Source organism: Cryptomeria japonica, chromosome 5 (genome assembly GCF_030272615.1).
Source record: "Cryptomeria japonica chromosome 5, Sugi_1.0, whole genome shotgun sequence".
NCBI lineage: Eukaryota > Viridiplantae > Streptophyta > Pinopsida > Cupressales > Cupressaceae > Cryptomeria > Cryptomeria japonica.
The window spans coordinates 262,538,782-262,682,960 of record NC_081409.1 but is presented as its reverse complement, the minus strand read 5'-3'; positions in this window follow the sequence as shown (position 1 = coordinate 262,682,960).

Sequence of the window (144,179 nt, the reverse complement as noted above, 5' to 3'; positions counted from 1 at the left end):
TGTTAAATTGATTTTATTATTTGTGAAATCCTACAAGAGGCAAATTCCATGTGTGATTTTAATATTGTATTTTATTGTGTCACTTGACACATGTGCTGATTAGTGTCATTGATTTTGACTTCTCTCTTGGAGGGAGTTTTGTTTCTACCAAAGTCATTCAAACATATGAGTGTGGTCCCAAATTTGCCTTGGGTAGGGAGTCTTGGGAGTGGTCAACTCAGCTTTGACCCGTAGGTTAACTTCAATTGGGTTTCTCAGGGGTCAAATGAACTCCTAGGGTCAATTTTAGGGCTTTTCCAAAGGTCCAAACGGTATACCTATGGGTTAGGGGTATTTTTAAGCATGTGACTACTCCCATGTGACTGTTTAGCCACCTCAAAAAATGGTTTTCCCAAGGTGAGCGAAAATTCAACTTAGAAGGTTCCTCCTAGGATAGACAACCTTCCCTTTTGGTGTCAGACTCTCTTCCCCATCCTCTCTTACCTTTTCTCTTTCTAGTTTTAGCAACATGTAAGAGGTTGGGAAGAACAACCAATGGGAACTCTCACTTTACCCAAGGGGTTGGGAAGAGTGAGAGACACCTTCTTAGGGAAGGATTAGGGACTTAGTGAGTAATCACCCACTCTCCATTGTTGGAGATTATGCAATTTTTGAAAGGAATAGTTGTAGGATAGAATTGCTGGTGAAGTGTTGGTGAAGAGTTTGTCTGGATTTGGGCTGCTCATCCCCAACTAAGTCTATCATAGCTTTTGGCAGATTAAGGTTGGTTCTTACTTCTTTTTAGTTATGTTGCATATGTTTGTTTGGAAAAATGCTTGTATAAAAAAATGTGTATATGTATTTTGCTTTGTAGAAGAAAGATGTAATTTTCCTTCCTTTGTTTCTTTTTATGTTTTCTTGTATTGGGAGTGTCCAAGGCCTCCTATTCTTGGGAAAGTAGGATGGTCTTGGGTTGGAAGAAGTATGACAGCCTTGGGTGAGAGGCTCTCCTTATGGAGAGCGATCTCAAGGGTGTTCTTTGTGACCCTTGTTGCATAGCCTTGTGCATGCATTTGGGGGTCATAAGGGGAGAAGATATGGCTTATATGCCTTTGAGGGGGCATAAGGGTGTGGAGATGTATTTTGTTGTATTTTGATGGCCATGAGGTGGCTTGAGTTGTTCCATGCTTGCAGTCTCCCCAATGGTATTTGGTCCACTTCCAACCGTGGAAAAATTATTGCAAGTTGTGGTGAAAGTGTAGATTGGGTTGGGAAAATGTATGTTGAGTGTTTGCCCTTTGTTTGTTGTGGTTGTTTGTTTGTGACCCATCTAGTACTTGGTTCTCCAAGCTTGGGGTTGGCTTCTAGTAAGCCTAGGCTGGGAGGTGAGCTCTCCATGGTCAAGTCCGTATTCTATTTGCAGGTTGCTTGGGATGGGAAAGAAAAGAAGAAGAGATTAGTTGTTGTTTTTATGTTGCAGAAAAGATTCAAAAAAAAATTGTATTTATTATTGTAGCTTGTAAAGAAAAAGCCAATGATGTATTTATTTTTCCAAAAGTAAAGAAATGTTGTATTTTTATTCATAGTTCTCACTCAATGGAAAGGAGAATTCTAGTAGGGTTTTCAAACCGATTTGTAATAATATTTACATTGTATTTTAATATGCTTAAATAAATGCATTTTTTCTATTTGGTCATTTTTGCAAAAAAAGGATGAAATATATGAGCTTGTATTAAAACCTTCATTTACAAAAAGAAAATATAAATTTCTTTGTATTCATGTTGTTTTTAGTGTAGGGTTCATTTATGTCCTTATGTAAGTAAACTTATGAAAAAAAAAGAATAGCATGCACATAGACTAAGATGTTAAATACAACTATAAATTTAGTGGAATAGTTTTTAATATATTTTACTTTAAGTTGTTCTTTTAAATGTTTCCTAGCCCAATATAGTTGCAGCTATAGTTTATTACTTCTGTCATTTAAATAAATTGCAGGAAAATGAAACTAATTAGTTATACATTTCTAAAGTTAGCATCTTAGTCTTGCAAATAAAAATAAATGAAGTAAAGCTTGTTGTTTGTGTGCATTTTAAATATTAGTTACAGAATGCTTAAAACATTAAAAAAAAGGAGCAGAACATAAAACACATATTTCTCAGCCTATTAGAAATGAATACTTGACCCATTATCTTGTTGTAACTAATATTAATAATTTTTGCATGTTTTTAAATATTTAATTAAAAAAAAGAATAAAGAGAAAAAGGAATTTTCTTAAAGTGTGTTTATGTAAAAAAAAAACAAATAAATACCTGGATATATATATATATATATAAGTATTTAATCCATAAAATATTTAGCCTGGAAACCTGCATGAGAAAAGACAGAATATAAATGTATAAATGCATGGTTTTATAAATAAATATATATATATATATATATATGTATGTATATATATATATATACATATATATATATATAAATATATACATATATATATAAATATATACATATATATATAAATATATATATATATACATATGCTACTTTTTTTAATTATTAAAAAAAAAATAATATACAATAAAAAATTAAACAAACAAAAAAAAGATTTGCATGTTCTTACCCCACTCGGCCCTGCGGAATTGCATGCAGGCGAGGGGAGGGAGGCGCCCCCCACGTTGTGGGCGGCGACCCCCAGCGGTGGTCGCAGCTGCCTCTATGGGCCGCAACCCACAATCGGGGAAGCTTCGGCTCCCTCCTGTGCGCGGCGCTCCGCAACGGTGGCACAACCCATCTGCAGGCTGCGTACCGCACCGGCGGCCTTGGCCGCCTCTGTGGGCTGCGACCCGCAGGCACGGCTGCGACCGTCCCTATAGGGAGCCCCTGTGGGAAGTCGCTGCCCCCCTTCTCCATTCCCCTCTCCCTCTATGAAAACGCGGTCCGCTCGGCCTCGGCCCTGCGCAAAACAAACCCCCCGCCCTGTGATGAAACCTGACGCCTCCCCCATGGTTATGGACCCTCACACCTACACACACACACACAAATAAAAAGAAAACACACACATACACAAAACCCTAACCCAATATTTTTGGGTTAGGGAAAAACACATATAAAATTTATAAAACAAAAATGCGGGTGGGGTTGTATAAAAAAAAGGGGTTAGGGATTCATATATTATTTTTTTTTAAAAAGGGAGTATTGGGGTAATAAAAAAGGGGGGGAACCCTATTTGAATTTTAAATAGGGTATCCCCATAAGACCTTGCAAACAAGGTTATATATTATTTCTAACATACTTTTCTTACATATATTATATGTAGTTAAATATATATATATATATATATATATATATATATATATATATATATATATATATTTTATGGTGTATTAGCTACATATATATATTAGATTTATAAAATTTAGATTTTAATTGGTTTAAACTTTTAATAGTGAAATTTCATTTGTTATTGAGTAGAGTTCTTTTTTTTAAAAGGTTTTATTTAAGAGCTAGATTTAGAATCCTTTTGAATTGAATTTATTAGGCATTTAATTAATGGTAAGTTGGTCTTATAGGTTTATTTAACCTAAGAGCTAGGGCAAATTAATTTAGACCCTAGGCAACTAAAGGACTATTTGAGATTTATAATATCTCTTATCAATTAATTAGAGATTTTTGTTAAGTGAGTTTAGTTATTTATTAATTGGGGAATATTAATAATTCTTTTGGGAGAATTATTATCCCATTTTTAACATAGACTATTTTTCACCTAATTGATTTAGCTGTTAGATTTACCCAAATGTAGTAAAGACTAAACTTGTTTCGCATTATTTTAGTAAGTTAGTTGTACTAGGTTAAGTATTTAAAAAAAAAAAATTATTCCATTTGTGCCCAAAAGTTTGGGCATTGCATCTTTCATCATTTGGTTCATCCAAACTACCTGAGTCCAGTTACTAGCAGAAATAATGTATTCGGTTTCAGCAGTAGCTAGAGATATAACATCTTGTTTCTTATTTGCCCATGAAACCAACTTCTTCCCCAAAAAGAAAGCTCCATCGATAGTTCTCTTTTGGTCATCTACATAACCTACCCAATAAGCATCAATATAGGAACATGGCATGAAATCATCATTCTTTAGATACCACAGTCCACAATCAATAGTTCCCTTCAAATAACTAAAAATCCTTCTAACAATAGTAACACGAGTCTCTTTAGGATCAGCTTGAAATCTGGTACAAAGACAAACAACGCGCATAATATTTGGTCTAGTCTGAGTCAAGTACAATAGTCCACCAACCATAGATCTATACAATGTTTGATTCACTTTTGGAGATTCATCATTCTTAGACAACTTGCATCTAGTCACCGTAGGAGTTCCAATAGGTTTGAAATCAACTAACCCAAATTTTTTCAACAAATCCTTCACATACTAAGATTAAGAAATGAAAATACCTTTAACTATCTGATTAATATGCAATCCTAAGAAGAAATTCATTTCACCTATTATAGGCATATCAAATCCCTTTTGCATATCATTAGGATACATCATACTCTAATCATCATCTCCTCCAAAAATAATGTCATCCACAAATACTTCAACAATCAAAAGGTTATCATTCTCAACTTAAAAGTATAAGTTATTGTCAACAACACCTTTACAAAATCCCAACTTCATCAAATACTAATCTAATCTTGCATATCAGGCTCTAAGGGCTTGCTTTAGTCCATATAGTGTTTTCTTCAATCTTCATACAATGTCTCCTTCATTTGATAAAGAAAATCCTTTTGGTTTCTTAATGTAGACTTCCTCCTCAAGATCACCATTCAAAAAGGTTGACTTGATATCCATCTTATAAACCTTGAAATTCTTGTAATTAGCATATGCAAGAAGCAATCTAACAACTTCAATTCTAGCTACAGGACCAATCTTTATTTTTTTCTTACCACTTCACCGATTTCATTCAGTTTATTCTAGGACACCCATTTAGTACCAATCACATTCTTGTCTTTAGGTCTCAAAACAAGCTCCCAAGTGTTATTCTTCTGAATCTGATTCAACTCTTCCTCCATAGTTTTTATCCAATTCTAATCCTTACATGCTTTAGCAACATCTTTAGGTTCAATCTTAGAAATCAGGCATACTCCTTAGCATCAAGTCTTCTCCTAGTCATCACACCCTTTTTCTTCTCACTAATAATCTGATTCTCAGAATGATTCAATTTCACATACCTCAGAGTCCTCAGATTATTCTGATTCTCAGGCTCTTGAACTTCTTCATCGACAACAATAATGTCAAGATTAACTATCTCTACCAAATTATTTTGCTTCAGGATCTCAATCTGTGCAGGCTTAGAAACAATATCCTAATATTCAATCTCATATCCACATGCTCTAATCTACTTTCCAAAACATTCATCAACCTTCACGTTTGCACTTTCCACTATCTTCTTCAACTTCTTATTGTAACACTAGTAGGCCTCTCTCTTAGTATAATATCCCAAGAAGATTCCTGTAGACACCTAAAAATTTCTCATTCATCATGTACTAATTATTCCTCAAATTGATTAAATAATTCTTTAATTATTTAATTAAGTTAATTAATCTTATTCTTCTAAATTATTGTTTCCTCATTATCTTACTAATTAATTCATTTCCAATTCTGTCATCATTTAATCATTTAACCATTGTGTAATGTTAATTAAATATTTATTATTTAATTAATTCTGATTAATCCCTCAATTTAAATAATCTTCATTATTTAAATAAATTAATTTTCAATTTCTATCTTTATTCATCTAATCATTAACCCTTTTCTAAATATTAATTAAATATTTATTATTTAATTAATTATGATTTTATTCTTTTAATTTGAATAATCTTTATTATTTAATTAAAGTTTATTTCTAAATAATTAAATAGTTTCTTTAATTATTTAATTAACTAATTAATTCTTCTAATTTTATTTAATTTTCATATTCTTCTAATTTTATTTAATTTAATATTCTTCTAATTTAATTTAATTTCTAATTTCTTTTGGTTCCAAATACATGCGCATGATTTCAAAAATCAAATTGAAAATCAAAGTCAAGTTCTAAATATATTCAAATAACAAATTGAATTTAAAATAAATTTAATTATTTGAATTAAATCTCATGCAAAGATCAAATTGAAAATCCAAGTTAAAGTTCAAGCACATGCTAAATTAATTAATTAGTTCAATTATCTCTACAATTCCTATTTCTATCTTTTAGTTAGCTTTTTCTAAATAAAATTCTCAATCAACTTCCAGTTAGTCAACTATCTCCTCTTTATTTCCTCCAATCATTCTTTTTCATCTTTCAATCAACTTTTTTCTCAACCTGTTAACTCATTTAATCTATTCAATCTATTATGTTTCACCTCCAAATCAGTAGCTCAACTATCAATCAACATCTGAGCTCACGTGAGTTCCACCTCTTGATCAATTTATTCTATCTTTCAATCAATTCTCATCTAATAATCTATAAATTGAGCATTCAATATCTATTTTCCTCTAAATCATGAACTTTGAATCTTTGTGTCATTTGCAGGTTGCCAACACAATATCTTAGAGCCACCATACCACAAAGAGGAGAAGAGCAATGAAAGCTATACATAGTCTTGGAATAGGGGGGATTGATTGATTTTAATTATATTACTATTTCTTGCTTCTGTGTTATTTCATTGTTTGTTTGTTTGAATTCTGATTAGGATAGGAATTTGTGATTTCCCTTTCATTCCTAGTTTACTTTACATTTGATAAATTTATACATGCAACATTTTGGTGAACCCGATGTGAACTAACAACAATTTAACCTCATTTTTCTTCTGTGTAATTTTGTAGATATACGAAATTTCAAATTTTTTGCAGGTTTGTATGGATTTGTAGAACAAATTTTGAATCACATAATCACGCTTACATCATCACGCAATCACATAGATAGGCTCATGCAATTGAGCAGACTGGGTCATGCATTCATGCATAACCCATCATGCAAAAGCCCTTACAGGATCACCCAATCGCTTTGTTAGGATCATGCATTCATCAAGAATATTGTTGTTCTATTTATTATTTGTTTTTTTTTTTCTCTGCTCTCTATTCTGTCAAATTTTGTATGAAATTTGGTAAATCTAAATACAATTTACTTTTATTGCATGCTTAATTATGACATTTTATGGCATGTAGGGTACAATTCACAATTTCAGGTGTCGGGAGGATGAAGGAACAAAGAAGACAAGCCAGACACTATCAACAAATCCTCAATGCAGAAAAGAAGATACAAGATCTATAGGATCAACCAGCCATCGATAGATACAATAGCCTAGTTCTCTTTTATAGAGTGAAATATGATTTTCTTAACATAGAATGAATGATGAGAGATCTTGCTAGGGCATCACAACCTGTTTTGCAAGTTCCAAATCAGAATTAGCTCTCTTCTTTATTTTTTTGTTTGTTTTGTCTATGTGTCACGCAATCGCTCTGTTAGGATCATGCAATCCTTTTGTTACGATCACACAATCTCTCTGACAGGATCACGCTATTGCTCTGACAGAATTATGCAATCTGCCTTAGAGGATCATGCTATCGCTTAGGTATAATCATGCATTCATCTTTGTCATACTTTATTTCTTTGTTTTCTATAGGTTTTATTGGGTTATTGATTATTTGTTTGCAGCATGTGGTGAATTTATAGAGGATCATATCTTTACTGAATCATAAACACTCATGCTCTCACACTTTAGTTTTGGGCTTAAAATTAACGATGGTTAAAATGGACATGCATGTTATAACACTTCAGTTTTGGGATTAAAATAAACAATGGCTAAAATTGACCTGCATGCATTCACATTTCAGTTTGGTGTTTTAAAATTGACATGCACATGCATATCTCACACCTAAATTTGGGTTTTAAAATGAACGTGAATCAACCTGCTCAATAGATTAACTCACATTCCATTTTCTTAAGGGAAAGAACTTTTATTGTGTTTGGGGTGGACCTATTGTTGCATCAACTACATTTCCACCCACCTTCGAAGTCTTGGGAGAAAGGGAGAAGGTGATAACAATGCCCAAATTTTTCATTTTCATAGTGAGGGGTATCTTTGACTAGGGATTTCATCACCCCATAGAGGTACTTCAAATTGGGATACATTGGGGATATCATCTCTCCTAGCATACTCTCAAGCAGGTTTTTCGAGCCACTATATAAATATACTAGTCAGGCGGCTAGAGTGTTGAGTTAATTCAATGTATGTGGGGTCCTTCCCTGCACCAATATGTTCAACTAAAGTCTTAAGTGGCTTTCTCTGAGAATCTATTGTTGGATCGAGACCCCTCAAAATTTTACAATAAGAACCAACTTAGTAGCCCAAATCCTACGTTCAATTATTTTGGGAGCGTGGATCGTACCCCATAGATACCCATCATGTACCTTGCATTATGAAACTAAAACCCCTCAGTGATAATATCTTAGGATCTTTGGGGTAAGAGAGACTACCATGCTTGAGAAGTGTGTGCCATGGAGTGGAGCCAGTGCTTCCATACTCTCTATCTATCCATCTTGTTTTGGTATTTTATTGTGGGGGGCTCATTGAATGGTGTCCACTTTCCAGCCTAAGATTGTATTCTATGCTTTTTTATGTATCATTGTGCCAGACCAGTATTGAGTCAATTTTTTGGGCTATTTCAAGCCCTATCTTATGTATCTTTGAATTTTTAGAATTGGTCAGAACACAGTTCAGTCAGCTATACTTGTCTTCAAACAATTGTTCTTAGATTTGGAAAAAAAAAATTGTCTTACACACAGAATTACTGGAAACAAAGTCCATTTTAAAACGTTAGACAGTCCTACAAACTCAAAATTTTATATACTTGTGACCATAGGTAGTGCTTGCATAGTCCTTGCATAGTCTTCATTTACGTCCTTATTAAGGTCCATTGTCCTTGCATAGTCCTTGCATAGTCTTCATTTATGTCCTTATTATTGTCTAGTTTCCTTGCATAGTGTTTATTTACGTCCTTATTATCATCCTTTGTCCTTGCATAGTCTTCATTTACATCCTTATTATCATTCTTTGTCCTTGCATAGTCCTTGCATATTCTTCATTTGCATCCTTATTATTGTCCTTTGTCCTTGTATAGTCCTTGTATAGTCTTCATTTACGTCCTTGTGATCATCCTTATTATCATCCTCATATACGTCCTTAGATTTAAGTCCTTGTCTAGACCTCATATACATCTATCTTAGTTCATTAGCATTTGCATAATCATCCTAGAAAGTCATAGCATGTGTCTTAATGGGTCTCTTAGGTGATGCTTTTATCCCCTTTGAGCAACCTAATCTAGTGTCAAATGACGGTCAATGAGAAATCCTTGATGGTTTAGGTAACTTGTCCTAACAATTAAAGAGAAACGCACCCCATTGCATAGTCCTTGTTTACGTCCTCATTATCGTCCTCATATATGTCCTTAGATTTAAGTCCTTGTCTAAACCTCATATACATTTGTCTTAGTTTGCCAGCATTTGCATAATCATCCTAGAAAGTCATAGCATGTGCCTTAATGGGTCTCCCAGGTGATTCTTTTCTCCCCTTCGAGCAACCTAATCTAGTGCCAAATGACGGTCAATGAGAAATCCTTGATGGTTTAGGTAACTTGGCCTGGCAATTAAAGAGAAATGCACCCCATTATATAGGATTCGAGTACGAGCTAAATTTAGAGTATAAAATTTCTTGTCTAATTGATAGAGAAATTATTGTAGAACATCTGAGAGAAGAACTTGAAAAACTTGCATTGCAAAAATCTTGATATACTCAACAAGTATTACGTCAAAATCCTCAATACAGAGTCTAGTCCAGTTTTGCATATTCCATATTTAGGTCTAGAGTCTTGCATTAGTGTCGTTTTGCATTAGGTTCTAAACCATCCTCATATAGAAGTCTTAAATGCCCATCACAAGGTCACAAAAGGCAAAAAGTAAAATGGACCCAACAAGGACTTGTCAGTAAATCCAACTTGGAACATGGACATATCAACAAGTGAATAGTCAAATTCTCAGGCAATGGCCACAATACATGAACTACAACAAAGTTTAACATGCAAAGAGATTGAATCAGCTCAATAGGACCCACATATCCTTATGATCTTAGACACTCTTATACATAATGATAGGGACAAGTATCTCTCATTGTTATTAAAAAATGGGGCCAAATTACCTGAAGATTTTGATATCACAACAATATTACCACTAGGAAATACTTTAGGTCAAAATAGTAGTCAAACACCACGTATGACACAAATGCAAGTGACAACCTCAAGTTTTCCTCAGAATACATGACCATCATATATACAAACAAATGACATTTCAAACGTGAATTCTCAAACAAGTGCATCATCCTCAACAATAAATGTCAGCGCACCAACATAGGCTATACCGATGATGTCAAGTGTCTCAACACCTATTCAAACACAAGTTCCTCATACAACAAGTGCAACCCAACCTCCAGTTTCCTATTTTATAGGATCTACATATAGTAATTAGAATAAAAACCTAGGTTCTGCTAATACAATGAGTACAACTTAGTCAAACATGGGTTCACATATCGCTTAATTCACAATACCTAGTGGAACTCATAACATGCAGAATTATAATTATGGTACCTTTCAACAACCTCCTATTTATACTACCACGAATCCTTTTGTGTGAAATATACATGCACAAAGTATACCTCTGACTCAAACGGATATTTTGTCGCAACAAGTATAGAATCTGCAACAACAAATGACAACTATGCAAACCGGTAACGATAAAAAGAGCTACACAATGTAGGACTTACACCCTTATCCTTTTAATCACACATTATACATGTCGCATTTCCCACCACATTTTGAAACACTAAAATTTGACAAATATCGAGGGAAAGGTGATCCTAGAGATCACATCAAAGAGTTTTTTATAGCATGTATAGAGGTTGCAACAAAAGACAGTTATCTAATGAGACTATTTCCTAAAAGTCTGGGAGGTTCAGCCTTGGAGTGGTTTTCACATCTACCACCAACTATCACATCATGGGGTGAATCAGCTAAACACTTCATTGCATACTTCTCGCATAACATTGAAACCCCAGTTAGTTTGATAGACTTATGTGCTACAAAACAATATAAAAATGAAATATTCCCATCCTTCATACAATGATCGATATCTCTCTATAGGAGGTGCAAAACTATTATTCCAGATACAGAGAAAGTTGACATGTTCACAGAAAACTTAATTCCTAAAATCAAGTACCTGATACAAATGCAATGTTTGACCACATTTAAACAAATCACTGAAAAATCTCTAAAGTGTGAGAAAGGACTAGTAGAACAAGGTCTCATAAAATATGACAATAACAACAACAATGATAAATCCAAATTTTGGTCGAAAAAAAAATGTTACCAAGGATGGTGTTGTAGACGCCCATACAGTGAACATAACTCAACCAATTTTATCTTTACAAGGTCCGAGTAAATCATTTGGTCCGCACACAAAGAATAACACTATCTTGACAAATGTAAATGCTACACAAGCTATGAACACAAAATTTCCAAGGGTAAATTCTCAAAGAAGGAATTACACACCTCTAGGGGAACCTATTGAATCAGTGTTAAAAAAGTTGATATAGACAAATATGATGACCTTTCCAGAAGGAAGAGTATACGAACCTAGTCCTTTCAAACCTACATGGTGGAATGATAGTGATTTATGTGACTATCATCATACTAAAGGTCACAAAATTGCAAGTTGTTATAAATTAAAAAAATTAGTCCAAGACATGATCGATCAAGGTGACATCACAATTGACACCAACAAAACATCAACAAACATGAATCATACCATCTTTAAAGATCAATTTGTCAAACATGACAAAGGGAAGGCATCTACATCAAGAACACAATATAATAGAACTAACTACACATAAGTCTCATATGACTACACTATTCATGCCATTAACTTAGGAGATGTAGTAAATGATGATTCACAAGAAGCACTTGATAATGATGAGCATGTTAACAATTGACACTCATTGGATTCATTTTATGGTCATTGATGGCAACAAGATTAGATAGAAATCATAAACCAGCACTTGGAAGCATATACCGATAGATATCAACTTTGGAGCATTCAGGGCTACACCGCCACTAGCATCAACATCAATACTTCATTGGAAGCCAAAATCAAGGAGGAATTACATAATAAATCATTTTGTAAATAATGTCAAGGCCGACATTGAATATATTTGTAAATGTATTGTAATCTGACATAAGGCATATCATTTGTAATAGGTATATAGGTTAGTCTTCTAGGTTATTTTTGTGATGAGGCAAGAGATGATATGTGTGGATATAGGAGAATATAGTAGAACTGTATGATGCAAAATATATGTATAAAGATCATTTTGTATGCAAGTGTTATATCATGCAATGATCTGTGGATAGCTTGGAAATCATTCTTGGAGGAGAAGAGATATTAGTGTCAGTTTAGAGTTTATGAACTAGTACTGAGCAGAGACAGAACCAAAACTCTATTTGTCATAGAAGATGCATTCTTGAGTTCATTTTTAGTAATTTACTCTAGCAGAAATCTTGTAATCAGTGAGGCTCTTTAGTGATGAGCAGTATGCTCTAGGAAGTGTGCCTTAATGCATGTGGAGGCCCCTATTATATGTAATATCTTTTCATATGGCTAGTGAACTAATATTGTGGGTCACAAATTTGACCATGGTTTTTCCTCATTGAGGTTTTCCACCTATAAATTCTATGTGTTATGGTGTTCATTTATGTGGATGGTTTATTTTATTCTTGTTATATGTTTATTTGTTTACCGATTTATATATGCATGATATAAAAGGATAAAAAATGTTCATACTTGCAGAACACTTATTCACCCCCCCCTCTCAGTGTTATTGGATCACAACAATTGGTATCCAATCCTAGTACCTCAGAAAAAGTTTAACATCTTGAGGAAGATCTTGAAACCAAAATCTTTGAACATGGCTATGGAGAAGCAACTTGAGATGGCTCTTGAGGATTATGATGCTGAAAGGATGAAGAACCTAAAATTACAAGAAGAATTGAATTCTGCAAATGAATTCATTCTTATCCTACAAGAAAGGTTATCATCTACTCAAGCCAAGAGAAAAGAACTTTTACAAAAACTGGATGATGAGGAGAAGAATTCTCTTAAGGAACAATGTCAAAAACTAAGTCAAGCAAACATGCTCATGAAGAATGAAATGCAAGATCTGACTATGAGGTTATCAAAACATATTGACAATAGAAAGAAGAAGGAAGATAATCTTGTTATATCTTTGAAGAACAAATTTGATGAATGTGGTAGATTGACTCATGAGAATAATTTGTTGAGAAGGGATTTGGCACACTCCCAAAACAATGAACAAGAACTTGAAAGACAAATAACTACTCTGAGAGATGATCTGACTACTGCAAGTGAGTATAAAGAAAAGTTTAGGATCAATATTGCATAGCTAGATGATTTATTGAGAAAACAAAGACAGATTGATGATTCTTGAGGACATGGATTTGTACAAGGTGAAATCTCTCATACTGCAAGTGAAGATCTAGCAATTGGTATGCAGAACTCATCAGAATAGAGGAAAATGATAAGGCAATCTAACGCCTATAAATTCAATGGTAGATGTTTTGTTTGCAATAAATTTGGGCATATGGCTAAACAATGTAGAAATAAAGCAAATCAAAACTACAATTTTGTTCCCAGTCAATGCACAAACTGCAAGAAATATGATCATAGATCAGAAGATTGCAAAATGAATGTTAAATTTCATGCATGTGGAAAGTTTGGACATTTTGCTAATCAATGTAGGTCAAGAAATGATACTGGATATGTCAAAGCAATTTAGAAGAACAATGTTACATGTTATACATGCAACAAAATAGGTCATATTCCTAAGTATTGCAGAAGCAAGACTCAACCAGTTAATAATGATAAAGACAATGAGAAAGGAAAGAAAAAAAGTAGATGAAATACAACAAGATCACACCAAGAGATTGGTTAGAAAATCTAAAGAACCAAGTGGAGATGGATCTACATTGGTAACTCCACCAGTAAAAAAGGGTATTCCTCCAGCGGAAGGAAATTTCACTAGTAACTGAGGCATAAGCCTTAGGGGATGGCAAAGTCATTGCTAAATTTTGCATATTACCTTAGAAGAGACATAAGGAGATCTAAAAGAGATTTGGAAAGTTGTGTTCATCATAGATGAAGGTTCACCTGACACATGACTATGAAACTGACATCCATAGGGTTGTTGGAAAATCATTTATTACATTAAAATAGGGTTTTATTCACTGATAAAAGGGGGTAAGTAAATTCATTTTCACTCACCGAGCATTCAAGCATTCAGAGAAAAGTAAAGGCGAGTTAAGAGCAAGCAAAAGTATTGTGAAAGGATTTCAAGCACTTATCTGAAGCACTCAATCTTCCATCGGCATTCAATTTCAGGTATTTTTCAAAATGGCATCTAGATCTTTAGCTCCTACTTTCATTGAAAATCCCACCATTGTCAAAGTGAAGGATAGGTTAAGGTGAGTATTTAATGAGGTTTCCAAAATTGCTAAAAAGGAAGACTTGCTGGGAGCATTTTCTAGGATTCCTTACAGCATAATGTATGTTGAAGATGTGAGGGCATACATTCACTGCACCCTTGAGGACTTGGGCATAGAGGACATCAAAAGCATGTATCAATCTGTGATACTGGGAGACTCTGGAACCTTCAAACCGGAATACAAAGAAATTGAGGATCTAGGGTTAACCAATATTTTGTACATACTAGAATTTAAAGATGAGGTTATCAGATATGTTCTGAGAAGGGTTCACAAAGAATTTATCTAGCTAGATATGCCTTACATGATCACAAAGGAGGCTATTCAAGCTATCACTGGCTTACCCAAGGTTGGACAAGAACCTGGCAAGAAAATTTCCAACACAAGGGTCAAGAAACTCACCAGTGCAGCACCTAATAATAGATCAATGAGGGTCAACACAATCACTGACATGGATATAAATTTTGGAAGAATGATCATAGGTTACAAGGTAACTCAATCCAACCAATTGAATTATATTGCTAGTTCATGCATTCATGTTCCATGTCAGATGTTGAGGAATAATGTGAAGTATGATTTATGTGAATGGATGAGGAGTGAGTTGATGTTAAACCTTGGTAAGATCAAAGGAATCAAGAAAGGCACTTTTAGATATGGAAACTTGATTGTTTGTTTAATGCTTTACTTCCTAAATGAGCTACCCAGTCTAGGGAAGAATCATTGGGCTGATGACATATCGGTAGGTATGCAGATCAAGGAAGAAATCACCGATCTTGGTACCAATAGAAATGAGAAACTTTGGGAGCATTTTAAGATATTTCAAGAAAATATGAGGCAAATGGAGAGAATTTCAAAGAACATTGTGGAGAAGTATTCCACTGATATTTGTTTCATGGTACAAACTGATGAAACTCTTATGGAAGCAGTTGAACCTAGGCAAATCTGGATTACTAAGCTTGGATGAGATAGATGATAGCATTTTTGAACTCTATGAAAAGATGCTTATAGATGCCCCATTAGATGATTAAACAAAGCATTTTGGTACAGCAGGAGAGAAGGCTCTTGAAATGAAAACTAGTTTTAACAGGAAGAGAAGAGAGAAGAAAATAGGAAAGATGTCTGCATATGTACAAGATGTGATTTATAAGATAGACACTCAACTAGGTTCTAAATCCAAATAGGCAGTTAAATCGATAGAGATTGGTACTGCAGAAGTGAAGAAGCCACAAGTTCACATTTCCCCTATCACTTCTGATTCTGATTTTGAGGATAATGAACCTTTGGCTTTTAGAGGGGTACAAAGGAAGAATGTGGTAAAACCACTGGTAGAGAAGAAGAAGGAAAAGACTAGGAGGAGACTTGTTAGAAAGGCAACTAATCCTACTGCACTTCCACCACCGACAAGGAAGCCTATGCAAAAGAGGAAACTAGTGACACTGACACCCACAAGAAAAAAGAAGGGTGATGATTCTAAAACTGGTAAGAGCACAATGACCTGTGCTGAGCTTATTGAAGAAATTACAAAAGATAGAATATTGAAAAATGTATCAAAGTAATATGAAGATCTAGAAGTGAATGAGCAAAATGAATTAGAAGAGGCTATTTTGCTGTATATAGACATTTATAAGAAAGCCTTAGTTGAAATATTGAAGGAGATACATTTATCCTTGTATAATAAGCTTGAGGCTATGAGACTTGATGCTGTCGAGAGGGATAGGGAGATCAAAGAAGTTGAACTTCTAGAATTGTGTGGTGTTGTAAATAATGAAGAAATGAAAAGATGTATAGACACTGCAAATAGGATAGTTTTCAGTAGTAAATCCCGACAAATAAGCCTTATGATGGGGACAGAAAATGAGGTGATAAATGAGACAAGTAAGGGATGGACCAAATTCTTTTCAGAAAAATCCAAACTTTCTCACATCTCAAGAAGAATTTGCAAAGGTAACAACTTCCATTATTCTTGACTAGTCAAAAGAGAAAGGTGTTTGGGGCAGTTCAACTCCAATTTTGACACAATCGATAGTAACTATAGATATTCAGACACAATCGGAAACTAAGGACAATGTACAGTCTATACTAACACATACCATTTTTGAGCAAGGTAATGTATAGGACACTAGAAATATTATGGATAATACTCCACCGCCAGTAACCGACACTTCACCAAGTGGCGAAGCGACCAGTGCAAAAGAGGTTGAGATGAACAAGGTAAAAGCAATTGAGTCCATACTGACAGGTAAAATTAATTCCCCAGCAAAGGTTTTGGGAATTGACACTTCTCAGGTTTAGAAGAAATGAGTCTTTGAGTTGAGGCCAACTGAATTGATGATGATGGCTACTCAAAAATTACTTAAGGAAGGTACTGTAGATAAAGGATTAATAGATCAATCAATCTCAATATTGCACATACTAATACCTAACTATCAGATTAAAGATGGGGCAAGCCCTTCCGGTAAGCTCAAGACTCTAACAGAGCATATCTCTAAAAGTTTTCAATCTTTGAGGTAGATTGCAGACTAACAAGCTTTGGATAATTTCACAGCAGCAAAAAGAACAACTTTTGATTAGATTATAGAAACAAAGAAGAAGAAAATTAAGGACAAACTTATTCCTATTGAGGTTTGTTTAAAATAATGTACAAATATCTACAAAGTGTGTTGTAACATAGAAAGTCTTACGACTAATGTAGATAGCAGATTGAAGGAGTTATATGATAAGATGGCTAAAATTGCTAGTTCTTTTGATGGATTGACTGCACTGACCACATTTGTTGATGGAAAAATTTTGTCCTTGGAAAACCAATTTTTTTTCTTTTGAGAAGGAGAGAGATAAAATCATGCAAAGAGAAAGAAATCTAAGAGGATTGGTAAGTCCTAGACTAGATTCATTGGGTGTTCATAAGAAAGAGTGCATGGACATGATAAATAAACCCACACTGGCAGATATCCAAGAGAAGGAAACACTTGCCCACTTACTAAGTGGACTTGTATCTATTTTTGATACTTTCAAATCTGGCTGGGATACATATCTTCAGTTATTGCAAAAGGCATACCCGAAAATCTTGAAGATAACTAATCTCTAGTGAAAATAATAATACTCTTTTGTTCTTTTATTATTTAAATTCTTTCACCAGTATTTGGCATTAATGTCAAAGGGGGAGTATGCATATATGTGAAAAATATCAGAGAAACACATGGGAAGGATATCAGATGGAGTGTATTGCTTAGGGGGAGCATACTAGCAGGGAATCCATTTTTCACATGAGTGTTGCCATCAATGCCAAAGGGGGAGATTGTTGGCAATTGACACTCATTGGATTCATTTTGTTGTCATTTATGGAAACAAGATCAGATGGAAGTCATAAACTGGCACTTGGAAGCATATACCGACAGATACCAGCTTTGAAGCATTCAGGGCTACACCGACATCGGCACCAGAATCAATACTTCTTTGGAAACCGACATCAAGGAGGATTCATGTAATAAATCATTTTGTAAATATTGTCAAGGCTGACATTGAATATCTTTGTAAATGTATTGTAAGCCGACATAAGGCGTATCATTTGTAATAGGTATATAGGCCGGTCTGCTAGGTTATTTTTGTGATGAGGTGAGAGATGATATGTGTGGATTTAGGAGAATATAGCTTAACTGTATGATGTGAAATATATGTATGAAGATCATTTTATATGCATGTGTTATATCATGCAATGATCTGTAGATATCTTGGATAGCATTCTTAGAGGAGAAGAGATACTGGTATCAGTTCAGAGTTTATGAACCGATACAAAGCAGAGACAGAACCGGAACTCTATTTGGCATAGCAGATGCATTCTTGAGTTCATTTTTAGTAATTTACTTTAGCAGAAAGCTTGTAGTTAGTGAGGCTCTTTAGTGATGAGAAGTATGCTCTAGGCCGTGTGCCTTTCTGCATGTGTAGGGCCCTATTATATGTAATATCCTTTTATATGGCCAGTGAACTAATATTGTGGGTCACAAATCCCACCATGGTTTTTCCTCATTGAGGTTTTCCACGTATAAATTTTGTGTGTTATGGTGTTCATTTATGTGGATGGTTTATTTGCTTCTTGTTATATGTTTATTTGTTTACAGGTTTATATATGCATGGTATAAAAGGATAAAGAATGTTCATAGTGACAGAACACTAATTCACCCCCCCCCCCCTCTCAGTGTTTTCGGATCCCAACAGAGAAATATCAAGAGACTCACATTGATGATAACCAAATTTGCATGCCATCAAAAGCACCAAAATGTGATGAAGACAGGAATCATTATCTTATGGACTGGGGGCATGAAGAACCATTTCAATCAAGATGGTTTGAAGATGAACTTATAGCACATATCATGGATGTCAGACTTGCACATGATGACTATAGGAAGGGATATGACATAAACCTTGATAACACAACATATGTTACAGATAGTTCCTTCACAAGAGATGATATAGTGGCTACAATCATGATAACTCCTAGAGATAGATACTGTGTAGTAGTTACTCACAGATCTAAAATAAATTTACAAGGAGTACCATCAAACCCACCACCAGTAGTAGGGACTTATAATGTGGTTGAGAAACTCAAGAAAACCCTGGCATAGATATCACTCTTTGAATTATTACGTATATCACCAACTCATAAAGTTATGCTGGACAAAGAACTTTAAGTTTCAGTAGTGGAAAAAAATATAGATGAAAATACCTGCCAATCCATGGTGGGGAATTTGGCATAGGGTACTCCCAATGCATTCACAAAATAGGATATTCCTAGTGATAGACTTCTCCATAATGGCCCGCTACATCTAGAAGCTTACATACATAAGAGAAGAATTAGAAGACTACTTATAGATGGAGGAGCTGGTCTCAACGTTTGTACATTAAAGTTGGTTAAGGCATTGGGATATTCTAAGCTTCATATTGATTCTTTAAAGAGAATAAGCATCAAAGCATACGATGATGAAAAGCGTCCCTCAAAAGGTATAGTTACACTATCAGTGAAAATAGGACCTATAGCAATAGAGGTTACTTTCCAAGTGTTGGACATAGAACTAGGGTACATGTTATTGTGCCACCCAAGGATTTACACCATGCAAGCTATACCATCAACATTTCATAAATGTGTCAAATTCCTATACAATGCCATGGAAATCACCATAAAGGGTGATCCAAATCCTTTCCACCACCGTAATCACTTGAAGGCAAGTGCAGATAACCAGGTTCCAATTAATCAAGAAGCACCACTCACTACACAAATGGAGTCATTAACAATCACAAAAACACATAAGAATGTGCCTACAACACCTTCTTTGCAGATAAAAGAAATTGGTTGTGGAGAATACTCTATTTCAAGTACATCAAATGGAAAATAGTTATCTCTGTCTCCTAGGTCTTTTGGGAAACCTCAAAATGCAATACTGAAACAAGATAAAGGAAAAGAAGTAGTCAAATACTTAGATTCATGCTCTTTCATTAGGTGGGGAGATTTACAAGAAGGATCTCTGAATGATTATGTCAATCACTAGATATACAGAGAAGAAGATGACATGACAATACCCAAGTTACCATTAGATCAATATGGAAATGGATTAAAGATGCTATAAAAACATGGGTATGATGTTACTAGAGGTTTATGATTACAAAAGAAAGGAAAATTAGAAGTCATTGTACCAAATGACAATCCAAGGAATCAAGGGTTATGATATAAACATGTACCAAATATAAAGGAAGAAAGACAACGTACATTAGATATACTAAATGGGCAAGTGCAAGGTGATGAGTCACAAATATTTGGAATTCTATGCATTGGAAAATGCGCTCTTATAAATGGGGGCCCGTTTTCAAAAAACGGGGGGCCGTTTATGCTTTGGGCTCTCGAGCTGAAAGGTAACGGGGGCTCAAAGCAAAAATAAACAGGCCCTATTTTGTTCTAAAATGGGGCCCCTCTTTTAAACAAAATAGGGGCCCATTTTTTAGAAACAGGGGCCCGTTTTTAGAAATGGGGGCTCATTTTTTAAAAACGGGCCCTCGTTTCTAAATCGTATTTTTCCTTTTTTTTCCACAAGCTGCCCTTGTTTGAAAATGGGGGCCCATTCTGTGGAAGTTGATTCCACAGCCCGCCACATGGCTCAGGATTAGGCCCGAGATAGGCCTAGGATGGCCACACCTGAGACATGGACCTGCAAATTCAAATCTCCATGAATGAAAGCACAAATATGAGCTTTTGAAATAGTTTACGTGCCTCTAATCAGAGAAATTTTATACAAAATTAAAACCCATTTCAGATTATACTGTCTAGATTCTAAATATTTAAATTTATTTAAAAATTGATTATTTAAACTATTTTTCATTTAATTTATACTAAATCGGGTCCATAAATTTGAAATATTAACTAATTTTGTTAATTTAATAACTTTTTAATTTTAATGAATTTTGGAAAACAAATTATATGTCATCAATCAACACAAAAGTCTTTTGTATTTAAAAAAAAATTTCAAAAAGTTTTAAGTTTATGTCAAATTATGTGGGTCCTACAAGTCAAATTTTTAAAAAGATAATTACGGCCACTAAAAAATTAATTAAAAAAAAATAATTAGAAAAAAAAATATAGAAAAAATATGCTCATCAATCTTCAGTATGTTACAAACCATTTCCCAAAACGGTTTGAGAAAATAATTTTAATTGTGTCAAAAAGTGTGGGTCATACACATGCATGGTATGGTCCTAAAACAGGCATTTTTAAAACATAGTTTTCAGAACTCCATTCAAAAGGTTATTTTTGATTATGTGGGTATTAAAATAAATTATATATTTGGAAAGTAAACTCAGAGGGATATCTTTTATATTACTTACTTTTTCCAAGATTCAAACTCTAAGTGTTTCAAAATTTAAGCTCAAATGAGACAAAATCTGAAAATCAGGGAAAACACTTCCACTTTTTGGCCAAAACATGGACTCATCTTCTTGCACTGACCCAAATAGACTAAGGCTACCATCATAATACATATCTCAAAGTCAGTCGTCAACACGATTATTTTCCTCTTCATCTCAAACAAGAAAGAAAGTACCAACATCGCCTAGTACGAAATCAGATGGTGAAGATATGGGACAACTTTTACAAGAACCTAGCACTAAATCACCTAGCAATATAGTATCTGACACATCTGCACAAGAAAATATGGTAATAGACACAAGCTTAGCACCAATAAATGATCCTAATCATTGGTTGTTATCAATACTTCTACCAAGGGAAACAACTCAAGCTCTACCCAATGAATCAGATGAAGAAAGACTACAATGACTTATACCACGTTTAAGAAGGGTGACCCCCATACAAGGGAGGCCCACCAATCTACAACAAAATAAGATACAAGAACAAGAGGAGATAAGTGATACAACCTCAAAAGCTGAAACATACATAGTGAGACATATTCTCATGACTATGAATTTTTATCTAATCATCATTCCAACCCATGAACAATTGACATGATAAGGTATCACAAATCACGTATAGATGATGAAAATATACCAGTTCCCTCAAATAACTAGGTATGCATGCTATCAGAATCTATTACAATAGAAGGGAGTAATGAATTACCCCTTGTACATTCACATTTGACTGATTGGGGACAAGAACGAAAACCAACTCTACATTGGTTTGAGAACGATGAAGCTATTGCAAAATTCCTTGGTGTCATAGAAGGATTTCCACAAGGGGATCACAAGGCATGATTTTTTGTAGACCTGGATAGAACATCATACTTTGGAGAGGCAAGTGTCTCTGTAATAGATGATATTGATCAAAGTAATCACAATGGAAAGAGTGAGTTAGACAATCTCCCTATTGAAAAAGAGAATTCAACATTACTCATGGAAGAAAATGGAATAAGTAAATATAGAAGAAGGAGAAGTTGTACATAATATCCACTCATCAAAATCATTGAACCAAGAAGAAATGGATAAATTCATACTATTTTTGAAACAACATCCTATCAATTTCACTTGGTCCTATACGGATATGCCAGGCTTAGATCTAGAATTGGTGTTACATCATTTACCCTTTCTACCAGGAATTTAACCATACAAACAAAAGCTCAGAAAGATGCATCCACAGATTGCATTACTGGTCAAAACAGAACTCCAAAAGTTGTTGGATGTGGGCTTCATTCGACCTATTTACTATGTAGAATGGATATCCAATCTGGTACCTATGACTAAGCCCACTAGGAGCATAAGAATCTTCACCAACTTCCAAGATCTAAATAAAGCATGTTATAAGGATGATTTCCCATTACCCAACATAGATATGATAATTGACTTAGCTATTGGGAATGAAATGTTTTCATTAATGAATGGTTTCTCGGGATACAAGTAGATCAAGATTGCACCAGAAGATCAACACAAGATGACATTTACCTATCCATGGGGAACATACTACTAGAATGTCATGCTGTTTGGTATTAAGGATGCAGGATCAACATATCAAAGGGATATGATGATATGATTTCATGACATGATCCATAATATCATGGAAGATTATGTGGATGATCTACTAGCTAAATCACAGACAAGAGAAGGTCATCTTGAAGTCCTTGCAAATATATTTGATCGATTAGAGCAGTAAAATGTTAGGCTAAACCCCAAAAAGTGTGTGTTTGGTGTAACAGCAGGCAAACTCTTAGGTTTTATTGTGTCTAACAGAGGGATTGAAGTAGATCCCGCGAAGGTCAAAGAAATCATGGATATGCAACCTCCATCAACACTTAAGTACTTAAGAGGGTTACAAGAAAGACTACACTCCTTAAGTAGATTCATAGCACAACTAGTAGATAAATGTCATCGATTCCAATATTTACTCAGAAAAGGAGTTACCTTCAAATGGACAAAACAGTGCCAAGAAGATTTCCAAGCTTTAAAAGACTATCTTCTGAATACTTCAGTGTTAGTTCCACCTACTCTAGGAAAACCCCTACTACTGTATATATCAACAACAAACTCATCTTTAGGAGCCTTGTTGGAACAACATGATGATGACAAAAAGGAAAGAGCAATCTACTATATAAATATAACCTTAATTAGATATGAACTTAAATAAAACTCCTATAGAATGGGCATGTCTAGCAGTGATTTTCACATCTCAGAAACTTAGACATTATATGCTGAGTCACAAGTTACAATTCATTGCATGCTTTGATCCACTCAAATATTTGTTAAGAAGAGCAACATTGACAGGAATATTGGCTAAGTGGGTCATGATTTTAAGTGAGTTTGATATAGAGTATGTGGATAGGAAGGCATCAAAGGGAAGATTATAGAAGATCAGTTGGTAGAGGCTCCCTTGCAAGACAATCACCTGCTACTAATAGACTTTTCTAATGAAGCATTGTTTACATTGACATCATCTAACATGTGGAAATTATACTTTTATGGGTCTTATACAAATCATGGAGCTAGAGCTAGAATTATTTTCATCACCCCTCAAGGTGATTCTATCCCTAAGTCATTCAGAATAAATTTTCCCAGTATGAACAATATAGCTAAATATGAAGCTCTCATCATAGGACTTCGTATCGCTATGCAGTGGAGGATAAAATAATTACAGGTCTACAGTGACTCACAACTTATTGTAAATCAAGTCAATGATGACTATAACACAAAAGATGATAAACTCCTGCCTTAGAAACAAATGGTAGAAGATTACAAAGAACATTTCAGTAACATCACTTTTGAATAAATTCTAAGGACACAGAACAAGACAACCAATGCCATGGCTACAAGAGGGTCTCTACTAAATATGCCTAATAATGAAACTCGGTTTGAGTTTATTATAGAAAAATTGATGATACCAGCATATGAGATTCCCTCATCAAAATATGTATGTACAATTGTGGGTCCATAATCCCGGTGGTATAATGAGATATACACATACTTACATACTCAGTATATGTCTCCTGATTTGTCTAGAAATCAAAAGAAAACTCTTATTCGTTAGGCATCCAAACACACTATTATTGCTGACACATTGTATAGAAAGGACTTTGATGGAACCCTTCTCCACTATCTTGATGAAAGAGAAGTTCAACTTTCCCTAATGGAGGTCCAAGATAGAATTTTTGGGGTGCATCAAAGTGGCCCACCACTATCAAAGAAATTGTTAAGAACAAGATACTATTAGCCAACTATAGAAAAGGATGCCAATAAATATGTACAAAAATGTAAACAATGTCAAATGCATGGAGACCTCATTCATGCACCGACATAGGATCTTCAACCTATTACATCACCATGGCCATTTTCACAATGGGGGTTAGATCTAGTTGGTAAAGTCAATCCTATTTCTTCCAATGGGCACAAATTCATCTTAACAACTACTGAGTATTTTACTAAATGGGTTGAGGCAATTCCCCTTACATACACCACTGGTAAGAAAATAGAAAAATTCATGCCTAATTACATTATCTGCCAGTATGGGATTCCAATGTGCATAGTGACAGACAATCAATGTCCATTCAAAAATCAATAAATAAGAGAATTGTGTGAAAAATTTCAAATACAACAGAGATTTGCAACACCATATTATTGTCAAAGCAATGGACAATTAGAGGCAAAAAATAAGACAATATTGAAGATCCTAAAGAAAGTTGTCACTGATGTAGGATGGGACTGGCATCTCCAGTTAAATCTCACTCTTCAGGCTTATAGAATAGGATTATGCACCCCTATAGGAGCAACACCATATTCCTTGGTCTATGGTACAAAAGCGATACTACCTATTGAAATAGAACTACCATCATTAAGAGTCTCCTTAAAAAACATCATATGAGAGGAAGACTATCGGGTTGCAAGATTACAAGAGATGGAAATGCTCGATGAAAAGAGACAAACTACTTTAAATCATTTGCAAGGTTACCAGAAGAGATTGAGAAGGAGTTACAATAAATGAGTACGCCCGAGGAATTTTGAAGTGGGAGATCTAGTTCTCAAGGAGAACCAAAGGAACCTAGCAGAATGAGAAAAGCCAGGGAAGTTTGAACCTAACTGGCTAGGTCCTTTTATCATAACAAGGGTTATAGGAAATGGACCATACAATTTGGCTACCATGGAGGGAGATCCACTCCCTGACCCTATGAACATCATGCACCTTAAACAATATTATATCTAAGGGTTGGGTTAGTTTAGGTTTTACTTTCTGCATTGCATATCATTTTTATTTTCAAAACACTTCATCGCATATAGTTTCTTTTTCAAATGCACCACATTAGCAAAGTTTTTGCTTTTGCATATATCAAAATCAATAAAACAAAGCAACTGTTGAGGTTTATCATCTGCTTGCACTCAAGAGAAACAAGGGTCATCTCCTTTCTTAGATATTCAGACATGAAGTCTTTGAGGTCCTAAGGTCATTCATTTTCAACATTACCCTATGACGATGCTTTACTTATGGTTGGGTAGTGATTTCACCATTTGAGAATCATTAAGCCAAAATCTATCAATTTCTATATCTCACACATTAATAAAATCTCTAATTCATTCTAGACATGTAGTTGATCACATGACTAGTGAAAAATCTAAAATTCTACTTCAGCGCCGCTATAATTGGCAGACCCAAGTAGGTTTCATTACTTAGAGGTCAAGGCAAGAAAATAAAAAGAAAAAATGATATGCCAAATATTCATCTCAAGGAAAAAGAGTAATGATATATAACTGAAATATCACACATACAAAGTGCGAAAAAAAGCTTGACTATGGGAACATGCAAGTAACTCCATCAGGGCAATGAACGTCTGTTGGCAATGGAGCAATATTTGAGAAAATACAGTCTATAACCCTGTCAGAGCTCTAAAAGCTTGCTGGCAACGAGGCTCTATTTGGGATGCTTTTGAAGTTAGGATAATCCACATAGCTAGTCATATAGGATGCTAAGGATCTTTAGTGAACAGAAGAGCAAGAATTAACTCATTTGCACACACATGGGCAAAAAATGATCAAAGTTTCAAGAACCAATGGGCAATTTTTCCGCATCCCCATTTGTAAATCCTAGTCACTAAGTGTGTTAATTTGGATGTTCCAAGGGACCTTAAGGATCGATTGACCACTTACCTATTAAATGTTTTGTAACTCCAATTCAATGGGTGTATTACAAAATGCTAAACAAACACAGTCATCCTTGTTCGAATAAGAAATGCATATTCATCATGCATATTGCATTAACATAGGTCATGTCAAAAATTCATTGTCTCCACATGCATTATGTAGATCATCATGTCATATAGGTCTGCATACTAGGGGCATAGCTAAAAAAATCCTAAAAATCATATAAAGTCTTGAAAAAATCCTAAAAATCATAAAAAGTCCTGAAAAAATCCCAAAACATTGGAAAATATTTCAATAATCCAAAAACATTGGAAAATCTTTAAAAAATACAAAAACATTGGAAAATCTTTCGAAAATCCAAAAAATAATTAAAACCATAAAAATACCAAAAGCATTCGGAGAAAGTCCTAAAAAAATCAACACAAAAAAATCAAATACGATCCTAAAAAAATCAATAAAAAACATTCATATAATCCTCAAAATCCAAAAACATTGGAAAATCTTTCAAAAATCAAAAAATAATGAAAAACATTGGAAATACTTCATAAAATAACAAAAATATTGAAGAAAACATAAAAACCAAAAACATTCAAAAAAATACAAAAAAAAATCAGATAAAGTCTGGAAAAAATCAACCAAAAACATTCATGTATAATGTCCTGAAAATAACAAACCAAAAACATTCGGAAAAATTCAAAAATAGTAAAAAATACCAAAATAATTCACATATAATGTCCTAAAAAGATCAACTAAAAACATTCACATATCAATCTATAAAATCCAAAAACAATTGAAAAATCAATCAAAAATACTTGCAATAAAATGTCTCGCACGAAACAAACACCCTAGCAGATATCCAACAAACACTTTGCATGAAGTTAACAAAGGATACAACTATCCAGTCAAACATTTGCAATCAACTAATCAAGTTGTCTTATCAATCATATCATATCCATATCAAGTGATCATTATCTTGACTTAAATAGAAGAGGATACACTAGAAATCAGACCGACAGTCTTAAACGAGGTCCACAACTTTATGAGATCAGACATTATCAACCATAACATCAAGCAACTGAGAATGAAGGTACAAGGTTAGTATAGCTGCTAAATTTTGTCCGGGTCAGTCTTTATCTTTTATCATTTGGTGATAGATTATGTTCCTATGCTACTCAAGGATGTCCACAAGTGACTAGAGGAGCCATGATGGCCATTATCTTTTTCTTTGTTTGAGTTGTTTGTGGTGTGAATCGATGAAGTTCTAGGGAAATTTCTCTAGTGGATGTCTGTGATAGGAGAATTCAGCTATTGAATGCCACACATACCTCGACCCCTACTGTATTTCCCAAAATGGAGGGGTTCATTCCTTGTCTACTATGTGTTTGTTTCTTCAATGAGATATATTTACATCTTGGTTCCTTATACCCTGATGTGTTAAGCTTCACTGTTCAATAATAAGGCTCAATAATGAATATATATTGCACAATAAATAATGACATAGGTTCGTGAATCATTTATTCTCATTCTCATCATTTGTTTATTGATAGTTTGTTGATTTCTCATCTTCTTTCTAAATCATTCTTTTTTAACATTATTCTTTCATCAATATTTTCCTTATTTCATTTGACTAATATTTCTTCCAAGATACATCTGAGTTAGAAGAATATTCTAGCATTATCATACAAAAATAAAAGTTGCATCCATATAGTTAAAGTTTAATCCATAAAGTTATATCCATAAAAAATTGCATCCATATAGTTAAAGTTGCATCCATAAAGTTAAAGTTACATTAATCTAGTTTAAATTGCATTTAATAACCATTGCATTCATAACATTATTCATAAATCACATAGAAATCATGTAGAAACCATTGCATTCATAAACATCATTCATAAATTACATAGACATGCATCACATACTCATAGCATCGTGCAACATACATAGAAAACAAGGCATAATAGATCGTCTCTAAAAAACTGCATATCATATATATATATATATATAACTCAAAAATGGTAATGTGTCTGAATACAATAATCATAAATAAGCTCGAAGGCTTAGATAACATGATCTAAATGTCTCAACCAACACTGCCTTTGTCAACAGGTGGACCATGCCCACTAGATCCCACACCAAGATGTTGAGGTGGAACCATAACACCACCACTATTGGTCCTCCATGTAGAAGTCCTACTGGAACCAAAATAGCCTCTAACCTCACTAAAGTTGGGATCTCTCTATCCCTCAGGTACAATGTCATAGTAGAGCTGTTGGTAATAAAAAGCCTCCTATGCAACATAGTAGAGTCTGTCAGACTGTCTGCGTGCATCAATACGTAGTGCAAAATGTTGGTCATATGCAACCTGAATCATCTATGATCGTCTAACTACCTCATCTCTCTCCCTCTGAAGATGATCCCTCTATGTCTCTAATGCACCATAGTCTCCGCGGAATGCCTCCCGCTCAATATCTCATCGTTGCCTAAGTCTAGAAACCTCATCCTCTAGACTCTGGATCCATGCTCTGCGAATCATCATCATCTCCATCACCACCCTATCCTCCTACCCCCTCTGCAATGGGCACATACTTTAGCTCTGCCATATCATCATCATCATCATCATCCCCATCCTCACTACTCGATGACTCTGAAGAATCATCATCATCTCTGCTTCTCATAGAATCAGTGTCTCCACCAATGTCTGCATCCTCATCTCCTCCTCATCTCTTCTACCCTCCTCTCCTACTCCTCCCTCCTCTCCCTTATCATCTCCCCTGCTCTCCCCCATGTCAATGCTCAGTCGTTGTCTAGGATGTCATATCTACTATGCTATGATCAAAATAGTTGGATCAGTCAATGGAATAGGCCCATGTCTTGCCCACCATGCATCATACTCAAAAGTAGTCCTTGGATCTACTAAACCTGCACTCCAATCCCATTGTAATGCCTCAAGAGCATCAAACTCGATAGTTTCCACATGTGGTTGTATGCATACACCCCAATCAGAAACCTCATGAGAAACATGAGCAAATTATGCTGTAGCAATAGGTATCACCTGTATCTCTCCAACCTGTTTGAGTACCCATCCTGGAAGAGACATCTCAATAATCCTCTAATTCTCAATGGTCCTCCCAATAAGATATCTCTATTGTCTACAGAAAGACAAGTGTTGTGCATCATCTACCTAACTGGAGAAATCTAAATATGGTCTCCAAATCAAATGCTACAAGATATCAAGCTAATGTCACCAATACAAGGTGTTACCCAAACCCCTGTGTCTAATACCAGGTGTGTATCTATACGTATAGGGCTCATCAGGCTGCAAGTCAACATGAATAACTGGCCTCAAGATAGAAATGTGCTCCCATGCCCAAGTCTGGAGCAATGTCACACCATAACTGATAGATTGGTATCCCAAGTATACAATGTCGTGCATCTGATAATAAACCATGGCTAAAAGACAAGGACCCCAAGCATATACTCAGCGATGAATAATCATATCATGGAGCACTCTGCTCTATCCAACTAGAAAGCCATAACCTTGTTTGTCAGGAATCAATAAACCACCTATGATACTACACAATATGATAGTAAGATCATCATGGTCTAATTGAGCCCAAGGGATATCATAATGACCACTAATCTATAAATCCTTCTCCTCACACTCAAAAAAGGGCACATAGTCTAGCAACACCATCACCATGATCATAGATAACTCTCGCACCATCAATGGGAATATGCACTATACGCCAAACATCTTCTAAGGTAATGGATGCCTCACCAGTAGGAAGATGGAAGGAACATACCTTAGAATGCCACCACTCTACTAATGCTATAATCAAGGCCCTATTGGCTCTAACACCTAGCAAATGTAAAACATGATACAATCCTAGATGTCAGATATGTGCAATCTCCAAATCAAGTAAATTAGCTCAAAGATCAAGTCCACTGGGTTTGCTCTATCAGTAGTATAACACTCCAATATTCTCGGGCATAGAGAAAATATTGAAAATGTCAAATATCTTATTACGAGATTACAAAAAAAATATAAAGCGCATGACAAAAAATTCAATTAACAATGAATGTATAAAGTTAAACACTTATGTGTGACATTTAGCACCATTGCGATACAATTAATGCATATGTGTAACAACTACAATGAATGTGTAGCATTTACAACTAATGCATGGGCATATAAGTAGATGTGTCATACTAAGCACCTATGCATGACACTTAAGCTTTTGTGGTACATTTAGAGTATTTGCATAACACTTAGCACTAATGCGTTTCAACCCACAAGGGTATGCGTAATGATTAAAAATAAGGTCTCTGGAAATTTTTTGAAAAAATTGCAAAAAAAGGGCAAATAATCAGGCAAAAATTTAGAAAAGTACCATACTGCCAGTCCCCAGAGGTCTCTGATAAGAATGTACTCGGTCAGACAAGTGCACTCGTGCCCAATAGCCAACCATGATGATCAAATACTCACAGGAAAGAAAAAAACTCACAATGATCTCTAAGAACTCACCACAATGCAAATGAGCAAACACAAAGCTAAAATCTCTATTTATAGCTCAAAATTAGGGTTTTTTCCCACTCCAACACCTGTGGTCCCTGCCAACTTCAAACAACTTGTAGGCTACTCAGACAATCTCTAAAATGTATGAAACTTCACATGATTTCTCATTATACCAATATCAAAAATATGGTCTCAATTTCCAAATATTTCAACCACGTTTTCCGAGGGGGCATACTGGAGCAGATTTTTTTTCATTTTCTTTGAAACAATGCCGTTCGGACTTTGTCTCAAAGAGAGACAAATGTAGACACCTAAAAGAGTCTCATTGATCATGTACTAATAATTCCTCTAATTTATTAAATAATTCTTTAATTATTTAATTAACTTAATTAATCTTATTCGTCTAAATTCATATTTCCTCATTATCTTACTAATTAATTCATTTCCAATTCTGTCATCATTTAATCATTCAACCATTGTCTTGGAATAGGGGGGATTGATTGATTTTAATTATATTCCTGTTTCTTGCTTCTGTGTTATTTCATTGTTTGTTTGTTTGAATTTTGATAGGATAGGGATTCGTGATTTCCCTTTCATTCCTAGTTTACTTTACATTTGATGAATTTATACATGCGATGATTCCTTCATCATATCTTGCATCAAACTTTCCTACATCCTCCTCTCTTTTGATATAACATTTGCTTCCAAAAACTCTAAAATATTTAACTGTAGGAACATGACCAAACCATAGCTCATAAGGAGTCTTACCAGAATCACCTTCTATATGCACCAGTTAAATGTGTAAACAACATTGCTAACAACTTCCTTCCAAAGGTTTGCACAACATTTACTTCAATCAACATCATTCTAGCAACATCCAAGATTGTTATGTTCTTCCTTTCAACAACTCCCTTCTATTGAGGGGTTCTAGGAGCAAATAATTGTCTTCTAATTCCATTTCACTTACAGAATGTATGAAACTCATCGGACGTGAATTCTCATCCTTTGTCAAAACTCAAACACTTCAATCAACCTTGTCTCAGTTTCCACCTTTTCTTTGAATATCTTGAATTTTTCTAATGCTTCTTATTTCTCCCTTAGAAAAGTCACCCACATCATTCTAGAGTAGTCATAAATCAGCAACATGAAATACATGTCACACTGCATGCTTCTTGTAGGACCACACAAGTCAGTGTGCACAAGATCTAATAGTCCATTAGATGTATACAACTTTCTTTTCAATGATTTTGTCATTTTCTTTCACAACTGGCATTCTTTACATACTGGATTATAGGGCTTCACAATCTTAGGCAAATATTGAACAACTTGAGTAGAACTTATCCATGTCATACAATCAAAATTAACATGACATATCCTCCTATGCCACAACCAACTTTTGTCACCAATATTAAAGTGAAAGATATTACCTTTAGTTTTAGTCCCTATTGCAATATCTATATGGGAGGCATTCAAAATATTGCATTTACCATTCTTGAATTGCAAATCATATCTCTTGTCAACCATCTACCCAACACTCAAAATATTAGACTTTAAACCTTCAACATATAAGAGATCATCAATATTATTCTTACCATCAAAATATATAGAACCTCTACCATAAATCACACAAGCTTTATCATCACCATATCATAATATACCACCATCATACCTTTCCATATTCACAAATTTACTGTTATCACCTATCATATGATGTGAACAACCACTGTCAATTACCCATTCATCTTTCTCTTCAATCTTAGAAGCCAAATATTTCTCCTCAAGAATGCAGTTTGTAAGATTCATTGGTACCAGATCATCTTATTTGATAGAAAAGAACATAAAGTCATCTTCTGAATTCCCATTCTCTGATTCCTCATTTGTCACACCTTCATCAGTAGCATAATAGCATCTCTTATGATTTTTTAAATTTCGGTAGGTCCTTTAGGGCTTATCATGCTTCTCATATCTATCATATCTTTCATGCTTATCATACCTTGACATTCTTTCAGGACACCTAGAAGCAAAATGTCCTATCTTATTATAAGAGAAACATTTCAAAGGCAACTTTCCATCATACTTACTATCTCCCTTAGGCAATCTTCAAGAAACAAGTTCTTCAACATCATCCAACTCTTTGTCTTGGTCTTCCATCTCTCTCATCTCTCTCTCATATCTTAAAACCATAGATGAACTCTCTCAAGGATGATACGGTTGCTTCCCAGATACAGAGGCTTTAAATGCAGTCTCATATTTACCATGTGATTCTCCAAATTTGCTGAACTCAAATGCAGCCAGCTTACCAACCAACATATCTCTTGCCATAGTAGTCGCACTCTTGCTTTCATTAATAGAAGCAACTTTATCTTTATATGCAAAAGGAAAGGATCTCAACACCTCAGCAACAATCTCATCTTCCTCGAGAGTTCCACTGGCACATCTAATATTCATAACAAGCTCATTCACTTTATCCATAAAGGAAGTTATGATCTCATCTTCTCCCATCTTCAATGTCTCATATTTTCCCTTCAAACTCTGCAACTTAACAACTTTATCTTGTGCATCTCCTTCATACAAGACCTCTAGTTTTTTCTACATCTCATATGCAGTCCGAAGTCCTATCACATTAGTCATCTCTTAATCGGTCAAAGCACTCAGCAACGCTTCCTTAGCCCTTATGTTACTAGTCCATTCAGAGGAACATTGTAGACATTCTTTATAATCTTCACCAAGATACTTCAAATGAACTTCCATCTGATCCTTCTATATAGTATAATTATTTCCATCAAATCTAGGTCTCTCCTTCATAAACACATAGGTTGCCATCCTAGATCTCCTTAAGTGGTTAATCTTATTTTGAAGGATCTAGCTCTAATACCACTTGTTGGAAACAACAAGGAAGGAAAACTAAGAGGGAGGGTGAATCGGTTTTCATCAGATTAAACCAATTAAGCATAATTTGATATCTGATTAGCTGCTGCAAAAATAATGATAATATCAACACACATAACACCAATTTTTTTGATGTGGAAATATAGTTTAAGGGAAAAACCATGGTGGGAACCTACCCACAATGAGATAATACTCTATAATAGTATGTGTAAATATTACAATAGGGAATGCACATGCATTCAGGCACACTACCTAGAGCTCACTACTCAAATTACAAAGACCCAGAAGGCTCCAACCCTCAAGGAAGGTTCACTACCATACAAAAATATTCGTACTACAATATGCAAATAATGAATTGCAAAATATAGGATCTACTAATGCCTGATGAGAGATCCAGTTAAGCTCAAATGTTTGCCCTTCACCAATTTCTACTCAACACACCATACTGAAAGATGAATTCACTTGATTGAACATACACCACTCTCTGATAATGTAGACTCAACAACAACCACACTAAACCACCAATTACATGAATACTACACCCTTTTATACAAATAATCAACCTTGACTACAAGGCTGACCAAATCCATAACACCTAATTACAAAATTATATCACACAATACATAAAGCAACCACCGAACCAATACAATATTATAGACAACATAACATGGACCTAAATAAACTCCTCAAACATGCACTAGCACTGAAAATCCCACCAAGATCAACAGCAACACGTTACACCACCAAAATACTACATAACACGAAGAATATCACCGGACGAAGAGGATCATTAAGAACTCACACAATAATTAATGTCGACCACCAAAAAAAAAGACATGATTAGGAAACACCAACAAGCACGTTAGAACCATCCACAATAGATGCACCAACACCACTTATTCAAATCTTCATCGATCAACACACTAACACTCAAGAACACTTAATGACAACAACTTAGATAAGAAAGATAGCTTTTGGAGCACCAAATCATGAACCATTTGAAATGAAGATACACACTAGCATCCCAACCATTGTCCCTTATCCACAATGCAATATATGATCATACCAGAGCACAACGAATCAAATACCAGAATACTACAACACTAAACACAGAAAACTAGTCTCTATACCGAAATCCTTAAGTCAACCAAATCATCACATAGCATCATGGAATTAGTAAAGAATGAGGTATCTCTAGCTGATTCAAAATCCTAAATAGATAAACCAACCAGATAAACTCACTGCAATCACAAAATCACTAAAACATTTCTCTGCAACACCAAAACACTAGAATATGTTGACACCCATGACAACAACATATCCTAGTAGCAACAATATCCAACAAAAAAAAGTGCAGAAACATAAACCAATTAACCACAACGCCATAACACCAAGATTTTTTACGTGGAAACCTAGAAAGGAAAAAACCATGGTGGAATTTGAACCCATAATATTATTATACTATGGCCAGGAGTATGATAATATTACGTAAGGGGAATGCACTTGCATTCAGGAACACTTCCTAGAGCTCACTGCTAAAATACAAAAGAGGGCTACATCCTAGTGGAAGGTTCATTGCCTTACAAGTGATCAGAAATGATTACAATAATGAATGAACTATAGAATGGCATTTACATATGCCAAATAGTAATTCTGGTTAGGCTTAATTTGACTTCTACAACTATTTTATCTCTTTGCTCTGCTTTCCTGCTTTGTAATATACTAGAGCTCCAAGATCTTTAATCACATTCACTCATATAGACTTCTCATACTCATGACATCATCCAGAATGCTCAATCAAATTGATCTTATGTATCCACACCAACAAGATAGATCAATTCTCATGTCGGCTTCCAAAAACCACATCACGCAACATGAAACATGTAACCAATGAGTCAGCTCAATCCATCCACAAATCCATATGTAGACCTAAACAAAATGATAAAAAGCCTCATACAAGTCAGCCCAATCCCCTCGAACATGAAATCCATCATTGAAACCATCCCAAATATTCTATAACACACGTTACACCAAAATATCTTTGTTCTAGCTGAATTTTTGTATACCGGATCTTCAATCTCTCTCATGAATCAACACTGTATACTAAGATCACAAAATAAGCTTCCTCAAACCTCTAATCATATGCCTTTATCACTGCAACCAAAATTAAACAACCAAAATCAAGATATGCACTCTATACACATGTTCTGTCGGTTACTATATTCCACCTTCCAAAGTTATGTCTCATGAACAATATGACTTCTAGTAAATCAAATCTATGTACATCGGATATGATTTCCAAACCGAGTTTCCATCAATGACAACTCCTAAGCATTCCTCACACATCAATCTTCATCGGAATAGTGTCTCTTGTCAATAGTAAAGTGAACAAGGTTATGTTTTAGTAGTGAAATCTGCCTTAGTTTTCTAACTTCCTCTTGTCACAACACTTAATAAGGAGAATGTAGTTTGAGATCAAACAATGCAGTCCAATTGAGTATTTTGTAGTTGAAGAGAAGATTTTTTGGGAAAGGTTTTCAATTATGAAAAACTCAATCCAAGTTTGATAGAGGTTTTACAAGTAACAACGAGGACCGATGGAAGTTTGAGAAGTACTAACAGTGTCCAAGGAAAGTGTAAGAAGTATTAGTAGAGTCGGATGGAAGTTTGAGAAGTATTGACAATGTCCAATGAAAGTCTAAAAAGTATTGGTAGAGTTTGATGGAATTTTCAGATTGGTAGAGTTCGATGGAGGTTTGAGATGTACCCATCGAGTTACATGGGAGTTTTTGAAGTATTGGAAGGATCTAATAGAGATTTGAGAAGTATCGATGAGGCCTAATACTAATTTTAAAAGGTAAATATGAAGTCTATGATAGATTTTAAAAGTTACATTAGGGTCTGACACAGGTTTCAGAACTAATGATAAATCTTGATGAAGAGTCACAAGTGGTTATTATTTGAAGCTCAAGTCTAACAACTTTGTCAATGAGGAAAAAAATAAAGGCAAACAGGAAGAAGATAATGTGGTGCATGCAACCACCACATAGGTTAAAGTTGATGAAGTTGGTCAGTCACATCAAACCTGATATCAAATGTTGACACATGTCTTGTCTCAAATATATTTTGACAACTCAAATGAAAAGTAATAAAATGGTTAGGAATTTTAATTTTTTGTTTGTGTAAATAAGATGTATTATAGAAAACTACCAAGCTAACATTTATGAACATTTTCCATATATTATGATTGGTAAAACTATGTTGTGTTATGGAGAAATAGAAAAGGATGAAATTTGATCAACAAATTAGATTTTTGACTAACATAATTGACAATCTATAATTGTGAGTGCATGATTTTAATGTAACTAAATTGTTTGATCTGTGTTGATATATGGAAGAGTAAGACTGACCTTTTCTAAATTGAATTATAATTTTATTATAGTCAATCTTTTGGAGGTGGATATAGAGGATATATAAGTGACAATGCATTGTGTTAGTGAGTATGATTAAGAGCAAAATAATTTGAAGGGGAAAGTGAACAATAATAGAGTAGAGGATAACAGGACTATGAAATTTCAATTAGAGTAGTAGTGAAGGAGGATTAGTTGTATAGATGAAAAAGTGTGAAATGTGGGTTTGTAAATAACAAAGAAAAATTACAAAGGTTTACTTTGAAACCTTCTTATTTTATTCCAATAGAGATATGTCATTTGTAACCCAAAGGGTAGCTTCACAATTCTCTTAGGGTTGGTACCCTATCTAATTTTAATAAGGGATTGGTGTCCTAAATCTAAATATTTGTATAAGGGGATTGGTGTCACATGTGGGTTGGTACCTTAAAACTAATTGTAATCATTTGATTTACCTATGAGGTTGGATTTTGATACTATCTCCAAGAAAGTGTTCTTATCATGGTATTATTTGTTTCTGTATTTCCATGTATATCATTGTATTGTGTAGTTCCTTATATATCATGGTATTATGTGTAATTGATATGGTTTGTAAATTAGGTACTACAATAATTAATATCAAATGTACGTATATTCTAGATTATACATGTTATGGATCTCCAGAAGGTATCTTACATGATCTTGCAGTTCAGTCTATCGATTGCTCTTTTCCTCAAGAACAAAATAGTTTGTCTAGACATCCACATTCCTTAAGTTGGTTATTTTTTATATCTTGAAGTTTTGGGACATGATTAAGCATTGTGGATAACATGTGTATTCCATTTGGTATTAACTTTTGTTATATCTTTGGTTTAGCTATGTAAATGAAATGTATGAAGTTTATTGTGGTAGCATGTAAGATATTTTTCTCTGTAAGACATGTGTAGCCAAATTGAGATATGGATCACTATATATATGTGATGTACTCCTTTGATATGATATACATATAAGAGACAAGGGAAATAGAGAAATGGAGATATATAGAGACATAAGTGAAATATAGTGATCAAATATCATATGTTATTGAAGTATATAGTTGAAGTGTGAATGAAGTGTGTGAAATCCACTAGTAGAATTTGACGACTAAATGACTACGTGACTAAAAATGACTAAATTCTAATATTTTTTTCCAACATATCTATAAATGATGAATTTGATTGTCAAGTAAAAAACACAACTAAATAATGTTGGGAGTGGTTCCCATTTCACCAAAATATCGACTTGGCAATGCCTAATACAACCATTAGACTTATAGAATCCACCAGAGGCATTTAAGCCATGTCGCAAACACACCACTTTTGCTACATAGAGACCAAAGGCACACACCTTGCAACAATCACCCCTTAGCACAAGTGGGGTTTGACCTTGTGACCCAACTCTGATAGCAATTATTGGAAGTAGTTGTCGTTGCACCAAAAGATCAACTTGTCAATGCGTGATACAACCACTAGACTTATAGAATCCACATTAGGCAGTTAAGACATGTCGCAAACATATTGCTTTTGCTGCATAGAGACCAAGGGCACACACCTTGCAACAATTAATTAGTCACACAAATAAAAATGCCTAAATAAATGACTATTACTCCTTTATACTATTAGTCACAAAAATAAAAATGACTAAATAAATAAGTATTTTCCCTATCGTCATTTTCTAGTTTCTTATGAATATTTAATCATTTGGTTCCATTTCATCCATCTAAGCTCATAAGATAGAATTATAAAATTTAATTGTTTCTTAAGGGCATAAAAAGATTTCTTTGATACTTTAAGTTCAAAGGTAAGAAGGTGAAAAAATATTTCTTTTTGTTAAAACTCGTCTTAAAATTATATTTGAAGTATCTAAAATAAAAAGAGTTTAAAATCTAATTATATTTCCCCCCACCATGTTGTTTTAAATTCTACATAAGAGGGCAATTTAAGATGATTTTTTAAGATAAAAATAAAAAATTTCTTAAACATTTAAATTATTATTTTAATTATCTTAAATTAAAATTTAAAATTATTTCAATTATTTTAAATTAAAAATTAAGACAAAAAAGAAGTTTGCATTTTTCAGAAGGTGGGAAGGAGTAGATGAATGGCAGGAAGTAAAATTTTAGCACATTTTGATTTTTTTTTTGTTAAACTATCATGTAGGGTTTCATAAATTTGTTCCACAAACCCTACCCATTCTTTGGTGGTGGAGATCCAAAGAAAATCAAAGATCCATACCTTGGTGAGCTAGATCTAGTCTTTGATATGGATAGGGATCTTTTATTTTGTAAGTTTGACAATATGGAACAACTTTAAGATCAATAAGAAATTTTCTCATTCAAGGATGGCCATTGGGCTAGCTAAAATGTCCTTCATTGTTTCCTGACAATGCTAAGAAAACTATGTAAATGATGTTTTATTTGAATCAATATTTTCAACAAAATCATCTTCTGCATGAGTAATTCAAATTTGGAGTCTAGTTATGTAATGAGGAGGGATTTAAAAGTTTAAAATGTAATCTTATTGTGACATATTAGGGTTTTTCTAGAGCTTTTCATGGAGTTTTATTTGCATCACATCATTTCGTTGTGTGAATAGATTCTTTTATTTCAATTTTCATGCAAAATAATCCATATCTAGTTTCACCATCAGGTACTCAATTGTAAGAGGTAGTGATCTAGACTATGCAAAGGTTCATCCTCAGTTACAATATTCACAAAGGCAGAAATATGAGATTCACATGTAAGATAGAGTAGTTTAAAGGTCTTGAACAATGGTATCAAAGGAGTTGGCACAAATAGGTGTTCTTAAAGAAGGTAAGCAACTTCATTCTTTTGTTATTAGATATGGACTTGAGTTGAATCTTTCTTTAGGAAATTCCCTTGTAGCCATGTTTGCTAAGTGAGGGAGTGTAGATGTTGAGCATCAATTGTTCAATATCATGCTTTAAAGAAATGAGATCTCATGAAATACTATGATTGTTGGATATGCTCATAATGGACATGCAAAGGAAGCGTTGAGAATATTTAGTCAAATACTAAAAGCTTTGAATATAAAACCTAACTTAGTTACCATGGTGACCATGCTTTCGACTTGTTCTTAGTTAGGAGCTTTGCAACAAGGAAAATGGATTCATGATTATGTATTTAGAAGTAGGTTTGGGTTAAATGTCTTTGTGGCAACTGCTTTGATTGATATGTATGCCAAAGTGGAAGTATAGGGCTTGCAAGGAGAGTATTTGATAAAATTCCCAAAAGAGATGTTGTATTATGGAGTGCAACGATTTCAAGTTATAAAATGCATAGAAAGGGTAAGGATGCTCTTTCACTTTCTTCTCAAATGCAACAAATGGGTATGAACCCAAATGATGTCATCTTCATTTTGATTATGTCTTCTTGTATTCATGCAGGTATTTTGGATGAGGGGTGGTTGTAGTTTAGTTCTATGAGTCAATATTATTGTATCAAGCATAGAGGAGAGCATTATTCCTGCATTGTTGACCTTCTTGACCATGCAAGGTTTCTCGATGAAGCACTTGAATTTATCAATAATATTTCATTAGAACCTCATGTTGGTATATGGGGAGCTCTACTTAGTTCCTATAGGATATATCACAATATAGAGTTGGGAGAATTTGTAGCCTAATTATTATAGAGATCGATCATGGATATTCTGCATATTATGTATTTCTATCTAAAATCTATTTTGTAGAAGGCAAGTGACATGATGTAACAAAAGTAAAATCAATGATGAGAGATAAGGGTCTTAAAAAGACACCAGGATGCATCTCCACTGAGGTAAATATAAAGGTACATGAATTTTTTGTAGGAGATAGATCACATCTCCAATCTAAGGAAAATTATTCAATGTTGGAGGCCTTGTATAGGTAGATGGCAAAAAACTAATCATTAACACAATCACTATGAAAGTAGAAAAAAAAATATGTAGTCATACAAGAAAAGAGTAATCAAAACGTGATAGTGCCAAGCACCCTCACATCATACATATTGGATTACAAACATGTAAATAATAGAAGACAATAATAATATCTTATAGCGAAGGGTTGTGACTTTCTTTTTTTGGTGCATATATGGGTTGAACATGAACATCTTGGTTCACTTTTGAAAGGGTTCATTCCTGGTACTGAGGATAGAAGAGAATGCAAGACAAAAAAAAGTGAGTAATCTGCTAACACAATGATGAATAGTGTGTTAGGATTCCCACAGATATTGAGAGGGGGGGGTGAATCAGTATCTAACTGGTGAAAAGAATTTCTTAACTTAAAACATGTAGAGCATATTATAACAGTGTACCAGTATGCAAGAAATAGTGTAATAAACAAAAATGAAATTAACCACATAAGAAACACACCATAACACAATGATTTAACGAGGAAACCCAGTGTGGGAAAAACCTCGGTGGGATTTGTGACCCACAATATTCACTTACTGGCCAATAAGAGAATATTACTACTACAAGAGGGGCCTGTACATGCAAGAAGGCCAACTGCCTAGAGCTCACTGCTCAAACACAAAATGGGAAATCTCACTGACTTACAATGGGATTATACAAATCCAATATCTTGTACTACTTTACAATAGCATCTATAATGCCAGATCTAGTACCGGTTTCTGCTCTGTTCTTTACAGAAAACCTTAACCTATATTTCACATAATAGGTCTACCTAATATCTTTTCTTATCTATTTGCTTCTACTTACAAAATGTCTACAATGATCTCTCTTATATATAAGAATCATTTTACAACTTGCCAAGTCAGCTTACAAAAGATTTTACAATAATAAACAAAATATAATATATCAAAATCTTGTCGGCCTCTGTGCCGATATACTTCCTTTCTCTGTCGGTGCCGATGGTCTGAGTGCCAGTGTAGAGTCTAATCTTGCTAGTGCCAGTGTAGTGTAATGCCTCACCAATGTAATGCCTTGCTGGTACCATAGGATTTTAAGGTTGCCATCAATGAAAAAACCTTCAATCACCTACAATGTCTCAATGGAGTGTGCATATGCCAACAATCTCCCCCTTTGGCATTGATGGCAACACTCATGAGAAAATTCAAAAGTGTATCCAAAATTGTAATCCAAAAATGTTTCCAAAAATATGTTACCAAAAATATAAGAACTCCCCTTGAGTAGACAAGTCTTTTGCAGGTTATTTTCTCATACTACTACTCCCCCTTTGGCATCAATTACAAAGGGGGAGATTGTTGTCATATGCACACTCCAATGCAACATTGTAGGTGATTGAAGGTTTTGTCATTGATGGCAACCTTACAATCACCTACAATGTCTCATTGGAGTGTGCATATGCCAACATAGTGAGTACCAAACCAATATTGAGAGGGAGGGGTGAATCAGTACAGGTACAAAAACTTTTCCTGAACTGGTTTGACTGCAAATAGTGAACTTGACTAGCAATCACTAACACTGGTTATAAACCAAATTACTACTGGTTAAGCACAATGAGACTATGAAAGATATAAACTAGAAACACTTATCTTACCACACAACCTACACCCTCATTTCCATATTATCCTTGTGCATAAACAAGTAATCTATCATCAGAAATATAATAACTTGCTAGATCAACATGATTCACCGCTTGACAGAAAACAACAAAGCATCACATGAAAAAGATATCACATATGACACACATATTTTTCACGTGGAAACCCAACTAGGAAAAACCACAGTGGGAATGAATACCCCCAAGCTATTTTTGAACTCTTTAGAAGTCCGCTCTATTAGGAGCCTAGTCCAGTTAAAGACTATTACAATAGATTCTATTAGGAACCGATCTTGTTAGGGATCACCCGGTTAAGGGATGGCTTGAATACCTGGTTAAGGGTTAAACCCTGTTAAGGGTTACCTTGTTAGAGGATTTTATGAACTCAATGGCTTTGAGTCACCCTGTTAAAGGATTTACAACAAGCTAGTTAAAGCTACCCTGTTAAGGGGTTTTCCAACTGTTGAAGTGATTAGAGATCAATAGGTATTACAATGATTTGGTAATAGCACTCAATGCCAATGCAGGCCCGCTTTAGTTCCTTTCTTCTACATACACACTCTATAGGTATCAACCCTCTTAACTAGTCTGGAAAGAATCATGTATCTTTTCACTTAGATACACACACAACATTTGCCAACAACTTCAACATGAAACACAACATTGAACTTATAGGAAATAGATAGGTCGATAACATAAAATCTAAACCCTAAACATTTAGGTTGAGAAATTCAGTTGGTTCAATCCTGACCAATCAATCACTTTACATTTGAATACAATGGTCTTGAACAGATCTCAAGACATTCTCCATCATTCATTCTTCACCGCTTCTTGGAGGCGATAACCCATCACACATTCTCCACCATTTGCAGAGACTTCCCACATTCCTGAGGTGGATAGGATCAATCTCCTTCATGCAAGATCCTTCACGTGCATGAGACTGACGTGGCAACATGATCTAATCTCCATACAATGCTAACTTAACACACAATGCCATCGGTTGAATCACACAGGCTCGAAACACTTCAACCAGAAACCTTGAAGCTGAGACTACCAACCGGTGCTCATATCATATTAAACCGCTTCACCTTTAGCACATATACTTGTTCTCAACATTATATTGGTTCACTTTGCCATTTTCTTAACTTCAATAAACCTGTTCACTCTTCATCATATTACCGGTTCACTCTTCAACATATTACCGGTTCACTCTTTCAGCATATTACCGGTCCATTCTTTCAGCATATTGACATCAATGACAACATAGTATCAGATGTCACCATATTCTGCACATATGCCAACAATCTCCCCCTTTGGCATTGATGGAAATATACAAAGATATCTCTATTTTTGAATCACATCTTCTCCTTAACATTGCAGATATTTTTCCACTTCACATCTTCTCCCCCTTTGACAACAATGCCAAAGTAGAGGCACGAGCTTCCCTGTTCCACTATGTTGCTCCCCTTGAGTAGCATCCTTCAACACATCAATCCTGAAAAGATATAGAAAAGTAAGATCTGACTAATGTGGAGCACAAACCTTTTAGATTACCTCTTGAAGGGGCAGCATCCCTATTTCACCACTCAGATAGGTAAAGGTAGCCTTCGATAGAGGCTTGGTGAATATGTCTGCTAACTGCTCCTTACTGGAAACATGTTCCATTACCACCTCTTTGTTCTGAACCTTTTCCCTCAAGAAATGATACTTGAGTTCAGAGTTCTTGGTTCTAGCATGTAAGACTGGATTCTTGTAAATGTTAATTGGACTTGTATTGTGGGTGGCTGCAAGAAGTTGAGTCCCACTTTTCGGCAAAAAGTGGAAGTGTTTTCTCTGTTTTACAAATTTTAGGTTGATTGATGTCAAAATTTGATGCACTTAGAGATTGAATCTCAAAAAACTTCAGTAATAGAAAATGTGGTGCTCAAAGTCTACTTTTCAAATATGTAATTTATTTTAATACCCACATGGTAGAAATCCCTTTTTAGTAGGCATGTTTAAAAACCATTTTTTCAAAATGTCTATTTTAGGACCATACCACGCATGTGTACGACCACCCTTCTTTGATGCAAATAAATGAATTTTTGCAAATCCTTCTAGGAAATGATACCTAAGACACCAAATATTGATGAGAATATTTTTACTTATTTTTTTATTGAATATATATTTTTTTTATTAATTTTTAACTGACAAAAAAGTATATTTTCAAAACATCGGGTGTATGACCACCATAATTTGATGAAAATTTCATATTTTTCCCTTTTTTTAATTTTTAATATTCAAAAGAATTGTATGTAGATTGATGCCATATAATTTATTTTTCTAAAATCCTAAAAACCAAAAAGTTATTAAACTTTTAGTGAACCTTGGTATTTTAGGTTTAGGTTCCACTTTTGATTAATAAATAATACAAAAATAGTAAAAGTAATCTTATCACTATAAAATTTACATTTATGAATTCAGGACGCTGAAAAATCTAATGGGTTTTTGTTTCATCAAAAAATTCAATTAGAAAGGCCCTTAAAAAATTAGGCCAAGGTAGAAATCTGATGTCGATTTACCTTAGTCATTTTTTTGGAGGTCCAAGAATAGGCTTGGTGAGACCAAGCCTATCCCGAAGCAAAAAACAAATCTAAGGAATGTTTCCCGCCCCTAATTTTAAAAAACGGGTGCCCATTTTTGAAATTCAAAAAACGGGCACCTGTTTCACTCTGTACCGTTGAAAGCGAAATGGGCGCCCGTTTTCAAAAATGGGCGCCTGTTTCTAAAAAGATCCATTGTGCCAAAATCTGGCTCACAAGAACAAATCCCAATGATTGAATGATTTTCCAATCATTGGCTGACAGGTACGATCTGCAAAGAGAATGTTTTGATTAATCATTCTCTTCGTTTGTCTTATTGTCGATTTGGTAAGGAGATTGATTAGAATTCAAATTTTGGTGTAGCCATGGGATCAAATCAATGCAGGAAGAGGAAAAGGAAGGTTCTGACAACTGAGGAGATTGCAGCAAATAGGGAGAAGGAGGCAATGCGTCAACGAGAGAGAAGATCAAGAATGAGGCAAGGAGCTTCAAGTTCCACAATCATTTTAGAAGAGGATAACATCAATGAGACCATAAATGCTGACAAAGGAAACACAATAGAACCATTTAATTCAGGTGCATCTTCTAATCCATTATTGGATACAGGTATGTCTCCATAGCCCTATGTTTTTTCTCATGAAGAAATTGGTGATTTTGTAGAAGCAGGTTACTTATTAAATGAAATTCTAATTGAAAATCAAACCTCAAATGATATTAGAAGTCAAGTTGAAAGTGAAATTGAAATCCAAATTGAAACCCCAACTCAAACTAGATCTCAACTTGAAACTGAAATTGAAACCAAATTTGAAACTCCAAATGAAATTGAAAATCCACCTGCAACTAAAACCAATAATGTGTATGTAGACATGGAAACACCAATTGAAAATGAAACATGTTTGAATGATAATCAAATGAATGAAAATTTTGAAATTAAAAGTGATGTACTAGACAACCTTCCTGGCTTGGTTTCATGGAGACAGATTAGGAAACATGCAAATAGATTGTTTAGACATTTTTTTTATAATAAGAAATTTGGGTTTCAATGTCAATTAATGGTACAACTAATTAAAATGACTAAAATGCGAAAAGTGATGAAGAAGTTAGGCTTTTATGTCAAATCCAAGAAGAAGGAGGAGTCTTTAAAACAAGTTGTATTGACTATTGCTAGCGCCTTTGATACAATTGGAAAGAAAAGTCATTCTAAAGATAAAAATGCAGCACAACGGGCAATAACAACAACTTTAGTAAGCCAAACAACTTCTAATAAAAGAATGATGAGTAACATAAGTGGATATCTTAATATTCATTGCAAAAATTTGTCAAGAGCTATAAAAAGAAGAGTTAATTTTGAAAGTGATCCGGCAAACAAATTGTGGACTTTTAGTGGTAGACTACCAAGGTCTGATATGAAACTTACTGGTGAAGTCAAAAATTTGATCAAAAAATTCTGGCACAATAATACGAGAGTATCACCTCATGCTAGAGATGTTCTTAAATTAAGAGTTGGGTCAAAAATTCGTGATCCACATCCAAAACACCTATTGGACATGACTCAAACTGAATTGTATAAAAAATATTTGGATGATAAAGTGTTGATTATTAGCATTTGTCAAAGGTCTTTTGAAAAGTGTAAACCTTGGTATGTTCGAATTAACAAGGAAAGAGTCACATGTTGTTGCAAAACTCATGTTCAATTTGGCTACCATTATGATGTATTTCGATATATACATGTTACCATGCATAGTAATGGAATGTTCCAAGAATGTCGTATAAATATACCACCTGAAACTATAAAGCAGTTTATTTCAAGTTTGTTTTTCAACCCACTAAATGAACAAAATTTCCTTTTCAATGCATGTGTTTCTGGTGTATGTGATATATGTGGCAATCTTGCATTGTTGGATGAATGTTTGCATGAAAATCTTTCAAATGATTTTGGACAACAATTAGTTAATGTTAAAAGATTTAAAACTATTAAGTATCCACTAAAGGATGGAAAGGTTGGAAAATGATGCGATCTAATCACTGAAAAAGTTAGTGTTCATGCATTTATGAATGAATTCAAGAGTAACATCATATCTAAATATGTTAGACACACTCAAAATGCTAGATTACTCGATGGTCAGTTTCGAATATGTATGGATGCATTTCCTGTTGGTAGTATAGTTTCGGTTGTTGACTTTGTAGAGAACTACATGCTTGCACCACAAGATGAGGTACAATCACAATACTACAATTTAGTGCAGGTATCAATTTTTGTCCATATTGTCTATAGGCATGCACCAGATAGTACACAAGAGGATCGCAAAATTTTGAGAGAGTACCATTTCTATATGAGTGATAATAAATTACACTCATTTGAGTTTGTCTAGTTTTACTTCAAGACCTTTTTTCAAAATTTGAGGGAGAGAGAAATTTAGATGACACAACATCTAATATGGTCTGATAATTGCACAGGGCAATTCAAGAATGCTATAATGTTTAATTGGTTGAGTAGGATTCATAAAAAAACTAATATCGAACACATTTGGAGTTTTTTTGAGGCTGGACACAGGAAAGGAGAACATGATGGTGCTAGTGCATGTGTTAAGAGAGCCCTTTGTAGAAAGCAACTCAAATTCGAGGAAAAGGCTAAATTTAAAAATGCAAGTGCAATTGTGGATTGGTATAGTGCAAATTTATCCATAGGATCAAGTCAAAACTCTACAATTAGACGTTTCTTCTGGCTAGTTAAAGAGGAGAATATCCTTCCAAGATATGATTGTGATACAATAAATGGGTCAGCTAGATGGCATTCGTTTAGGAGTTCTAATTCTAACACTTGGACTATATGGACTAGAGAGCTTGCATGTTTTTGTCAATTTTGTGTTGCAGGTGAATGGGAAGAATGCAAGAATGTGGAATGGGTCAAAGAATGGCAACACAGATCCTTAACACCTATTGAGATACAATATGAAGATGTTAGAAGAAATGAAGACCCTGATCCTGCATTTGCATCAGAAGATTATGATCATGTTTCAAACCTCATACAACCTAGTAATTTAATTCAATTTATTGTTTATAACTTTAAATTATATATTTTTATGTATTGTCATATAATTTATGATTACATATTTGAATTATAAATTCTAACAAGTTTTATTTTACACATTGTACTTAAATTTGTTTTATAGGACATGTGTATGTTGTTCTTGCACCTGAGGATAATGATGAGCAGGTTGAGTATTGGCTAGCTAGATGTGTAGAACCTAAGAAAAAGTTGATATGTGATCAAGTAGATGATGATGGTTTTCAGTATCCAGTTGGGTCTATTGTGGTGGCTAGTACATGGCTACGCAAATACTTAACAAGAAGGAATGGCTTACTAGCTTATGAAGACTACCAATCAGAATAGAAGATTATACACTATTCTCATTTGGTGGTGGCAACAAACATCAAACTAGAAAGATACAAAGGTAGACCTGCTAATAAGGTATTGTGGACACTTTCAGTAGAAGAGCATGAGGCAATCATAGATGCATTGTAGAAGAGAGAGGATGCAGATGGTACATTGGGTTGAATCAAATTTATATGCATGTAAGTTTGTGTTACTTGTGTGAACTCTTTTATATTTAATCATGATAATTGTTTTTCTTTGTCCCTTTAACATTGTATTTGTCTACATTTGATACAATTTTGGTTTCATAAACAACATTGTATTAGTTATCTTCTTCTTAATGTTATTTTGTGCGTGCATTGTAATTGTGTTACAATTGAATTCTAATTTTTTATGATATATTTATTTTATTGTAATCTCTTCATAGATTAATTGTAAGTTCAAAGATAGAATTATGTCTTAAATATGACCTGACTCTATATTTATCATTGTATGACAAATCTATATTTATAGTGTACTTTTTTATTTTAGTACCATGAAGTCCATGCTTTTCATACCACTACTATCCGCACTAATAAACCATCAATACACTAGTAAAGTAGTGTGGTCAACTTAAGAGGAAAATCGATACTATGTTTGTAGCTTCCTAATAATTTGGTTAGCCTTAATTCCATCAATCTATTGGATTCCTCTATGAGATTCATTTATAATTAATAATCCTTTTATATAATCATGAAAATCATGATTCCTCTATGAGATTCATTTATAATTAATAAGTCGATACTTGTGTGAACTATTTTAAATATTTAATCATGATAATTGTTTTTCTTTGTCCCTTTAACATTGTATTTGTCTACATTTGATACAATTTTGGTTTCATAAACAATATTGTATTAGTTATCTTATTCTTAATGTTATTTTGTGCACATTTAATTGTAAACTATTGCACTATAATAACAAGTCTTGAAATAATAATTTAATAAGGAAATGACATTAAAACAAGTCCAAATAACATAATAACAAAACAATGTATCACATATATAATCACTAGACTGCGCCAAATCACATAACATGACTTGATATCATAATAGCAAGGAAATGACATAATAAAAAGTCCTATATATAATCACATAACACATAACAACAAGTCCTATATATAATCACATAATAACAAGTCTCGGGATAACATAACAAGTGTCATCATAAAAAGTCCAGAATACAATAACATGACATGATCTAAAATATACAATCTAAGAACTCACGTGCATCTCATCTGCAGTCCTCTTCACTCCATGTGAAGGTGGCTGAGATGAATCATCCTGCTACACGTGGTCCTGAGATGCACCATCCTGTGTCTATGCAATATCTGTGTCTACACCCTCCTGTGCATTATTAAAAGATTTTACATGAGAAGAAGTTACTTGCATAATTCACTTATAAAGTAATTAAATACTAAAAAATTTTAAATAAATTACCATATGACCGTACTTGACAATGCCCTCACTGATACGTGGAGGTCCACTATCATGAACAAGAAAAGTGGTCGTAGCCAAGTCTTGCAAAAAAAACCATTGTATATCAATTTTGATAATCCATATAAAAGCCAGGTACACAGTATAAACAAATTAGAAATTATTTTTGTAATCATCGTGCCTCAAATGATAATGTCAATGGTTGCATCTGGCTCAACCCCATAGCCATACCAATATTGGTAGTGGTGTGGACCTGAATAACATATATAAAGCATGAATCAAACTTGTATATATACATAAATTATAGAGTATATATATATATATAGACTACAAGATTATCATAGAAAAGCATACATGTGATGCAGGGAAAGTAACTGATGGTCGAAGGCATACATGTGATGTGCCATCAAACAATCCAGAAGCCTACAATTGCAAAAAATAATGAACATGAATCAAAGTTGTACTTAAATTAGTAAGCATGTAAACACTTCAAATTAATGGACAAAAAACATACTAGTGGTATATGAGGCTGAGCCTCAGTGGTCCATGGGTCACATGAAGAAGTACCCACCTCAGTGCTACATGAAGCACCCTACAAAATTGAAAAAAAATATCATATGTAAATCATTACATTAAAAAATTTATTGTTTATTTTAAATGTACATATCAATACAATCTATCTAGATGAAAGTGCATACCGTAAATGGGGCACCAACATCTCTAGGTATTGAGGTAACATGCTGTCGGTTCCTCAATTATGTGGTGTGATCCATCCTTTGTTTAGAAAAAATTGACTCATGTTATGGTTCATATGTGTATATATAAGGAATTTAATATTGCACTGTAAATTATACAAATAAATTTGTACCTCTCTAGGATGATCATCATCTACCCATAGGAGATCAACATATGAAGAGATGACATCAGCATGTGCAGCCTTCTCCACATCATCGTAACCACCATGGGCGACATCAGCATCATCAAAATCATCATCTCCTCCAGGGGCAGCCTCACTCTATGGACTCCTACATACATCCCCACAACTTGTGCAAACATGTGCTAAGCAGGGGGTAGCCCTCACCTCCCACAACTGCTGTACAAAATTGCCCGACAGGACACTCAATGAACCTAGAGTAGAATCCACTACTCAATGATGGGAAGGTGCTAGAACAACTGGTGATGGATGAGGAACCAATGGATCATCGTGCACACAATTTCTAACCCTATCACTCAATTTTGCTCCTGGCCTATCCTGGGGCATGCTTCTCCCAACCCCCTGAAAAGACCTAATATCAAAGTAATTGGGCTTTTTTCCCAATTCAAATTCCGCCCATAATTTCTTCAAAAAATACATTGGGACCTCATGATTGGAGTGTGGTAGAGGGTAAAACCTCTCCCAAAAGTGGCTAGCAATGCTCGGGTGCCTACACCATCGAATAGAGATCCATGGCTTCTTTGGATCTATCTCTTCACCCCATCTTAGGGTTCACAAAATATTTTTTCAAATCTATTTTTGTTATTTTTAATCATTAACTTGTTTGTATGTGAGGCCATTTGCATAAAATGCACGCAATCCCTCATGCCAGCTATGATAGCTATCTAACTCGCTATCTAATGCCTGCACAGACTGTACAATGCCTTGTATACTATCTGCAAGGTGTAACAACTGAGGGGGTGGATGAGACTCATGCCTAATAGTGTGAATATCTCTAATCAAAGCATCAATATTTGTCCTAATTGTTTGTCGCAACTGCTTTGGTGGAGGTGGAGGTGGAGGAGGTGGAGGTGGAGGTGGTACTATACCTAATAGCTCATCTATCTCAAACTCATCCATCATATGAAAATAATCTACATATATATACAAACATGAAAATTTACAATTACAATTACAAACATGAAAATTTACAATTACAAACTAAAAATTTTCAGTTACAATTACAAACATTAAATTTTCGATTACTTTTATAGGATTTTATATAGATTGTTACAAACAGAGATTAATCAAAAATTTATAAAAGACATTTAAGGGAAGAATTATTTGGGATTAATGTAATAAATATACAATTGAGTTGTTTCAGTAACCTTTTGAATCTTTAGGCTTCACTACAAGCCACCACAATGGTATACCAACAAGGAAACATGAAACTCATTAGGCCTTTGGGCTTTGTTTAATTTCACTTAAAATGAATCCAAATTCATCTCGTCCTTAATGAAAGGCGTCATTAATATTTGACTATCTTCACTTGTGTTAATAAAGAGAACAAAATATAAGAATTCTATTTTGTCTTACAATTTTAAATTCCCCTCACTAGCAATAATTTCACTAAAAAGGAAAATTGATTCAAGTCTAATGGGTGAAGGCTCATTGCGAGATTCTACTCAAAAAAATTATAAAAGTGATTTTTGTAGCTCCTTTTTTACCTACTTAAGTTGTAGAAAATTTTTATGTTCTTTTCATGTTAAGCTAGCTAAATGTCTCAAGATTTTTACCCCTAAATTTTATTTTCCTTTCTTTTGACATCTATTAATTTTAAGATAAGAGTTATTTCTTCATGAATTTATCCTAGTCAATTCCTCTAACTATGATTAATCCATTGAGAGTGTTTAGCTGCATTTCTATCCATTCCTTTCCAATAGAATGTTCTTAAAAATTGGAATTACTATTCCAATCCTTACGGATTTTTAAGGATTATGATCTTTTTAGTAGAGCATATGTATTGGTTATTCTTATTTTTAGAATCTCACTTCATCAAAGTCCGACAAGATATATGAAGGGTTGATCATAAAACTACATAGTTTTTTAAAGTTGAAGGTGCATTTGGGCTTTAGAAGATCTTCCATGACTTGTAAAGTCAAAGGAGGTGATCTAAAACCAAGCATATAATTATTTTAAAATTTATAAAATTATTATGCTCAATCAATTTGGGAAATATAAAAATAATATCCAATCTCTTTACTATTATAATTAAACTAGTCCCTTTTGTTTGTCGATGTGAGTGTTCCCTTTCTAATTTTAAATTACAAACTTGAAAATTTACAATTACAATTACAAACATGAGGAGGCATCATAGGTTTCAATATTCATCCTTTTGTGGTAAAATTAGAAAGTGATAACTATGATTCTTTTGTAAAATGGTATCTTCATAAGTTTTAGGTGGTTTAATCATTTTCCTTTTATGTATGGAGTCATACCTAAACTAGAAACACTAGAAAATATATCATCTTGGTGTAACATCATTGACCATGTAGGAGTGATTTGATCTAGTATCAAGATCATGATTCTATGTGTATTGCATTGGATATTGATTTCCCCCTCACACATTGGAATAGACTTTAGGAGATTCATGGAGACCCTCATATCTCTCCATTCCTAGAGGATCCTATTGTAGATTGTTTCATTCCCTTTGTAGATGAAGATCACATACCCTTCGATGGTGATACTTAAGAGGAAATTCATTATATCATATTAAATAATTTATTTACTTAAGATCAACTTTTATTTACATATTAAATAATTTTCAAAATATATTTTAATTATGTACATCAATTATATCAATTAGAATAAACATTCGGTAATGAAATACAAGCAATTATCATAAAAAATTTAGAATCAATTCATTCTAAATGTAAAATGATACATACACATATAAATATATAATCAGTTTTTTAATTTAATATATACTTGGCAAAATAAATTTATATAGACGTGTAAATTTTTAAGTAATTTAGTGGGGTTTATAATGAAGCCTATCCAAGAAAATTTGTCATATATTAGAATACATAACTCATCTACCCTATATAGACACCACCCTCAACTCTCCCTTCTTGTTGGTTCTTATTTTACTATTTCAATTAATGCTTTCACATAATATAATACATTCACTTCCAACACACACACTACTATTTTCATGTGCATTTTAAAAACCAACCAACACTTTACTAATATTTCTACAATAAGATTGCAATACCTCAAATTCTTGATGTACACCTTCTATTTATACTTTCTTGCTTTCCATTTGAGGCAAGTAGGTCACTAAGTCCAATCCTTTCGAGAAATCAACAAATATTTCTTAGACAACCCTACCTTGATTCTCCCTTAGCAATTTTCATGTCCATAATTAAAAGGAGTCTTAAGATCCATTTTCATAAGCCTACATTAATAATGAACATAATTAGGTTGAAGAAAAACCCCTCTTAGATAAAAATTTTGTGATGTTACCTACCTCCATACTTGTCTCAAGCATCATAGGTAGTTGGGAGCTTATTCATAATTCTTAGTAACATATGATGGATTATAAACATGATACTTCGCAATTGATAATAGTTCTATTTCATCTAAAATAATTACATATTCCCACAATAGTGCAAACTATGCACTAAAGAATTACAAGGTGATTATTGCCTAGTGATAGATATTGGTATAACAAATTACATTTTATTACAAATTGGTATAAGATAAACCAAATAATTATAACATACACTTTCATGGCCTACCCTTATATTGACGTGTATGAAAACATAATGATGTAGTGATTGTATTAGTTGATATCCACTTGTAGCCTAGACAATTCCTACACTATCTACAATGACCCATTTCTAATCATAGCCAATCCTCTTGATCATGCAAAAAAATGGGCTACCATTTCCTATACATGAGGTCTTAATTATTATTTGTTATCATTAAGACCAACACTAACACTACCCTCAACGGTCTTCCACCATACTTGTATAGGCCTTAGTTCAATACTCTAACCAATATATTTTTGACACATTATGACACAATGATGGTGCATAATCTTGAGAGGTCACCTAAACACAATGACATGGATAAAATTCAGGGGCTCCTCAACATTTCCCTCACTATATTCTATGCCCCTCTAATGGCAATCCCTTTTACTCATTTGCATTCTTCATTCTTGATGTGGATTTGGCCATGTGCATATGATTGTGCCATTTACATTTTGAATGTAAATCTTTCAATTTTACTTTGATCTTATTCTAGATGCTTCATTTGTTGCATTGTATGCCCCTAAGTGTTTATTGTTTGCTTAGTTTGATATATGTTTTGTGATTGCTTTAGACCCATGATGTGTTGGATCACCTTATGGTGATTTGTAATTTTGTAGTTACATTGAGATGAATGATGATCTATTATACCTTTGCTGATTATGATAGACTGAAAACCAAAAAAAACTAAATTTAACTCTAAAAGCTCCAATCAAAAACTAAATATATGTTCCATTTGATACAACACTGCTAGGAAAAATATTGATCACTAAGCACCATTTAATTTAGGGTTTAGGGTTTAGGGTTTAGGGTTAATTTAGGGTTTAGGGTTAATCAACCAAGATAGTCAAATTTAGGGTTAATCAACCAAGACAGTCAAATTTAGGGTTAATCAACCAAGATAGTCAAATTTCTCCTGGGACTTGTTCATTTTTTTCTATTTAGGGTTTAGTGTTCGTTTTTCTATTTAGGGTTTATTGTTTGTTTTTTGTGTCTAATGTTTATTGTTCGTTTTTCTATTCAGGGTTTATTGTCTATTTTTTGCATCTAATGTTTATTCATTTTTCTGTTTAGGGTTTATTGTCTATTTTTTGCATCTAATGTTTACTGTTTGTTTACGTTTTTTTTTTGTTTTTTTTGTTTTTTTTCTGTAGTTTAAATACTATTCATGTTTTTTTTTTTTGCCCTATGGTTTTTACTATTCATGTTTTTTGCAATATTTGAAAACTGAAAACTATTTTAAACATGAAATAAAAGATGATTTTCAAACTTTAAAACATAAAAATTAAAAAATAACAATACATTAACATTTTTTTATGAAAAACAATAAAATAGAATATAAAAAATAAAGCTAAATACCTGGAAGGAGGTAAAAATGATCTAGGCAGTCAGCTGAGGTGAAAAAAATGGGTACCCGTGCTCCTCAAAAATGCCTACCCATTTTCCAAACAGTAAAAATAATGGGAAAATGGTTAAAAAAAAAAATAAATACATTTCAAAAATGGACGCCCATTTTTTTCAAATCAGCTGCCTGATTTGAAATAAATGGGTCTCCGTTTAGCTTCGGGCACCCGTTGCTAAACGGACGCCCATTTTTTGTTGGCTCAGGCACTCGAAGCTAAACGGGTGCCCGATTTGTAAAAATTGGGCACCTGTTTCTAGCAAGCTCATTTCCCAACCCGCGGACTTCTGCAGGATTGGGACCCAACTCTGTACATTTACCCTTGTCACAAAATATACTTATCGGTTCAGATATAGGAACTTTGAAGCCATTCAATACATGCTTCATCCAAATAGTCTAGGTGCAGTTCATAAAAGCTGCAACATACTCTGCTTCTACTATAGATTGAGAGATACAACTCTGCTTTTTACTCATCCATGAGACCAGTCTACCACTAAGAAAGATTGCACCACCGACTGTTCTCTTCCAGTCATCCACATTACCAGCCCAATCAGCATTTGTGAACACTTTCAGATTGAAATCATCATTGTATGGATACCATAATCCATAGTCAATAGTTCCTTTCAGATATCTCAGAATCCACTTGACTGCTACCAAGTGAGATTCTCTTGGGCTTTGCTGAAACCGAGTGGTAATACCCACTGCATGTGCAATGTATGGTTTTCTATGCACTACATAATGCAACTTACCTATCATTGATCAGTATTCCATCTCATTTACCAATGTTGAGTCATCCTCTTTTGATAGTTTACAACCGGTCACCATGGGTGTACCAACTGGTTTGCTGTCTTCCATGCCAAAGGTCTTCAACACCTCTTTGACATACTTGGACTGAGTAATAAAGATTCCATCTTTCATTTGCTAAATCTGTAGTCCAATGAAGAACTTAATCTCCCCTATGAGTGACATCTCAAACTCCTTTTTCATCTCATCTGTAAAGTCATGACTCATCTTGTCATCTCCACCAAATATTATGTCATCACCAAATACTTCACAGATCATAATCTGATCTCCTTCTAATTTCAAGTAGATATTGCTATCTTCACTTGTTCTTTCAAATCCAATATTCACAAGATGGGAGTGCAAGCATTCATACCATGCTCTCGGTGCCTGCTTCAGACCATACAAGGCTTTATGTAGCCTACAGACCATGTCACTATCTTTTGATAGGGAAAACCCATCTGGTTGCTCTATATACACCTCCTTTTCAAGTATTCAATTTAGAAATGTAGATTTTACATCCATTTGGTATACCTTGAATCCTTTAAAAGTTGCATATGCAAGAAGCATACGAACTCCTTCCTATCTTGCTACTGGAGCAAAGGTTTCTCCATAGTCTTCTCCTTCTTCTTGGGCATATCCTTTACATACTAGTCTGGCTTTGATCCTTACCACTATGCCATCCTCATTCAGTTTATTTCTGAAGACCCATTTGGTTCCAATGACTTTTTTATGCACTGGTCTGGGTACTAAAGACCATGTACCATTCTTCTCTATCTGATCAAGTTCCTCTTCCATTTCCTTGATCTAGTCTTCATCTTTATGTGCCTCTTTGAATGATTTTGGCTCAAATTCAAAGATCATACATGAGTTTTCTCTGACCTTTCTTCTTGTAAGGATTCCTGCATCTTTGTCTCCTATGATCTGCTTTGGATCATGATTGAGTTTTCATACCTAGGTACATTCTTAACAGATTCCTCTTAATTTTCTTCTTCATCCTCATCTTCATTAGCATCAGCATCCACCTGTGTAGGAGCATAATTACTGGTACTGGGCTGATTTCTAACCGGTTCCCAGAAGGTTACTATTGGTTCATCTCCTACATGCTCTCTGCCAGTTTCCTTAGGTTTCTTAGAGTTTTCATCAACCCTAACATTGATGCTTTCAACAATTCTTTGAGTCCTATTGTTGAAGCATTTGAGAGCTTTGCTCTTTGTAAAATACCCTAGAAATATTCCCTCATCACATTTAACATTGAACTTGCTCTGATGTTCACTCCTCTTGATATAATATTTGCTACCGAACACTCTAAAGTAGTTTACCACTGGTGTCTTACCAGTCCAGCACTCATAGGGAGTCTTATCCTTTCCTTTCTTGATGAGTACCCAGTTCATTGTGTAGACTGCAGTGCTAACCACTTCTCTCCAAAAGGTGTGAGCAACCTCTCCTTGGATTAACATGGTTCTAGCCGCTTCAACCATAGTCTGGTTGTTCCTCTTTGCTAAGCCATTCTATTATGGAGTCCAGGGGGCAGACAGTTGCCTCTTGATGCCCTTCTCTTCACAATATTTGTTGAATTCACCGGAAGTGAATTCTCCTCCTTGATCAGTTCTAAGGCATTTGATTCTTCTACTGCTTTGCTTTTCTACTAGTGCTCTAAAAAATTTGAACTTTCCAAAAGCTTCAGACTTATCCTTCAAGAATGTGACCCACATCATTCTTGAGGAATTTTCAGTAAGAATCATAAAATACCTATCTCCCTTCACACTCCTAGTTTTCATAGGACCACACAAATCAGTATGCACAAGATCAAGTAAATTGTCGGCAGTGAAAGATTTACCTTTGAAAGTTGAGGAAGACATTTTCCCTAGTTGACACTCTCTACACAAAGGATTTTCTGGTTTGCTCAGCACCAGCAATCCTCTAACTACCTTGATCTTACTAGCCTTCACAATATTGTCATAGTTTACATGGCAAAGTCTCCTATGCCATATCCAGTTGTCTTCAAACTTAGCCATAAGACATGTATTGACATTAGCATTTAGCTTAAATAGGTTACCTTTGGTCTGCATACCGATAACCATCAGTTCACCACTCTTTCCTTTGATTTTGCACACTCCATTTTTGAATTTCAGAGTGAGTCCATTATTATTCAGTTGAGCAACACTCAAAAGGTTGTGCCTTAGACCCTCTACCCAATACACATTATCAGCACTACTCTTTCCATTCAGAGAGATGGACCTTCTACCTTTGACCATACATGGTGCATCATTACAAAAATGAACCACACCACCATCATACTCTTCTAGAGAAAGAAACTTACTCCAGTTACCAGTCATATGATGAGAAAAGCCACTGTCAATAATCCACTCATTGGAATTATCAAAGCAGGAGACAAGAGCCTTCTTGTCTGACACATCTGTCTTGATTGCTACAAACACAATATCCTCATTTTCTTCATCTTCTAATTCCTCATCAGTGACACCTTCATCAACTGCTACAAAACATTTTCTCCTATTTCCTCCTTTGAACTTCTTGAACTTTTTCGATTTGTCCTTGCTATAACCATTAGGACAGTTTACAACAATATGTCCTATATGGCTACAAGAGAAGCATTTCAAATGAATCTTACCTCTATATTTACCAGTTCTCTTAGGAAGTCTCTTGGCAAGAAGAGCTTCAAATTCTATCAGGATCTCCTCATCATCCATTTCTTTGCTATGTCTTGGTTCACCACTGGTACTAGCTTCTTTGCCTTTTCTAGATGGTGCAGCAAATGCTCTAAAGGCTGATTCAGTCTTCCGAACACTGCCATCAAAGCTATTTAGCTCATATTTTGTCAACTTTGCGATGATGGAGTCTAGGGACACCTTAGTCTTGTCTATTGACCTCAACTCCTGAATAGTAGCAACCCTTATTGCATAGACTGGTAATAAGGATCTCAAAACTTTGCTAACAATAGTGGAATCTTCCATTTTACCACCTGCACTCTTGATATCTCCAACAACAGTTTTGATTCTTATTCCATATTGTTGAATGGTCTCTCCTTCAACCATCTGCATGTCTTCAAACTTTCCTCTAAGGCTTTCTTCCTTACCTTGTTTCACATGCTCATCACCGCCATAGATGTCCTCAAGAGTATCCCATACTTCTTTGGGATTCTCTTTTTCCTGAACACCAATAAACTCAATGTCTGATAAACTACTGATTAGGGCTTCCATGACTTGTCCATTCTCCTGAATCTCTCTCTTTTGGTCATCGGTGAGAGTATCGGTAGGGATAACATAAACATTCTCAACATAGCTCCAATTTTGAGCACCCACGCTTCTGATGTATATCTTCATTCTATCCTTCCATATTTTAAAGTTATCTCTGTTGAACTTTGGACCTTCCCTCTTCATCAGTACAATAGGATCTTTCCCTCAAGCGGTTAATCTTGTTAGGCCCAATATGGAAAGCTAATGTACTGAGAGGGGAGGGGTGAATCAATACTTCAAAACCTTTTATCAACAATAACTTCACTATTATTCGTAAACCAAAAACTATTGCAACATAACATAAAGCTAAAAAAAATAGATAACAATCATACATGATTCACTCAATAAGTCATAGATTTTGGTTACGCAAAAACTCTTGGTTAGAGAGAAAAACTGTGGTGGGGATGGCACTCACAACTTCACTACTGCAATAATAAAGAATGCTCGGTTAGAGCTACATGTTTAGCTATTTTTGATAGCTTACCCCTTAGGACTATCAAGATCATTAGATCTACCTTGCTAAAGGATTTTACAACACTTATTCTAAATGTTGCACCTAGTTAAAGGCTTTACAATTTATAGACTTTGTTAGTCTTTTACCCTGTTAAAGGTTTCTCTTACAATCTTCAAAATATTACAATAAATCTTTACAAATATCTGCAACTTTACATCTGAAATGTTATAGAAAATTCTATGTGCTCAAAGTGAGATTACCTTGCTTATAGCATACCTTGGTAACCCATAGAATAACTCGGTAAAACCTTCTATTTACTTTGTTCTTTGACTGTTCTCTGAAATCCTTCTCTGTGACTTCTGTGTCTCTGTAACAGTCATAACACTCAGTGCTTTCTTATGTATCACACATGTCTTGCTTCATACACCTCTATATCTTTGTCTTTGTCACACTTTTATCCTTAATCCATGCTGTATAAATAGATCTCTTATGTCGGTGATCTGATTCATTGCTTCGATCTTACTAACATGATTTATCAAATGAATAACCATACAAAATATTTCATTGGTTAAATGACCTCAAAATCATACACAATCCTTAAGTGCAATTTCCAATGTGATAACGGTTCTCTTGCTCCTTAATCTTGTAACATGTTTCCAAATGTGTGTCTAGGTTCAATGAATCTGGTAAAATGTTTCACTCGGTGTATATCAACTCGGTTTATCATTATTGCTGCTCAGTAGACATACAGTGTTACTCGATAGACAGCTCGGTGTATACTAGGCTCTGTGAATACTTTCTTCTATAACTGGGTGCTCTGTGCGTACCGACTGAATGTTTCGGTAGAGGTATTTGACTAGAGTATATAGAATGAATTTGGATATAAAACTAATGGAAACTTATTAAATAGTAACAATCTCCCCTTTTGACATTAGTTGAGATGTTTGACAAAACTACTTTCAAAGTCATAGCTCAAAAATCTATATACTTGCAAAATTTGACTAAATAGATAGTATATACATTAGTTAATGAAATAGTATATTTAGATATACTCCCCTTATCACTATACTGTACAAAATTCTGATTTTGCATGCCCGGTGATCAATGTTTTGTGTTAACTGCTTGGTTCACTGCTCTGTTCTCTGTTCCTTGTCAAAATTGACTCTACATTTGAATACTCTATTTTTTTTGTTATATACTCCCCCTGTATACTACATTCCCCTGTATACTTTGATACTTTACTCACTCCCCCTTTTTGACAAACATCTAAACTTAGTTACCATTCGGTGGTGGCAACTGGTCAAAAATGGATTTGTACTTTGTCTTGGCATCAGTAAGGGGGGCAGAGAGGGCATCCTTGACACTATCCATAAGTGAATTTTGAGCTGTAATGACAGCTAACAGTGAAATTAGTCCATCTAAGGTGCTTCCCTCTTGCAGAGTGGATAGGGAGGTAGCTTTGTTGATCTGCTCTTGGAAGGATGAAAGATGAGGAATGAATAATGTTTGAAGTGTCATTATGTCCATCCTTATCTTGTGTTCTTCATTCCTTAGTTCCAATTATTGAGCCATGAGCTATTGTAGCTTGGTATAAAAATTCTAAATAGAGTGTGCCTTAGTGGTCAACTTATTAGAGAGATCGGTGATCTTTTTCTCAATTACTTATGTTTTATTTTTTATGTCCTTAATTAATAGAGAGAATGTACAGAGTTTTTGAAGTAAATAAAGAATGTGCTTGAGTTGAGGGGACAACTCAGCAATAAATTTGACAAGTTTAACTTTGCCAATAGCAATAGCTTTCTGTACCTCTTCAATCATTTTAGCACTGAGCTCCTTGTCTTTTAACTTTCTCAAATATTCGGATGCATCTACTCTTGATGTCTCTATCTTAGTTAGGAGTTCATCCAGTTGAATGTGGATGGGTGCATCTTTGGTTACTATAACTTCAGGTAGCATGTCGGTTAAGAGTGCTTTCACCTTCTGAAGTACTTTATTTTTCTTTTGAATAGCCATTTGCTTCTACTGTTCAGCTTTGGCTTTGCATAGTTCACCGAATTCAATGAGTGCTTGCCCTTTTAATTTAGATATATCAACATTGGGCAACACTATTGGTTTAGAAAAATCTAATTTGAAACTATGTTTTTTCATCTTCTCTTCTTTACCTTTCACTGGTTGAACTAAAACAATGGCTTGTGAGGCTTGACGACCCTCAGTAGGTTGCTCGATAGAGGCAACACTTTGGTCAGTTTCTTTAACCTCTAATGTAGCCTTTGTTGTACCCTTCGGCGCTTCAGTGCTTGGCATCTTAGATGTAACATTTTCAGTGCTAGATGGAACTTGTGAAGACTGTTCCCGAGTGGCCTGAGAAGCAGTTTCTCCTTCTATAGATTTGTGACCTTTTGTCCCTTGTTTAGTACCCTGAGGGGCCTTGGTTGAAATAGACTGAGTGACCGGAGGATAGGGCTGAACTTGCTCCAAAATTGACTCACTGGATACTGGTTTGGCATATGCATTCCCTTCGATCATTTCCTATTCAGGTGCCTCAGTGTCCATGATATCCTCGTCTACTTGTATAGTGCCAGCAGGGTCCTGCTCGATGATATCAAGAACTTGCTTGGTGACATCAACTATTTCAACTTAATCTTGCTCACCAGCATTCTTGATTCGAAAGATTTCTTGCCATTTTTCTTTGGTCTCATTCTCTACATCCAAGTAAAGGCCATTCATCAATTTCAAGGATCTTTGCTTGACTAGGAATTTTGTGTGGCAGTTTTTCAGATGTTTGGTGATCTCATCTACCAACATGTCTTGGAAAAGATGTACCAGACTTCTTTCTCTCATATGTTTCTCTAAGTCCATGGCATACTTCCACCTATTGTCAATATGTATGTATAATTAATTTGGAAGAGATTTAGATAATTCCAATGGGGCCAATCGGAATTTCAATAGTGTGCAAATGACAGCTTCTTCTATTTGTCTCTTTTCATCATCAGATCTGGATTCATATTTAACATATCTAAATGCTCCAAATCTACCATATTGCTTCAGATTAGCATAAAAATTTTCAACACTATGTACATTTACCTTTTTGCTCTTGACAATCTGAAATTTGCTTACATCTTCAGATTCAGTGTCACTAGACTCTTTGGTCAAAATGAGTCTCCGAGTAGATTTCTTGTAAGTTTTTGTTACCTTGGGTGCGGCAACACTCTTTGTTTTCTTACTTGGTGAATCTATAGATGCTCTTGTGTTAGGTCACTTTGCTGGAGGAGTCGGTGATACTTTTGATGTATCCTGTTTCTTTCTTTTCAACACTTTTCCCTTAGGCAATTCGGTGCTCAGGGTTATAGCTACCTCTTGGGCTTTAGATTCCTCTTCGGTGATTACTATAGTTCCCTTGACAGGTGTGGAGGAAGAAACTTCTACAAATTTCTCCGTTAATACCTTGATCATTTTTGTTGCCTTCCTTGTAGCCTTGGGTACTACAATGCTCATTTTTACTTTTTCCTTCACTTCTTCATATGTTCCATACCTCAGCTTGGTAGCATGCCTTGGTAAAGTTAGAAAAGCATCTATTTGCTATTGTGTGATGTCAAAATCAATCTCATAACCCATAGGTGGTAAAGATTGGGTTCTCGGTTCCACAACATTAACATAGCAGTAATCGGTGTCTACTTCAAAACATATGTCATCCTTGTATCTCTCCACTAACTTGGTTGGAATTCTATATCTGATATGCATCTTCTCTTGAAACTTGCTAAAGAAATCATCCATAATATCATTAAAATTATCACCTAGCTTCTTGATGAAGTCATTGATTTGATGGGTGATTGGTCGGTGTAGCTCCCAAACTACTTTACCAACTGATGGAAAGAATTTCTCAAAATAGAAAAACATGCATATTAACAATGATCCAAACTTTAGAGTATTAGCTGAATTGTTCTTCTTTGGCTTCCTTATGGTATTGAGATTCTCAAACAAGTTTTTCAACAATACCTCACATAACTCAATTTTCATGCCTTTCTTCACAATTTTATAAGCTAAGTCTACTATTGCATAGGGTACAATGTTTTCCCTTGCTGATTGGAAGAAACATTAACCTATTACTCTAATGGCAAACTTTAGCTATGCATCTGTTCCATTGTTCAATTTCAGTCCCCTGCAATCAGATTCTACTCCAGTTAAACTGATCAATTCCTTTTGTGATATCATTTTCTGAGCTCGAGCATGATCATAAATAGGGTAACCGGTGATCAAATGAATGATTTCCTTGGTGATCTTAAACGGTTTCTCTTCTAGCCACATGAAGTCATCATGAACTCTGCTTAGAAAAAACTTGACCCATTGGGGTTTGAATACACGGGGATAGGTTAGGGCTTTAGTCAATCCCTTGATTTTGATGTGTTCATATTTCCTATCCATTTTACCATCGGTACACAGTTCATCATATGTGTCCTTGATTTCAACATGACCTAGTTCCTCAACACGACACTTAGTGAAGAATCTTACATCCTCAACTAATAAAAAAACTCTATCCAGAATGAGTGAAAATGCAGTTTTGTCATCCGGTTCAGATGCAATTTTTGGAGTTAGAGAGTATTTTAGTGAGGGCTTTTCGATATTCTCAACAACAACGGGATTCTGGATCTTAGGTGCCATTGCAGATTTCAGATAAATACTAACAAAAGATCCTTAGGGTTTGAAAACTTTCAAACAACAGATACTTTCTACTTAGCAAATAATAACAACTTGATATGATCGGTAAACTATCTTGATAATGCATTGTGATTGATGTAAATACCTTGAAATTCGCTTGGGAGATGGTTTGATCACCTTTGATTCACTTTCCTCTGCTTTCTTGAAAATTTGGTAAGTGTAAAATGACCACGCAATAGCTTTAAGTACACAATATACCTTATCGGTCTTCGTGTAGTTAGGTCAAAAGATATTAAATGCACTCAGTAGCACTTCCTTTCTATGCTTTTAACAAGTAGCTAGTCTTCCTGTATTCACCGACTAGACAAGCTTCCAAAAGACTTGATAAAATTTCAAATTTTCTAATGCATCTTTAACTATGCAGATTTTGAATTAAGTGCATGATAAAATAGGAACTGTTAAGATTTAACCTTTGCGAGAATGCAGTCCCTTCATACCTTTACCGATTAATTTGGAATAGGTGCACCTAACTCGGTAGGTAAGGTGCTTTCTTCATTTGACACAATTTCCTTCTTTTTCCAAATCATCTGTAATTTGCCTTTTATTTATTCAGTGTCTCCTCTAGGTTGATCTTTGCAATCTCTAGCCAAGTTTCTAATTTTGTGACAATGAAAACATGCCATACCAGGATTTCTCCATGATCTTCAGTTGTTCATTCCAAACCTTATAAAGTAGTTGGCACTTATATGTCCATATCTTCCACAACATTCACACCATATCCTTGTATTGTAATCCCATGGTACTGCAAAATACTGTTGGTAAGGATCTGAGTGAGTTCGGTAACCTCTACCATTTGCTCTGTGTGCAGACCACATATAGTTCTTTTGCTTAAGCCAACACTTCTCGGTACTATGTCCATATCTATTGCAGGTTTTACAAAACCCTTTGAATTTTGCCTTCTGGTAATTGTTAATAGACTTTGTCCTACATTGTTTAGATGTGTGACCATATTTATTGCAATTGTAACAATAACCATTAGACTTAGTGACATTCGGTTGCTTACCTTTTCTGATTTGGCACAAGTTAGCAGTATGACGTTGATTTCCAGAGTAGTTGCAAATAGGCTTCTTTCCTTTGATATTCTTCTTATTTCCAACTCCCTTTGATGATTCTCCTCTTTCGGTTGTATGAATTCCCTTCTTGGTAGAGTCTTTTCCTTTGTAACCGAGTCCTGTATCTTTGTTGGGTCTTCTTGTATTCAGTTGCTCATCCAACATTTGTGATTCTTCATAACGCTTCTTCAGTGTTTCTTTGGATTTCTTTTTTGTTTCAAGTTGATTGGTCAACCTTGATACTTCAAGTTTCAATGCTTGATTCTCATCATCCTTCAGATTTGCTTCATGATATGCATAACCTAATTGATTTGACAGATGTTGTTGAATCCTAGCCAACCTTGTGATTTCATCATTCTTTTTAGATACTAATGCTTCAAGCTGTTGTTTTTCTCTTTCTAGATCTCTTACTTTATCTTCAGTTGTCCTCAATGCATCAAGATTTTTAGTCATCTGTGTGCTGAAATGTTCATGTCCTCTTTTTATTGCTTTTAGCTAATCAGTCAGTGCTTTGTTCTTTTCTTTCAATTATCCAATCATCTCTTCAGTCTCTTCAGATATACTGTTCCTAGATGATGTTTCAATTTGTTCCACTAGCTCTTGAGAGTCCTATAAATCATCAGATAATCTTCTTCTCACTTTGAATGATTTTTGCATTTGTCTTTGCATGCCTGCAATCACTTGATTACCATGATCCAACTCTTCTTGTAGATACACTACTCTCTAGGATTGTTTGTAGCATTCCATTGATAAGATCTTTCTCTTTAGGTTGTTAAACCCTTTTCCAAGACTCAAGCTCTGATACCAGTTGTTAGGCCCAATATGGAAAGCTAATGTACTGAGAGGGGAGGGATGAATCAGTACTTCAAAACCTTTTATCAACAATAACTTCACTATTATGCATAAACAAAAAAATAGTTGCAACATAACATAAAGCTAAAATAAATAGATAACAATCATACATGATTCACTCCATAACTCATATATTTTTGGTATGCAGAAACTCTTGGTTAGAGAGAAAAATTGCGGTGGGAATGGCACCCACAACTTCACTACTGCAATAATAAAGAGTGCTCAGTTAGAGCTACATGTTTAGCTATTTCTGATAGCTTACCCTGTTAGGAGTATCAAGATTGTTCGATCTACCTTGCTAAAGGATTTTACAACACTTATTCTAAATGCTCCACCTAGTTAAAGGCTTTACAATTTATAGACTTTGTAAGGGTCTTTTACCCTATTAAAGGTTTCTCTTACAATCTTCAAAATATTACAATAAATCTTTACAAATATCTGCAACTTTACATCTAAAATGTTATAGCAGATTCTATGTGCTCAAAGTGAGATTACCTTACTTATAGCATACCTCCGTAACCCATAGAATAACTCTGTAAACACTTTTGTTTACTCTGTTCTTTTGTTTACTCTGTTCTCTGAAATCCTTCTCTATGACCTCTATGTCTCTGTAAAAATCATAACACTCAGTGCTTTCTTATGTATCACACATGTCTTGCTTCATACACCTCTATATATCTCTCTCTTTCATAGTTTTATCCTTAATCCATGCTGTATAAATTGATCTCTTATGTCGGTGATCTGATTCATTGCTTCGATCTTAAAAACATGATTTATCGAATGAATAACCATACAAAATAATTCATTGGTTAAATGACCTCAAAATCATACACAATCCTTAAGTGCAATTTCCAATGTGATAACGGTTCTCTTGCTCCTCGATCTTGTAACACGTTTCCAGATGTGTGTCTAGGTTCAATGAATCTGGTAAAACATTTCACTTAGTGTATATCAACTCGGTGTATCATTATTGTTGCTTGGTAGACATACAGTGTTACTCGGTAGAGAGCTCAGTGTATACTGGGCTTTGTAAATACTTTCTTCTATAACCGACTGAATGTTTCGGTAGAGGTAACCAACTAGAGTATATAGAATGACTTTGGATATAAAACTAATGGAAACTTAATAAATAGTAACAAATCTTACAACACAGAGGATCTAGAGAACACTCTGATACTAATTGATAACACAATGATGAACAGTGAGTACCAAACTTGTACTAAGACAGGGGATGAATCAGTACAGGTACAAAAAATTTTCCTGAACCGATTTGACTACAAACAGTGAACTTGACTAGCAATCACTAACACCGGTCATAAACCAAATTACTATGGTTAAGCACAATGAGACTGTGAAAGATATAAACTGGAAACACTTATCTTACCACACAACCTACACCCTCATTCCATATTATCCTTGTGCATAAACAGGTAATCTATAATCAGAAATATAATAACTTGCTAGATCAACATGATTCATTGCTTGACAGAAAACAACAAAGAATCACATGAAAAAGACATCACATATGACACATATTTTTCACATGGAAACTCAACTGGAAAAAACCATGGTGGGAATGAATACCCACAAGCTGTTTTTGAACTCTTTAGAAGTTCGCTCTATTAGGAGCCTAGTCTGGTTAAAGACTATTACAACAGGTTCTTTTAGGAACTGATCCTATTAGGGATCACCTGGTTAAGGGTTAAACCCTGTTAAGGGTTACCTTGTTAAAGGATTCTATGAACTCAATGGCTTTGAGTCACCCTGTTAAAGGATTTACAACAAGCTAGTTAAAGCTACCCTATTAAGGGATTTTCCAACTGTTGAAGTGATTAGAGATCAATAGGTATTACAATGATCTGGCAATAGCACTCAATGCCAATGCAGACCCACTTTAGTTCCTTTCTTCTACATACACACTCTATAGGTATCAACCCTCTTAACTGATCTAGAAAGAATCATGTATCTTTGCACTTAGATACACACACAACATTTGCCAACAACTTCAACATGAAACACAACATCGACCTTATAGGAAATAGATACGTCAATAACATAAACCCTAAACCCTAAACATTTAGGTTCAGCAATTCAGTCAGTTCAATCCTGGCCATTGAATCACTTTGCATTTGAATAAAGCAATCTTGAATAGATCTCAAGACATTCTCCATCATTCGTTCTTCACCGCTTCTTGGAGGCGATAACCCATCACATGTTCTCCACCATTTGCATAGACTTTGCACATTCCCGAGGTGGATAGGTTCAATCTCCTTCATGCAAGATCCTTCACGTGCACGAGACTGACATGGCAACATGATCTGATCTCCATTACAATGATAACTCAACATAGAATGCCATCAGTTGAATCACACAAGCTTGAAACACTTCAACCGGAAACCCTGAAGCTGAGACTACCAACCGGTAGTCATATCATATTAAATCGCTTCACCTTTAGCACATATACCGGTTCTCAACATTATACTGGTTCACTTTGCCAGTTGCTTAACTTCAATAAACCTGTTCACTCTTCATCATATTACTGGTTCACTCTTCAGCATATTACCGGTTCACTCTTTCAGCATATTACCAGTTCATTCTTTCAACATATTGACATCAATGACAACACAGTATCATCATGTCACCATATTCTGCACATATGCCAACATAATCATACCTTATCACAATGATCAAAGAAAGAAAAAAGAAAAAAAGAGAACATAGTGAAAGGCTTGAAACAAAATCAGTAAATAAGCCATTAGTAGAGCATACATTGGTAGTCTTAAATGAGAAAACATACGATACAATCCCTTTGATATTCATGAAAGGAGTGTAAAACAATCATTAAGGACCAATCGAGTTGCAACCTCAAGAATGAACATGAAGGAGTTTGTCTTATTTTCTTTTGAAATAAATCATTAGTGTAAAAAGACATTATGATATGCATGAGCATGAAGGTATGTAACTTTTATCATAAGGTATGAAAAGAAAGACCTTGTTGCATGAATAATGGCTTTATGATAAAAGCCTAGTGAAGAAAACTATCTTGGAGATCCAAAGATAGTCCAAAAGTCAATGAGAATGATAGTGAATAGATTACCCTAGGATATAGGTCTCAAGAAATATCCTTATCAAATAAGGTATAAGGTCTTGAAAACAACCACACAGAGATAAAGACAGTGACCACATCTTCAAACGATAAATGTGGAAAAAAGTGGTCTTAACAAAGACAATGTATAAAATAAGACACCTCAAGATAGTAACAACATTCAAAGGAATCTAGAATTAAATCATCAATCATATTGTTTAATTGTGACTCATCTAGGCATAGGGTTTTGATTAAGCACAAAATATCTCATGTTCAAAAAATTTGACTTGATACTTTACTTTGCATAGTGGAATTTTTTATGTTTACTTCATCCCCTTGTTTTGATCTTTGTATTTTAGTCAAGAAAATGATCTCAAAGTATTGTACGACTGCATTTATCTATGATTTTGAAAGTGAATTGATACTAAATTTGTGTCATTCCCTTTGACCTGCTCATTCATTATTTTGATAGTTGATGATATCACTGTCCCAAGTTTTTGCATAAGATCTATCACTTTGTGTCTCTTACTATATTTTTCTTCTTTGATTTTAACCTGGTTCTATGCCTTATTTTGACAGTGATCTTTCACTTTTCACTATCCTCAAATCTACCTTTATTCACCTAGAACTACGACTACTATACTGCTTAAGGATTCAATTCACTATCATGACTGTAGTTATTATTATACCTTTTGAAAGGACTACTTTTGTACTCATTATGACTATTATCATATTTTACTATATATTTTTTTTGACAAGTGTCATAGCTCAGTGCTTTCATTGACTTATGCCATCTTTCTCCTCTCACAGTTTATCTATGTTTTTGGTTCCTCTTTAAGGACTACCTTTCTTTCTTTGTTGGTTCATTGGTCTCTTGTCATTTTGATTGTAAAAAATGTGTTCTAAGTATTGTGATGATGGATTGTGTATATTTATCTTGTTTGATGAAATCTTTATGAACACCTTATAAAAAGTGGCCTCTACATATAGACTAACAAAATTTTTAACTTTTCTTTGACCTTAAAGTAGTTCCCATAATCCTTGCACCATATACATATTTTGACAAGTTGTCATTGTGAACTTGCCTTTAATAGTGTCTTCTAATATGCTACTCCAAAATCTACCTTTAACACTCATATGATTGGTATGATTATTGTCCCTTCTAAGTCAACAACAACAAACACTCTAGAGTTTTATAAATGACTACTATATTTTAAGGTTCATACACAATCTTAATAATGGATTGCTTTGAGTTGGTCACTGGGAGTGCTAGATCTTTGGGCACTAACTTTTCCTCATATTGGTATCTTAACTATGCATAACAACAATGTTGTTGGTTTTGTTGTGGAAAAATTAATGGGATTGTGATCTCTTTCCATTTGACTTTCATTTGATAGGTTTCTTCTAGAGCTCACTATTCTCATGAACTAAGATTTGATGTTGCTTTACTCTTGATAGTGACCTCTATCATTGAATAAATTTACTATTGACATCAACGATCTTCAAGATGTGTATTATCTAAGAACTCCTCTATTATAGGCTATCCCTTTTTTCATGTTGGTTGTGACTACATCAATTCATCATTAAGCATCATAATATCATTATTGAAGTAATATATAGTTTATCATTTGATATTTTTACTCTCTTTTAGGTTGGTCGCTATGACTATTTTGGATGACCTTTCAACCATCATCAATGATTCCTCTCTTCACTATAATTTGTGAATGGTCATGTTTGTGAAAGAGGGTTGTCTTTTACCTTATGTTTGTGAAAGAGGGTTGTCTTTTACCTTTGGTAGAAAATTTTTCTTTTATCATATCTTTTCTTGATCTATCATTATCCTGGGGTTTGCATTTTGATTAATTATATCTTTATTTTGTCTGAAACCTTCCAAATGATTGTGTTCTGCATTAGATTGTCTCACAATCCTTTGGAAATGAAGGTTGGTCTTGTCTAAGACTTTAACTCTCTTTGATATTCCTCCTTTGGTCTATCATTGTCATGGTGATTGCGACCCCTTCATATGTTGTCTTGTGCTATTTATCATTGTTTCTATTAATAGCATGCTCTTGACATTAAACTTTAAGCTTAATTGTTGTTGTTATGTTATGGTTTGGTATTCTATTTGGTCTTTGAGCCATTTGTCCTTCTCTTTGTTCCCTACTAATGATTCTAATTCTTCATGATGCCTATTGAAGGCTATATTTAATCACTAATACTCACTATCACACTTATGGTATTCACTACGCATTATGACTCCATGAAGTCAGTATCTCTAAATTTATTAGGGTACAATACCCCTTCATTGTGCTTTGTGACAGAGAAACTTAATTTATCTCTTTTTTATTTCTTTGATATGTTGCAACCAACTTTCATTTTTTATTTTTCACAAAGGCTTGGCCTTTGGAGGACTACTTATTCAATTCTCTCATTGCTTTGTAAGTCCTTTATCAATGCTTTTAGCAGGTCTATGTTTCTTTGGGGCTTTGATTATGGAGCCCTGAAAAATATACAATAATTTGTAAGCTTCTAACTATGACTAATTGAAAAACTATTGATATTGTTGATCAACTCCATCGTGCATCATTCTTGGCACTATATCTTTTGGCTCATATAGAACATATTGGCAAGACTCAAAACTATCTTTTGGATGCATGATCATCTCTCAATGATTGTATTAAAAGGTTTCATGATCCTTTGGGAATGAAACCTCATTGTATTATCCTTGTCCACCTTGACTTCTTTTCAAAGTTCTAAGAAAATCTCATGTATGCAACTCTTAGACAATCATATTTTGTGCCTTAGATTGCATCTTATCTTTGATTGTCAAACATTTGTAACTTAGAGACTTAAATTCTTATGTCCCTCATTGTATTCAAATTTCTATCCCATCTTTTCTTCAAATGAGAATTGTGTTCATGACTGTTCTTATTTTCCTAATGTAACTATTTAATACTACTATCAAAATTGTCTTTACAAGTGCTTTCAAAGGTAGCCATGAAAATAATCAAAGGATACCAATCTTTGAATGAATAAGAGATTTCATTCTAAGATAGACTTATACAAAGAATAAGGGACATACAATTAATACAGTCCTCATTCTAAAAAGTAGTTGTAACAGTCACCTCATGCACCAAACAAAGGCCAACATGAACAAAAGTAGTGTTAATCCTATAAGGATCTGGTTAATACTGAGAGGGGGTGAATCAGTATTAAGACAATCTATAACTTCAAATCAAAATACCATTTACAATAGATCTGAAATCAATAAATCTATCCCTTTACCAGATCTCATTCACTTGTTACCCACTTATGCAATCTTATTAAATAGAATAATCACCAACTAGATATCTGATCAACACATTCTCATACTCACTTATTATCATATCAGAATACTTCATCTATCAATTCATTAACATTACCGATAACCACTTACAGATCTCTGATAAACAATAATAAACTTATCATAACCGGTACTCACAAATAATGCATGAAAACATAAACACTATGAAAAGACATTCAACACATGAACACCAAGATTTTTGATGTGGAAACCTAAATGGGAAAAGCCATGGTGGGGATTGGTACCCACAATATTTTTTAATCTTTTGAAGTATACCCTATTAGGAGCTTACAATACGCCCGGTTAGGAGTAGACCCTGTTAGGAGTCACCCGATTAAGGGATTTGCCTATCACTCCAGCTAGGAGCTTAATGATCTGTTAGGATCAACTTGGTTAGAGAATTTAAACTTTCTTTTGTGAGCTTCCTTGTTAGGTGACATAGATGGAAAAGGATTGTTAGGATATTAGAGGTTAAGGATTTATGTTGTTGTAATTGTTAGAGAACAACAGTGAAAAATGATCTATTACTTTTCACTTTTAGCTTGCTAGATCAGATCCAGTTATGCTTCATAGTCTGCAGCACTCGGGCAGATATCTATCTTCTCTAGGATGGCTTAACTCATTCTCCTAATGCCACCAACACTTGAAACATCAGTTGTGTTGCCCTAAATAGCCATCTCAACTAGGTTGGCCACAAAACACTAATTACATCTTCAATTTACAATTCAAATCATAAGAGATCATCATAGATTGTTATACAAATCATTACAAAAAATTACATGAATGGAAACCACTTTTAAAGTGTACATATGCAGGGAAAAGTGCTGGAGATGATTTTCAATATGACTGTCACCTTGTTCTAAGCGAGTCCAGGAGCAACCCGACTAGAGGAAACAAGGTGAAATCAAAGTGCAAAGTGCAGGGGTGAATTCCAAACCACCATATATGATTTTGGAGGGGTCCATGAAGTTGAGATAGAGTTTCCAATGGAAGGAGAAGCCTTGAAAAAATCATTTGATTCCCAAAAACCAACTTGAGTAGTCACTGCCGGCTAGAAAGCCTATAAACCCTTGAAAACCCTCATTTTGGGGTTAGCATATTGTATAGTGGAGTAAGGAGCCAAAACCACAAAAATCACTTGAGGCTAGGTGTATCTTTGAAGAAAATCCAAACTTGCTAGGGGGTCTTTGGGACCATTTTCCTCCAAGCCCAAGAAAACTGGATTTTGGAGGCCTAATAGGGCTAATTCCTTGTAGCCCTTATCTAGGTGTAGCCCTTATCTAGGCAAAATGGTGAAATTGGTAAGGAGGGAAAAGATTGCAAACCTCAAATTGACCCAAAAGGCATTCAAAACATGTTAGTAGCCACCTCCAAACCACTACATCAACTCACAATAGTAGGAGGTCAATTTGACAAGTTGAAGCCAAGAAAGCCATAATTGAGCACATGGGAAGCATTGTAACTTGGTAGGGTTCCTAGCTAAAATACTTGAAGAAAACACCTTGGAATGGTTAAGAAGAAATCCCTAGAATGCAATTAGGCCTTAAGAGTTGGTGGAATTGAGCAACACCAACTAGGTGAAGTGTTAAGCAAACTAGGTGAACCCCTATCAAATTGGTATTAGAGCCTATAAGATTTGGGATAGGTGAGTAGATGTCCTTAGTGGAATCTGTAGGAGATAATAGCATGGTGACCAATGCCAAGTTGGCAAAGAAACTAGATGATCAGGAGGAGGAAAATACGCTCATGAAGGAGAAGTTGCTAGAGTTGGAGAGTAAGCTTGGTGAGGTAGAAACCAAGGCAGATGAAGTGTTGGTAAAGGTAGAAGTAGTAGAAGGGAAGGGTAAAGAAGCATCAGAGATAGACAAAGTACCTGAGCCTGATCCCATCCTAGAACAAGAACCTTTCCTGAAGGCATTGAAGGCCTTGAGTGGTAAATCACTGGAAAGATTGCCATTGTTCACTAGTAAGATGGAGGCAAAAGTGGTCCTAGAATGGATAGAAGGCATGGAGAACCATTTTGAATGTGAAGCCATAACTAGAGCCCAGAGAGTGAAGGTAGCCAATTCAAGGATGAGAGGAGTTTCTCTCACATGGTGGAAATTTGTGCAAGATGAGAGGAAGAAAATGGGCAAAGCACCCATCTCTTCTTGGAAAGGGATGTTCATCAAAATCAAAGAAGTCTATCTCCCTGATGACTATCAAGTACAAATTCATAGGATGAGGAAAAACTTAAGACAAAAAGACCTTGATGTCAGTCGCTATATGGAGGATTTTCACAAAACTTAGCCTTAGATCTCATGTGGTGGAAGAAGAGAGTCTCAAGGTTGCTAGGTACCTAAATGGTCTATGGTGGAACATCCAAGAAGAAATTAGTTTAATGAGCCCAAAAACAATCCATCAAACCTATCAACTTTCCCTTAAAGTGGAGGAAAAACTAAAATGAAGACATGGCTCAAGCAGAAATAGGGGCAAGGGTAGAGGAAAAGACAATAGAGGCCATAGGGGAGGCTTTGGAGGAAGAAGTTCTAAACAAAGAACACAAGAAGAGTCCAAAATCACCGAGTAGCAAGAGAGTGGCACTAGTAAAGGAGGATTCAATAGAGGAAGGGGGTCCAATAGTGGTTTCAACCAAAGATCTAGTGGCCAAGGTAGAGGCTCCTCATATTTTGCAATAATGAAGTTTTACCATTGCAACCAACTTGGGCATCCAAAATATAGGTGTCCAAAGAAGGAAACATCATCACATGGTAGTGAAAGACGATTGAACTATCTTCAAGAAGAGTCTTCAAGTAGCAAGACTTCAAAGGTTTCCTTAGAGTCAGAGGTAGGTGAAAACTTGATGATAAGGAGAACTTTGATCAAAGATCCGGTCAAAGAAGAGCCAAGCCAAAGAAGGTCCTATTTAGGATCAAATGCAAGATTATGGACAAAGTTTGCAAAGTGATCATTGATTCAGGGTCAATAGACAACATTGTGTCAGAAGAGGCTATGAGTAAGCTCAAATTGCAAAGGATACCTCATAACAACCCTTATAGAGTCATTTGGTTGAACAAGGGCCAACATGTCCTAGTCAATGAGCAAGCATGGGTAGATTTTACCATTGGGAGGTATAAGGACAAGGTGTTATGTGATGTCCTACCCATGGATGCATGCCATCTTCTACTAGGAAGACCATGGCAATTTGATAGAGAAGCTATTCATGATGGAGCAAAGAATGCACATGCATTCAAGAAAGATGGAGTCACATTCAAGATTTAGTCTATCCTCGAGGAAGGTGAAAAGAGGGCAGCAGGTCCTAATGTTCTTTTGGTGAGTGAAAAATAGTTCTTGAAGACACTTGAGGAAGGTGAAGGTATAGGGTTTGCACTAGTAATGAAGCCCAAAGAAGAAGACAAGAAAGAGCAACCAGATTTGCCAATAGAGGTGCAAGATTTGTTGAAGAAATTCAGCAGCATAGTAAGTGATGGACAACCAACCACCTTACCTCCTAAAAGAACCATAAGCCATCAAATAGACTTCATTCCTGGATCATCCTTTCCTAATAAGGCAGCTTATGAAATGAATCCCCAACAAAATTTTGAGATTGCCAAGCAAATCTGAGAGCTCTTAGACCAAGGCCTAATTAGGAAAAGCATTAGCCCTTGTGATGTCCCTAGCATGTTAGCCCCAAAGAAAGGTGGTACTTGGACATTGTGTACTGATTTTAGAGCTATAAATAGGATCACCCTCAGATGTAGGTTCCCAATTCCTAGAATAGAAGACCTAATGGACTGTTTAGGGGAAGCCAAGTACTTTACCAAGATTGACCTTAAAAGTGGATATCTCCAGATTAAAATTAAGGAGGGTGATGAATGGAAAACTACCTTTAAGACAATAGAGGGTCTCTATGAGTGGCTTGTAATGCCATTTGTCTTATCCAATGCTCCGAGAACCTTCATGAGACTCATGAATGAGGTGATGAAGGACTTCATAAGTAAATTTGTGGTGGTATACCTAGATGATATTCTCATTTTCAATAAGGATAGGGCAGATCATATTAGTCATTTGCAAGATTTATTACAAAGATTGTATGATGAAATGCTAACCATGAACTTGGACAAGTGTGTATTTGTTAAGTAGGAGTTGGTTTACCTTGGGTTTGTGTTGTCTCAAGGAAACCTCAAGATGGATCCTAGCAAGGTTGAAGCCATTGTAAATTGGCCTACTCCTAAGTCAACAACACAGGTAAGAAGCTTCCATGGACTAGATCAATACTACAGGAAGTTCATTAGGAAATTCAGTGCTATATGTGCACCAATGTTAGACACCATTAGAGGTGGAATAAAGGCAAAGTTTCAGTGGAGTGAACAAGCAAAAAAAGGTTTTGAAACCTTGAAGGAGAAGATAGCTACTCAACTGGTGCTAGTGTTGCCTAGTTTTGAGAAACTTTTCATAGTGGAATGTGATGCAAGCAATGTTGCAGTAGGTGTTGTCCTAAGCGAAGAAGAAAGACTAGTAGCCTTCCATAGTGAGAACCTAAGTGATTCCAAGAGGAAATACTCCTCTTATGATCTTGAGTTATATGCTTTAGTGCAAGCTTTGAGGAAGTGGAGAGACTATCTCCTCCCTCAAGAATTTGTAGTCTATACGAACAACCAAGCATTGATTTTCCTAAAATCACAAGACAAACTTAGTCATAAACACATGAAATGGGTGGAATAAATGCAGGCCTACACATTCACAATCCAGCACAAGAAAGGGTAGTTAAAATGGGTTGCTAATGCATTAAACAGGAGAATTTTGACAGTCCAAGAAATCCAATTGAAGAGCATAGGTGTTGACAATTTTAAAGGCTTGTACTTGGAGGATGAATACTTCTCAAATGCCTACAAGGTGTGTAAGGAGTATCAAAATCAATTCCATAGTGAGTATTCTGATTTTACTTTGCAAAATAAACTATTGTTTAAAGGTGGGCAGCTTTGTGTGCCTAGAGGCTCAATGAGAGAAAATTTCATTCAAGAGAAACATAATAGCAGCCTTAGTGGACATTTTGGAGTCAATAAGACTCAAGAGTTGGCTCAGAGGTATTACTATTGGCCAAGGATGAATCAAGATGTGAAAAAGTATGTGGAGACTTGCATAGTTTTTGAAAAGAACAAAGGTACTTCTACAAATGATGGTTTATACCAACCTCTTCCCATACCAAGTAGACCTTGGGAATGCATTAGTATGGACTTTGTAGCAGGTTTACCAAGGACAAAGCAGGGATATGAAAAAATTTATGTCATTGTGGTCAGATTTATAAAAAATGGCTCACTTTGTGCCTTGCAAAACTACTCTTAATGCATGTCAAATAGCTCATTTGTTCTTCAAAGAGGTAGTGATGATACATGGTTTACCCATGAGCATTGTTTCAGATAGGGACTCAAAGTTCATGAGTCATTTTTGGAAGACACTTTGGCAAAATGTTGGTACCAACCTCTCTTTTGGATCAGCCTACCATCCTCAAATAGATTGGCAGACTGAAGTTGTGAATAGAAGCTTGGGAAACTTATTAAGGTGCCTTACTAAGGAATATGGTCAGACATGGGATCAAGTACTCTCACAAGCTGAATATGCATATAATGACACCATGAATAGGACTACCAGCAAGAGCCCTTTTGAAGTGGTCTAAGGTGTGCACCCAAGAGGTATTTTGGAGTTGAGAGACTTAGGAAGTGCAACAGCAAGAAGTGGATATGTAGAATACTTTGCTCAATCAATGAAGGAGGTCCATGAATCAGTGAAGCAAGCATTGATAGAAAACACAAGCAAACTCAAACAAAAAGTTGATGAAAGAAGGAAGAACCTACAATTTCAAGTGGGAGATCTTGTCATGGTGCACCTAAACAAAGCAAGTCTACAACAAGGATTTCCTAACAAGCTACAAATGAGAAGGATAGGTCCATGTGCCATTCTAGCCAAGTATGGAGAAAATGCATACAAGGTGGATCTACCTAGTGACATAGGATTGTCACCAGTTTTCAACATAGCAAACTTAGTTTCCTACAAGGGACCAATTCAAGGTTTAGATTGTAGTCACTCAAAAGTATCAGATGATGTGAACAAACTTCAATCACCAGCTAAACCAAATCCAAATGCCGAGAAGGTGTTGAGTTCAAGGATCGCCAAGAAGACAGGGCATCAAGGCTATTGGGAGCACCTAATTAAATGGAAAGGTATGGATGATTCTAAAGCTACATGGGTGCTTGAGATAGAGTTTTAGAAGTTAGGAATTGATCAGAATCTGATTCCCAAGGAGGTGACATGATTTTCTTTTGTTTGGGAGAATGGTGCAGGAGCACCTATGACTTAGGCTAGTAGTGATTTCTCCATTTTGGCTTGTACTAACCCTGGCCAAGTCAGTTAGTGAATAAGGACTCTAGGAGGGTCCAAGAGTTAGTGTTTATAGTCAATGTAGGCATAGGTTGAGTTCATTCTTCTTAGGTTTGCATTTTGTGCTAAATAGTGGTTTGAGTAGGTAGTTGACCCTCTTGATGGTCAAAAGTGTCAAAAATTGGTATAGAAATTAGGGAGGGTTAAGTTAGTCTTATAAATATTTTATACTTCATGTGTGATGACTTAGAATAGGCCTCATAGGTTGAGAAGGCCAAAAAGTGAAAAAGTGCAAAGTTGCAAAAAGTTGTCATGACAACTTTTGAAAGTTGTCATGATAACTTTTGTCCTAATTTGATTAGCGATGGAGTTAGGGATTTTAAAACACCCTAGAAAGACTCCACATGTGGTAAATTCTATAATAACCCTCTCTTGCATGGTTACCAAGGTTGTAGACTTGGTTTTGTAAGGTCAACAATCTGAAACTACTCATTTTTAGACTAGTTGGCAGCATTTTGGCTTGTTTTGTTCATTTTTGTAAATGCAAATGGATTGAATCCATTAATTCAGCATGGATTGAGTTTCTTTAGTGTGTTATAGAGTTTTTAGTTCCATTTCAAGTTTGTAGATAGTTTACATTAGTGTTTTCTTATTTTGGTTTGCACACAAGTAGTTTTGGCTTATATATAGCAATTTTATGTAAAATGGTTTCCCCATGAATTCCACGCATGCTACCAGCATGAACTATTGGGATATGAAGGGAAACCACTTGTATAGTGTACATATGTAGGGAAAAGTGCTAGAGATGATTTTCAATATGATTGTAACCTTGTTCTAGGTGAGTCTAGGAGCAACCCGGCTAGACGAAACAAGGTGAAATTGAAGTGCAAAGTGCTGGGGTGAATGCCAAACCACCATCTAAGCTTTTGGAGGAGTCTATGAAGTTGGGAAAGATTTTCTAGTGCAAGGATAATCCTTGACAAAATCATTTGATGCCCAAACACCAACTTGACCAGTCACTACCAGCTAGAAGGCCTATAAACCCTTCAAAACCCTCATTTTAGGGTTAGCATATTGTATGGTGGAGTAAGAAGCCAAAACCACAAAAATAACTTGAGGCTAGGTGTATATTTGAAGAAAATCCAAACTTTCTAGGGGGTCTTTTGGACCATTTTCCTCTGAGCCCTAGAAAACCGGATTTTGGAGGCTTAATAGGGCTAATTCCTTGTAGCCCTTTTCTAGGCAAAATGGTGAAATCGGTAACGAGGGAAAAGATTTCAAACCTCAAATTGAATACAAGGAAAAGATTGCACTCGTATTGTTATAATATATAGTCAATGTTTCAGACATATCTATCTTGAATCCTTCGAGCACATGTCGCATCCATATGGCCTGCGTACAATTAGTAACATACTCAGCTTTAGCTGTAGATTGAGAAACAAAAGTTTGTTTCTTTCTTGTCCATGCTACAAGTCTTCCTCCAAGTAGAAAAGCTCCACTAGTTGTACTTTTCCCATCATCCACATTACCTACCTAGTCTACATCAGCAAAAACATCTAAAGTCAAATTTCCTTTGCAGGGATACCATAATCCATAGTCTAATGTTCCTTTAAGATATTAGAAAATCCTCTTAACAACCACCATATGACTTTTTCTGGGCTCTTTTTAGAATCTTGCAACTAACCCAACAGCATGAGACATGTTCGGTCTGCTATGTACAACATTATTTAGTTTACCAATCATAGACCTATATTATTTTTCACTAACATTAGGTGAATCATATTGCTTTATCAACTTGCAGCCTGTTACCATCAGTGTACCTATCAATTTACAGTCTTCCATGCCAAAATTCTTTAACACCTCTTTAATATACTTGCTTTGATAGATAAAAATACCACCATCCAATTGTTGGATCTATAATCTAATAAAGAACTTTATTTCACCAATTAGAGACATCTCGAATTCCTTTTTCATCTCATTCGCAAAGTCCATTTCATATTATCATCTCCACCAAAAATAATGTCATCTACAAATACTTCAGCTATTAGCATCTTATCTCCCTCATTTTTTAGATAAATATTACTGTCCTCATTGGTACGCTAGAATCCAATCTTGATAAAATGTGCATGTAATCTCTCATACCATGCTCTTGGTGCCTACTTTAGACCATACAAACCTTTATGCAATTTACATACCATGTCCTTATCATTAATGAAGGAAAAACCATTCGGTTGTTCAATGTAAACTTCCTCTTCAAGAATTCCATTCAAAAAGCCAAACTTGACATCCATTTGGTAGACTTTGAATCCCTTATATGCAGCGAATGCCAGCAACATCCTTAGTCCTTCCAATATTGCAATCGGTGCAAATGTTTCACCATAGTCTTCACCTTCTTCCTATGCATATCCTTTGTAGGCAAACCTTGCCTTATTTCTTAACACTTTTCCATCTTCAATAAACTTATTCCTGAAGACCAATTTGGTTCCAATCACATTCTTGTCCTCTGATCTAGGAACAAGTGACCATGTCTAATTTTTCTCTATTTGATCTAATTCCTCATTAATTTCTTTAACCTAGTCATCATCTTTGAGTGCTTCCTTAACTGTGTTGGGTTCCATTGTAGAGATCAAAGAATAATTTTCTCTAATCTTCCTCTTTGTCTACACACTTGCATTCTTATCACCAATTATCTGGTCCTGAGAGTGATTTAATCTCACATATCTAGGTATAGTCTGTGTCGGTTCTGCATCTTCCTCATCTAATTTACCAGTCCATTCACTACTTTCTTCTTCACTGTCCTCTCTTACTGGTACTGCATTTTTCGGTTGATCATTATTTTGTGCTTCCAGTTCAAAGATCACTATTCTTTCTTCATTATCATCTTTTTTAGGTTTAGACCTGCTTGATCCTTCCAATTTATTTGACAAATCATCCACCTTCACATTAACACTTTCAACTATTTTCTTAGTTCTCTTATTATAGAATTTATATGCTTTGATTTTAGAAGAATAACCAAGAAATATTCCTTCATCAAATTTTGCATCAAACTTTCCAGTGTACTTATCCTTTTTAATAAAACATTCACTTCCAAAGATTTTGAAATAACTAACACAAGGACTTTTATCATACCAAAACATCTTCGGCATATTACCTTGTAACAACATTGTTCTAGCAACATCAACAATTGTTCTGTTCATCCTTTCTACTACACCATTTTGTTGTGGTGTCCTTGGAGAAGCCATCTGTCTATTGATACCATGTTCATCACAATACTTGACAAAATCATCAGATGTGAATTCTCATCCTCGATAATATCTTAAGCATTTCAAGTTTTTATCGATCTCATTCTCAACTAGATCTTTAAATTTTTTAAATTTCTCCTTTAGGAATGTAACCCATATCATCTTAGAATAGTCTTCGATAAAAAGAATGAAATATCTATCACCAAAATAGCTTTTTATTCTCATAGGACCATAGAGATCAATATGAACCAAATCCAAACTATTTTTAGATGTACACTTCTTTCTCTTAAATAAAATTGAGGTCATCTTACCAATTTGATAGTCTTTACAAATCACATTATCCATTTTAACAATTTGTGGTAATCCTCTCACAACACAAGACTTCCTTACCTTCACCAAGTTATCAAAATTTATATGACAAAATCTCTTGTGCCATAACCAGCAATCTTCCATCTTTGCAACTAGACAACTATTGATATTAGCATTTAAATGAAATAAGTTACCTCTTGTTTGTTTTTTGATAGAAATCAGTTCACCATTTCCTCCAATGATTCTGCAGATTCCACCATTAAACTCAGGAAAATAACCTTTATCATTGAGTTGTCAAACACTTAATAGATTATGTTCTAGACCATCAACCCAAAATACATCATCAGTATTATTCTTCCTATTCAAAGAAATAGAACCTTTAGTTTTCACCATGTAAGGAGAGTCATTTCCAAATCTAACAACACCTCCATCAAAATTCATTAAGAGTTAGGAACTTACTCTTATCTCTGATCATATGGTGTGAACAACCACTATCTATAATCCATTCATTACTATTTTTTACATGAGAAACAAGGGCCTTCTCATCAGACAATTCCTCCTTTGCATCTACAAACACAATCTCTTCATTATCATATTTATCTTTAGATTCTTCATCAGTCAAACCTTCATTCACAACAACATAATAGTGTTTTCTACCTTTCCCTTTGAATCTCTTGAACTTATCTATCTTATCAGTGTTAGGGCAATTAGTAGCAATATGACCAATTTTACTACAAGAGAAACACTTTAAAGGTAGCTTTCCTTTAAACTTATCAGTGCCTCTTGGAAATCTCTTGGCTAGCAGTGATTCAAGTTCCATTACTTGGTCTTCATTGTCTTCACTTTCTCAGTTACCTTCATGACTAGATCTGCACTCATGACTTTGACATACATTCTTTCCTTTTCTAGTAGATGAACCAGTAACAAAAGCTTTAAAAGAAGATTCAACAAATTTTGCCACACTATCGTCAAAACTATTTATCTCAAAGGCTGTAAGCTTACCAATCAAAGAGTCAACAGTTACCTTTTTTGGCCATCTAGTGGAATTAATTATGTGTTGCATTGATTTTTTGTCATTGATGCCAACACAAGCTGTTTGGATGCTTTACCGGCACCCTTCTGGTACGGGTAGGTTGAGTGGTTTCTGGTGAACTTGGATCCGACATGATACTTATACTCATATTTGCTCAGTTCATTTTGGTCTGGACATTGGATGCTATCCTACCTGCTTACAAGATTGGTTTTCGGTTCTAGTGAGGGTTTCACCGATAGAGCTTTTGGTTGAGATCTTTGATGAATTGCATAAGTTGTTTTGGTTCAGCTTTTGGTGGAGTTTTAGGATGTTGTTGTTGATCATGTTTGAGACTTCGCAAATGGAGATCATTGCTATAACATGTGGACCTTTACTAAGTCCCAATTGATTTAGGTTATGGACCAACTTTAATGTAACATGTGGATAAGACCTATTAATGTATTTCTGGGATATCTTATGTGTTGAAATTATTTGTTTGGTTTAAGGCCGACATGGTTTGTAATTATGTAATTGGTTTATTGTCTGGTGGCTGACCTGTTTGTTTATGGTTGAGAGTTTGTTAATATATATGTAAGATCTCATTGTAGATCATCATGATTATTGCTAGAGGTTATGGTCAAGGAATGTAATGTGTGAATAATGTAATATCATTCAGGCAAAGGAGTTGGTTGATCATTGGAGATCGAATCGAGTTTATGTAAGAGGATTTACTCCTCTCATATTGAGCTTAACTGGAACTGTACTCAGGCATAGGAGATGCTATATTTTTTAGTTCAACACTTTGTTAGGCCCAATATGGAAAGCTAATGTACTGACAAGGGAGGGGTGAATCAGTACTTCAAATCCTTTTATCAACAATATCTTTACTATTATGCATAACCCAAAAACTATTGTAACATAACATAAAGCTAAAACAAATCAGTAACAATCATACATGATTCACTCCATAACACATATATTTTGGTTACACAGAAAATCTTGGTTAGAGAGAAAAACTGAAGTGGGGATGGCACCCACAACTTCACTACTGCAATAATAAAGAGTGCTCGGTTAGAGCTACATATTTAGCTATTTTTGATAGCTTACCCCATTAGGAGTAACAAGATCTGTTAGATCTACCTTGCTAAAGGATTTTACAACACTATATAAATGTTGCACCTGGTTAGAGGATTTACAATTTATAGACTTGATTAGAGTCTTTTACCCTGTTAAAGGTTTCTCTTACAACTTCAAAATATTACAATAAAACTTTACAAATATCTGCAACTTTACATTTGAAATGCTATAGCATATTCTATGTGCTCAAAATAAGATTACCTTGCCTATAGCATACCTCGATAACTCATAAAGTAACTTGGTAAACCCTTCTATTTACTATGTTCTTTGACTATTCTCTGATAACCTTCTCAGTGACCTCTGTGTCTCTGTAACAGTCATAATACTCTGTGATTTCTCATGTAACACATAAGTCTTTCTTGATACACATATGCACACACATTTCTCTCATTCACATATGTCTCTAACCCTAAATTCATGTTGTATAAATAGATTTCTTATGTCGGTGATCTGATTCATTGCTTTGATCTTACAAACATGATTTCTCAAATGAATAACCATGCAAAATATTTCATTGGTTAGACGACCTCAAAATTATACAAAATCTATATGTGCAATTTCCAATGTGATAACGGTTCTATGTGCCTCGATCTTGTAACACATTTTCATATGTGTGTCCAGGTTCAATGAATCTGGTAACATGTTTCACTTGGTGTATATCATCTCAGTGTATTATCTTTACTACTTGGTAGACATGAAATAACACTCGGTAGACAGCTCGGTGTATACTGGGCTTTGTGACTATTTTCCTTCTTTAACCGACTAGACTATTCATACCGACTAAATTTTTTGGTAGTGGTAACCGACTAGAGTATATAGAATGACTTTGTATATAAAACTAATGGCAATTTGATAAGTAGTAACAATCTCCCCTTTTGACATTAGTTGAGATGTTTGACAAAACTACTTTCAAAGTCATTACTCAAAAATCTGTATACTTTACAAAATTTGACTAAACATATAGTATATACATTAGTCAATGAAATAGTATAATCAAATACAATCCCCTTATTAATATGCTGTACAAAACTCTGATTATGTGTGCTTGGTGATCAATACTCTATAATCATTGTTCTTTCCTCTATTAGCTACTCAGTTCACTGCTCTTGGATACTTTACTTATTCTGCTCATTCTGCTCGGTATACTCCCCTTGTATACTACACTCCAGTTGTTTGAAACTTTGAATACTATACACTCCCCCTATGTACTTTGATGCTATATATGTCAGTGATCTGATTCATTGCTTCGATCTTACAAACATGATTTCTCAAATGAATAACCATACAAAATATTTTATTGGTTAGATGACCTCAAAATTATACAAAATCTATATGTGCAATTTCCAATGTGATAACGGTTCTATGTGCCTCGATCTTGTAACACGTTTTCATATGTGTGTCCAGGTTCAATGAATCTGGTAACATGTTTCACTCGGTGTATATCATCTCAGTGTATTATCTTTACTACTTGGTAGACATGAAATAACACTCGGTAGACAGCTCGGTGTATACTGGGCTTTGTGACTATTTTCCTTCTTTAACCGACTAGACTATTCATACCGACTAAATTTTTTGGTAGTGGTAACCGACTAGAGTATATAGAATGACTTTGTATATAAAACTAATGGCAATTTGATAAGTAGTAACAATCTCCCCTTTTGACATTAGTTGAGATGTTTGACAAAACTACTTTCAAAGTCATTACTCAAAAATCTGTATACTTTACAAACTTTGACTAAACATATAGTATATACATTAGGAAATGAAATAGTATAATCAAATACACTCCCCTTATCAATATGTTGTACAAAACTCTAATTATGTGTGCTCGGTGATCAATACTCTGTAATCATTGTTCTTTCCTCTATTCACTGCTCAGTTCACTGCTCTTGGATACTCTACTTATTCTGCTCATTCTGCTCGGTATACTCCCCCTGTATACTACACTCCGGTTGTTTGATACTTTGAATACTATACACTCCCCCTATGTACTTTGATGCTATATAGGTCGGTATCTGATTCATTGCTTTGATCTTACAAACATGATTTCTCGAATGAATAACCATGCAAAATATTTCATTGGTTAGATGACCTCAAAATTATACAAAATCTATATGTGCAATTTCTAATGTGATAACGGTTCTATGTGCCTCGATCTTGTAACACGTTTTCATATGTGTGTCTAGGTTCAATGAATCTGGTAACACATTTCACTTGGTGTATATCAACTTGGTGTATTATCTTTACTGCTCGGTAGACACGAAATGACACTCAGTTGACAACTCGGTGTATACTGGGCTTTGTGACTATTTTCCTTCTGTAACCGACTAGACTGTTCATACCAACTAAGTATTTTGGTAGTAGTAACCGACTAGAGTATATAGAATGACTTTGTATATAAAAGTAATGGCAATTTGATAAGTAGTAACAATCTCCCCTTTTGACATTAGTTGAGATGTTTGACAAAACTACTTTCAAAGTCATTACTCAAAAATCTGTATACTTTACAAAATTTGACTAAACATACAGTATATACATTAGTCAATGAAATAGTATAATCAAATATACTCCCCTTATCAATATGCTGTATAAAACTCTGATTATGTGTGCTCAGTGATCAATACTGTGTAATCACTATTCTTTCCTCTATTCACTGCTTAGTTCATTGCTCTTGGATACTCTGCTTATTCTGCTCATTCTGCTCAATATACTCCCCCTGTATACTACACTCTGGTTGTTTGATACTTTGAATACTATACAATCCCCCTATGTACTTTGATGCTATATATACTCTTGATGATATACTCCCCCTTTTTGACAAACATCAAAATTTAGTTACCATTTGGAGGTGGTAACTAATCAAAACTGGATTTGTACTTTGTCTTGGCTTCAGTGAGAGCGACAAAGAGTGCATCCTTTACACTTTCCATTAAAGAATTATGTGCATTAATATCAGCCAATAATGAAATTAAGCCATCTAAAGTGCTTCCCTCTTATGTTGTAGAGAGGTAAGTGGCTCGGTTTAGCTGTTCTTGAACGGATGAAAGATGAGGAAGTAATAATGTTTGAAGTGTCATTATGTCCATCCTGATCTTGTGTTCTTCATTCCTCAGTTTGAATTGTTGAGCCATGAGTTGTTGTAGCTTAGTATAAAAATTCTGAATTGAATTGGTCTCGGGGGTCAACTTATTTGAGAGATCGGTGATATCTTTCTCAATTGCCTCTATTTTATTCTTAATGTCCTTAAGGAATAAAGAAAATGTGCAGAGTTTCTGAAATAATGAAAGAATGTGCTTGAGTTGAGGGGACAACTCAACAATAAATTTGACAAGTTTTACCTTGCCAAAATCAATGGATTTTTGTACTTCCTCTATCATTTTAGCAGTTAGCTCCTTGTCTTTTAGTTTGCTCAAGTATTCGGATGCATCTACTCGAGATGTCTCAATCTGATTTAGGAGTTCATCCAATTTAATATGGATGGCTGCATTGGTTGATACTGTAGCTGAAGGTAGCATATCTAATAGTAAGGTCTTTACCTTCTGAAGTACTTTATTCTTCTTTTGTATTGCCAGTTTCTTCTCCTATTCAGCCTTTGCTTTTCATAGTTCACCGAATTCAGTGAGTGCTTTCCCTTTCAATTTGGAGATGTCTACATTGGGCAACACTATCAATTTTGATAAATCAATTTTGAAACTATGCTTTTTCAACTTCTTTTCTTTACCTTTTACCAGGTGAACCACTACAATAGCTTGAGAGGCTTGAGGACCCTCGGTAGGTTGCTTGGTAGATACAACACTTTGGTCAGTTTCTTTAGCCTCGGTAGTGTCCTTTGGTGTCTTGGTACTTGGTGTCTTAGCTGTAACATTTTCCATGCTAGAAGGTGCTTGAGAGGTTTGTTCTTGTGAAGTACCTTCTATTGTAGACTTTTGACCTTGGGTGCCTTCACCTATATCCTGAGGAGCTTTGGTTGTAGTAGGTTGATTAATTGGTGGGTAAGGCTGAACTTGTTCCAAAACAGATTCACTGGAGACAAGTTTTGCATAATCATTGCCTTCTATCATTTCTTATTCAGGTGCCTCTGCATCCATGATATCTTCATCTATTTGAATGGTGTCAGCAGGGTCTTGCTCGGTGACATCAGGCTCTTGGTCGATGACATCAACTATTTCCATTTTAGATTGTTCACTAGCATTCTTTCTTCGAAAGATGTCCTTCCATTGCTCTTTTGTTTCCTTCTCCACTTCTATATACAGGCCATTCATCAATTTCAAGGCCTTTTGTTTTACTGTAAATTGTGTTTGGCTTTTTTTCAGATGTTCTTTTATTTCATCAACTAACATATTAGGAAAGAGATGGACCAGACTTCTTTCTCTGATTTGTTTCCCTGAGTCTAGGGCATATTGCCATCTGGTTTCAATATGTGCATATAATTCCTTAGGAATAGATTTACATACTTCTAATGGAACCACTCAGAATTGTAGAAATGTGCAAATGATAGCTTCTTCAATTTGCCTCTTTTCATCAGTAGATCTGGATTCATATTTGACAAATCTAAATCCACCAAATCCACCATATTCCTTCAGATTATTACAAAAAATTTCTACACTATGTACATCTACCTTCTTGCTTTTCATAATCTGAAATTTATTTGCATCTTCAGATTCGGTATCACTCAACTCTTTTGGCAAAATGAGTCTCTGAGTAGATTTCTTGTAAGTTCTAGTTACCTTAGGAATGACAACAGTCTTTTGTTTCTTACTCGGTGATGTAGCAGATGCCCTTGTGTTAGGTGTCTTTGTTGGAGGGGTCGGTAGGGCCATTGAAGTGTCCTATTTCTTTCTCTTCAACACTTTTCCCTTAGGCAATTCAGTTCTAAGTGTTATGGCTTCTTCTTGGGCTTCTGTCTCGTCTTCGGTGATGGCTAGAATGCCTTTGATAGGTGTGGAGGAAGACTCTTCTCTGAATTTCTCATTTAATGCCTTAATCATCTTTGATGCCTTCCTTGTAGCTTTGGGTACTACAATGCTCATCTTTACTTTTTCTTTCACCTCTTCATAGGTTCCATACCTCAGCTCGGTAGCATGCCTTGGTAGTGTCAAAAATGCATCGATTTGCTGTTGTGTGATATCAAAATCAATCTTGTAACCCATAGGTGACAAAGATTGAGTCCTTGGTTCCATAGCATTCACATAACAGTAATCGGTGTCGACCTCAAAACATATTTCATCTTTGTATTTTTCTACCGGCTATGGTGGAATCCGGTACTTGTTATGCATTTTCTCTTGGAACTTGCTGAAGTAATCATCCATTATATCATTAAAGTTATCACCTAACTTCTTGATGAAGTCATTGATCTGATGGGTGATTGGTCGGTGTAGTTCCCAAACAACTTTATCGACTGTTGGAAAAAACTTCTCAAAGTAGAAAAACATACATACAAGTAGTGATCCAAATTTTAGAGTATTTTCCAAGTTGTTCTTCTTCTGCTTCCTGATTGTGTTCATATTTTCAAACAAGTTCTTCAACAATACTTCACACAAGTCAATTTTCATGCCTTTCTTAACAATTTTGTATGCTAAGTCCACTGTTGCATAGGGTACACTATTTTCCCTTGCCGATTGGAAGAAATAGTAACCAATAACTCTAACAGCAAATTTGAGTTCAGGATCAGTGACATTGTTCAACTTCAGACCTTTGCAATCAGATTCTACTCCAGTAAAACTGATCAATTCCTTCTATGATCTCATTTTCTGTGCTCGGGCATGATCATAGATAGGATAACCGGTGATTAGATGAATGATTTCTTTAGTGATCTTAAATGATTACTCTTGTAGCCATATGAAATCATCATGCACTCGGCTTAGTACAAACTTGACCTACTAGGGTTTGAACACATGGGGATAGGTTAGGGCTTCAGTCAATCCCTTGATTTTGATATGCTCATACTTGCTATCCATTTTACCATCTATGCACAATTCATCATATACATCTTTGATCTCAACATGACAGAGTTCTTCAACATGACATTTTGTGAAAAATCTCACATCCTCGACTAACAAGACTCGATTTGGGATGAGTGAAAAGGCAGTTTTGTCATCTATTTTAGATGCAATTTTGGGAGTCAAAGAGTATTTTAGTGAGGGCTTCTCTACATTCTTGACAACAATGGGGTCTTGGATCTTAGGTGCCATTTTGATTTCAAATAAAAATTGACACAGGAACCTTAGGGTTTGAGAACTTAACAAATGGTAGATGCTTCACACTCAGCAGATAATAACAACTTAATGAGTTTGGTAAACTATCTTAGCAATGCGATGAGATTCAATGTAAATACCTTAGATTTTTCTTTGAAGATGGTTTGATCACCTTGATTCGCTCTGCTTTGCTTCTTGAAAACTTGGTGAATGAAAATGACCACGAAAAACCTTTAAGTACTCAAAAATACCTTATCAGGATCCGTGCAAGTTAGGTCAAAGACATTAAATGCACTCGATTCACTTAAATTTCTTTCCCTTTTTTTGCGCTTTAACCGAGTTACCAAATTTCCTTCATATACCGACTTGATAGGCTTCCTGAATTCACTGACTTGACATATTTCCTGTAAAGTGCTCCAAAAGACTTTGATAGAATTTCAAACTTACTACTACATCTTACTATGCAAATTTTGAATTCAGTACACACTAAAATAGGAACTGTTTAAGATTTAACCATGTGAGAATGTAGTCCCTTCATACCTTTACTGATTAATTTAGAGTGGGAGCACCTAACTCAGTAGGTAAGGTGATTTCTTTATTTGACACAATTTCCTTGTTTCTCCAAATCATCTTTAATTTCTCTTTTATTTCCTCAGTGTCTTCTCTAGGTTGATCTTTGCAATCTCCAGCCAAGTGTCCAACTTTGTGACAATGAAAACATGCCATACCAGGATTTCTCCATGATCTTCGGTTATTCATTCCAAACCTTATAAAGCAGTTGGCACTTATATGTCCATATCTTCCACAACATTCACACCATATCCTTGTATTGTAATCCCATGGTACTATAGAATATTGTCGGTAAGGATCTATGTGAGTTCAGTAACCTCTAGTTTTTGCTCGGTGTGCAGACCACATGTGGTTCTTTTGCTTAAACCAACACTTCTCGGTACTATGTCCATATCTATTGTAGTTTTTACAAAACCCTTTGAATTTTGCCTTCTGATAATTATTAATAGACTTTTTCCTACATTGATTAGATGTGTGACCATATTTATTGCAATTGTAACAATAACCATCGGTCTTAGTGGCATTCGGTTGCTTACCTTTTCTGGTTTGACACATGTTGGTAGTATGACCTTGATTTCCACAGTAGTAGCAAATAGGCTTCTTCCTTTTGATGTTATTACTTTTTCCACTTTGTTTTTATGATTCTCCTCTCTCGGTAGTGCAGATTCCCTTCTTGGTAGAGTCTTTTCCTTTGTAACCGAGTCCTGCATCTTTGTTGGGTCTTCTTGTATTCAGTTGCTCATCCAACATCTTTGATGCTTCATAACTTTTCTTCAGTGTTTCCTTGGATTTCTTCTCTGTTTCAAGTTCATTGCTCAACCTTGATACTTCAAGTTTCAATGCTTGATTCTCATCATCTTTTAGATTTTCTTCATGATGTTCATAACCTAGTAGATCTGTCATAGTTTGTTGAATCCCAGTCAACCTTATGATTTCATCATCCTTATTAGATACTAAAGCTTCAAGTTGTTGTTTCTCTCTTTCTAGATCTCTTACTTGGTCCTCAGTTGTCCTCAATGCATCAAGATTTTTAGTCATCTGTGTACTGAAATGTTCATGTTCTCTTTTCATTACTCTTAGTTGATCAGCTAGTGATTTGTTCTTTTCTTTCAATTGTCCAATCATTTCTTCAGTCTCTTTAGACATATTATTCTTAGATGATGTCTTAATTTGTTCCACTAACTCTTGAGAGTCCTACAAATCATTAGATAATCTTTTTCTCACTTTTAGAGAGTTTTGCATTTGCCTTTGCATGTTTGCAATCACTTGATTAGCATGATCCAATTCTTCTTGCAAATACACAATCCTCTGAGATTGTTTGCAGCCTTCCATTGATAAGATCTTTCTCTTTAGGCAGTTAAACCATTTTCCAAGATTCAAGCTCTGATAGCAATTGTTAGGCCCAATATGGAAAGCTAATGTACTAAGAGGGGAGGGGTGAATCAATACTTCAAATCCTTTTATCAACAATATCTTTACTGTTATGCATAAACCAAAAACTGTTGTAACATAACATAAAGCTAAAACAAATGAGTAACAATCATACATGATTCACTCCATAACACATATATTTTGGTTACGTAGAAACTCTTGATTAGAGAGAAAAACTATGGTGGGGATGGCACCCACAACTTCACTACTGCAATAATAAAGAGTTCTCGGTTAGAGCTACATATTTAGCTATTTCTGATAGCTTACCCTGTTAGGAGTAACAAGATCTGTTAGATCTACCTTGCTAAAGGATTTTACAACACTATATAAATGCTGCACTTGGTTAGAGGATTTACAATTTATAGACTTGATTAAAGTCTTTTAACCTATTAAAGGTTTCTCTTACAACTTCAAAATCTGACAATAAGACTTTACAAATATCTGCAACTTTACATCTGAAATGCTATAGCAAATTCTATGTGCTCAAAATAAGATTACCTTGCCTATAGCATACCTTAGTAACTCATAAAGTAACTCAGTAAACCCTTCTGTTTACTCTATTCTTTGACTGTTCTCTAATAACCTTCTCGGTGACCTCTGTGTCTCTGTAACAGTCATAATACTCTATGATTTCTCATGTATCACATAAGTCTTGCTTCATACACATATGCACACACATTTCTCTCACTCACATATGTCTCTAACCCTAAATTCATGCAGTATAAATAGATTTCTTATGTCGGTGATCTGATTCATTGCTTCGATCTTACAAACATGATTTCTCAAATGAATAACCATGCAAAATATTTCATTGGTTAGATGACCTCAAAATTATACAAAATCTATATGTGCAATTTCCAATGTGATAACGGTTCTATGTGCCTCGATCTTGTAACACATTTTCATATGTGTGTCCAGGTTCAATGAATCTGGCAACACATTTCACTCGATGTATATCAACTCGGTGTATTATCTTTACTACTTGGTAGACATGAAATAACACTCGGTAGATAGCTCGGTGTATACTAGGCTTTGTGACTGTTTTCCTTTTGTAACCGACTAGACTGTTCATACTGACTAAATATTTCAGTAGTGGTAACCAACTAGACTATATAGAATGACTTTGTATATAAAACTAATGGCAATTTGATAAGTAGTAACACACTTCTCCAGATTGTAGTCTGGATTTCTATGTAGTCAGTGAGGCTCTTTTTGTGATGAACAGTGTGCTCTAGGCTGTTGGCCTTCTTGCAAGTGCAGGCCCCTTCATTGCAATTCACATACTTAGTACAGAAGTATTATCTGACTGTGGGTATGTCTCCCACCATTGTTTTTCCCTTTACCAGGTTTTCCACATACAAATCTTGGTGTCATGTGGATGGTATTTATTCTATGATTATTGTTTATGCTTAATTGGTTTATCTGCTATTCCAGTATTAATGTTTCGGGTTCCGGTATTAAATTTTAAAAGTCTAATGGTTCCTGTAATTTGAGACAACTGATTCACCCCCCTCCCCCTGAGTTGCCTTTCAGTTATTTGAACTATCTCACAACCTTATCGTTCGAGATCAATCTAAGTTCTTTTATTTTTGATACTCTAATATCATTTTGATGTTAAAGAGTTTTGAGCATTTTACTTACCACCAACACCTTTTATACCACCAACTTCTTTAATTCTCTGGCCATACTCTGCAATGTTTTCTCCTTCTTGCATTTTCATATCATCAAATTTAACTCTCAAGCTTTCCTTTTTTTCTCTTTCAACATGCTCATCTCCTCCATGAATTATTTCTATTTTTTCCCAAACCTCATGTGTAGTTTGCAATCCTTGAATATCAATATATTTAGAATCAAATAAAGTACATACAATAACTTCAAGGGCTTGCATGTTCTCCTACTGATCTTTAAGTCCATCCAATGTCAAGGGAGTAGTAGTAGGAGCCACATATGTTGTTTCAACATGTTTCTAGTATTGAGTAACAAGACCTTTGAGATATATCTTCATTCTGTCTTTCCAGATCTTATAGTTGTCCTTGTTAAATTCTGGACCCTCTTTCTTCATCATCTTATCTTCCTTAGAGTCTTTTCCTCAAGTGGTTAAGCTTTTCTGCACATAGAGGACCATGCTCTGATTTCAATTGTTAATCCTATAAGGATCCGATTAATACTGAGAGGGGGGGTGAATCAATATTAAGACAATCTATAACTTCAAATCAAAATACCATTTACAACAGATCTGAAATCAATGAATCCATCCCTTTACTAGATCTCATTCACTTGTTAGCCACTTATGCAATCTTATTAATCAAAATATTCACCAATAATACTAATTTCCTTCACTATCTCACCTACTGGTTGCAAAAAAACATCATTAGGGTTATAATTGACACCAATGACAACATAATAGTTCACCATTGCAATCTTCATGCAAATGCCAACATGATCAACACATACTCATACTGACTTGTTATCAGATCAGAATACTTCATCTATCAGTTCATTAACATTGTCAATAAGCACTTACAGATCTTTGATAATAAGGCAGTAAACTTATCATAACCGATAATAAGAAATAATGCATGAAAACACAAGCTCTATGAAAAGACATTGCACACATGAACACCAAGATTTTTGATGTGGAAACCCAAATGGGAAAAACCACGTAGGGGATTGGTTTCTAGTTCTAGCGAGGGTTTCACCAACAGAGATTTTAGTGAAGATCTTTGATGAATTGCATAGGTTGTGTCGGTTCAACTTCTGGTGGAGTTTCAGGATGCTGTTGTTGATCATGTTCAAGACTTGGCAGATGGAGATCATTGCTATAGCATGTGGACCTATACTGAGTCTCGATTGATCTAGGTTATGGACCAACTTTAATGTAACATGTGGATAAGACCTATTAATGTATTTTTGGGATATCTTATGTGTTGATATTATTTGTTTCATTTAAGGCCGACATGGTTTGTAATTATGTAATTGGTTTATTGTTTGGTGGCTGACCTGATTGTTTATGGTTGAGGGTTTGTTAATATATATGTAAGATCTCATTATAGATCATCATGGTTACTGTTAGAGGTTATGGTCAAGGAATGTAATGTGTGAATAATGTAATATCATTTAGGCAGAGGAGTTGGTCGATCATTGGAGATCGAATCAGGTTTATGTAAGAGGATTTAGTCCTCTAGTATTGAGCTTAACTAGAACTGCACTCAGGAATAGGAGATGCAATCTTTTTTAGTTCAACACTTCTCCAGATTGTAGTTTGGATTTATATGTAGTTAGTGAGGCTCCTTTTGTGATGAACAGTGTGCTCTAGGCCATTGGCCTTCTTGCAAGTGTAGGCATCTTCATTGTAATTCACATACTTAGTACATACGTATTATCTAACTATGGGTAGGCTTCCCACCGTGGTTTTTCCCTTTACCAGGTTTTCCACATACGAATCTTGGTGTCATGTGGATGGTATTTATTCTTTGATTACTGTTTATGCTTAATTGGTTTATCTTCTATTCCAGTACTAATGTTTTGGGTTCTGGTATTAAATTTTAAATTGCTAATGGTTTCGGTAATCTTTTACAACTGATTCACCCCGCACCCTTTGAGTTGCCTATTGGTTATTTGAACTATCTAACAACCTTATCATTTGAGATTGATCTTAGTTCTTTGATTTTTGATACTCTAATATCATATTGAGGTTGAAGAGTTCTGAGCATTTTACTTACCACCAACACCTTTTATATCGCCAACCTCTTCTTTAATTCTCTGACCATACTCTACAATGTTTTCTCCTTCTTGCATTTTCATATCATCAAATTTAAATCTCAACGTTTCCTCTTTTTCTCTTTCAACATGCTCATCTCCTCCATGAATTATTTCTATTTTTTCCCAAGTGCAATTTGCAATCCTTGAATATCAATATATTCAGAATCAGATAAAGTACATGCAATAGCTTAAAGGGCTTGCATGTTCTCCTGTTGATCTTTAAGTTCATCCGGTGTCAAGGGAGCAGTAGTAGGAGCCACATATGTTGTTTCAAAATGTTTCTAGTATTGAGTAACAAGACCTTTGAGATATATCTTCATTCTATCTTTCCAGATCTTATAGTTGTCCTTGTTAAATTCCGGACCCTCTTTCTTCATCATCTTATCTTCCTTAGAATCTTTTCCTCAAGTGGTTAATCTTTTCTGCACACAGAGGACCATGCTATGTTACCAATTTTTAATCCTATATGACCCAGTTAATACTGAGAGGAGGGGTGAATCAATATTAAGACAATCTATAACTTCTGTAGACGTCTAAAAATGGTCAACGCTTGCGGAGTCATACTTTAACATTGACGTATTGCCTTATTTTAGGGTTTTTGCATCGCATTAACATTTCTCCTATGATTTGCACTTGGCCTTTATCATTTGCAAGCATCGAGTCATTCTTCTGCATTCTTCATTTGTCTCGCTTTCGAATATGGTCTTGTTGATAACAATCTTCAGCCATGATTTTGGTTGATCTTATCCTGTCGCATCAATGTGCATATTCATTTGTCATCATTTTGGACATCGTCAATCCTAATTAGGGTTTTGTCCTCTTATCAATCTTGTCATCTTGTGATCGATTTGTCATTGATTGTTGTCATTTTCAATCTTATCATCATGTGATCAATTTGTCATCGATCGTTCTCGTTTTCAATCTTGTTGTCTTGCGATTGATTTGTCATCGATCATGGTCATTTTCAATCTTGTCATCTTGCAATCTATTTTGTCATCGATCCTTGTCCTCTTGTCAACTTTTTCATTTTGTGATCGATTTGTCATCGATCGTCATCGTCTTCTCAATCATGTCAATTTGGATCAATTAGTCATTGTTCCTCATCAATTGGCGCATTGCTCAATCAAATCATTTATCAGCATTGGTCTTTTATCAATTCAAAATCATGATCGAATCGACATCAAATCAATCTTACATCAAGACCTAATTGTCGTCCTTGCATTTCTAATTTATCTTCTAGGGTTTCATGATTTATTCATTTAACCTTGTTTGTCATTTTCTCTCCATTTTTCTCTTTGGGATAAATGATTTATTTATTTATCCTAAGTCTTCTTGTCACAATTAAATGTTTATTTAATTGGCTAATTAATTCCTCCTATTTTTGTAAATTAATTAATGAATGAAAAATTATTAATTAATTTACCTAATTTGCATCAATTTCCTAATTTCCAAGTCATTATTTCTAACTTAATTTTCTAATTTCTCCTAAATTCCTAAATGTCTATTTCTATTTCAAAATCCTGTCATAAATCCTTGCATAGCAATTTGTCATAAATTGTCATAAATCCTTGCATAGCAATTTGTCATACACTTGTCATAATTTTGCTATTCCTGATTTGAATTTCCTTTCAAATCACTTTCATGCTAATTTGATCTTTTCTCCAATTTGTCTATAAATTGGATGAATTTCTTCAATCATAGTCCCTGGTCGAATCAATCATGCTTCTAGTACCCTTATGTTGTCATCTTGTCTTCTCAATCTTGCTTTCACATTATACTTATGCACTTGAAGGTGAGATCCTCAAAACAAAGCTATTTGAAGGAGAAAGAAGGACAATGGAGCCACATGAAAGAGACATCTGCATTTGGTTTGCTTAAATCTCATTTTGAATGTCTTGTTTTCATGTTTTCATTGAATGTTTTTAGGATTGTTATCACTGCATTTCAGTCTTCATGATTGTGCTAGTCCAATTTGTTATTGCTTTGATGATTTCCACATTTCCTACTTACATTTCTTGGTGAACCTAACATGAACTAATGACTTAACCATGCTTTGAGTGCCTTTTGAGTTGATTTACAGGTGAAAAATCCAAGAAATAGAGCAATTTAGACCTTTCTGGGCACTTTTGTGCCTGTGTCAAAGGGATTTGCGCCCGTGTAAGCACTTCTGCACCCGTGTAAGGTGTTCTGCACCTGTGTAAGGTACACAGGCGCAGCTTTATGCAACACAAGTGCAACTTGATGGGTTCTGCGCCTGTGTTAAGGCAATTTGCGCTTGTGTAAAAAAATAAAAATAAATAAATAAATAATTTTTTTTTTGTTTTCATTCTGTTTCTTTCATTCTGGTTTTCTTTGGTACTGATTCTCTATGCAGCACCTTGACATTATGTGTGACGAAGACAAAAATGGAACTACTAACAAATGTCATGTAGGTTCGCTAGTCAAAGATCAAACAAATCAAACTTCTAACTTAATGATTTTGCAGGTTGCCTTGTATTCCAACTAAACTTGGTGTTTGTAATTCATAATTAGGCACCTAGTATGATTGCTAAGTAGGATGGAATAAATGTGTGTTTTCTTTGATTGTCGAGTTTGACATTGGAGTAGGAGAGTATGCTCTCATCCTTCTTAGGGTGATCAGAAATCTAGATCTTCGATACCATTCTCATGTTTTGGATTGTTTGTTACCTTTAGAGGGCCTACCTTCCCGACCATTTGCTTTCTTTTGCAAGCAAGTGACAATCATGAGAAGAGAATGACACAAAGTGAGTATAGCTAAAGTACCTTGGCATTCTAACTCACTATAAATAAATACCTGATGGGTGAAAGCTTTGAAGGAAGGGTTACGTGGGAATTGTAGTTACTTGGGAAGTGATGACCCTTGGACTCTTTCTCATATCAGCATCTAAGTAGGGCCTCGCGGTCTAAATCATGCTTGTGCGACTACATTTGTTTGGTATCTTGCTGGGCCTATGTCTCAATCATACTTGTGTGACACCAAGGAGTAACGCTTAACAGAAATCCTTACTAAACACCTTGTATTTAGAGGCCAAAAATCCTTCTAGTTGCTTGAGAAGGACAAGTTCGGATACTTGGAAGAGATACTAAGTTTGCCATGGGGAGATTTCCATGGGGACTGATGCTTGGCTACCCTAAGAAGTGAGTGTTGTGGAGGGGAGCCCATGGGGTCAAGCATCTATGTATTCTCCTTGAATCTCATAATGAGTCTACCTCTCAAGTACCTACTATCTTTACCTACCATAAGAAATGTGTGAATGAGCATGATTGTCTTGCATCTAAGTTAAAATATCTTGTCTTCTTTACTTGTCAAAAGTTGAGTTGTGTCTCATTTCAAAAACAAGACAAATTGATTCAAAACAAGGTTAAACACAAGAGTATTTCATCCAACAAAGTTCAAAAACACCTTCAAACATGGTTGTCAAACATTTTTCAAAATCTTGTCTCAACATTCATGTCACTTAGATTTAGGTTCATCCTAGGTTTGCATTTTGCAAATTCATTGTGAAGTACCAAGGTTATATTTCACCTAGGTCATACTCCTTTGCCTATCAATAAGGGTTATCCATTTGCATGTGTCCTCTTGCATTAGAGTAATACCATTGTCATACATTCACATTTGCATACCCTAGGTCTCTTCATTAAGCTTAGGGCATTATCATATCATATTAGGATCATTTGAATAGTAATTGTGCCTTTCCATATAGTGTCAAAACTAGGTTTTTGTCATACTTGAGTAATGCAAATCTTTGATAAACCCTAAGTTATTGTTAGGAAGTCTTGACCTTATCAAACTTTTTTCTTTTTGTCATCAATGTCATTTGGTCAAACCTAGCTTAGTATCCAAGCATATAGGTGAGACATTGTCAATTTGTCCTATTGTCACTTGGTCCTTTTGTCCTTTGAGGTCTAGACATCATTTCAATTTCCTAAGGGTCTCATTTTTAGAATTGCATTCATGAGTTTGTCAAAATTTTGAAAAATAACAAAAACATTAAGTTGCATTGTCATCCTTTTAGGTTGCATTTGTCAATCCCATTAGTTGCATTGCATAGTGACATGTTTGTTGAAATGAGGTCTCAACCTTCTTACGAAGCCATGCCATCACAATTGAGAAATCAATCATGTCAATCCAATCTCTACATGTCTCAAAACTTGGATCAAACTTATCATGATGATGTAAATGTCCAAAGACAAAAACTAGAGGAGAAACTAGCTCAAGAAAATGAGATATTGGAACAAAGAGTGAAAAACATTCAAAAGAATAGATCACAAATGGCCAAAAATTTTCAAAAATTTCTAGGTCAAAATCCAAAGATTGAGCCAATTGATGTAAGATCTCTTCTTGAATGATCAGACATACCAGCTCTCCTCTCCCAAATAGAGATGATGAAACAATTTCAAGAAAAGAGACAACATCAATTTCAACATTATGTGCCTCCACAACAAGAACAAGAAGGTGTTTACTATCAATCAGATTTTCAACCAATACAACCATCACAACCAATTGTTCAACAACTCCAACATTTCCAATAGACACAACCAATGGTCCAACATATACAACCAACACAACCAATGGTCCAATTTCAACAATATGTCCAACCAACTATACAATGTCAACGAATAGTTCAACCAATGGTGGAATATCAACAAGTTCAATCAACATATCAATTTCAACAACCACAACCAAACATTCGAAAACAAAGGTTGCAACACACACCAAGCCAAGTTTCAAACATGTTGGAACAATTGAACCAAGTCCAATATCAAAACGTGACATCAGACCAGAACCAACTCCTTGCCAAACAAGTTCAAATTCCAGATACAACCATGTCAAAACCTTGAAAGAAAGGTGGCTTTATTGCAAGGATCTTAAGGAACCTACCAAGTGAGTTCTTTGAAGAAGATCAAGACAATACAATTATGCCTAGCAATGCCTCATCCCCCCACAAACAAATTGACTCTCTAGTGGCATCTATCCCTACACCTTTAGAAGTTTCACAAGAACCTTCCATATTGTCCTCATCAAACAATACACCTAAGGATGAAATTATCCAAGAGCTATCGATAATTGATTGCCAAGATAATCCAATTCATGATGCCCATCCTTGTCATGTTTCAGAAATACAAGACCCAATGCCACCATGCACTTTATTGCCATTACCTATTTTAGAGGACCCCATTCGAAGTCCCTCTTCCTCATGTTCAAGCATTGATTCCTTGCCAAAATCCATCACAAATGTTCAAAGTGCATTTCCTTCATGCCAAAGCATTAATACCTTGTTAGAATCCCCCATGCATATCCAAAGTCCAACCCCATGTCAAGAGGATAATTTAGAGCATGAAGAAACATGTCTTAAAACAGATCAAGATCAAGATCTTGAAACCTTATCATCCCATCCAATTGTTGACCAGGACCCCATGTTCCCAGACACTCATGATGATTCCCCTATTCTTGTCCATCCTATCCAAAGTCCTATTGACACTCCATTCTTTGAGCAAGATCAAGATATCCTAGTCCATCCAATCCCAAACGATCCCCTTCCATTTCATGAACACAATGTCCTTTCAAATCCCATTGACATTCAAGATATCCCTTCCATCCTTTCTAATGATCCCATTAAAAGTCAAGAGCAAAGCAACTTTAAAGAGGATTCCAATGATCTTCCTCCTTGTCAAGATCAAATTATTCCTTTAAATCCTCCACAAGATCCTTTTGTTCCTCCATCTCCTTGTCTTAATGCTCCATATACACTCCAAGATCCCATTTCTTTTGATGATCCCATTATTTCTCCCATTCCATCTCTTGAAGAACCAGTCATTGAACCATGTCTACTACATAATCCTAGTCCCCCTCATGATCCTAATCCCCCTCATGATTCTAACATGTTAGTGCAAGATGTTCATGAACCCTCGACATGCATAATGGGTTCTTCCACTTTGGTGCAATCTGATCCACTTCAAGATCTCATTATTTCTCTCATATCATATCCACCTCATAATGGACTCGCATCTTCTTCCCAAAGAAAAGAGTATCCTACAAGTCAAGATATTCATAAAGGCAAAGGAGTAGATCTCCATAAGCAAGAATCCCTTCATGTTAAAAAAAATATTAAGGGTCATGTCTACACAAATCACTCTCAAGACGTTGGTATCCCTCCATCAAAATCAAAACATACACCTTCTCCATCATACTTTCCATCCATCTTAGGTCCTTATATCTCTTCATCCTCTATGCAAGGTCAGTAAAGGCACACATCCTTGAGTAAATTTCATCAATCCAAAAGAACTCCATTTCATTCATATCCATCCATGCATTCCTTTCCCCCTCCAAGCAATTTTGATGCCAAGTATAAAAGTCATAAGTCTAGAAATCCACATTTATTCAAGGATCAACATGTCCAATCTAATCAACATGTCAAAGCAAAGAAAAATATGATCCAAAAAGAAAAGGAAAAATCAAAAAGGCCACAAAGGCCCACTGAGTAAAATAAAGCGAAGTCAAAATATATATGGGTTCCTAATTCCCTTATGCAAGCAATGCACTCCAAGGAACCACAAAAGCATGAAAAATCAAAAACCATGTGTTTCCCTAAGTGGCTCCTTGAAGCACAAAAGCCTAAAGAAACATTCAACCTGGCATCCAAAGTTGCTATTCCTCCATCCAACCCTCTCAAATTTGTTCCTCCATCACATTCTTCATCCATTTTGGGCCCTTATGTCCCAAAATCCCAAGCTATTCCTCCATCCAAATCTCGCAATCTGAGATCCATTTTTCCTCCATCAGTCCATCACCCCTCAAGGTGTGTGCCAATGTTGATCTTGCCTTCATTTCTGTCCACTAAAGCCCAATTCTTCCAATACCCTATCCATTATCCACTGCAAATTTTCCATCCTTCGATCCCTTTGATCCCATCCTTTGCATAAATCCTTTCCTTAGTTTCATCTTATTTTCCATGTCCTTATCCTACCAATGTTTTTGTCCTTGTCCTTATTTTCAAAACTACTATCCAAAAAAAAAAGATGCTTGACTCCTTCTTCCATCCCCTATCATGTGTCCATCTTCTATTGAAAAAGTCAAAATATGATCCAAAAAAAAAAGAGTGAAAAAAAAAAAGACAAAAGAAAAAAATAAAGAAAAATAATTCATCAATTGGTGAGAACCTGGCAAACAGGCGCTTTGGGCAAGTACCATGGTGAAAACCTGGAAAACAAGCTCCATGTGTAAGAACGATCATCGCTCTGTCATCTATCATGACCTCTAGCTATGCTTTCTCTCTAAATATTTATCGTGTCCATCCTTGTCCAGACCCAATGTTCCATTTCAGGCCTGTAATTGGTCAACATCATTGTCTTGCATACTCCGTTTCTTGTGCATATGTTTCGGTCCTGGCCTCTATATATGTCTTTCAGATGTGCATTGGGTGCGTTCCCCTTGTCATGATCAATCACTGGAAATTTTGAATTTAAATTGTCCTGAAATAATCAAAAAAATTGAAAAATGTCTTGAAATAATCAAAAAAATTGAATAATGTCCTGAACAAATTATAAAAATTGAAAAATGTCCTTAAAAAACTCCCTAAAAAGTCAAATAAAGTCCTAAAAAAAATGAACACAAAAAAATTGTAAAAACTCGAAAAGAAAAAAAACAAAAAAATATCCCCTTTGTGCATAGACAGACCACTGAGCATCCTTCCAACGACATGCAATCACACATTGTGCTTTAATGAAATCATGCATTAATAGATGAACTTTTTCAATCAAACTAGACATTCAAACTGATTAAAATTGTCTTATCAATCGAACATCAACATCAATATCACTCGTCCTTGGCACACTATCATGGGTCTTATATAGGGTATGGTATACTCGAAACTAGACTGTGTCCTATCTTAGATGGGGTACTACATTCCCTGAAACCAGACAACATGATCGTCCTATCAGCACTTTCAACTTTTGACAATGACGATCAAGATGTTTGTTTGACTTGTTGGAATTAGCAAGTCTTATCATTTATTGATTTATTTTTGATCATGTTCCTATGTTTCTCGATGATGTCACTGAGTGATTTAGAGGGATTGGGATGGTTCATGGTCCCTTTCTTTTTTTGTTGTGATTGTTGTTTGTGGAATGTTTGTCACAAACTGGGGCAACTATATCATTGGGTGTCTGTGATCAGTACGTTCGCTTTGTGAATGCTGCACATACCTCGACCCTTGATGTATGCACCCTAGGATGCCTTACTCATTCCTTGTGTGTGATGTGCCTGTCTTTTGCAAAAAGGGTTGCATTTTAGCTCTAGCCTTCAATGCCATGATGCTACGCATCCATTTTGCTACATTAAAATAAAGGTTCTCACCTACAAAGGACATTAGTGAAAGCAAGTTTTTCTTCGCCTCTAACTGTCCCCTGTCTCATTTCTTCTTACTAACATTTATTCCGTCAGTTTGGGCAGTCAATTCAATCTTGTTCTCCGATCTCCAAACACATATGTTGCATCCTGCATTCATTGATTAGTACATTTGCAAGCCCATATCAAGCATTTTATCCATTTCGCATTATAAATGCATCAAAATCACATAAAAAAATATATCCATACATGTTCCACAATGGTACATCAACAGTGCATAAGTCATCCATACATGGTAAGTAAATATACATCATAACACATTGCATCCCATCATATCGATGCATATCATATCATATATCAAAATAATATCAGAGTACAAAATTGGACTGTCTGTCCTAAGTATGGCCCGCAGGCTGACTATATAATATCACACTACATAATGTCAAACTACATCTATCTCTGTCATAAGGAGCACGTGCCTCTATCACTGGGTACTCCCTTTGTCCTCCTCATCCCTACCATGTCTCAAGGATGATGTTCCTCCTGTCCCTGGTCCTGGCTGTGGTGGTCTCATAGGTCCACTCACCCCCATGCTGCTCATTGACCTCCGAGAGCATGCCCTTCTCTCTATCCTCGATCGTGCTCGATATGACACTACTCTCTAATCTGGTGGAATTGCACTCTCATATAGTGTCCTCTAATGGCATATCTCCTCTCCGGTCTCTACCAGCATCTGTGCCATCTCACGTGCACTGGCATCCCTAATCAACCTAATATACTCAGTGACTCTCTGTTCTTCTCATTGTGCCTGAGCTATTGCTATATCTTGAGCCATTGTAAGTCTAGCTATCTCCACTCTGAACTAATCCTGCTCTATCCTCAAGATAGCATTCTGTCTCTCTAATGTCACAATGTGATCATGCTGACTCACTATGGTAGCCCTGCACATATCCATCTCCTCTATCCTAGCTGTCTCTGGCTCTATGGGTATATCTTGCAATGACTCCTGATCGGCTGAGTCTGGCTCATAATCGTCATCCCCCTCATCATCATCTCCATCCTCATCATCCCCCTCATCCTCATCACCACCCTCATCCTCCCCATCCTCATCATCTCCCTCCTCCTCTCCTGTGAGTGGGAAGTCCTCTTGTCTCCTCGGTACCGGAATATCAGGATCTATCAATGGCACTGGTCGTTGTCATGCAAACCATCACTCATACTCCTCTATCATCTCGACATCCACCACATCTAATCTCCAATCCCACTGTCTCTGCTATATCTATGTGAAATCAACATAGGCTATGTGTGGTTGAATCATCCTCCCCCACTGACTCGTCTCTCTGTGAGATCGGGCAAAGTGTGCAGTCCCTCTAGGTACATCCTGCCTCTCTCCAAAGTGTCATCTGGCTCTCTCTGGTAGGTACATCTCAATCACTCTCTGGTGATTCACTGGTCGCCCAATCAGGTATCTCTCTTGTCTGCAATACGGTAGCTCATCACTATCATCTGACAATCTAGGGCAATCAAGATATGGCCTCCATGTGAACTCTCTCAATCTGTCTAGCTCATGTCGCCAATACAATATGTATCCAAAAGGACCTTGTTTTAGTGCTCCTCCATAGCAATACACATATGGTCGATGTGGTACTATCTGTCTCTCTGCAATCGATCAACATATGGCTATGTGCTCAAATGCCCATACCTATAGTAGTGTGACTCCACAGCTCAAAGTCTGCACTCCCTGATATGCTATCTGATACAGCTGAAAATATAGCATAGCAAGCACACATGGTCCCCATGCATACACCGTACCCTCTGTCGCCATCCGCTCTAGCACTCTTCCCCATCCAATAGGGAATCCATGTCCTCGTTTGTCTCTTGCTAGTAGGCATGCTATAACCACTGCTATCACCACATATCGCCGGTCATACTCTGATGCCATGGTCTCCCAGCTGATCTCCCTCTCTACGATGTCCAAATCATCTGCGTCGCACTCGAATAATCTGCACAACGCATCTCTCCCTATCACTGGGTCATACTCTATCATCTCCCCATGAATCAGAATGGGAAGGATACACCATACATCCTCTAGTGTCACCATCGCCTCTCCAGTCGCTAGATGGAATGAGGAAGTCTCTGAATGCCATCACTCTACCAATGCGGTAAGCATTCCTTTGTTTGCCCTAATCTCGGGCATGAATGTGATATAGTATATTCCAAGTCTTGCTAGTGTATCTCTATCCGTGCTCTTGACTCTATGTCGTAACATGAAGTAATCTGGTCGGTTCTCCCGCGTGATCAATGGATACTGTCAACTCTGCATCACAATTGGGGCACATTTTGTCAGTTTTATGGTTTGCTCCTACAGGCTACATTTCCTTAATTCATGTCCAAATCAGGGTGTTTCTAATCTATTTTGACGTATCCTATCCTTATCCCCCCTTTTCAGATCATTTGCATGTTGTTTTTGACCAAAATTGAGTTCCCAGTGAACAACTGCGCCTGTGTGCTGTATCCTACACCTGTGTTGCATTGACTTGTGCTTGTGTACCCTACACAAGTGCAGGATACCCTACACAAGCGCAGGATGTGCTCACACAGGCGCAAAAGTCAGTTTCTACATTCCCTGTGGGCCCTGCAATGTCCCGCAAGTGATCAAAATTCATCAAATTGACAATATGGGTCGTCTGTAGGTGCGTACACGTTCTCTGAGGTGATCTACCATTGGAATGTTCACCATCTCTCTGCACGTGTCCTTTTCTAGAGCAACAAATTCTCCTCTTTGGCTAGTGCAAATGAGCTCTTTTCACTCTCTTTGTCTCATTTATAGATCTTTGTCAGTACATAGATAGACGTCCACTCTTTCCATCCTATGCTGGTCACGGTCTTTTGCGCCTTCACTTGCTTATCCTTTGTGTATCCAATCTCCGATTTTTAGTCCGTTCGAACCTATCATTTTCTATCATTCTTATCGATCAATTGGCCTCTTTTTTGGATGTTTCTGGCCAATTCCTCGAGGGGCCATGCAAATGTCATTGTCAGTGTCTGGGGCATTTTCATTATTGTTCTTTGAAACAATGCTTAAACTCGCATTGTCTCAAAGAGGGGCAAAATGTAGACATCTAAAAATGGTCAACGCTTGCGGAGTCATACTTTAACATTGACGCATTGCCTTATTTTAGGGTTTTTGCATCACATTAACATTTCTCCTATGATTCGTACTTGGTCTTTATCATTTGCAAGCATCGAGTCATTCTTCTGCATTCTTCATTTGTCTCGCTTTCGAATATGGTCTTGTCAATAACAATCTTTAGTCATGATTTTAGTCGATCTTATCCTATCGCATCAATGTGCGTATTCATTTATCATCATTTTGGACATCGTCAATCCTAATTAGGGTTTTGTCCTCTTATCAATCTTGTCATCTTGCGATCGATTTGTCATCGATCATTGTCATTTTACATCTTATCATCATGCAATCGATTTGTCATCGATCGTTCTCGTTTTCAATCTTGTCGTCTTGCGATTGATTTGTCGTCGATCGTGATCATTTAAAAATCTTGTCATCTTGCAATCTATTTTGTCATCGATCCTTGTCCTCTTGTCAACTTTGTCATTTTGTGATCGATTTGTCATCGATTGTCATCGTCTTCTCAATCATGTCAATTTGGATCAATTAGTCATTGTTCCTCGTCAATTGGTGCATTTCTCAATCAAATCATTTATCAGCATTGGTCTTTTATCAATTCAAAATCATGATTGAATCGACATCAAATCAATCTTACATCAAGACCTAATTGTCGTCCTTGCATTTCTAATTTATCTTCTAGGGTTTCATGATTTATTCATTTAACCTTGTTTGTCATTTTCTCTCCATTTTTCTCTTTGGGATAAATGATTTATTTATTTATCCTAAGTCTTCTTGTCACAATTAAGTGTTTATTTAATTGGCTAATTAATTCCTCCTATTTTTGTAAATTAATTAATGAATGAAAAATTATTAATTAATTTACCTAATTTGCATTAATTTCCTAGTTTCCAAGTCATTATTTCTAACTTAATTTTCTAATTTCTCCTAAATTCCTAAATGTCTATTTCTATTTCAAAATCTTGTCATAAATCCTTGCATAGCAATTTGTCATAAATTGTCATAAATCCTTGCATAGCAATTTGTCATACACTTGTCATAATTTTGCTATTCCTGATTTGAATTTCCATTCAAATCACTTTCATGCTAATCTGATATTTTCTCCAATTTGTCTATAAATTGGATGAATTTCTTCAATCAAAGTCCCTGGTCAAATCAATCACGCTTCTAGTACCCTTATGCTATCATCTCGTCTTGTCAATCTTGCTTTCACATTATACTTATGCACTTGAAGGTGAGATCCACAAAACAAAGCTATTTGAAGGAGAAAGAAGGACAATGGAGCCACATGAAAGAGACATCTACATTTGGTTTTCTTAAATCTCATTTTGAATGTCTTGTTTTCATGTTTTCATTGAATTCTTTTAGGATTGTTATCACTGCATTTTAGTTTTCGTGATTGAGCTAGTCCAATTTGTTTTTACTTTGATGATTTCTGAATTCTTATCTATAACTTCAAATCAAAATACTATTTATAACAGATCTAAAATCAATGAATCTATCCCTTTAGCAGATCTCATTAACTTGTTACCCACTTATGCAATCTTATTAATCAGAATATTCACCAATAATACTAATTTCCTTCACTATCTTACCTACAGGTTGCAAAAAAACATCATTACCGGTTATAATGGACATCGATGACAACATAATAGTTCACCACTACAATCTTCATGCAAATGCCAACATGATCAACACATACTCATACTAACTTGTTATCATATCAGAATACTTCATCTATCAATTCATTAACATTACTGGTAACCACTTAGAGATCTTTGATAATAAGGCACTAAACTTATCATAACCGATAATAAGAAATAATGTATGAAAACATAAATTCTATGAAAAGACATTCCACACATGAACACCAAGATTTTTGATGTGCAAACCCAAATGGGAAAATCCATGGAGGGGATTGGTACCTACAATGATTTGTACTCTTTGAAAGTATGCTCTTTTAGAAGCTTAGCCCTATTGGGATCTTACAATATGCCTGGTTAGGAGCAGACCCTGTTAGGAGTCACCCAGTTAAAGGATTTTCCTATCACTCCAACTAGGAGCTTAATGATCAGTTAGGATCAACCTAGTTAGAGGATTTAAATATTCTTTTATGAGCTTCCATGTTAGGGGACTTAGATGGAAAAGGCCTATTAGGACCTACTTGGTTAAGGGATTTATGTTGTTGTAATTATTAGAGAACAAGAGTAAAAAATTATATGTTACTTTCCACTTTTAGCTTGCTAGATCAGATTCAGTTATGTTTCACAGTCTGCAACAATTAGGCAGATCTCTATCTTCTCTGGGACAACTTAACTCATACTCCTAATGCCACTGACACATGAAACATCAATTTTTTTACCCTAAATAGCCATCTCAACTAGGTCGGCCACAAAATCCTAATTACATCTTGAATTTACAATTCAAATCATAAGAGATCATAACATATTGTTATACAAATCATTACAACAAATTACAGTGTAATATCAACCATTGGTTGATCGTAACCCATCACGGAAATCTGATCTGTATCCTCAAAACACTCTACTAAGCATTTCATCGATTCCCAAGAAATTCTGCCTTGAATTGTGCCAAAACAACAATTATATCTTTCACGCAGGTTGTGTCATGTTACCAACATCATTTAGACTCGCCGCTGATCATTGTTATAATAGAAATTATTATCGTCTTAGTGAATTCATCACCGGTCCTAAAATCCTACTAAAACGTTAGCACAACTCCATAAAAAATTCAAAACATGCCTTTCGGTAACCAACATAGGATGCAGTTCGGTCACATACACAAATTCATCATAAAATCTTATGTCTCAAACCACAAGTCTCCAACCATCACTGATTTACCGATTCCATCAAAATATTTTATTTTACCAGTTGAAGTCCTAATTATCAGTCCTACTAGTAAACCCTATCATACTTGCAAAATCTAAATCCGGTAGATGAAAATACTTATCCTACAAGTCAGTCACCAAAGACCAACTGTAAACATCATTAAACATCAGTTGAACCTGGTTGCCATCAATGATAATATAAATAATTGATCATGTCATCTTCCTCTACTAGTACAGTCATCCACCATCATCTCATCTCCATCAGTTATGCCAATGATGCCAACAAGTAGTCCATACAAGCTCCCCAGGTCTAATATATTTGAAGGATGTCTATAGCATTGGATTGATTTGTTTCTCAAACTCCCTAAGAAGCTCTTTTCATCCTTAGATTATAAAGGGGAGGACTATTATTCTCCTCATTAGGACAATATGCATGCTCTTTTTGACTAAAACTATCATGTCTTCTACTTTGACAATGAGGTTTCACTATGCATGGCCTTTCATGTAATGCCCACTAAAATACCCTAGAGAATTAAAGCCAAACTCTAAAGAGGGCTAATTTTTTTTTGTTTAATAAACTAAAGTACACTTAGCTCATACTAATGATGTGATTAAGCATTGGTTAACTTAGTTTCCAACTTATTGTTGATATCTTTATCACTAACTATTTAATAAGTTGTTATGCAAGCAGAATTCTCATTATGATACCACATCTATTTCCTTGAGGTATATTAATGTCATTACTTAATCTCAATAGTAACATCTACTTACTAGCCTTCATTAACCCTCATTAGCTGTCAGTAGCCATTACTAGCTAGCATTGGCTATCCTTAGCTATCATAAGTTATCACTACCTATCCTTTGATACCATGCACATGCATAGACACAATCTAGCTATCTGTCCCATCATGACATCAACTACTTGAACCTGGATGCAATTTGTTGATTTCATATGCAAGATTATGCAACACTAGAAAATTGACTAACTTATCTATGTACATATGCAGGTACACAATTAACTACTCTTCATGATACTTTCTACTAATATCTCTATTCTATATGATATGATGCAAGATTATCCCCTTTAGTCTAATGTCCATTTGAGCACCAAATCCAAATACTCCTAATCTCGTAGCCATCTCTTAACTATATGAAACATTATGCATCTATCATGATTTACCATCTCCTAATGCATGATAATTAATTCCATTAACCTCTAACCATATTTCTCATAAATCTAAATTTTCATAGCATGATCATTTACTATCACAAACCTTACATGCACAATGTAATATCTAACTACTTCCCTTTTGTCCTTACATAATGCATAATATGAAATGCATATATTTCCCTATCATTACATGCTTCACATGAGATTTCTATTCCTATTATGATAATTTCTTTCATGCAGCCCACCTACATAATGCAATGGTCTAAATGCCTTTCCTATGTATTATTACTATGAGATGCATGCTTACTAACTTGGAAATGCAACTAAAAGAATGTTAACATTACCTACACTTGATATGAGTCATTGCAACCATCTTAATTATGCAACCAAGGGATTATTACATTCATTACTAATAATATGATTTCAGCCATACATCTTATTTACTTTTTATAGTGTTAATCTAAGGTTCATTGCCACATAATGTTTTAGTACAACTACACATGATTTCAGCTATTTTAATATCCTAGTTTCCATTCCACTCTTCTAATATTCTTGCATAATGTTTCTAACCACTATTTTTCTTTCCACTACCTAACAATGCTAGTACACATTATCATGGTTCTAAGTTTACTTCCAACATCAAAGTAGCATAATAGAATCAACTTAAGAATCAATGCCTCATTCCAACAAGAACATAAACAATACATTATATACATTTCATATCAAAGTCATTTAATGATTACATTGCTTGTCCAAGGCTAACATGACCATGAGTACGCTATGATTACAACTTGTCACATAGTTCTTCAACATGAGGATAGCTCACGAAGTGTAAATACAAATGATCACCTACAACTATTACAAATATTTACATCATGTTTAATTGAACATCAATTACTCCGAGTTTCATTCTTTCAAGTCTATGATTACTAATATATATATATATTTTGCCATAAAGATCCTAAGCCATCAAGATGAAGATCAATTCCATGCATGGAGGGAAGAAAACCAACCAGGAAGGAAAAAACCCAATGGTAAAATGTACCAACCACTCGACCAATGTGGAACCTATAAGGGGCCACCCCCATGCTAGGAGATGATGCAAGGTCCCAACACACACTCTACATCTAGGTTGATGCTCAAAACAAAAGGACAAGACTACAACAAGACACTCATGCATGGAGCAAACAAAACTAAGCACAATAAGAAACTCCCAGAGGCTATTAACAATAAGGCATAGATGCAATGCAAAACAACAAGGGATCACATGTATAAGTGAAAGGTCATCACATGCCATCCACAAAACACATAACATAGGCACTAGCCTGATGGACATCTCGAGCCATCTCAACCTATGAGAGACTAAGGGAGATTAACTCACGGTTTGTTGAGACCTATAAAAATCATGCTAAATTTGGGGACCCAATGAAGCCTCTCTATAGATTTCTCTTCGCGGCTTTGTTTTATGGTAAGGAAAGCACATTGTTGTAATTCGCTTTGAACTTGAACCCTTGAACTTAATCGGTTCAAGGTTTAAGGTTCAACCATTTCTCCTGTTTATCTCACGGCTTTGTAAATGAGCAAGTGTGAATGCATTATGTCGGTCTGGAACAAGGTTCAAAATTTCAAAATTTCCCTTTCTTTTGAGGTCTTTTCTCATTACCTTTTCCACTTAAGTGGAAGGGTCTATGTGCCATCAAGACGGGGCCCTTTTTTAAAGTCTAAGCATGGGCGGGTTCTGATAAATTTAAATTTTTCCTAAGTCTTATGTCTTGTCCTAAAGATCGAGCAGGTTTCCTCAGATCTGACGATTGTCGCTATACCACAATGTAGAGTTGCGTGGTGTTTATTCACCGTGACATGGCGACTAAGTGGTGGGACCTATGAGAAAGGTGTGGAATGCAGAAAGTCCAAGAAGATCAGAAGTCAGGTTTTCAGACTATCCTGATGACCTGATGGAAAGGGCTAAGGCAAACCTTTTATCCCACATTGGTCGTGAGGAGGAGCATTTTTGTATTTAAAGGCAAAGCCCCACACATATTAAGTGCCAAAGCTTATGGGCATTTGGCAAGGTGGAAGCTCAGGCCAGTGGGCCCCTCGCATGTGTGCGCATCTCATAGCACCCAAAATTTTGTGGTAAAAGGGAAAGTTAAACAGCGAGCAGGTTGAATGCAGATCCATGACCATCACTATACCGCCATGTGAAGAAGCTTGATTGTTATCCCATGCGACATGGCGACTGGCCAAGTGGCAGTTGAGGTGGCCATCCATGTGAGCTTAGTGAGAATCAGGTTGTGCCATGTATTAGGGAGTAGAAGAAGAATCAGGATGGGCCCAAGTCCAGTGGCAAGACCAGGTGGCCATCCAAATGGATCCAAAGGCAAATCAAGATGTGCCATGTGTCAGGCCTGTCAGAAGAGAAAGTGATAAAGGGAGCCGCTCAAGCGAGATAAGGGTCGAGAAGATCAATAAATATCAATGGTGATCAAGATGGATCCATGGGCTATCGCTATGTTGCGACATAAAAATGCTCACCAGTTATCGCCTATGACTTGGTGACAAACCACTAGCGGTGAACCATGGCTAATAGTTAATGCAAGCAGTTAAGGTAGGTAGTTCATTCTGATGGTTAGTGGAGGTCATGCTTAGGTGTTAGAGTGGAGAGTCCAGAGTTAATACCGTCGCAATAGGTGGTGCCCAGTTGTGAACTCTGGAGACAATCAAAGAGTGCCACATGTCAGTCAGGTGGTATATCATCAAGGTGTGTATCAAGCAGACCATGGCTTTGATGTATCATTGAAGGGACTCACCGAAGGCATCGGTTTCATCGACATGAATGGTGTCGATGAAACTAGGTTTTATAATAAAATCTGAAAATGGCTAGTCAAAAAGGAGGTTTAGCCGAAAGAGTGGTACAACCTGTGGTGTCCAGGCGGATCTCATGAACCAATCTAGAGGCAACACATGGCAGGGGTCCACAGATGAGTGAAATAGATAAGGGGCCTGCTTTGAGGGTTAGAATTGCTTATTGATCAAGAAAGTCTAATGCGGATCAATGGTTGTCGCTATACCACAGCTTAAAAGTGCTTGATGGTTATTCATCGTGACATGGCGACAAACTTCTAGTGGTGAACTCCAGACAATGGTTAAAGAGAGACACTTAATGCAAGCGTTTACGATGGACAACTAAGTGGTAGCGGTAAAGTTTTTAACGGATCAGAGACCAAGTGGTGGGGCCTGTTTGGAGTGGGTTACTCAAGAAAGTTAAAGGGCATGCTAGTTTTACATGATCGGATGGTTGTCGCTATACTACAATGGAATTATGTCCAAACTTTAAACCCAACAACATAGTGACTAAGGGAAAGGTGCTCAAAAAGAAGACTTTCCTAGTCCATTGGCGGCAAAATTTAAATATTCAAAAGAACTAAAGGCAGAGGTGTGCCAGTTCCATCCAACATCGGCAAAAACTTGGAAACAGATATTCAAGGGGATTTGTAGAGAAAGTAGGTCTATGATTTCTCAGGAAACAAGAATGGGAAATCAAATATGTAATGAAAGGGACAGGGGGAAGGAAGAATCAACCGACACTCCAATATGCAGTAACCCTCGAGCAACCAAAAGCAGTTAGTTCCTGCAACTGCTTTTGGGAAATCATAATTCGTAAGAAGCAAAGGCACCTGACACTTGATTTACGAATACTGAATAATTAGTTAGCCTTTCTCTGGCTGGCTAACTAATTTGTTATGCTTCTACTTCGATGGTGAATATTGTAACCTCTTTTGGGTGGAATTATTGTTAGGATTTTAAAAGATTTGTTTTCTTGGGAAGTCTGAAGCTTGTTGCATCCATATCTCTATAAATGGATACTAGGACTACTGAGAAAAGGGGACGCAAAATTTCGTAGCTAAACTTTGGCAAAATTAATATAGACTATTTCCTTAAGAAATTTTGATTCAGATATGTTAGACTTGTAATCTTTTGATGGACAAATAAAGATACAGTCATAGGTTTTAAATTCAGATTTGTATTATCTCAGTGTCATTGTACTGGTGTTAATTTCATTTAAGTAATCAAGGATTGTTTATCTAAATGACTCGTTAGGCATTTAAGGAAGTTGTTTTAAGTCTTTTCTTCAAGGAGGAAATATAAATGTATTTTGAGCAAAGTCCTTGATATTAGTATTTTGGTGTGGATCTGATGATGAAGTTTGGTACAAATTATGACTCTGTATATATCAGGCATATACAGAGTTGATAGATCATTAACTTGTGACTTATGTACTAGTTTTTTTGTCAGGTTGTAGTCTGTTGTAGATGATTCTATTGCCCGGATAAGGCACTGGTTTACCTGTTGGTTTTTTGTTACATTTTGTGGTCCTTTTCAAAAGTCAAATCAACTTTCCATTTAGGTTTAGTTGTACTGACCAGTAAGGAAAGTTTACAAGAATGTACACTAGTTTTCTGTAAACCTTTTGCTATTTTTGTAAGAAAATAGTCTTAAAAGGGGTTCAGTTGCCCAAGCTTTTTAAGCTTAAAGTGTAGGAGATTTCCTCATTTCAAACCTTGTCTTGTTGTTTTCATTTCAAATTTTTTGTTGTCTTGTTCTATGTTGGCATAGAGGCAGTAACATCTACTCCTAAAAAGAGAGGGAACAAAGGTTTTCAAAATGGAGAACAAAATGGTCTTCACGGCCTTCTCATGCTTATCCAAAAACATCCTCCCTGGGACTAAGTCATGAGGCACAAATAAATTTATTATCCTATTATCTTATTAATATATTTATTATCCTATTATCTTATTAATAAATTTATTATCTTATTAATAAATTTATTATCTTAGTAATAAACCTATCTTATTAAGGAACCTCATGATAGTCCATATCTCGTGACCCCGGCCGTCACAAGGAATCCCACTCCCCCTAACATAGATCTGTACAACATGGAACATATGTTCAAGAGGTCCTAAAACAAGTATTCAAATCTTGAAATGAAACTCATAGCATGCAGCCCAAATACTCACACACGAACATAAACATGAACACGACCACAACAACAAAGAAAGCAAGAAAAGAACCTCTTGGCAAGCAATCATAAATCAAATGGCCACACACAAGGCCATCATAATCTAATGCCAAAAATAGAAAAACCTATTGGGACTCATTAAAATTGAGTCAAGTTTAGAAGCCCATTTCAAAATTTTGCTCTGCATGTCAGAAAAGTACCTAAATGAGATAGTTTGAATGGCCTAGTTAAAGAGGGTAAAGTGGAGCCAGTTGATTTTCAAGGGGTAAGGCTTAGGATTCATGTCCTACACATTTCATTTGGCCTATGCAATGATGTGCAACTTTCAGAATTCAGTTTGGATAAGTTTATGAGGTACCCATTTTGAGGGGTGAGCTGAAAGTGCATTTTAGGCACAAATGCAGATTTTATTGAGTAGCCTACTTTAAGGAATTATATCTTTTGCCCTATTGATTTTCATGAAGAAATTAAAAATGGATTCAATTATGTGCATAAATGTGAATGATCCTGCAAAGTTTTAAGTCTTAACAAATCCATTTGCTCACTTTTTGAAGATCAATCCATTTGCAGTTTGTGTGGTTTGACAAGTCCTTGTTTCGACAGCTAGTCAGAGCCCTGTTTTGCACAAGTGTAAAAGTTGCCTCAGCAAGCATCATGTCAGAATGTTTACTCCAAGTTATTGTTGGTATAAAAGGCAAGCTATGTTTCAAGTTTTAGGTTCCTACCAATCTGTTTGATCGGTTTTCAAAAGGGTTCATTTAACCATCATTTTCAATTATCCGTACTTTCAGTGCTATATTAGTTAAAGTAGCTGTTTTTATGAGTGCGCCATTTGCATCCAGTAAGGCTTTTGGTCGAACTGAGAATTCAAAGATTTAGTATGTACTTCAATGTACTTGTGTTTCAAATTTGAGGATCTACGGAGGTCGTTTAATATTTTTGAGAAAGGCATCATGTGTTGCCAGAACATTGACTTCATCAGGTCCGCAGTGTCAACAAATCTAGTTGGTCATTTTCGCTAATTAAATTCTCTTCACTTGGGACTCGTCTTGAGAAACCGTTTGGTAGAATTCATCCTTGTATATTAGAGTACATGCCTATCAAATGGTGAGGTCTAGAAAGGTGTTTTGACCAGCTTGAAAAATATGTCTTTGCGATTAAATGCAAAAATGTGGCGTAATCACCTGAAGGTTGTAAAATTCAGTCTGATGATCCGAAAATGATGCCGATCGTTTCCAGAGGTGTGTTTGAGGTCTGTGAAGCATTTCAGAGGTCAGTTGCATGAAAATGAAATTTTTTTTAGTCGGACACACTTTAGGGCCCGACCTGGCTTATGCCCGTGCATTGTTCTTATTGGTGATTTTTGCTTACTGGGGGAATTTCAGAATATTCAAATAATGATGCAATTCACAAGTCACAATCAAGTGAAGTTCATATGGGTAGCAGCCATTGAAGATTCAAGGTAAAAGGCACTGTGAATTTGAGGTTTAACAATGTAGCTCAAATGAAGGAGATCATGTCTTGTATCTCTACGAGCCAATTCACAGTCCCTAAGAACCATTAAACAAAAGCTACAAAATACAGAGATAGTGAAGTCAAATTACAAAGTCATTCTCATGATAACATATAAGTGAATCAGGAATGGAATGAGTTTGAAAGTCTAATGATTGCTGAGAATGTATAGCAGTTGGATGAGGCATCCATGTTTGACAAAGGTTTATGAGGAATAACAAAAAATTTTAAGAAAATGCACATTGGCATGGTTTCCCATCCTCCTATCCTCTCTTTGTTGTTCTTGATATGGAGGTATTTTCCTAAGATCCACACCATCTGCCCACGTCCTCCCTTCCCAGGCATGTGGTGTTGGAAGGGGGCAACATTAGTAGTTTTAAACTTCAACAGAGAATTTTCAAGCCAAAAGCATTGTCAGCTCCTCCTTGTTACTGTGGCGTGTTGAAGTGTTGAAGGTAAGATTTGAAGTAATGTGCATTGGCAAATTGCATAGCCTCCCTCCACCTTCATGTGATATGGTGAGGGGCAGCATAGAACACCATCAACAAAGTAAAAGCCAGTGCTCCTCCCATGCAGCAGGTGGAAGTGCTAGAAGCTTTCAAACTCCCAACCAATGAAAATGGCAAGATGGCAGGTCACGGGAAAGGTTTGTAGGTTCAACATGTGCAAATTGGAAGCCCCATGTGACTGGTGTTTGGCAAAGGGGCTGCAGGAAGATGCAAAGAAATGCTCCAAACTTCAACAGTATCCTCCATCACGTGGTCTCCTCATTCTCCTTACTATGTGTGGTTTGTGAAAGGGCGTTGATTAAACTCAAGCAAATGTAATGCTTCAGCAATCCTCCCTCCCTCACGTAGCATGTAGTATGGTAGAAAATGTAGAAAACTTTTAACCATGTTGTGTGGCGTGGTTACCATATTACCTTTCTGCAATTTTAATTGGCAGCCATGAAGTCTCAGACAAAGCTTCAGAGAATGCATTCTCAGAAAAAACACCTTTATCCCACATTCTCTATGGAGGAGAACTTTCTGGTTTTAATAACCAAACTCACACACATTTAATATGTCAAAGCCATCAAGGGTTTTGACAGACGGTGCCCGTTGACTACCCAAGGCGGACCCCATGCACGTGAGCAGGCGACCAGGAGGTGACCTATGGTGACAGATGGACCCCACGTAGGCACAGATCTCGAGGCAAGCAGGCGAGTTTTGCAGAAAATAGATGACTTAACTAATGAGAAGGTTCAAGATGATTTGATGGTTTGCACAACTTCGCAGGGTGGAGATGCTCATCGGTTAGAGGCTGCAAAATGGCGAAAAGCTCCGTGAGTTAAAGACCCTACATGTTCTAAAGATTAGACGGCTCATGCAACTTCATGAAGGAAAGTTGCTCGCCAGTTAAGGTTTGTGAAATAGCGAAAAGCATCTCCAAAAATGAGCAAGGTTAAAGGTCGAGCAAGTTCCAAGCAGATTGATGGTGCGCGTGGTTTCGTGAGGCGAAGATGCACAAAACATACCATCTATGAAATGGTGAAAGCTAGGTGGTGATGATGTGGCAGGTCCAGTTGGCTATCTAGTAGGTGGGCCCTGTCCTTATGGCAGTGATGTGGCACACACGTGGCATATAGGTGGATAGGCAAGTGGCAGTGACAAAGTAGACACATGGTGGTGATGAGGTGTCATCTGAGGTGGTGCTTAGTGGACCCTGCGAGCCAATCAGAGAGCACCACGTGGCGAGGTGTCAGGGCATAATCAAAGAAAAAATCAAAGTTAAATGCAAATTATTATTATGTAGTTAATTTTAACCAATTTGGCATACTTCAAGAGTAGTTTCCACGAGAATGAAGAAGATATTTTGCAGTTAGGGACAGAGGAGACAGTTGGCTTGTTCTGATGAGATCTGATCTTTCCCTCCTCTTCTTATTCCAATTTTCCTCTCATTGTAAGGGTTCCAAAAATTTGGAGAATGGCTCCAAATTTTCATGGCTTCCAATTCTGAGTTCTTTTCAAAATTGTATAGGGCAATGTCCTTTTCCATAGAATAGAGTTTGATTCATGCTATAGGTGTTATTTGTTGCAGGTTCTTGTGTATGTAAGGCATGCACAAATTCGCACAAAATTTGTCTCTGAAGTGTATCTTCATTTTATTCAAATTTGATTCTTAAGGAGGACCAAGTTTGTCATAAATAGTTGTGCCTGTGACTATAATGCTTGTTTGTAGGTAATCTTCAAGGAAGATTTTAAACTCTATGCGCAAACATTAATAAAATACGGTTCATGCTTCTGGATCTGATAACTTCTATGGATAAGCTTAGTAATGCATTATGTAAGGCATTAATGCAGAAATATTTCATAATGAAGATGGATTTGCAATGAGTGATTTCACTTATAGTTTGATGTATGACTCTATTGCCCTTGGATAAGGCATTGATCTTGCAATTAAGGGGGTTCTCAAACCAATTTAAAATCTAATCAAAATATCTTTAGTTTATGTTATGTTTTGAAATGTTTCATCTATCTCATGCTTAAACATAGTTGAGTTTTATGTGTAGATCTATCCCATCTGCAATAAACTACTTGTTTTAGAGCCCTAGTGAGATCTATCTATTTATGTTGATGTTGTCATAGGTGTGTAATAGGTTTAATTCTAAGCATCAAAGGTATACCCACCTAGGTTTTGCAGAGCCTGAAGAGTAGAAGGATTCATATCCTTGTCATGTTGTCCAAGCCCTAAGGTTCTTCATAGATTGAATTGGCTACTTCATAGATCAATTGCAGGTGTTCTTGGGTTATCACTTTTGATGAAAAACAAAAATGGCGACTCTATTGGGGAATTGCTAAATGAGAATTGTCTAATTTCATATCCAGCCAATCTGTCCATTGTGTATGCATAGAGTTTTGAAATTGAATTTTATGTTAGAGAATGTTCCTTGTTTTGGATCTACAGAATGATATGTGTTTCATGTCATATTTTATGAAGGTGTAACAGTGAATGCATTGTTTAAAGTTGTAAGAAGTTCTTTCAGTTGTATGCAAATTTTTCCCCAATTCCTTATTGTGTGGCAACTCTGTGGTTCATACCAGTGTTTAATAGCCTGGAAGAGTGTTTATTGCAGCAAGATTGAAAGAGAAACAAAGAATTAAATAAGTGTTGAATGGTATCCTCCTGTTCAAGATATCCTCTGTGCAAGAGGTGGCGACTTTGTGATAAAAGACCATGCTGAAAGTGGAAGTTAATCTTCAGATCTACAAGTTTTGTACAACTGTAAATCTCCAGGTATTTTCAGAGGTTTTAAATGCAAGACATCTCTTTTCAAAATTTGAATGTGTAATGTTGTTTTCCCATTTAGTGAACAACACTAGTCTAGAGGGAAAGAGGAATCACAAAATTAGTTTGCATATCTATTCTGCTGAAGTATCTGGTGTTTATGTTCTTTTGTTATAGTATGCAAATTTGGAAAACCTTATGTCAAGCAATGTTAATGAATAGATTTGAATAAGGATATGTGCATGAAGTTTTTTATCCAAGATTGTATAATCATTTGTGGGAGTAGGAAGAAATGTGTAGTGAACTTTTTCAGCCCCAATCTTATCCACATATGACCATGCCTAGTAAACCAGAACAACCATGTAATAGGAAAATTTTTAGTATGAAGTATTATGCTACTCTGAACTTTGAAGGTATTCCGGGTTACCCAAATCTCATACCCAGAAAAATTAGAAAGTATTTGCCCATTTTCAGTGGGAAGAAATCAGAATCAGCATGTCAACATGTGAAAAGACTTTCAGATTTGATGGGAGAGTTCAAAATTAGTCAAGAAGATGTGTGCATGAAGTTGTTTGTCCAGTCATTGAAAGAGGATGCAAGGGATTGGTTCTCTTTTTTGCCAGTGAATTCTATTACCTCATGGGAAAAATTGATTTCAGATTTCATGGACCAATTTGATGAAAAAGTGAGTGATTGTGATTTACTGAAAGAATTCACTTATATACAAATCAGGGAAGATGAATTGGTACCAACATTTAATATCAGATTTTCACAAGCTTTGTCTAAAATTTCCAGAAAGTATAAGTTTGATGATACGGTATGTATGGATATTTATATGAGTGCTTTTGGTAAGAAGATGGGTTTCCTATTGAGAAACAAAGAACCTAAGACTTTGTATGAAGCTTTTAACTCAGCTAGAGACATTGAAAATAATTTGAAATTTGGGATAGCCAAGAAATTTGTGTCTGCTATAGTTTCTTGTCAAACCACCTTCAATGGTGAAATACCATGTGAAGCTGAGAAAATCTTTCTGTGTCTAGATGCATCAAGCTCTGCTATTCTGAATGGTTTTGCTGATGCATGTGCTTCAAATTTGAATGAGAGTCAAGATCCTCTATTGTTAATGCTGGTTGCCTCTCATAGTAATGATGGAATGATTAGTGTACAATGTTGTGATAATACTGATACGGAGATTGATATATACAAGGGATATGTACCATTTGATTTGTATGCTAGGTATGCTGACTATGTGACAACAAATTATCAAGTTAATCATGCATCTCTCAAGGATAGTGAAATTGAAAACAATGATGGTAATGACCATCAATCTTTAAATGTTGCTGATGTATTTGATGTTCAACTACCAAATACTGAAGGACCACCAAATGTTGCTGGTTATGTAAGTGAAGATGTGCAATATGATGAAAATCAAATTTTGGTTAAGTCTGATAAATCTGAAAATGAAATTGTGAATGATGTTGATGATGTGTTCAGTGCAAGTATACCCAGTGATGAATGTGTTTCAGAATGGAGTGGTGTTGCTGATTATGAGGACAATGAGTTCTATTCCGAACACCTTGAAGGTATGCAAATGAACAATGAAGATCAATTTCAGAATGAGAATGATCTTGGCATGAATTTTTTACTTTCTTATGATCAGCAAATGAATGCCAGTCATGCAGCTGATGATGGTTATGAGAATTCTTATTATTCATCTTGTGAAGATGATACAAGAGGAGACCAAGTTATGTACCTCAGTTATGAATCTGAAAACGAAAGTGTTTTTGAAGATAAGAATGTATGTGACAGTGTTGATGATGTTCTATTTTCAGATTTAAGTAAACCTATGTTTGAATGCTTTCAGAATTTGAGGTACCATGAATAGAATGAAAATGATGATAGTATGCTTGAACTGGATATGGAGTTCTTTTCTTTTGATACTAATGTTCATGGTGCTGAATTTATTGATGAAAATGCTGAAGTTTTCTCTTGTGTTGAACAAGTTTGTAATGCTGATGAAGTTCTAAATAGCAGTAGCATGGGTTGTAGAAATTTACATCATGATGAAGACAAGAGGCATGGGTTGTGTGATGAATACTCCAGACCACAAATGGAAGTGTTTCAGGTGGATGTAAGCCTGAAAGAGAAAGATTTAGCTGAGGATTTGCTTCAGCCAGAGGTATGAATTATTTTCCATGAAAGGGATTTTGAGAATGCAAAGGTTTGATTTTGATAAACAAGGATAGTATGGACTGTGATCAGCATAGTGAAGTATCACATCCCGATTGTAACATTTATGTTCCTTATTTGCATCAGTTGGTTAGTAGTGTCCCTCATTCTATTGATTTAAATGATAATAAGGTATGTGCTAATGGGAATTATAATGTTGAGATTGAATGCTTTATTTTTGAAGTTCAGCATGATGGTACTCTTGCAAATGATAGAATTGATTGGGATAGTGAAGTGTATTGCAGCTTGTAGGAAGGCCTCTATAGTGAGTTGTCTCATGGTTTTACTTTTGTTGAGATAGTGTGTGACGGTAAAGTTTAGAATCAGACAAGAGGTATGCACACCAGCTGTTTCAGCAGTAATGAGACAAAAGAGGTTAATTATAAGGATTATGCTCAGTTGTTATTTAAAGGTTCCTTTGTTTGGATCATGACATCAAGTGATGAAAATCAGATTTTTGACAGAGGTAAATGTTAACATTGTTTGGAGTAGATTATGATCAATTATAAGTATGTTTGTATCTATTGTATAGTTGCTTTGCTTTAGTTGTGTGGTTTTCCATAAAGTGTCCTATTGCTTGGGTAGAATAAAGAAGCCCTGTTTTTGAGAAGTGAAGAGAAGAGAAGAGAGTGATTCCATTTTTAGGTGGTTTGCTTAACCATAGATATCTAGATTCTTGTATTGATCTTGCAATCAACCATCCCCAGTCAGAGCCACTGTTGGGACTCATAAAAATTGAGTCAAGTTTAGAGGCCCATTTCAAAATTTTGCTCTGCATGTCAGAAAAGTACCTAAATGAGTTAGTTTGAATGGCCTAGTTAGAGAGGGTAAAGTGGAGCTAGTTGATTTTCAAGGGGTAAGGCTCAGGATTCATGTCCTACACCTTTCATTTGGCCTATGCAATGATGTGCAACTTTTAGAATTCAGTTTGGATAAGTTTATGAGGTACCCATTTTGAGGTGTGAGCTGAAAGTGCATTTTAGGCACAAATGCAGATTTTATTGAGTAGCCTACTTTAAGGAATTATATCTTTTGCCCTATTGATTTCATGAAGAAATTCAAAATGGATTCAATTATATGCATAAATTTTAATGAGCCTACAAAGTTTCAAGTCTTAACAAATCCATTTGCTCACTTTTTGAAGATCAATCCATTTACAGTTTGTGTGGTTTGACAAGTCCCTATTTCGACAGCTAGTCAGAGCCCTGTTTTGCACAAGTGTAAAAGTTGCCTCAGTAAGCATCATGTTAGAATGTTTGCTCCAAGTTATTGTTGGTATAAAAGGCAAGATATGTTTCAAGTTTTAGGCTCTTAACAATCCGTTTGATCAGTTTTCAAAAGGGTTCATTTAACCATCATTTTCAGTTATCCCTACTTTCAATGCTATATCAGTTAAAGTATATTTTTTTATGAGCGCCCCATTTGCATTCAGTCAGGATTTTGGTCAAACTGAGAATTCAAAGATTTAGTATGTACTTCAAGGTACCTATGTTTCAAATTTGAGGATCTACGGAGGTCGTTTAATATTTTTGAGAAAGGCATCATTTGTTTCAAGAAAATTGACTTCATCAGGTCTGCAGTGTCGACAAAGCTAGTTGGTCATTTTCACCCATTAAATTCTCTTCACTCAGGACTCTTCTTGAGAAACCATTTGGGAGAATTCATCCTTGTATATCAGAGTACACACCTGTCAGATGGTGAGGTCCAGAAAGGTGTTTTGACCAGCTTGAAAAATACGTCTTCATGATTAAATGCGAAAATGTGGCATAATCGCTTGAAGGTTGTAAAATTCAGTCTGATGATCTGAAAATGATGCCGATCATTTCCAAAGGTGTGTTTGAGATCCGTGAAGAATTTTAGAGGTCATTTGCATGAAAACAATTTTTTTTTTTAGTTGGACCCACATTAGGGCCCGACCTGGCTTATGCCCATGCATTGTTTTTATTGGTGATTTTTGCTTATTGGGGGAATTTTAGAATATTCAAATAATGATGCAATTCACAAGTCACAATCAAGTGAAATTCATATGGGTAGCAACCATTGAAGATTCAAGGTAAAAGACACTGTGAATTTGAGGCTTAACAATGTAGCTCAAATGAAGGAGATCATGTCTTGTATCTCTACGAGCCAATTCACAGTCCCTAAGAACCATTAAACAAAAGCTACAAAATATAGAGATAGTGAAGTCAAATTACAAAGTCATTTTCATAATAACATAAAAGTGAATCAGGAATGGAATGAGTTTGAAAGTCTAATGATTGCTGAGAATGTATAGCAGTTGGATGAGGCATCCATGTTTGACAAAGGTTTATGAGGAATAACAGAAAATATGAAGCAAATGCACATTGGTGTGGTTTCCCATCCTCCTATCCTCTCTTTGTTGTGCGTGATATGGAGGTATTTGCCTAATCTCCACACCATCTGCCCACATCCTCCCTTCCCAGGCATGTGGTGTTGGAAGGGGGTGACATTAGCAGTTTTAAACTTCAGCAGAGAAATTTCAAGCCAAAAGCATTGTCAACTCCTCCATGTTACTGTGGCATGTTGAAGTGTTGAATGTAAGATTTCAAGTAATGTGCATTGGCAAATTGTAGAGCCTCCCTCCTCCTTCACGTGATATAGTGAGGGGCAACATAGAACACCATCAGCAAAGTAAAAGCCAATCCTCCTCCCATGCAGTAGGTGGAAGTGTAGAAGCTTTCAAACTCCCAACCAATGCAAATGGCAAGATGGAACATCATGTGAAAGGTTTGTAGGTTCAGCATGTGCAAATTGGAAGCCCCACGTGACTGGTGTTTGGCAAAGGGGCTACAGGAAGATGCAAAGAAATGCTCCAAACTTCAACAGTATCCTCCATCATGTGGTCTCCCCATTCTCCTTGATGTACGTGGTTTGTGAAAGGGTGTTGATTAAACTCAAGCAAATGTAATGCTTTAGCAGTCGTCCCTCCCTCACGTGGCATGTAGTATGGTAGAAAATGTAGAAAAATTTTAACCATGTTGTGTGGTGTAGTTAGCATATTACCTTTCTACAATTTTAATTGGCAGCCATGAAAGTCTCAGACAAAGCTTCAGAGAATGCATTCTCAGAAAAATGCCTTTATCCCACATTCGCTGTGGAGGAGAAATTTCTGGTTTTTATAACCAAATTCACACACATCTAATATGTCAAAGCCATCAAGGCTTTTGACAGATGGTGCCCGTTGAGTGCCCAAGGCGGACACCATGCATGTGGGTGAGCATCCCAAGCTGACCAGGAGGTGACAGATGGTGATAGATGGACCCGACGCAAACACTTATCTCGATGCAAGTGGGCAAGTTTTGTAGGAAATAGACGGCTTAACTAGTGAGCAAGTTCGAGATGTTCTGATGCTCGGCATGACTTCGCAGGGTGGAGATGCTCACTGGTTAGAGGCTGCGAAATGGTGAAAGGTGAAATGGTGAAAAGCTCAGCGAGTTAAAGATCCTGTAGGTTTGAAAGATTGGATGGCTTGCACGACTTTGCGAAGGAAAGTTGCTCCCCGATTAAGGTATGTGAAATAGAGAAAAGCGTCTCCAAAAATGAGCAAGGTTAAAGGTCGGGCAAGTTTCAACCAGATCGACGGTGTGCGTGGTTTCATGAGGTGAAGATGCACAAAACATACTGTCTACAAAATGGTGAAAGCTAGGTGGCGATGATGTGGCAGGTCCAGTTGGCTGTCCAGCAGGAGGGCCCCATCCAAGTGGTGGTGATGTAGCGCACACATGGCGTATAGGTGGATAGACAAGTGGCAGTCACAAAGCAGACACATGGTGGTGATGAGGTGTCATCCGAGGTGGTGCCCAGTGGACCCTGCGAGCCAATTAGAGATTTCCACGTGGCAAGGCGTCAGGGCACAATCAAAGCAAAAATCAAAGTTAAATGCAAATTATTATATAGTTGAAACTATATTAAAAATTCAAAAATTTAAATGATTGTGCACACTTGAACAATTAATTCGCTTAGGGCTCAATTTTTGGTCAAAATATGAAGTATTATATATCGCCAAAAAGCTCTCGGAAAGAGGAATCCGATCAGGCAGTTAATTTTAAAAAATTTGGGATATTTCAAGAGAAGTTTCTATGGGAATGAAGAAGATATTTTGTAGTTAGGGACAGAGGAGACACTTGGCTTGTTCTGATGAAATCTGATCTTTCCCTTCTCTTCTTATTCCAATTTTCCTCTCATTGTAAGGGTTTCAGAAATTTGGAGAATGGCTCCATATTTTCATGGCTTCCAATTCTGAGTTCTTTTCAAAATTATACAAGGCAATGTCCTTTTCCATAGAATAGAGTTTGATTCATGCTATAGATGTTATTTGTTGCAGATTCTTGTGTATGTAAGGCATGCACAAATTCACATAGAATTTGTCTCTGAAGTGTATCTTCATTTTATTCAAATTTGATTCTTAAGGAGGACCAAGTTTGTCATAAACAGTTGTGCCTGTGATTGTAATGCTTGTTTGTAGGTAATCTTCAAGGAAGATTTTAAACTCTGTGAGCAAACATTAACAAAATAGGGTTCATGATTCTGGATCTGATATTTTTGGTGGATAAGCTTAGTAATGCATTATGTAAGGCATTAATGCAGACAGATTTCGTCATGAAGATGGATTTGCAATGAGTGATTTCACTTATAGTTTGATGTGTGACTCTATTGCCCTTGGATAAGGCATTGATCTTGCAATTAGGGGGGTTCTCAAACCAATTTAAAATCCAATCAGAATATCTTTAGTTTATGTTATGTTTTGAAATGTTTCATCTATCCCATGCTCAAGCATAGTTGAGTTTTATGTGTAGATCTAGCCCATCTGCAATAAACTACTTTTTCTAGAGCCCTGGTGAGATCTATCTGTTTATGTTGATGTTGTCATAGGTGTGTAATAGGTTTAATTCTAAGCATCGAAGGTATACCCGCCTAGGTTTCGCAGAGCCTGAAGAGTAGAAGGATTCATATCCTTGTCCTATTATCCAAACCCTGAGGTTCTTCATAGATTGAATTGGCTACTTCATAGATCAAATGTAGGTGTTCTTGGGTTATCACTTTTGGTGAACAACAGAACCATCACAACAAGGCCATTCACTTGCTGGAAACAAAAAATTGGGGTGCAACCTTCTCTGATGGAAATCTCAACATGAGAGGAACCAATAAAACCACAACATGAAGATCAAAAGCTCATAAATCATCATAAGACCTCAAATATGAATAAGAGTAATTCTGGAACACAATAACATATCATAAAATAGCCTCTGGTATGGTTAACAATATGGAAAAATCAAGTCAAAGAAGCAACATATAGGAAAACTTCCTAAATACAAAGTCATGGTGTATTGGACATATCTCAAAAACCCAGATCCCAAATTTCATGATTTTTATACATATTTTAGAAGACTTGAAGGTAAAAAATAATAATATTTGTGAAAACCCAGTTTCCACATTTTGTGATACGTTCATAAGAATGTTGCAGACTTGAACATGAGAGTAGCAAATCATGACAAGAAACTAAAATTCTAGACTTGGCCAAATGACTTGGTAACATAGACATAGAATTGACTAGACTAGATCAACACTCAAAAATAGACCCAAATGAAATAGACCAAGTGTGGTGAAGATTAATATCCAACAAAGATCACTCCAGACAAACCATGAACAACCAACAACTCTCACAGAGTGTAAAATCTAACAATATCAACTTCAGGATTGTCAGACAACAATACCAAACACTCCCAAAAGAAAGACACCAATAAAGAAAGCCCAAAACTATAACCATGGTTGCACAAGAAGAAAAAGGCATTATTTTGAATGAAAATTTAAAAGGGAAAACATTATTGCAATAAAATTTAAGTAGCATAGGAGATAGTTCTCCACAATATGAATCCTTCACTATGCATTCAACACTAAATAAAACAACAAAGACTACCCAACAACAAAAGAAGAATGCACAGGGATGGGAACCATTATTGTAAATGGAACCCAAAGGCAAAATATACATCAGTAAACCATACAATATGCACGATAAAATCAAACTCCTTTATCCCATAATACTCAATTTCAAACGATATTCTATATAAAGAAATGTTCAATACTACCCCATATCCTTCAAGCAAACACAGAGATGGAGAAGAGATAGGTAACTTCAAAAATCTGAATAAAAATAAAACAAAGGACAAGAAGTCGATCTCAAACTTGTGTGATGGAAGGAAAGAGATTGATGAAGAGTTTTCCCTAAGTCATCTAGCGATCCAGCAAAGCAAAGCCAAGACCAAGCTCCAAAAATCAACCCAAGAAGTTGCATACCCAAATTGTTTTTTGTAGAAAGGAAGAAGAAGATCCCCGAAAATCTCACAGCAACAACATAAAAAGTAAAGACAATTAATCCAAAATCCTAGCCTCTTCTAGCCAATGAGATTATTTCATTTGAAATATATCTCATCCCAAATCTTAAGGTTAGATAATATATTTTCCCCATTGACTTTTCCAGTAAAATTTAAAAACAAAGGAGATAATAATATATTTCAACATACTATTATTATGAGTGGGGAGGTATTTTATATTTATTTAGCCTATAATTTTATTTCCCTCCTATATAATATTAAAGAAACTATATATATAAATGAAAATGTAAATTAATTAAATAAATAACGAAGTCCCCCAAAACTATATTAAATAAGATTAATTTAAACACTAAATAAAATAAACTATAAACAACAAATAAATAAATAAATTAACTACAAACATTAAATATCAAATGAACCCCAAGGCAATATAGAGTAATAAACATTAAACATTAATTAAATTAAAACACTAAATGAATATGGTAAGTTATAAAAAATAAATCAACTGCAATAAATAAAATATTTAATTTCACATAAATGATCCAAACTCTCAAATATCAAATAAACAATAAATATTAAATAAAGCCTTAAGCAACCATAATATCCAAAAACCATTGAGTCTAATACATCAAAATGCACATAATAACCAAATCAAAACAAATTGATATTAAGATAATTAATGTAACATTATTGATCACATAAATGACCACCAACTCATTCCACATACTCACATACCAAGGCGACCAAGTTGACATGGAGATTCACTCACACATTGACGATACACACAAGTGACAACATAGACCTAGAGTGTGTAAGGGGGAAGAACGTCATCTCCAAAACCACATATTACCATTGGTAAATGACACGATCAAACCTGTAAGGCCAGGGGATCTTGCACCTGGGAATCCAAGAGGAATAGATGTCTGGTACCTACAATTCTGCAACCGCAACAACGATACATATACATATACATATAATAGGCAAGTGGTAGAATTTAACAATGACACATCCCGCTCACAATGAGTGACGTGACATTCATTCTCCATGAAAAACAGTCAAAAAATATACAAATAATAGTCTATATCTCATGATATCATCTTATCATATGTACTTGGGAATGGGGTTAGTACATCCATAATATCACTAAATGTATAACCAACCTAATCTACAACATAGCTAGGCGTGTATAATCCATCAAGGACATGAATGGACATAACAACCATCAATATGTCAACCTATAATCCCCATAGATAGTAAGACAGTATCCTCATCCATAAAATCATCAAAGCAACATACTCCCACCTAATCTTAAACATTGAAATGATTAATTGCAATATATGGAGTCCTAAACTTAACTTGAGAAATCAAATAGGAATCTAAACAAATCTATTAAGAGAAACACATAGGATGGGTCGAGGAAGGGCACTACATCCTCCCTCCCTTGGATTCAACTTACTCCTCGAAGTCGCATGGGTTAAGGTAACAACAAGCATTATTCAACCAAAATAATTTCTGCAAGCGTGGACAAATTGCTAGTGTCTTTTGCATGTAATTACCAAAAGTACACCTATTTCATTATTTAATGTCTCATCAATCGATACATATTATTTTAATTCAAACATTTCCTAACTCAAGGTAAGATTTCAACACCTAAATTTTTTTTCTTTACCTTATTCATCTGGGATAATGCATTTCACAAGAGACTTGACAAGTTACAAACCTCCTACTAATTACCATATGTACGCTAAATTACTAAGATATTACCAAGGAAACTTCATTTAACCACATTCGCAAACACAAAAAATCATAATTTCTATCATCGAGTAGGTAAAAATTGAATATTCATACTATTTAAGCATGTCAACACTCCTTTAGTATCTATTTGTACACACATAAGAAGACAATTATACATTTGTACAATATCTTCTACATAAAGACATCCCTAAATCATAGAAGAGGTCGTAACATAGGTCTAAATGAAGGATAAATTTCTTAGAAGCACACCTTTTTAGGTCAATTTAGCCAAGACAACCCAAAATATTTAAAATTAGGTGACCTACTAATTTAGAAAAGTAGGATTCTTGACACATAGACAACATAATTTTCCACCACTCTTTCGCTACGCTACTCTGATTCAATCATCCTTATTTATTAACCATACATAAAATATTCACATAAGTTTTGAAGACATAAGATCAATTGACTCATTTTTGGTTAACTATTGGTGCATCATAAGCTACTCGATCCCAAGCACTTCTTTATTTATTAGATTCAGAAATTTGCCAATACATTTTGTTTACTAACATATTTCATCTATTTAACTAATATCATCATTTTCCAATTAAATTTTTAGTCTAGTGCAATTCTCTGCGGTGTTCTTGTCAAACAGTTCAAATAATCGGAAGACAACTGAGAGGGGAGGGTGGTGAATCAGTTGTCACCAGATTACCAGAAGGTTAATCAATTAAAACTTTAATATCGAAACCCAAAAGAATAATACCAGAATGCATAAATAAAATACCAAAATAGTATATTATACCAATTGAGCTCAAGCAATAATCAAAGAATAAATACCATCCACAAGGCACCAATATTTATACGTGGAAAACCTGATAAAGGAAAAAACCATGGTGGGAAGCCTACCCACAGTTAGATAATAATTCTACAAAAAGAATGTGATTAAAATTGAGGGGCCTAAACTTGTAGGAACACCAACAACCTAGAGCACACTGCTCATCACAAAAGGAGCCTCACTGACTACATAAAAATACAGACAACAATTTGGAAGAATGAATGAATTTCAATAATAGTATCTCCTATGTTTGAGTACAGTTCTGCTTAATCTCAATACCAGAGGACTAAATCCTCTTACATAAACCCAACTCAATCTCCATTGATTGACCAAATCTTCTACCTGAATGATTATTACATTATTTCCACAGATAGTCTCATAAACCCATAACCCATATATGATGTACAATGATATCTTACATCTATATATACAAACCCTCAACCATAAACAATAAGGTCGACCACCATACAATAAAAAAATTATATAATTACAAAATATGTCGGTCAGAGACCAAACAAATAATATCCAACCCATAAGACATCCCAGAAACATATCGAGAAGTCCAATCTACATGTTACATTAAGCTGGTCCAAAACCTAGATAAATTGGGACCCAATTTAGGTCCATACACGCTATGGAACTGATCTCAATCAACCAAGTATCAAACATGATAACCATCATCAACCTAAAACTTTAGTAGAATCTGCACCAACACCACTTATTCATAATATCAAAGATCTTCAATAAAGCTTTGTCGGAGAAACCCTCACCGGAACAACAAACCAAGTTTGCCAGCATACAGGAGAGCATTTGATCACCAAATCAAAGACAAATGACTAAGCATGAATTAGAGTATCATGAATAAGACAATTCCATAAGGCAAACATATCAGAGCATACCGGATCATCATGTTCTAATCTAACCAGAAAACAAACAACCTACCGGGAACAAAAGGATATTGGTAAAGCAACCAAAATAGCTAGTGTTGACATCAATGACAAAACATCAATGTAACACATAATCAAATACACAAAATTTCCAAGAATATCCCCCTTTGGCATTGATAGAAACACTAGATGTGAAAAACTCCCCTTGTGAATGATATCTCAGTAAAGCTCTATAAGCTCTGTTTTTCACAAATATCTCTCCCCCTTTGACATCAATTCCAGAGATCTGACAAAAATATCAAAGAAAAAGTATAAACCACTGAATCGCAAGGCTAACTAGTCCTCCTAAGTAGTAGCATCCCCAAATCAATCCGGATTGAGTATTATCTCTGATAATGCATACCAGACTAATGCCAAACCGCATCAATCAAGTCTCTACTAGAGGGGAAAAAACTCCAAATATGTCTCTGAAGTACTCATTTGATTCCTTAGGCAAAGGTTTATTGAGGATGTCTGCAATCTACTCTTTAGTGTTCACATAAACCGGTCTAACTTCATTTGCTTCCACCTTTTCCTTCAAAAAGTTGCACTTGATAGATATGTGCTCTGTCTTAGAATGAAATACCGGATTCTTTGATATATCAATAGCAACAAAGTTATCACAGTGAATAACTACCGGTTCATTATAATCCACCTTTATATCCTTCAACATTTTCTTCATCCATAGAACTTGTGTACAATTAGTAGCAACAACAACATACTCAGTTTCAACAGTTGATAAAGAGGTACATGAATGCTTCTTGCTGATCCATGAAACAAGTTTCTTTCCAAGAAAGAAAGCTCCATTGGATGTGCTCTTCTGGGCATCAAGATCTCCAGCCCAATCTGCATCTGTATATGCACATAATGTAAAGTCATCATTTTCAGGGTACCATAAACCATATTCAGTTGTTCCCTGCAAATACTTGAAAATCCTCTTCACCACACTCACATGATTTTCCCTAGGATCACTCTAAAATCTTGATCCAATACAAACTGCATTCATTACATCCGGTCTAGGTTGAGTCAGATATAAAAAAACTTCCAATCATAGACTTGTACCTAGTAGGATTTACCAGTGCAGATGCATCCTTCTTTGTCAATTTCTCACTTGCAACCATAGGAGTACCAACTAGTTTAGAGTTTTTCAAACCAAATTTCTTCAATACTCTAGCATACTTAGTTTGAAAGATGAAAATACCTTTATCAGTTTGAGTGATTTGCAAACCTAAGAAAAATTTCATCTCCCCAATCATAGACATCTCAAATTCATTCTTTATATTGTTAGCAAATTCCTTACACAACTTATCTTCACCTCCAAAAATGTTATCATCTATAAAGACCTCAATAATTAGTATATCATCATCAGTGATCTTATAATATAAATTATTGTTAGCATTACCTTTAGTGAAACCAAGCTTCAAAAGATATTTATCCAGCCTTGCATACCAAGCTCTAGGTGACCGTTTTAATCCATATAAAGCCTATTTTAACCCGCAAACCATGTTTTTATCATCTGAAAGTGAAAAATAATTAGGTTGCTCAATATAAACTTCCTCTTCAAGATCTCCATTCAGAAAAGCACACTTAACATCCATCCAATAAACCTTCTAGTTCTTATGTGCAACATAAGAAATAAATATTCTCTCAACTTCAATCCTAGCTACCAGTGCAAAGGTTTCATCATAATCAATTCCTTCCTTCTGAGAATATCCTTTACAAAAAAATCTAGCTTCATTTCTTACAACTTATCCATCTTCATTCGATTTATTCCTAAAAATCTATTTAGTTCCAATAATATTCTTATTTTAGGTTGGGGAACTAAAGTCCATGTGTTATTCTTTTCTATCTGATCTAATTCTTCTTCCATAGCTTTTATCCAACATTCATCTTTACATGCTTCAATTATTCATACCGGTTCAATTTGAGAAATTAAACATACCTCATTAGCTTCCAACCTCCTTCTTGTCATCACTCCTTTATTCTTACCTCCAATGATTTGATCTTCTGAATGATTCAACCTCACATACCTAGGAGTCTTTTGGTTTTCTGTTTGTCTGCTCTTTTATTCAGTTACTGTTGAATTTTTTGATACTGCCGGAGTAACTAGTTGAATATTATGTTTTAGTGTAGGTGCTACTGATTCAGTTATGATCATTTCCACTACCGGCTCCTTCTCATAAGCTCTGATTTGACTTCTATTACGCTCATCTACCTTGACATTAGTGCTCTCCATAATTCTCTACAATCTTTTGTTATAACATCTATATGTTTTTCTTCCATTAGAATAATCAATAAATATTCCTTAATCACATCTAGAATCAAACATTCCAATGGAATCATCATTTTTCATATAGCATTTACTACCAAAGATTCTGAAATACTTAACTGTCCCTGTATGACCAAACCATAACTCATAAGGTGTCTTACTAGTTTCTCCTTTGATATGAACTTTGTTGAATGTGTATATCATCATGCTCACAACTTATCTCTAGTAGACATGAGGCAAATTACATTCCACCATAATAGTTCTAGCTGCATCCAAGATAGTTATGTTTTTCCTTTCCACAACTCCATTTTGCTGAGATGTCTGGGGTGTAGACAACTATCTCCTTATCCCATTCTTCTAACAATAGTTGTTAAATTCATCGGATGTGAATTCTCCACCATGATCTAATCTTACGCATTTAATCTTTGAACCTGTGGGTGGCTGCAAGAATTTGCATCCCACTTTTGGGCAGAAACTGGAATTATTTTCTCTGTTTTTCAAATTTTCTGTCGATTGATGTCAAAATTTGATGCACTTAGAGATTGAATGTCAAAAAACTTCAAGAATAGAAAATATAGTGCTCGGAGTCTACTTTTCAAATATGTAATTTATTTTAATACCCACATGGTAGAAATTTCTTTTTAGTAGGCATGTTTAAAAATCACTTTTTCAAAATGCCTGTTTCAGGATCATACCACACATGTGTACGACCACCCTTTTTTGATGCAAATAAATGAATTTTTGCAAATCCTTCCGGGAAACAATTCCTAAGACACCAAATATTGATGAGAATATTTTTTCTTATTTTTTTATTGAATATATATTTTTTTATTAATTTCTAACTGACAAAGTATATTTTCAAAACATCGGGTGTACGACCACCATAATTTGATGAAAATTTCATATTTTTCAATTTTTTTTTATAATTCAAAAGAATTGTACGTAGATCGATTTCATATACTTTATTTTTCTAAAATCCTACAAACAAAAAAGGTTAGTAAAGTTTTACTGAACCTCGGTATTTTAGGTTTAGGTACCACTTTTGATTAATAAATAATACAAAAATAGTAAAAATAATCTTATCACTATGAAATTTACATTTCTGAAATTAGGATGTTGAAAACTCTAATGGGTTATCGTTTTGTAAAAAAATTCAATCAAGAAGGCCCTCAAAAAATTAGGCCAAGGTAGAAATCTGATGTTTTACCTTAGCCATTTTTTGGAGGTCAAAGCATAGGCTTGGTGGGACCAAGACTATCCCGAAGCAAAAAAAATGCTAAGGATTGTTTCCCACCCCTAATTTTAACAAACAGGTGCTCATTTCGCTTTGTACTGTTGAAAGCGAAACGAGCGCCCGTTTTTAAAAACAAGCACTTGATTCTAAAATGGGCACCCATTTCATTAAATAATGGGTGCCCATTTCTGAAAATATCTTTTGGGCTAGAATCTGGCCCATAAGCACAAATCCCAATGATTGAATGATTTTTCAATCATTGTCTGATAGGTACAATCTGCAAAGAAAATGTTTCGATTAATCATTCTCTTTTTTTGTCTTATTGTCGATTTGGTAAGGAGATGAATTCGAATTCAAAATTTGGTGCAGCCATGGGATCAAATCAATGTAGGAAGAGGCAAAGGAAGGTTCTGACAGCTAAGGAGATTGCAGCAAATAGGGAGAAGGAGGCAATGTGTCAACGAGAGAGAAGAGAAAGAATGAGACAAGGAGCTTCAAGTTTCACAATCATTTCAGAAGAGGAGAACATCAATGAGACTATAAATGCTGATGAAGGAAACATAATAGAACCATTTAATTCAGGTGCATCTTCTAATCCATTATTTGATACATGTATGTCTTCACAACCCTCTGTTTTTTCTCATGAAGAAATTGGTGATTTAGTAGAAGCAAATTACTTATTAAATCAAATGGCAATCAAAAATCAAACCCCGAATGGAATTAGAACTCAAGTTGAAATTCAAATTGAAACCCCAAATGAAACTATATCTCAACTTGAAACTGAAATTGAAACCGAATTCGAAACTCCAAATGAAATTGAAAATCCACCTGCAACTAAAACCAATAATGTGGATATAGACATGGAAACACCAATTGAAAATGAAACATGTTTGAATGATAATCAAACGAATGAAAATTTTGAAATTAAAAGTGATGTACCACACAACCTTCCTTGCTTGGTTTCATGGAGATAGATTAGGACACATCAAAATAGATTGTTGAGACATTTTTTTTATAATAAGAAATTTGGGTTTCAACGTCAATTAATGGTACAACTAATTAAAATGACTAAAATGCGAAAAGTGATGAAGAAGTTAGGATTTTATGTCAAACCCAAGAAGAAGGATGAGTCTTTAAAACAAGTTGTATCGACTGTTGCTAGTGCCTTTGATACAATTGAAAATAAAAGCCATTCTAAAGATAAAAATGTAGCATGACGGGCAATAACAACAACTTTAGTAAGTGAAACAACTTCTGATAAAGGAATGACGATTAACATAAGTGGATATCTTAATATTCATCATAAAAATTTGTCAAGAGATGTAAAAAGAAGAGTTAACTTTGAAAGTGATCTGACAAACAATTTGTGGACTTTTAGTGGTAGACTACCAAGGTTTGATATGAAATTTACTGGTGAAGTCAAAACTTTGATTGAATTTTTTTTGGCACGATAATACGAAAGTATCACCTAATGGTAGAGATGTTCTTAAATTAAGAGTTGGGTCAAAAATTTGTGATCCACATCCAAAAAACCTATTGGACATGACTCAAACTGAATTGTACAAAATTGTTTTGGATGATAAGGTGTTGACTATTAGCATTTGTCAAAGGTCTTTTGAAAAGTGTAAACCTTGGTATGTTCAAATTAACAAGGAAGGAGTCACATGTTGTTACAAAACTCATGTTCAATTTCGCTACCATTATGATGTATTTCAATATATATGTGTTACCATGCATAGTAATGGAATGTTCCACAAATGTGGTATAAATATACCACCTGAAACTATAAAGGAGTTTATATCAAGTTTATTTTGTAACCTACTAAATGAGCAAAATTTTCTTTTCAATGCATGTGTTTCCGGTGTATGTGATATATGTGTCAATCTTGCATTATTGGATGAATGTTTGCATGAAAATATTTCAAATCATTTTGGACAACAATTAGTTGATGTTAAAAGATTTAAAACTATTGAGTATCCACTGAAGGATGGAAAGGTTGGAAGATGGTATGATCTAATCGCTGAAAAAGTTAGTGTTCATGCATTTATGAATAAATTTAAGAGTAAGATCGTACCTAAATATGTTAAACACTCTCAAAATGCTAGATGGCTCGATGGTCAGTTTTCAATATGTAAGGATCCATTTCCTATTGGTAGTATACTTTTGGTTGTTGACTTTGCAGAGAACTACACACTTGCACCACAAGATGAGGTCCAATCAAAATACTACGATTCAGTGCAAGTATCAATTTTTGTCCATATTGTCTATAGGCATGCACCAGGTAGTACAGAAGAGGATCGTGAAATTTTGAGAGAGTACCATTTCTATATGAGTGATAATAAATTACACTCATCTGAGTTTGTCCAGTATTGCTTCAAGACCTTTTCTGAGAATTTGAGGGTATAGAGAAATTCAGATGAGACAATATCTAATATGGTCAGATAATTGCACAGGGCAATTCAAGAACGCTAGAATGTTTTATTGGTTGATTAGGATTCATAAGAAAACTAATATCGAACACATGGAATTTTTTTGAGGCTAGACATGGCAAAGGAGAACATGATGGTGTTAGTGCATGTGTTAAGAGAGCCCTTTGCAAAGAGCAACTCAAATTCAAGGAAAATGCTAAATTTAAAAATGTAAGTGCAATTGTGGATTGGTGTAGTGCAAATTTATCCACAAGATCAAGTCAGAACTCTACAATTAGACATTTTTTCTGGCTAGTTAAAGAGGAGAATATCCTTCCAAGATATGATTGTGATATAATCAATGGGTCAGGTAGATGGCATTCATTTAAGAGTTCTAACTCTAACACTTGGACTATATGGACTAGAGAGCTTACATATTTTGGTCAATTTTGTGTTGCAGGTGAATGGGAAGAATGCAAGAATATGGAATGGGTCGAAGAATGGCAACACAAATCCTTAACACCTAGTGAGACACAATATCAAGATGTTAGAAGAAATGAAGACCAAGATCATGCATTTGCAACAGAAGATTATGATCGTGTTTCAGACCTCATACAACCAGGTAATTTAATTCAATTTCTTGTTTATAACTTTAAATTATATATTTTTATGTATTGTCATATAATTTATGATTGTATTTGAACTATAAATTCCAACAATTTTGATTTCTACATATACTTAAATTTGTTTTCTAAGACATGTGTATGTTGTTGTTGCACTTGAGGATAATGATGAGTAGGTTGAGTATTGGCTAGCTAGATGTGTAGAACCTAAGAAAAAGTTGATATGTGATCAAGTAGATGATGATGGTTTTCAGTATCTAGTTGGGTCTATTGTGGTAGTTGGCACATGGCTACACAAATACTTAACAAGAAGGAATGGCTTACCATCTTATGAAGACTACCAATCAGAAAAGAAGATTATACACTATTCTCATTTGGTGGTGGCAACAAACATCGAATTAGAAAGATACAAATGTAGACCTGCTAATAAGGTATTGTGGACACTTTCAGTAGAAGAGCATGAGGCAATCATAGATGCATTGTAGAAGAGAGAGGATGCAGATGGTACATTAGGTTGAATCAAATTTATATGCATGTAAGTTTGTGTTAATTGTGTGAACTCTTTTATATTTAATTATGATAATTGTTTTTCTTTGTCCCTTTAACATTGTATTTGTCTATATTTGATACAACTTTGGTTTCATAAACAACATTGTATTAGTTATCTTCTTCTTAATGTTATTTTGTGCGCATTGTAATTGTGTTACAATCATTCTAATTTTTTATGATATATTTATTTTATCGTAATCTCTTCATAGATTAATTTTAAGTTCTTAATTTTATTATTATTTTAAGAATAGGATGTTATTGTAAATTGGAATAATTATTTTATTGAATTATAAACTATTGCACTATAAGATGATCAATCACAATGTTAAAATATAAAGTCATAAATAGATCATATATAATCACTAGAGGGCACCGAATCACATAACAAGACCTGATATTATAATAGAAAGGAAATGACATAATAAAAAGCCCTATATATAATCACATAACAATTCTTGATGACATAATAACAAGTCTTGAAAAAATAATAACAAGGAAATGACATTAAAACAAGTCCAAATAACATAATAACAAGTCCCAGGATAACATAACAAGTGTCATCATAGAAAGTTCATAATACAATAACATGACATGATCTAAAATATATAATCTAAGAACTCTCATGCATCTCATCTCCAGCACCCTTCACTCCATGTGAAGGTGGTTGAGATGAATAATCTTGTTGCACATGGTCCTGAGATGCACCATCCTATGTGTGTGCGGTATCAGTCCACCCTCATGTACATTATTAAAATATTTTACATAAGAAGAAGATTTAACATCAGAAGAAGTTACTTGCATAATTCACTTATAAAGTAATTAAATATTGAATATTTAAAATAAATTACCATACAACCATGCTCTACAATGCCCTCACTGGTACGTGGAGGTCCACTATAATGAACAAGAAAAGTGGTTGTAGTCAAGTCTTGTAAAAAAAATATTGTACATCAATTTTGGTAATCCCTATAAAAGTGAGGTACACAGTATAAACAAATTAGAAATTATTTTTCTAATCATCACCACAAATGAAAATGTCGACAGTTGCATCTAGCTCAATCCCATAGACATACCAATACTTGTAGTGGTATCGAACTGAACAACATACATAGCATGAATCAAACTTGTATATATACATAACTTTTAAAGTATATATATGCACTACAAGTTTATCACAGAAAAGCATACATATGGTGTGTCATGTGTAGGCAAAGTAACTGATGGGTGAAGGTGTACATATGATGCACCATCAAACAATCTAGAAGCCTACAATTGCAAAAAATAACGAACATGAATCAGAGTTGTACATAAATTAGTAAGCATATAAAAAATTCAAATTAATGGATGAAAAACATACTAGCGGTATATGAGGCTGAGCCTCAATGGACGATGGGTCACATGAAGAACTACCCACCTCGGTGCTACACGAAGCACCCTACAAAATTGAAAAAACATATCATACATATCATTACATTAAATTTTTTATTATTTATTTGTAATGTACATATCAATACAATGTATCTAGATGAAAGTGCATACCGTAAATGGGGCACCAACATCTCTAGGTATCGAGGTAACATGGTGTCGATTCCTCAATGACATGGTATGATCCATCCTCTATTAAGAAAATTTGACTCATGTTATGGTTCATATGTGTATATATAAGGAATTTAATATTGTACTATAAATTATATAAATAAATTTGTACCTTTGTAG